The 126740-nt window shown below is 36.7% G+C and overlaps 3 protein-coding genes across 4 annotated transcripts; all 3 read left to right on the forward strand.

Moving 5' to 3' along the window:
- Nucleotides 1-54509: 54509 nt before the first annotated feature.
- On the forward strand, nucleotides 54510-120320 carry LOC149960354 (uncharacterized). Of its 2 annotated transcripts, XM_090166667.1 has the most exons (40): nucleotides 54638-54714; nucleotides 64540-64724; nucleotides 65516-65772; nucleotides 74601-74645; nucleotides 75185-75289; nucleotides 75629-75750; nucleotides 76026-76075; nucleotides 76164-76216; nucleotides 76287-76393; nucleotides 76992-77145; nucleotides 77982-78031; nucleotides 78137-78270; nucleotides 78414-78517; nucleotides 79843-79878; nucleotides 80209-80336; nucleotides 80506-80576; nucleotides 80743-80807; nucleotides 81468-81615; nucleotides 81798-81915; nucleotides 82637-82737; nucleotides 83111-83182; nucleotides 100870-100976; nucleotides 101978-102050; nucleotides 102196-102297; nucleotides 103816-103983; nucleotides 104415-104549; nucleotides 108704-108788; nucleotides 109047-109135; nucleotides 109207-109269; nucleotides 109834-109926; nucleotides 110085-110144; nucleotides 110305-110405; nucleotides 112453-112516; nucleotides 113021-113184; nucleotides 114933-115011; nucleotides 115747-115795; nucleotides 116661-116737; nucleotides 119431-119533; nucleotides 119799-119873; nucleotides 120227-120320. In XM_090166667.1, the coding sequence occupies exons 1-40, from the start codon at nucleotides 54642-54644 to the stop codon at nucleotides 120280-120282; spliced, it is 3921 nt and encodes a 1306-aa protein (XP_090022793.1). In that variant the 5' UTR covers nucleotides 54638-54641; the 3' UTR covers nucleotides 120283-120320. The 2 variants fall into 2 exon arrangements, with proteins under 2 accessions (XP_090022794.1, XP_090022793.1); XM_090166668.1 differs by lacking the exons at nucleotides 110305-110405; nucleotides 114933-115011; nucleotides 115747-115795; ... (2 more) ...; nucleotides 119799-119873; nucleotides 120227-120320 and having other exon boundaries at nucleotides 54510-54714; nucleotides 113021-113160.
- Nucleotides 89213-91698, forward strand: LOC149960355 (uncharacterized). Its single transcript, XM_090165240.1, has 4 exons — nucleotides 89213-89677; nucleotides 89739-90110; nucleotides 90177-90731; nucleotides 90820-91698. The coding sequence occupies exons 1-4, from the start codon at nucleotides 89373-89375 to the stop codon at nucleotides 91535-91537; spliced, it is 1950 nt and encodes a 649-aa protein (XP_090021366.1). The 5' UTR covers nucleotides 89213-89372; the 3' UTR covers nucleotides 91538-91698.
- On the forward strand, nucleotides 99343-99993 carry LOC149960356 (baculoviral IAP repeat-containing protein 3-like). The gene is made up of 2 exons (XM_090165274.1): nucleotides 99343-99764; nucleotides 99835-99993. The coding sequence occupies exons 1-2, from the start codon at nucleotides 99450-99452 to the stop codon at nucleotides 99991-99993; spliced, it is 474 nt and encodes a 157-aa protein (XP_090021400.1). The 5' UTR covers nucleotides 99343-99449.
- Nucleotides 120321-126740: the final 6420 nt, after the last annotated feature.

Genomic DNA, 126740 nt, shown 5'->3' on the forward strand with positions numbered 1-126740 from the left:
TTTTATTGTCTTAACATTAAATCTGGAACCCTCTTACGCATTGTAAACCGGCCAGCTGTTTAAAGGCATTATAAGTTGCTAGATGACTTGGGCCTAAGGTGGTGCCTTGGATATTAGCTTATTATTATTATAATTATGTATTTAAACGTCGGAAAAACTACTATGGTTCGATGACGTTTAGCGTATTTCCACATTAATAATAATAATAATAATAATAATAATAATAATCAGTTAGGCTAATATCCTTGCTTTCTGCTTATATATTCCTCCGCAGACAAATCTACGCGTTATCTCATTGCTTTCATAAAACTTAGACTAACAACGGATTGAAACACACGCGTCGCCTCAGTGATTATTTTTAAGTATATACTAATGCATTAATTCTTGGTAAAACCGAAGCTTAAATTGCGAGACTTATTTTTAAGTTTTTTACGCATTAACTTTGACAATTCATTGTCGACTCATTAATATAAGTTTTTCAATGATTTTAAATGAATTCACAGTGTACCTTTGTTTAACTCAGAATCAATTCTATGGTTGACCGTTGGGTTCAGATTGGGAACATGCTGGGAGTGGTTAATATTCCTGAGGATGAAATCGAAGATCGAGAAGTGTTCCTCTGGGGTGCAAGAAGGAGAAGCCAAGGTGTGTTGAACCCTTTTTCTTCGATTTGATTTCAACTACCTAATAATGCATCGATATCAAACTATTGTACAATTAAAAACAAATTATGTTTATAAATTATTATTATTATTATTATTAAAAGCTGCTACTTCATGGCTTTAAAAAACATTTATTGTAATCGTAGCTTATGGAAGTAGATAAATTTAAGTTCGAATAGTAAAAACGAACTTAGTAACGAGCAAAAATGGAGAAGAAGAGAGAAAATTAGGTGATAATGTAGTTTATATCTCGAGTTATGACTTAACAGTAGGGGAACTGGCACTTTTAAGTAAAGGTTAAAATTTTGGCAATACGTCCCAAAATCCAGATATTTTAGATATTTGCGCTTACTCGGAGTCTCAAATAAGAAGGTTGAATTGAGAAGATAAAAAAAAACCAGATATTCGGAATATTATAAAGAATAATTTTAAATTTTAAACCAAAGAAAGAAACTTAGCGACTTTAGAAAAACCCGCATTTAAAGCATTAACAAGGAATAAAAACAAAAATTGTCCAGGCAGATAAAGGGGGAAAAATAGTAGTAATGAATGTATTAGATTACGACTAGAAAAGGATGAAACTATTTCCATCACAAGGCTATAAAAAATTAAAAATTAACCTACCGATAAATTCGTTAAAGAGAATCGAGGACACTAAGAAAAAATATAATTTTTTCCCGCAAGTTTTGAAAGCACCTCGTATTTATGGATTAGTAAAAATAAAAAACCCGGCAATATAGTTGCGCAAAAGAACTAGTCAAAATAGTAGCTCCTTTAATTGGTAATAATGGCCATTCTTTGAAGAACTCTTTCCATTTTGAAGATTGTTTACGAGTTTCTTCTTTGAAAATGATGAAGAAATAGGTAGCTTAGATGAAGCTAATTTGTATTACAATGTTCCATTAGAATTGGCTCTTACTGTGTTCAGGAGTTACCATAAAAACGATAAAACATTAAAGACGCGCACAAGCCTAAGTATTAACACAATTAATTAGACGAAGTGAAATATGCTTGAATAACACTTATTTTACTTATAAAGGCAATTTTTATGTTCAGGATAATGGTTTAGCAATGGGTAATCCATTATCGGCCCCAATTGCCAACCAGGTCATGGAACATATACAACAATCCCTTTTTAGAAAGAAACAAATCAAACATTTTATAAATATGTGTTATCGTTTAATGGAGGATATATATTTTTTAATTAAGAATAAATCTTTTCCGACAGAGTCCCTATTAAAAATTGTCAATAGGATTCATAAGAACATTTCGTTTCTCGACGTATTGGTCAATCACCAAAATACGTTTGGAATGTTCCATGTACCAGAAACCCGCACATGCAAAATCGTTTTTAAAATTTAATTCTGGCCAATATATAAACATAAAAATTGGTTTAATGAAATCCGTAAAAATTAGAATACAATACATTTCGGATTGCCCTGTTCAATATAAAGAGATTTATTTTATTCAGTAGAATAGTATCACATCGTAGCTTTGGCCATGGCCGCCATTTTAGGCGCGTTTTTTCTCTATAGAAAAGCATGGGTGACGTTGCGTGATGAAACATTGATACTACTCTGTTGGTTAACAGTGGTTATCCATAACACTTAATAAGCTCCATATTCAATGACAGTAATTTGAAAATTAAAGTAAAACAATAAGCTCCAAATGTACTTAGTTTACCATGTATAAAAAATAGTGAAAAAACTAGACGTCAACTAAAGAAACACAATGTGACACTCGTCAATAGAACTGGTAACACGTTGAAATCAAATATTATCAAAAACAAACCACTAGTTGAGGACGATAAAAAAACAGGGGTTACTTACGCAATAGATTGTAATTCTAAGGAAACATATATAGGCCAAACAAAACGGAATATTCAAAAAAGACGGAACGAACAAAAGAATTGTGTTAAAAAGAAAGATCTAAATAATGGCTTGGTGCATCATATAGCTCAAAATAGTTCCCATAAAATTGACTGGGATTCGATGACAATGATATATAATCAAACAAATTGGCTTAAGAAAATTTAAAGAGTCAGTGTTCATTGAAAAAGGAGGGAATTTAAATTTAGAAGGTGGCTCAGTCGGGGTGAAAGGTTACGGTTTATTTAATCTTAAATAAATATAAAATTAAATTATAGAACAATTATGTGAAGATGATATACTAAAAATTTTTGATATTTAAAATTGTAAAACTTATCCATAATTTTTACAAATTTAATTTGGTTAAGTTTTGTTTGTTTTGTAAGTTAAGCATTATAAAGAAAAGTTGGAAGATTGATGTAAGGTTTTTTAAAAATGTATTTAACTATAAATTTTTTTCTGTAATTTAAACAATTTGACAAATTTAAGACAATTGTTGCAGCGTGGGGTAAGTAAGGGTCCCCTAATGTTTTGGGTTTTTCCTATTGTAGAAGAATGTGACGAAGCAAGGAAACGACCCCAGACTGTCGGGCTAAGTATCACAGCAGGAGGGAAAAAACGGGCAGATGCGTTGAAGGCTTACAATGGCCGAGTATAGAAATATTTTGGTTTATTATTCGGGTTAAAGGAAACATTTGTAATAGTCGTTCGCTGAAGAAGGACTGTAGCAGAGTTTTCTATGCGTTGAAATAATAGGAGGATAATTAATCTGAATTTGCACAGATCCCATTAACGATTTTTTTTTGTCTCGGACACTCGCATAACTGTCACTATTGGGGTAAGCGAGATATATACTGATAATTGGCTCATTAATGTTTAGGGATGTGTTTCGGCTTAAATTCTAAGCTAATGAACTATTTACTCATTGAGAAGTGCCACATGTGGATAAGTTTAATATTGATTTCAAGAATAAAACTGTAATTTTATACAACACAAGAAATGGCGCAAAGAACTTAATAAAATTATCAAACACTAAATTAAAAGTGAGACCGGAGGTCTTTTTCAAATATAAACCAGAGGTTTAATGCCAGAGGCTTATTGAAAAGGTAAGTAATCCTTTTCTTAGAAAGTTGACCAGAAGGGTCGATTACTTTATTTACATTAACAATGTTCTACGCCCGAAGGGCATTGAAAGCTTCTGGTACCTTAGTACCAGTTGAATAAAATTATTTACGCACTGTTCACCATATTTGTTAAGATATTAAAAAGATACTTCAGTGATTAAGCAAAGTCCAACGAAGTTGTCATCCTGGGATGATGTTCGTGGGATCACGTTATCGCGAACCGCACATACGGAGTATTGGTAAAGAGGAACCGTTAACGAAAGAACCGGATAATTCTTCTTTGCTTTGACCAGCCGAGCTGAAAGCTCAGTCTCACTGGGGATGAGACCCCTGAGAGAAGATGGCCCAAAAACCACCGTCTTCTGGTTTTAACCACAGGGGCACGTGACCTATTCCATCCGGGTCGGATAATAGCGTCACTTGGAACCCATAACCTATTGGCGTCCATATTTAAATCGCCCAATAGACCGAGGTGGGATCTACTAACTTGTAAGTTTAAATGACCAAGGGGGCACTGAGTGTTGATGACCCCCAGGGTCAGAGTTCAGGACACTTTCACTGGAAGCTGTTAACCCCCGCACCCCACACGCAAGATCCAAAGTCAGAGACCATAAATAACATCTTTAACTTTGACACATTCAATTTTTAAAAGCAATATAACGAAAATACTTTTTAACATGAAAGCATCGATTCCGATGCCATATTTTACACATTACAGGTTGTCGTCAAGTCCTGCACACTACGCGCAAGATCCAAGGTCAGAGACCATAAATTACATCTTTAACTTTGACACATTCGATATCTAAAAGCAATATAGCAAAAATACTTTCTTACATGAAAGCCTCGATACCGATGCTTTATTTTACACATTACAGGTTTTATGGCAATTCTCAATTCTTGGAATATGAGCTCAAAATTATTAAAAAATATAAGGAACTTAAGGGACAAACATTTGGAAACGGGCGGCTTAAAACAAAGCGCCAAAAGTAAAAGGGTGAGATAGAGGGTTGACCCTATCGGTCTAAGGACAAAGACGGGGTCGGGGAATAGAGACTATGCGCACTAGCCTTCTAAACCAATTTGGGGATGACTCTGCTACAATGCCTAGGGGCACCTTCGCGGAGGCTAATTGAGAATATAACAATCGTTAGAAACGGCCAGCATACTTAGAAAACTTAACGAAAGAGCAATATATTCCAAAATTAATATTTGGGCATTACAGGACTACGGTCCGAAAGCTCCGATTTAAATAAAGGGTTTGTTAAAGCCATGAAGTAGCAGCTATTTAATAAAAATAATAATAATTCATAATTAACCATGGCTCAAAGTTTTAAAATATTTTGTTTTCATAAATTGTTAAAAAGCGTATGCATCCTTTCCAAGTATGTCTTTTTTATTTTAAACCGATTATAATTATAGAGAAAGAATTCGATAAGAACCCGTTGAAGACGATGGAATCCATTTCCTATTTTAAGGTATGTAGAATCAGGATTGTCTCGTTGAACCAAAAATTATTATTTTTTATTAGTAACTGTAAGTCTGCTTTATTGCTTTTAAAACACCTATTTATCCAGATTCTTAAACTACAAAGCAATCAATTTTTAATTAGAGCTATTTTATGTGGGATTTTATCGCTTTTTTTCTAATTTACCATCGCAAGTGTCAAAACGGATCAAATTTAGTTAATCTCTGATGATTAATTATACGCTATTATATTATTACTTAATCGGGCTAAAGGCATGTGAGCCAAAGTAAAACCAGTTTCATTTTGTGTCCAATTATTAAAATGAGAAAATTTAAATAACAAAGCGCTATTATTTAATAATTAAATTTTATTAAATTACGATACATAAAAATATTGTTATTTGTAAATAATTTAATTTTTTACTTCCCAGAGTGGAGAATCGTTACATTGTGGCCAAATTCAGTTACCTACTGCCAAAAACAAGTACGTTTCTTTATTATTGCCAATAGAATAGAATATATGAAATGTATGAAACGAGTCTGACTAAATAATAATTGCTTCATATGCATGTTACCTTTTTTCGATGAGACACTTTTGCCCTTCAGGACCAAACTGGGCTTCTAAGGGCAAAGTGGGTTGGGGAGTTCAGATGCCAAATGGAACAGAATCAGGGTGCGGAACCGCTCTTAAGTGTAGTGCGCTTTGGGTCGATCACCTTTTCGAATATAACTAAAATAAATTTTTTCGAATCCAACCAGACCCAAAATAATAAAATTAATTTTTACCCGACTTGAAAAAACCGAAATAAATTTTACCAGGCCCGACCTGACCTACGGTCCAACCCGAAAAAAAAAACTTTACCTGGCCTGATCCGACCCGAATAAACCTGCCCCTACCCGACTGAAATATTAATGTTGTCAATGCCGATACCACCGCTAAATTTTACTGATATATCTATAAGATCAATTAACAGAACATAATATTCCCTCTGTAGCTCATTAAAAAATTAATTAGGATTTTAGTCAATAGTTATCTAACAATCGGCGTACTCATTGTTGAGAGGTTTGAATTAGTACCAATTCCATATTAATAATAAATTAATATTAATAATTAATAAATATTAATAAATCAACGTTTCGGGCCAGGCCGGGCCTAAAAAGCCCGACTAAATCGGGTACTCAACTTGGTTCTACCTTTCACCCTGTGAACCAGTCTGGCCCTGAACGCTCTTGTTCATTACTGTATTTTTTTGTTCGTAGACTTGAATACGCATTTGTAGTTTTCTCAAATTCTTTGGGTGGAGCTTGTCGCAGTGCCCAGATTTCAAGCGATAACAAAGGAAATAAAATCGTCACCTACACTAGAGGTACGAATACAATTGCGTTTTAACAAATAAACCGTATAATCCATAGCTGCCAAGAGAACTCATGACAAATTAAGCTTTGATTTAATGGATTTTACATTGAAGTTTAAAGTTGATGTAATGTACAAGAATTTTGGCTTTCAAACCACCTAATTTTCGCAGAGGCGTAGCGAGGGGGGGGGCAACGGCCCCGGGTGCCGATGGCTTGGGGGCACCCACAGTATTTCATGTAAAATAGATTTGTTGAATTATATACTCATTATTCTTGAAACTTAAAGAGTACACTTTTTTTAAATAAAACAACGGGGGGATCAGGGTGTTTAGCCCCGGGTGCCATATATCCTCGCTACGCCCAGGATTTTCAGTGTGCTGGAAGGTCTTCACCAAGATCCCTCCTTTCTTTTCAAATCCTGCTTGTGTGAGCAACAAACACAGCATCCCACACAAGTAAAACGCAACCCGTCAAAAGTCGTTAATTTCTTGTGTACAGTTTTCATTTAGAAGCTCAAAGGCCTAGGTTTTCTTCTGCCTGTTACCCTTAAATTTGCTTTCTTTTCAAACAAAAACCCTGGTGGTATGCCAACGTGTTCTGTTGTTGGCCTACCTAAGTACATGCTCCCGTCGGAAGGGGGAAATCCGGAAATTGTCTTGCCCCTTTCCGTAAAAAATTCAGCGTAAAGGCTCGTCCAATCAAAGTTTTACACAACACTACGTGTTTAAAGGCTAGCTGCGTTCTCCTTGCGTGGGGTGCTGTGTTTTTTGCTCCTAGGTGTTAGTTTTTTAAATTTTGAGGTATAAATAGTATCGGCCACAGCTTAATTTTATAAAATGCTGTTTTATCTCTCACAGACTCTCACTGTACCTCGTTTCTCGTATTCGCATTTTTAACTCAAACTCATCGGCGATCTCACATATCGTGAAGAAACTTTTTAATACATTTCTTCTCCACGGATTTCTCAACACCGAAATAAACATTTTCTCATTCTACTTCTTTTAGCAGACTATTAAAATATCTGATAACCCTTAGATTCATATGAGGTTAATTTTAACTCGTGCTCCTCTCTTTTATAAGTTTGGAGAATCTTAATTGCTGTGTTACAGGCACAGGAAAAAACGAAAATATTTTGGTCTATTTTAAGTTTATGATTGATTCTGAAAAATTAACAGGGAATAGTTTGAAAAGTGACAGTGCAAATGCTCAAAATGTTAGAAAACAGATGATGGTTTCACTCTTTCTCTGAGATGAGTAGTCTATTATCTGATTCACTCGTTACGACCTATTGTAAAATCTTATTTTATAATTACAAATCTAAAGAAACAAGGTGCTGACCTAATCTCAGTGATCTCGGTTTCCTAGTCCAAAAACTATGGGGTGAAAGCTATTTAATCCATCAGTTCAAGTTGATAATCTATAATGAATGCATAGATTCGCTTACGTTATACAGGGTGTTTCAATTTGCTCGATCAGGGCTTTTTTCTCAAAAAGTGTTTTTCCTAGTGTTATGAAATTTTCAGGTTATATTTGTTAGGTATGGAAGGCTTTAGTGCCTTAATTTCAGAAACATTGAACGATTTTTCGCAGTTTTGGATTTTTTATAAAACCGGTAGGTGTCACACAAAATGTTTCAATGAAAGAGTTGTAGAGCATAGTCGAAAATTTTAAAAGAAATCTGGTTCGGTCTAAAAAGACCTATTTCTCACTGAGTTTGAAGGTCGTGGGAAAAACAAGTTAAACTACTAGCTATTAGCCTTTAACGTAAACAATCTTAAATAATCACGACAATCATGTAAATGTATTGTAGGGAACTTATGCTTTCAGCTAGGTTTTGAATATTCAAATCTGCCAAATGTAATTTTAAAAGAAAATGAAACGTCCAGCACCTAATTAGACAAAGTAGACAAAGACCGCGTCTTTCATTTCGATGCTTCAAACGTTCAATTTTATTTAACAATGTTTTTGTTTTTCATTAACGTAAAATATCAATTTTCCGTTTAGTATTTAAAGCGTTAACATTTTAAAATTAAATTATTCTCTCAGCTTGGACGATTGTTGTCAAAGATGCCTCTTTACACTGGAGACCAGCGCGCTCATATGTTAGAGTTATTTTACAGAGAGTGTCGTCGTAACGCTACTTTAGTAAATAGGTTATTTAGACGACGATTTCCCAATTGCAGACCAAATCATACGACGGTTTTTAGAGTGGTCCGCGACTTCTACAACTGGAGTACTATGAATCCGAGGTTTCGTGGTCTTGGTCTTTAGGACATCGACACGGAAAATACTGTCCTGGCCTTCTTCATCGCTTATTTTCGAGCGAGCGTCAGACTGCCAGCTACGACTTTGAGGGATCGAAACATTATTTGGCGAACACTCAACAGACAACGTTTTCATCCTAACCGAGCTACACTCCACCAAGCACCACATGGCGGTGACAGACAGCGCTGACTCGACATCTGCAACTGGTTTTGCTTCATGGCTGACGAGCACCGGGATTTTCACGCTCAACTACTGATATCCGACGAGTGTTCGTTCGGAAGAGATGGGCCATTCAACCGTCAGAACAACCACATGTGGGACCATGAAAATACGCTCTGGAGATTCCCTCACCACCCACCAGTGCAGTTTCGCTTAAATGTGTGGGCTGGTCTGTTATATGACACACGTATTGAACCGGTCTTCATGCCAAATCGTTTGAACAAACAAAACGGTAGCGTCTTAGAGTATTTTTAGTATAAAATGATATTAACGCGGAGAACCCAGAAAGGCGACCGATAGTCTGGCACGGTTTTGCAACACGCGATGAAAGTCCGAGAGTAGGGTTAAAGCTCATTGCCCAATGGTAGAAATATTTTTGGTTTTGTATTCGTGTTAAGGAATCACTTGTAACAGTCACTCGCTGAAGAAGGACCACGGTCCGAAAGCTCCGAATAAAATTAAGTTTTTTTCTAAGTCATGAAGTAGCAGCTTTTTTAGACCATTGGTGGTTCTCGTGTTTTTAAAATTTAACAATTTAAAACTATTGGGAGTTCCTTCAAAACGAAATATCCAACGAGAAGAACGACATTCCTCTGACCGAGTACAGAAGTATCTGGTTCCAGCAAGATGGGGCGCCAGCTTACCAACATCGTGATGAGGTTGCATATCTGAACGACATGTTTGCTGGAAGCTGGAAGAAAAAATCTCTGATCGAGCAAATTGAAACACCCTTAATAACTGATTAAATTTGCACTAGAGGTAGGCATCACATGGCAATATTGCACCTGCCTAATGCCAAACTAAAATATACATTTTATTAATTATTACATTAAACTCTGTCTCATTATTATTATATTTATACGCAAATGAATTTTATATTGAACTGTTATGATGTTTTCAGGCCCTATTAGGAGACATTGTGTAATTAATAAGCCGTCAATAAAGCAAAGTTTACACAAAGGTGATTCGAAGTCGACGGTGATTGACGTATCATTTTATGATGCTGTGCTAGAGGGAGATGACAGCGGACATGGTATTATGCTTCTCGACGAAGGGTCAGTTCAACTTTACTTTTATTTTTCTATGGTTAATATCTTGAACAAAGTTTGAAAGAAATTACTGTGGAACAAAAAATAATGGTATACATATTACTTCATAATTTCGAAAGAAAATGTTTAATTTCATTTTCTAGCTTCTTAAAATATAATATCTATAGAAAAACTTATTTATTTTATTAATTGTACGGTAAATGTTCAAATATTAACAGAAAAATCTAAATATTAGTGTATCGTCGCCGTATATTAAAACGTCGCACAGAAACTCGCGATTTGAAATAAATATTATGGAAACGTCATCATACCAGCTTCTTAATATCACGTCACTCTAAATATATCTATTACTTAAAATGAATTCCACCTTAATTTGTTTTTTGTAGACGTATGTGAGAATAAAAATATTGTGATCTTTTTGTAAATATAATTTACCGGAGATCACGTTCATATTAATTACGATTCAATTTGTAATTATTAAAAGGGCTCCAAAGTTTGGTGGCAAAATGTGTGTAAAGTCAGTAAAGTGCGAAATTTATGGTTGACTCTGCCCGCCTCTGCCAAGGCCGAATGAGGGGTTTCTTTTTTTTGGCCACCGAACTTTGAAGCCCCTTTAACTAGATATACAATTGAACCATTTTCAATTTTTTTTCCTATTTTTGTTTCTTTTTAGGAAAATTGTTAATAACATGATCACACCAAAGATTAAACTACAGCCATTAGGTAAATTCTAAGTTAAATATTGTTTTTCTGAATAAAGAGGATCTTGAATATACTCCAAATACTCACATGCAATGTTTGAAAAAACCATTGTTCAAGATAAATTGTTTTCAAATAAAATCACAATTTTCTTTATTCACCCGAAATTAAATAATATGAAAAAATAAATAAATAAAAATATCAATAAATCAAATAAGTATTGATATATTTGTCAAAATTGTACAATGGATTTTCTATAGTATACTAAGGTTGCCACTGAACATAAATTTACAGAATTTATAGATGGTTTATGATTTTATTTTCGGCAAAATATAAATAATATGCCAATTTCTAGTTTTAAAGCAATACAAAGTTAAATGAAATATTTTACCATATATTACAAATGAAAATACCATACACATATTTAATGAAAACAGTTTGAACTAAAGATTTTTAATTTTTTTCAATTTAGAAGCACCGATTTGTAAGAAATTAGTGTTACCATTATCAGACAAAGAATGTCGTCTCAGCGAAATTTCTGGAGGTAAAGGTTCTTCGCTTGCCGAACTAACAATTCTATCACGAGAAGATCAAGTTCAGAATAAGGTACGTCATGTTGTCAGTTTATTATTTGTAAAGAACGCGTGGCTTTAACCCTTTATAACTAATTGTCAGAAGTCCCTAACCCATCCTCTGGTGAGACAAATCCTAGGTGTGTGAAGCTAATCTACGAGTTCGTTTCGCATGAAATCTAAATATTCTGATTTTGAGGGAAAAATACTGTATCAATTAGACGGTTTCTAATGAGACCAATCCAAACGTTTAAGCGCCCAAATTTAAATTTTGGACGTTGTTCAAAACCCCAGTGTGGGTTTTCATCTTTCCAAAAGGGATTGTATTGGTGATTGTAAGGCTCGTCTCTTGTAAAGGAAAATTCATCGGAGAATAGCACGTTGCGGATAAATTGAGGGTCTTCAGCCACGAAATTCAGCAGTCAGTTGCAAAAGTCCAACTGTCTTTTAGCGTCTCCATCTACTAAACTGTGTTACTGTTTTACTACAACCCAAATCCGTACTTGACGCGGCACAACTACTACGTGAGTACGAGGCGTAATACGCTAACACTGTGTTTTCAAAATCAAAATTACGCTGACCAAGTCCACGGAATCTAGGTTCTACATTACCATACAGCTGAAAGTAATCTATTGCACGCCATACCGCAAAAAATTCATACACTCACTCGCTATCAAATTTTTGGGGCCTATAAAATTTTTCACCCACTCGCTATCAAACTTTTATACCCTCTAGCTTTCAAATTTTTATACCCTGTCGCTATCCAATTTTTATACCCTCTCGCTATCAAACTTTTATACCCTCTCGCTATCAAAGTTTTATACCCTCTCGCTATCAAACTTTTATACCCTCTCGCTATCAAATTTTTATACCCTCTCGCTATCAAAGTTTTATACCTTCTCGCTATCAAATTTTTATACCCTCTCGCTATCATATTTTTATACCCTCTCGCTATCAAATTTTTATACCCTCTCGCTATCAAACTTTTATACCCTCTCGCTTTCAAACTTTTATACCCTCTCGCTATCAAATTTGTATGATCTCTCGCTATCAAACTTTTATACCCTCTCGCTATCAAACTTTGATACCCTCTCGCTATCAAATTTTTATACCCTCTCGCTATCAAATTTTTATACCCTCTCGCTATCAAATTTTTATACCCTCTCGCTATCAAATTTTTATACCCTTTCGCTATCCAATTTTTATACCCTTTCGCTATCCTATTTTTATACCCTCTCGCTATCAAATTTTTATGCCCTCTCGCTATCCAATTTTTATACCCTCTCGCTATCCAATTTTTAAACCCTCTCGCTAACAAATTTTTATACCCTCTCGCTATCAAATTTTTATACCCTCTCGCTATCAAATTTTTAGACCCTCTCGCTATCCAATTTTTATACCCTCTCGCTATCCAATTTTTGTACCCTCTCGCTATCCAATTTTTATACCCTCTCGCTATCCAATTTTTATACCCTCTCGCTATCCAATTTTTATACCCTCTCGCTATCCAATTTTTATACCCTCTCGCTTTCAAACTTTTATACCCTGTCGCTATCCAATTTTTATACCCTCTCGCTATCCAATTTTTATACCTTCTCGCTAACAAAATTTTATACCCTCTTGCTATCAAATTTTTATACCCTCTCGCTAACAAATTTTTATACCCTGTCCCTATCCAATTTTTATACCCTCTCGCTATCAAATTTTTATACCCTCTCGCTATCAAAGTTTTATACCTTCTCGCTATCAAAATTTTATACCCTCTCGCTATCAAATTTTTATACCCTCTCGCTATCAAATTTTTATACCCTCTCGCTATCAAACTTTTATACCCTCTCGCTTTCAAACTTTTATACCCTCTCGCTATCAAATTTTTATACCCTCTCGCTATCCAATTTTTATACCCTCTCGCTATCCAATTTTTATACCCTCTCGCTATCCAATTTTTATACGCTATCGCTATCAAATTTTTATACCCTGTCTCTATCCAATTTTTATACCCTCTCGCTATCCAAATTTTTATACCCTCTCGCTATCCAAATTTTATACGCTTTCGCTATCAAATTTTTATACCCTGTCGCTATCCAATTTTTATACACTCTCGCTATCAAATTCTTATACCCTGTCGCTATCCAATTTTTATACCCTCTCGCTATCAAATTTTTATACCCTTTTGCTAACAAATTTTTATACCCTGTCGCTATCAAATTTTTATACCCTCTCGCTATCAAACTTTTATACCCTCTCGCTTTCAAACTTTTATACCCTCTCGCTATCAAATTTTTATACCCTCTCGCTATCAAATTTGTATGATCTCTCGCTATCAAACTTTTATACCCTCTCGCTATCAAATTTTTATACCCTCTCGCTATCAAATTTTTATACCCTCTCGCTATCAAATTTTTATACCCTTTCGCTATCCAATTTTTATACCCTTTCGCTATCCTATTTTTATACCCTCTCGCTATCAAATTTTTATGCCCTCTCGCTATCCAATTTTTATACCCTCTCGCTATCCAATTTTTAAACCCTCTCGCTAACAAATTTTTATACCCTCTCGCTATCAAATTTTTATACCCTCTCGCTATCAAATTTTTAGACCCTCTCGCTATCCAATTTTTATACCCTCTCGCTATCCAATTTTTGTACCCTCTCGCTATCCAATTTTTATACCATCTCGCTATCCAATTTTTATACCCTCTCGCTATCCAATTTTTATACCCTCTCGCTATCCAATTTTTATACCCTCTCGCTATTAAATTTTTATACCCTCTCGCTATCAAACTTTTATACCCTCTCGCTTTCAAACTTTTATACCCTGTCGCTATCCAATTTTTATACCCTCTCGCTATCCAATTTTTATACCTTCTCGCTAACAAAATTTTATACCCTCTTGCTATCAAATTTTTATACCCTCTCGCTAACAAATTTTTATACCCTGTCCCTATCCAATTTTTATACCCTCTCGCTATCAAATTTTTATACCCTCTCGCTATCAAAGTTTTATACCTTCTCGCTATCAAATTTTTATACCCTCTCGCTATCAAATTTTTATACCCTCTCGCTATCAAACTTTTATACCCTCTCGCTTTCAAACTTTTATACCCTCTCGCTATCAAATTTTTATACCCTCTCGCTATCCAATTTTTATACCCTCTCGCTATCCAATTTTTATACGCTATCGCTATCAGATTTTTATACCCTGTCTCTATCCAATTTTTATACCCTCTCGCTATCCAAATTTTTATACCCTCTCGCTATCCAAATTTTATACGCTTTCGCTATCAAATTTTTATACCCTGTCGCTATCCAATTTTTATACACTCTCGCTATCAAATTCTTATACCCTGTCGCTATCCAATTTTTATACCCTCTCGCTATCAAATTTTTATACCCTCTCGCTAACAAATTTTTATACCCTGTCGCTATCAAATTTTTATACCCTCTCGCTAACAAATTTTTATACCCTGTCGCTATCCAATTTTTATACCCTCTCGCTATAAAATTTGTATACCCTTGCGCTGTCAAAGTTTTATACCTTCTCGCTATCAAAATTTTAAACCCTCTCGCTATCAAATTTTTATACCCTCTCGCTATCAAACTTTTATACCCTCTCGCTTTCAAACTTTTATAACCTCTCGCTATCAAATTTTTATACCCTCTCGCTATCAAATTTTTATACCCTCTCGCTATCCAATTTTTATACCCTCTCGCTATCCAATTTTTATACGCTTTCGCTATCAAATTTTTATACCCTGTCTCTATCCAATTTTTATACCCTCTCGCTATCCAAATTTTTATACCCTCTCACTATCCAAATTTTATACGCTTTCGCTATCAAATTCTTATACCCTGTCGCTATCCAAATTTTATACCCTCTCGCTATCCAATTTTTATACCCTCTCGCTATCAAATTTTTATACCCTCTCGCTAACAAATTTTTATACCCTCTCGCTATAAAATTTTTATACCCTCTCGCTATCCAATTTTTATACCCTCTCGCTATCAAATTTTTATAAACTCTCGCTATCAAATTTTTATACCATCTCGCTATCAAATTTTTATACCCTCTCGCTATCAAATTTTTATACCCTCTCGCTATCCAATTTTTATACCCTCTCGCTATCCAATTTTTATACCCTCTCGCTATCCAATTTTTATACCATCTCGCTATCCAATTTTTATACCCTCTCGCTATCCAATTTTTATACCCTCTCGCTATCCAATTTTTATACCCTCTCGCTATCCAATTTTTATACCCTCTCGCTATCCAATTTTTATACCCTCTCGCTATCAAATTTTTATACCCTCTCGCTATCCGATTTTTATACCCTCTCGCTATTAAATTTTTATACCCTCTCGCTATCCAATTTTTATACCCTCTCGCTATCCAATTTTTATACCCTCTCGCTATCCAATGTTATACGCTTTCGCTATCAAATTTTTATAACCTGTCTCTATCCAATTTTTATACCCTCTCGCTATCCAAATTTTTATACCCTCTCGCTATCCAAATTTTATACGCTTTCGCTATCAAATTCTTATACCCTGTCGCTATCCAATTTTTATACACTCTCGCTATCCAATTTTTATACCCTCTCGCTAACAAATTTTTATACCCTCTCGCTATCAAATTTGTATACCCTCTCGCTAACAAATTTTTATACCCTGTCGCTATCCAATTTTTATACCCTCTCGCTATCAAAGTTTTATACCTTCTCGCTATCAAAATTTTATACCCTCTCGCTATCAAACTTTTATACCCTCTCGCTTTCAAACTTTTATACCCTCTCGCTATCAAATTTTTATACCCTCTCGCTATCAAATTTTTATACCCTCTCGCTATCCAATTTTTATACCCTCTCGCTATCCAATTTTTCTACGCTTTCGCTATCAAATTTTTATACCCTGTCTCTATCCAATTTTTATACCCTCTCGCTATCCAAATTTTTATACCCTCTCGCTATCCAAATTTTATACGCTTTCGCTATCAAATTTTTATACCCTGTCGCTATCCAATTTTTATACCCTCTCGCTATCCAATTTTTATACCCTCTCGCTAACAAATTCTTATACCCTCTCGCTATCAAATTTTTATACCCTCTCGCTATCCAATTTTTATACCCTGTCGCCATCCAATTTTTATACCCTCTCGCTATCAAAATTTTATACCCTCTCGCTTTCAAACTTTTATACCCTCTCGCTATCAAATTTTTATACCCTCTCGCTATCAAATTTGTATAATCTCTCGCTATCAAAATTTTATACCCTCTCGCTATCAAACTTTGATACCCTCTCGCTATCAAATTTTTAAACCCTCTCGCAATCAAATTTTTATACCCTCTCGCTATCAAACTTTTATACCCTCTCGCTATAAATTTTTATACCCTTTCGCTATCCAATTTTTATACCCTCTAGCTATCCTATTTATATACCCTCTCGCTATCAAATTTTTATGCCCTCTCGCTATCCAATTTTTATACCCTCTCGCTATCAAATTTTTATACCCTCTCGCTATAAAATTTTTATACCCTCTCGCTATCCAATTTTTATACCCTCTCGCTATAAAATTTTTATACCCTCTCGCTATCCACTTCGGGATGGCTCCTTGTTAGTGGAGGCAATATGATAGCCACAGACGCCAAATATCACACCTCCTGTTCAGCTGCTTTGTACAAAAAAGACATTAAGAGATAAATCTAAAAATCAAAAAGGAGAATCTAACAAAGTTCATCAAACGGTATTTGCAGAGTTATTAGCATATGTGGAATACACTTTAGACGAAGAGATAACGCCAGTATTTAAATTACGCAATTTAAAGAAACTGTATTTTGATCCCCTTTCTCAACTAGCAGTTGTTGGAAAAGAAATTCACTCAACTCGTTTTAAAAATAAATTTTAAGTTAATTCCCTCAACCTGAAGTACACAAAGATGGAAGAGAAATTCTTCTATTGGGAAACCAGAATAAAGGAAAATCAATTAATTCCCTCAACCTGAAGTACACAAAGATGGAAGAGAAATTCTTCTAGTGGAAAACCAGAATATAGGAAAATCAATTAATTCCCTCAACCTGAAGTACACAAAGATGGAAGAGAAATTCTTCTAGTGGAAAACCAGAATATAGGAAAATCAATTAATTCCCTCAACCTGAAGTACACAAAGATGGAAGAGAAATTCTTCTAGTGGAAAACCAGAATAAAGGAAAATCAATTAAATCTTCCTGTTCGTTAAACGAAGAAGCCAACACTGTAGCTCTTTCAAGAATAGCAAAAATGTTGCGTAAAGATATTTTAATTTTTCATCGACCGGGTTTTTATTGCCGATTTACTGAAGATTGTCAGGAAAAATCAGTACCTCAATCTTTAATAACACTGTTTTCTATGATAATGTTCGGATCAATTATTACAAGTCAAGCGGACTATGAGTCCCAAGCATGCCTCAGTCTTTTTCAGTTGCTAGTATTCAATACGTAATCTCGACGTGATACTTCCAATTCGGCTGCTTACAAACATTTGGAATCGAATGAAACGCCTCTGCCGTTGTTCTTAGGAACTATGATCCACTCTAAAACCAGAAGAAAAGACAAAGTCGATACGATGTATAGACTAGGACTCTCAGTAACATATGATCGGGTCCTTGGATGCTCGGCTGATATGGGGAATTCAGCGATAAGACACTTTGAAGAGATAGGCGCAGTATGCCCACAAAACCTCAACATCGGTATTTTTACTAAATCCGCAGTGGACAACATTGACCATAACCCAACAGCGACTAGCGCGCAAACCTCTTTTCATGGAACAGAAATCTCTTTGTTTCAACATCCAGAAATAAATAATATGGGCTTGAAGCAAAATCGCGACGAATTTCAGAAGACCGGAAAAAAGATGTCTACCCTACCATCAAGCTATATAGACGTTCCACCGGTGGCTACTTCGAAGAAATCGATTGTTGTTCCAATAATCGAAGAACTAGATTCACTAAACTGTACTTAATTATTAATTCCGAGAAGAACTTAATTGGTGTGATCATGTTGGAAAAATAATTGACAAAGCTGAAACCAGCGACATTCATCTTGGGCAGCGTACCATAGTACAAATTATAAAATTGAATCTCGGATCACTAACTGACGGCCATTTTACCTTTGTTCCCGGATGACTCAAAGTCAGTTCCTATGATTCCGCATACTATGGATATAGTACGAAATGCCATCAACATTCTCAATCCTGGTCAAACACCAGTTTTAACATGTGATCTACCCCTGTTCAAAATCGCAAAAGAAATCCAATGGACATATTCCGATAAGTGTGGAGAAAATTCTATTGTAGTTATGTTAGGTGGAATACATATTAAAATTACATGATTGAAAACTCTTGGCGATCTTTTGGAAGAAAGCGGGTGGACATCTGCTCTCGAGCAAACGCGTGTAGCTTCATCTGACACGGCCAATTCTTTTCTAAACGCTTCTCACGTAAAAACAACAGCGCGAGCTCACCATCTGACTGCTTGCTCTTTGTACAAATTGCGACAAAAAGCCTACTTGGAATACCAGGAGTCAGAAACTATTACGCCAGTGAACACATTTGATTAATGGTGCCGAAAACGTGCAGAAAATAGTCCACAATTTCGAATTTGGGAATTAATTCTTCAAATAGAACTTGCAATTCTATTATGGGATAGAGCAATTCAAGTTTTACGTTGAATCCTTGAAAAATATACAGTGGCTATTCCATGCTCTCGATCAACAGAACTACGCTCGTGCAATTGCAATTCATTTACGCGATATGATATCACTTCCGGATAAACACCCGGGTGATTACAACGAATTCATAAAAGGAAAATTTACGGTAAATAAATCAGGGAGGCTGTTTTCTAGAATGCCCATCGACGAAGCTAATAAGCGAAACAACGCAATCATCAAGGAAGACGAAAGACAAAGATTTATTTGCTCTGTTATATATATCATGTCAAGTTCTTATTGGAGATCTCGAGGAATTTTTTAAACACTAAAATCAAATCTATCCTCCTTCATTATTGTCACGTGATACACTTTGTAGGACTGGCCACCAGGGGAGACCAGTGTGGGAAGAAAGTAAATAAAGTCGCTTCAAACTTAGCTCTTGTAATTAGTCACTCAATAACAGTTTAACTGACATAACATGGTGTCAGAAGTATTTTAATATATTACTAGAATCCTGGCGTTCAAATTTACGCATTTTATCTCCGCCTCAGTCTTTTGGTCTTTTGTAAAGTTCGTAACTCATAGGTCATAATTCCGTTCTCCTAACCCTTGGTTTTCCCGCCTAAACCAAAACTTTCATACTTTTTGGCGGCAAACCTCGCCCTTCTCTCTGCGTATGGCTACTACTACCACAACGTTTCCTCCACCGCCGGAATTACAATTGGGAAATGAACCGGCAGATTCTTGGGCAGATTGGCTGGAACAATTTCAAATATTCTCTGAGGCCACTGAGCTCACAGCCAAACCTGATGTCACTAAAATCAACACCCTCCTTTACAGTGTCGGTGATGAAGGTCGTAAAATTTATAAAATACTGGATCTACCTCCATTACCCCAAGGCCAACTACGCACTTTTCAAGCAGTGTGTGATGGATACACGTCCTATTTTGCTCCATACCGAAATATTGAAATGTCTCGTTATCGCTTTTTTACTACCAAACAAGCTCCTAGTCAATCATTTGACGCCTTTGTCACGGACCTGAAAACCAGAGCTGCTCACTGTGACTTTGGCAATCTTCGAGATTCGCTCACCTGCACAATGATAGTAGTGGGCATAAATAAAAAAGAACTCCGCAAAAAATTATTTGCTAAGTCAAATCTGACGCTAACACAAGCCATTCAAATTTGCAGGGCCGAAGAGACTTCCACATCACATACCTCAGCCACTGATGCACTAGCCTCCACAGCAGGCCTTTTCTCTCCTATTACGCCTCCGACCCCACAAGCTCTACCTCTAGATGCTATTCAGTCTCAAGCATTCTCTCCACGCAACTATGGCTGGCGACATCGCACCTCAATGCCTCAACCTCGTCAATCCAACCACAACTCACGATTTCAGAACCGTCCTACTTTCTACGCTCGGGGTAGACCCTATTCAGCCACTCAGTCGCTCTGCAACCGTTGTCTCGCTTCTCACCCATATCGCACATGTCCAGCTCACAACAAGATGTGTGACAAATGCGGTGGACTAAATCACTTTGCAGAAGCTTGTCGTTCGCTCAACCTTCATGAAGCTCACCTTGCCCCTGAACACTACTTACCCACTCCTCAGGCCAATGACTCAATATATCCTCACACGATTCATCATACTTCCCAGGCCCAATTTCCTCAATATGGCATTGATTCTCAACTGGACTATGACACCACATATCACTACGTAGAACAATTTCCACTTGAACTATCATCAACTGCAGAATCACCTCTCACCACTCAATCCTATCAGGACATGGATCCATTCCACATTGCGTTCCTCACAGTTGATTCTACATTCACCATGCAACCAAAAGACTGGATCACCCCTATCCACATACAAAATTTACACATACAATTCAAAATCGACACGGGTTCTCAAGTGAATGTACTACCGGCATCACTATATTATCAACTTCAGGCGCCTCCTCCAATCAGGCCTTCCGAGAACATAGTAATGGCATACAACCGACAACAAGTACCGATGGTAGGCATGGTTGATCTATAATGCACTGCTACCACAGCCTCACAGAAATGCTCTTAATACATAACCAGATTGAACACCATTCCGATAATTGGAGCTACTACTTCCACCTATCTCGGGTTGGTAAAACGCCTTGATATCCCACCAGACGAAAGTCCTTCCATCAAGGAACAGACTATTCCCGTTACTCATGATCCCAACCTCATTCACTCAATGGACCTGACTCCTTACACAAACCCGAATGACTCTCCTCAGGGACTGATAGAGGAATTTAACGATGTCTTTGGCCCTTTGGGATGCTTACCTGGTGTCCATCAAATCAAACTAAAGCCTCATGTACAACCAGTGACAGTTTCTCCACGTAGTGTTCCATATGCTTACCGCACACCACTCAAACAAGAATTGGAACGCATGATCAAGTTACACATCATTCGGCCAGTGACTGAACCCACTGAGTGGGTCCATGCATTGGTTATCGTTCCCAAACCAGATGGCACAATCCGGGTTTGCCTAGATCCGCGAAACCTTAATGAGGCTCTTCTCTTCGAACACTTCAAGCTCGCTACGTCTCAAGAAATTTATAGTGAATTACATGGAAGCACTCTTTTCACGGTATTGGATGTTTCTTCAGCCTTCTGGCAAATCCGTCTAACGGAAGAAAGCTCTTTATTGTGCACATTTGCCACAATTTATGGACGCTTTTGCTACCTTCGCCTCCCGTATGGCATTGCCAGTGCATCGGAGATTTTTCAACGACACATGATCACCATATTTCACGATCTCCCACGGGTATACATATCCATTGATGACTTGTTAATTGCTGTTTTGAACTTAAAACAACACAATGCTGTTCTCCGAGCTGTCCTCGTCAGAGCACGTCAGTCTGGTATCAAGTTTAGCATGAAAAAACTCCAATTGGCTCGCCCGGACGCTGTTTACCTAGGCCATATTATATCCACTACCGGAGTACGCATCCATCCCGACCGAATTAAAGCTATCCACGCCATTCCACCTCCGACTACAAAAAAAGAGCTCCAAAGTTTCCTTGGCATTATCAACTTTTTGAGCAAATTTATACAAAATCATTCCACTAAAACGGCACCTCTACGCAATCTCCTCAAAACGGATTCCACGTTCTTATGGGACGACAACTCTCAATTACATTTTCAGCGACTAAAGGATGCCATAACGCAAGCTCCGGTGTTATCCTTCTATGACCCGAACAAACCCTCCATCATCTCTGCGGACTCCAGCCAAACGGGCATGGGAGCTGTTCTATTGCAGCATGACCACCCCATTCACTACGTCTCCACTACCTTGACTCATACTCAACAGCGCTATGCGCAAATTGAAAAAGAGTTACTGGCGATCGTCTATGCCTTGGAACATTTTCACTTTTATGTGAGTGGCACACATCCCATAATTCAGACTGATCATAAGCCTCTACTGTCCATTGTCAAAAAACCGTTTCACACCCTTTCTCCACGCCTGCAACGCTTAGTGCTTCGTCTTATTCGCTATAACCCGCAACTCATCTATGTTCCTGGTACCAAAATGTACATATCTGATGCTCTTTCTCGCACCCCTTTACCAACCACCGACATGAACACAGACTATCTTGAAGGTCCTCAAACTGCATTGCATGCCCTAACCACACTCTCGTCAAACCGCGAACATGAAATCAAAACTCACATTCAACTTGACACTGATATGAGTCTATTAAAACGCTATGCTGAAAGTGGTTGGCCACGCTATTCCAATTCTCTCTCTTGGGAAATGAAACGGTACTGGCCCCATCAGACGGAAATACATTTGGACAATGGCTTACTATATAAAGGTGATCGACTTATTATACCCAAATCTCTACGCAGCATGATCTTAAATCAACTCCACGGTGCTCATCAAGGCATAAATTCCTGCCTCAGAAAGGCTCGTCTTCATGTATATTGGCCTGGCCTAACCTCTGAACTCACATCCCTCATTCAATGCTGCACCATATGCCGAACCAGAGACAGGGCTAAAACTCATATTGTCACATCTCCACACCCAGTTCCGCAACGGCCATGGGAGGTTGTTGGTATGGATCTGTTTCACCATGATCGGGTCAACATACTTTTATGTGTCGACTATTACTCTAAATACATGGAAATAGACGAATTGCGCACCACCACGGCCGACGCTGTGATCAAGGCCATAAAACCTCACTTTGCTCGCCATGGTTGCCCACAGCGAATTGTTACAGACAATGGCCCACCTTTCAATTCCAAAGCCTTTTCTGACTTCTTGACTCAGTGGGGTGTCAACCACACAACATCGAGCCCGCTCTTTCCTCAGTCCAACGGCATGGCTGAGCGGCATATCCAGACCATAAAAAATTTGCTGATAAAAGCTAAGGCTGCGGGTATAGATCCCCACTATGTGCTATTGGAATATCGCGCAACACCTCAACCTCACCTTCCATCTCCCTCTGAGATGCTGATGGGTCGCCTTCTTCGCACTCCAAACTCCACCAACAACAACACGCTGACTCCAAAATTTCCCACTATCACCACTCAAACCGCCCTTCACTCTCGTCGAGCCCAAATGCTGTAACCCTCTCCCGCACGAACTCCGCCTCCTCATCCCATCGGCACAAAAGTGCGATATCTTGCTTCTCACCGTAATTGGCTTCCAGCCACCATAATCGCTCATGCAGATTCCCCAGATTCCTACTTTATAGAAGCTGAGAATGGCGCTCGATATCGTCGCACGGGTTTACACATCCGGCCAGTACACTCATCCCCTCAAGTACCAATGTCTCCTTCGTCCACAACAGCATCCAACACTCAACCTTCCACAACGACTCCAACTTCATCCGCACCATCTTCGCACACTTCCCTGTTCAAACCATTCGTAACAGTCTCGTACGCAACACTACATCATGCTCCTCCTCTCACACCGCCTTCAGATGCATCAACCGTTGATGCTGCTAACTGGCCAGATGCTCAGGAAACTTTCACCAATGACGACGATCACATCTCACAGCCCTCTGACACGACAAAAGATGATATCTCGGAGCTCCTTCTGACAACATCATTGCAGGACGGTAACATGAACATGGACAAAACTAATAACCAGCACTCTACCAGATTTTATGATCGTCCTCAACCAGGTCCCAGCTCGGCTGTATCAGCCGCAGCCCTCACAGCTCAAGGCATTCCCATACAAATAACGAAATCTGGACGCATCTCCAAAATGCCACATCGTTATCTACAAGATCCTTAAAATATCTGTTCTTCGCAAAATATACACTAATCTCAATATGAAAATTTAATGTTCTCATTTACAAGTTAAACCAATCTGTTTAATGTTTCTCACTTCAAAAAAAATAAAATAAAACATGTCACGTGATACACTTTGTAGGACTGGCCACCAGGGGAGACCAGTGTGGGAAGAAAGTAAATAAAGTCGCTTCAAACTTAGCTCTTGTAATTAGTCACTCAATAACAGTTTAACTGACATAACAATTATCAGATAATGGAGTTATGCGCAGTGGAGTGAAGTTCGACCTTACAGTTTGCTTGGAAAGCTTGTTGGAAGACACTGACGAAATAACACAGAGTCCGGATGATTTTACTTGATGATGCTGTTAATATTATTAAAACAGGAAATTCAAAGACTTTCAAGGAATAAGCAGAAGTTTTCATTAAGTTTATTTCCCGCCATTTCACTAATTCCGTTTAACGCGTGGATTTGGTTTTCAACGTTTATTTAGAAAACAATTTAAAAGCCAAAACCAGGAAGAAGAGTGGACACGGAAAACAAATTAGAGTCGAAGGTTCAAAAGATGCGCCTTGAAACTGCAGTGATTTCTTAAGGTTGGACGATAATAAAAAATAATTGTTTGAATTTTTAAGTTTGAAAGTGGCCTCAGCAACCTACCCTGGAGTAGTCTTTAAAACAAATGCTGACATCGTTGTTAGTTCTAGAAGTGGAATTAACATCGAAGGTATATCTCCATCTTCCCACGAAGAAGCGGACACCAGACTTCTACTCCACGCTTATTAAGGCGCAAAACAAGGCTTTAAGATGAATTGTGTTAAGAACAATGGATACGGATGTTTTCATTCTCTGTGTAAGTTTTGCAACTGTTATAAACTGCGAGAGGCTTGTGGTAGCTTTTGGAACTGGAAGCTCATATCGATATTTGGACGCAACTCTCATAGCCGCAAAACTTGGTAAAGATAAATGCCCGGCCTTGCCATCGTTTCACGCACTAACAGGGTGTGATACGACTTCTAGTTTCGGCGGAAAAGGAAAAAAAAGACTGCTTTTTCGACCTGGAAAATGTACGACGGCGTAACACCAGCATTATTATCTTTATCAAAAGGCATTTCGAACGTGGACTCATTATTTCCGTTAATTGAGAGATTTATTATCCTTTTGTACGATAGATGCAGTTCTATTGAAAATATAAACATCGGGAGACAAACATTATTCACCCAAAAAAATAGAGATTTTGAAAACATTCCCTTAACAAGAAAAGCCCTAATTCAGTACGTTCTTAGAGTAGCCTACCAGGCCGGATGCGTTTGGGGTCAGTCACTCACAAATAGACTACCTTATGGTAGTACGAAAATTCCCAAAGGGAAAAGTTGCAATGGGCTTTAGTTTTCCTATGGCAATCAAAATGTGTTTGACGTCTCCATTTAAAAAAGCATGGATTTTTCTCGATTACCCAATTTTTCTTAATATTTAACCAAAATTGATCAATTTTACCCAAAATAGGTCAAATTCATCTTTTTGGTTAAGTTTTGAAAGTTTAAATTTTTAACATTTTTTAAATAAGTAAGTACCCTGTGGAACCGAGAAAATGCCATGCTATTTTAAATGGAGGTTTTGTTTTGAGATATCAAAAACATTTTCGTTTGCCATGGGAAAACTAAAGCCCATTACAGCTTTCCCCTTAAGCAATTTTCATACTATCATAAGGTTTCAACAAAATTGGTGATAACCACCTCGGGTAGTTTCCTTGTCAGTAAAAGAGCAGTATAACCCGATCCATCAAATTATGGATGGATTAAAAAAGATAAGTCAAAAGAATGGCAAGTAGTTTGGATGACTCAAGCCCCTGCACGTGAAGCATGTCGCGAAATCTTAAAATGTGGTTGCCAAAAAGGGTGCGAAAGTCAGTGCAGTTGCCAAAAATGCAAATTACCATGTACACTCTGTTAAATAAGTCACCGACCGTTGGGATTTTGGCACTTTTTTGCGATTATCTCTAAAACTATGAATGATAGCAAGATGAAACCAATTTTATTATTAATATTTCACTAATATCTGACATACCTATATCTTGATTCACGTGTAGCATTTCCATATCCGCCGGAAACGCGAAATACCGTTTTTGACAACTTTTTTAATGATGATGTTACGCCCCTGAAACCCGCATTTGTGGATTCAAAAGGGACGATTCATATTTAGAAAGGGCCATTGTTATCAGGCTACGTCGAACGGCTGCTAAGATATGGCCTATCGAACATTCGGGTCTCATTCGGAAAATTCTAAAATGCTCGAGGCGACCGAGAAATAACATCTTAACCTTGAGGACAAAAACAACTTTCGTCGTTTCATTGCGGGTAACACAATACGCATATACAGGGTGTTACGGATAAGAGTACCGAAACTTTTATAAGGTGTTAAATGGGTCAATACGAGTTGAAAATGTCTCATGAACCATGGTCCTAAAATGTACCGTTTAGGAGATACAAGCTTTCAAAATGTGAAATCCTTATTGTGCCTTGATCACAATTGTTGTCTTAAAATGATCGGTTGTTTTTTAGAGATAAAGTAATAAAAGGATCGCCGAATATCAAAAGATCATTACAATATCGTCCGGAAGTATGCACCTCCAGATTGCGAATTTACGAAGAAGCTTTAAAAACCAGACTTGTAATAATTGTCGACGTTTAACTGTAACCTAGTCATGTTTGATAGTACAAAAACCAGCAGCACATAATTAATGGTATGTTTTTATTTATCAAAACAGAACAATTATGGACATTGTTACACGCACCGTTCACATTATTTACAAGAGTGGTTCGAAATGCCCACCTTGAACTCTAATGCACAAACGACAACGTCGTACAAATGATTGACGAACGTTTTCCCAGATGTCTTGTGTGTTTCGAATTGTCTCACACGCATCGATAATACGCTGGCGCAAGTCGTCGACATCTCGGACCTCTGTTTTATAAACTACGTCTTTTAGATGTCCCCAATGATAGAAGTCACAAGCGTTCAAATCGTGAGATCGTGCTGGCCATGGAATAGTTCCTCCTCGTCCTATCCACCTTAAAGGAGATGTCGCATCGAGGTGGTCTCTCACGGCACGGCTGAAATGTGGTGGTGCCCCATCGTGCAAGAACAACATCCGCTGTTTAGTCCGGTGTCGAAGTAAGTACATTTCCAAATTAACACGTCGTTTTATACCGAAAATTGCAACATCACTAGAGCATCTATTTCGATTAAACGTGTCGATTAAAAATAATTTGTATATGTATTCACAAAACCCTCTTTCTTGGCGTAGCTTTGACTGTACGAATTTTCCACCCCCGCCCCTGGCTTCAGGTACTGCGAATTTTTTGCTCTTGCCATTTTCTGTATAAAACGACGTGTTAATTTGGAAATGTACTTACTTCGACACCGGACTTTCGATCATGATGGCGCATTTTACCAACGCGGAATACGCCGACATGCACTTGATGTGCGGACGAGCCGAAGGAAGAGGAGATGAAGCCAAGAAACTTTTCCTAACAGAAGACTACCGAATAGACGTACATTCGAAAGTGTGGAACGGCGTTTACGAGAAACTGGTCAACTTCAAACCTCTCGAGAAGGAGTGCGAGACGTTCCACTCGACGTAAAAGAACAGGTAATTATTTGAAATCTCTGTTTGCGCGATGTAGTTTATAACATCTGGAATGTTTCAGGTATTGACAATTTTCGATGATGACCCCAGCACAAGTACCCGTCAAGCTGGACGACAGCTGGGTGTAAATCACGTAATGGTCTGGAGAATTCTTCATGGTCATCGTTATCACCCTTACCACTTACAGAAAGTTCAAGCCTTAAGCGAAGCCGATTATCCACACCGCCGCAACTTCTGTCAGTGGATTGTGGACAGAGTGCAAGAAGACCCGCAGTTCCCAATTGTCATCTTAGCATGCGATGAGGCCAATTTCTCGCGAGATGGTATTCTCATCTTACACAATACCCATCAGTGGAGCCAAAACCACCCTCACGGAACTGTGGTCGCAGCTCACCAAGAAAGATTCAGCCTAAACGTCTGGTGAGGCATAGTTGGAGACAACTTAATGGGACCCTATTTCCTTCCGCCAAGATTGAATGGAGCGACTAGACAGCGGATGTGGTTCTTGCACGATGGGGGGCCACCACATTTCAGCCGTGCCGTGAGAGACCACCTCGATGCGACATTTCCTTTAAGGTGGATAGGACGAGGAGGAACTATTCCATGGCCAGCACGATCTCTCGATTTTAACGCTTGTGACTTCGATCTTTGGGGACATCTGAAAGACGTAGTTTATAAAACAGAGGTCCGAGATGTCGACGACTTGCGCCAGCGTATTATCGATGCGTGTGAGACAATTCGAAACACACAAGACATCTGGGAAAACGTTCGTCAATCATTTGTACAACGTTGTCGTTTGTGCATTAGAGTTCAAGGTGGGCATTTCGAACCACTCTTGTAAATAATGTGAACGGTGCGTGTAACAATGTCAATAATTTTTCTGTTTTGATAAATAAAAACATACCATTAATTATGTGTTGCTGGTTTTTGTACTATCAAGCACGACTAGGTTACAGTTAAACGTCGAAAATTACCACGTCTTGGTTTTTAAAGCTTCTTCGTAAATTCACATTCTGGAGGTGCATACTTCCGGACGAAATTGTAATGATCTTTTGATATTCGGCGATCCTTTTATTACTTTATCTCTAAAAAACAACCGATCATTTTAAGACAACAATTGTGATCAAGGCATAATAAGGATTTCACATTTGCGTGAATTTCGGTGTTTTTTGGGTCAAATTTTTAAAGCTTGTATCTTCTAAACGGTACATTTTAGGACCATGGTTCATTAGACATTTTCAACTCGTATTGACCCATAGAACACATTATAAAAGTTTCGGTACTCTTATCCGTATCGAGTTGTTGGAACTCTGTGGTTTTATGCCGGATTAATAATATTGATTAATTAGGCATTTTAGAATTTTCCGAATGAGAACCGAATTTTCGATAGGCCATATCTTAGCAGCCGTTCGACGTAGCCGGATAACAATGACACTTTTGAATCCAAAAATGCGGGTTTCAGGGGCGTAACATCATTATTAAAAAAGTTGTCAAAAAGATATTTGGCGTTTCCGGTCGATATGGAAATGCTACACGTGAGTCAAGACATAGGTATGAAAGATATTAGTAAATTATTAAAAATAAAATTGGTTTCAACTTGCTATCATTCATAGTTTTTGAGATAATCACAAATAAGTGCCAAAATCCCAAAGGCCGAAGACTTATTTAACAGAGTGTACAGCACTTTGCAAATGTGGCTTGTGTGATAGTGAAAAAAGGAATTAAAAATAATTAAGGGATTGTTTTTATAAAAATGTATTTATAAATTTGAAATTAACTAATAGAAATTAACAAAATGTTTTAAAATATTAATGTTATACCGTATCATTATTCAGAATATTTGATCTGAGTTTCATTACACTTATGGGTTTATCAAAGTATTTCACAATTTTTATTAAATTGTAAAATGGCAAAATCTGTTTTTCTTTTCAACTATTTTAGACTTTTATTTAAAACTTATAAAAGGCTAAATCGGTTTCTCTTGCTGGTACAAATTATGTTATTTTAAAGATCACGGTTTAAATTAAAGATTTTTAATAGAAATAATTTAAAGTATCCCCGTAGAAAGCCTATTTTTTCCCAAGAGTGCGGTCAAGATAGCGAGAATATACGACCCCCGAAACAACCGAGGCTTTTCTCCTCGGCGGGACGTATGCGCGCGCCGTCATTTCAACGGGGGACGTCCGTAAAAAAGACTTTTCACTTTTTTAGCTAATTAATCGTCTAATAACTTGCTATACATATCAGATATCGAATGCCTCCGTACCTATCTGTTTCTAATTACGTTAAACTACATCTCCAGAAATACAAACTTCTGCACGTGTCAAAGTTATTCTTTCATTTTGGCGTGTGCTAGTGAAAACCGATGACGCTTTAAGTTTGTATTGGACAATTGTCATGTAACTCCTAGCGGTGAAAAATTGAATTTAAAAGAAACGTGAACACATTTTACGATTTCGATGAAATTTCGCTACCGTGTGTCGCCCGGTATGGATAACGTACTCTTAAAATTTTGAACATTCTAGAGAACATAGTTTTTGAACCAATTCACTTTTCCAAGCAAAAAAAACCCCGTATAAAGTCAAGATAGAAAGCACTACCGTATAATACTCAAATCTGAGGGTATTACCTCATACGGTTACATGTGAACTGTCCCCTCTCCACAATTGCGATGCCACTGGTCTAATATGATTTTTTAGTATCACAAAAGAAACAAATTCATTTGAATTATCCCTTTACTTTTAAAAATGCTTTGGCCAGTCTTTAATTTCTATGAATGTTTTAACAGTTTCAAGTACCAAAAGGAGTAGTTGTTACGACAATTTCATACCATCAATACGTGACTGATAATGATCTTAAAGATGTTATTGGTTGTATAGAAAATACTTCAAGGTGAACAATTTTTAGATGTTTCTTGATATATTTTTTTTCTTATGGAAGAATTACGTTAATGGATGTTAAATCTTTATAGGGTAAATCCAGCTCTTTTGCAAGAACAGTGCAAATTGTAAGTTAACAATTTTCTTAATTTCTTTTTATAAGTTTAATTTTTTCAGTTCAAAAAATCCCACAAGCCACGATCACACGAGCGGCTAAAACATTGCATTATTTCTTTATTTTTCTAAATAAAATTGGTTTTAATGTTACTTAATTCCAAATTGGTTAACTCGGATTTTGGAAAGGAAAATAGTTCGTGGGCAGGTGGATTAAATCCCAAATTATGTTTTTGGGGGTGACGCTCAACTGCAGTAGAACGCAGGCTTGGAATTCTGGGTGAATCTATTGAGAGTAGAGGTGCGTTTTAAATTTAAGAACATATTTTAGAATTCGGTGGTGCTTCACAAGTACCCCTCTACCCTTTCCGTTTTAAACTTCCAACGATCTCCTTGGCTTAGAGCTAGCCAAAATTGGGGCTGCGAAGGTACTATACCGACCTGACTCAAACGTCGCCAGTCCGTTACTGAAAAGAGTGAGCATGAACTTGAATCCATAGGGCTGTTTGACATTCTTCTTGTATCCTGGTTTACAACAGAAGCTGTAGCGAGTGCTATGTCCTTCATCATGTACGAAACAGTTAGGGATTTGTATAACTTTAGCAGCTTGTTTCGATCCATCGATGAAAAAAAAAACGTTCAAAATTACTATTAGGCAAGAAGTGTGTCATATTTATAATTTATGTTTCATTAAATTGTTATTGATTATTGGGTTTTATCTGTGGAATATTTCAAAGCACGATCTTGAGGGTCGTGGTGAATTGATCAGCACTTTGATCTCGCAGCCAGAGTAGTGGCGTTCAAGCCTAGCTGGTGGCATTGGATGAAAACTCGGAAGAACTCCTTCTGCGTTGGGTATGCAAGTTGTGTCCCCACTTGTTAATGGAGTATTCCCCTTCCATAAAGACTGGTCGAAGTTAACGGTAATAGTTAGTCTGCGGAGGTGTTGATTCTCCTGCCATAAAAAGCTTTCCACCTCAACAATTAAGGTGATGCCTAGATGGTTTTTATTATTATTGATAACAATGAGCTTTAAAAGATGTTCGTCGAAGTTCCTTTATACCTTAGAATTTTTATTACTGTGGCAATAAAGAGAGCAAAGGACTTACCTCGATATAGTTAATTCGCCGAGCTGAGAAGCCAGTGCATACAAATAAACAAAATCCATTTTGGTTAAATATTTCTTCAACCCGTTTATTTTACGCGGCAATTCTAGTTCATAAAATTAATTGTTAATTATAAATGTTATGTATTTTGGGCTGTTTTTTAGATAATACCCAACTATATTTTGGAATATTTCAAATAATTCTACAGCCATGCTGCATTTACCATTTCTGTAGTAGACTCTAATTATAGCCAAATTAGCTAATACTCAAAGCACAGCCTTAGGTCCAAATCATAGCTGTAAAATAATATTTTAAAAACGCGAAATTTGTATGCATGACCTTCAAATTCAGTTTATCCAGTGAAAGGAAGGGTTGCGAAGATGGTGTCAATGATGTTTTTCGTTTCATTTTCCTATATATTTTATCATAGAACGGAAGCTGAAATTCAGAAACGACCGCTTCCTCAAAGACTAAAAGATGAAATTTACCAAACAATGAAGCAATGCTTTGGAGAAAACTTCCAAAACTTTAGATTTGCGGTTAGATCATCCGCATTAGGTAAAAAAATATATATTATAATTATTATTTGTTTTTTTATTTTATTTAGTAGTGCAAACCACGTCTGTATTTATTTTTTCATGCTCAAAGCGTAAATTTATTTATCTTTAAAAATAATTCAGGCCAGTGTTCCGAAGCGATACAATACACGATTGTGCATTTTGTCCTACCCCCCTTGTGCAGTTATTCGACCACGATAGTCATTCGTCTTAAATAAAGATAAAATTTGCATTATTGTTCGAACTAAGAGTTTATGATGATCAAAATTTATCCATGTTAAGTAATTTGGAGCTGGATCCAATTTTCAGCTCTTGGATTTCTTTGGTGCTTAATTGCGTGAATATTTCATAAACCGCGACCCAAATGTTGAGCTCTTGAATTAGCCATATTAAATTTTAATCGAAAATTTAGTCAAGGTAATATTAAAATTTCGTGGGAGTTTTACAGATTCAGGTTTGAGACACGTTTTCATTTTTGTTTGTAATGCACCATCTTGAATTTGAATACCGATTCATGTTTGTGGTTTGTATCCATTAAATAGTCGCTATGTAGTTGAGCAAACAGGAAAAAATTCAATATATTAGCCCCCTCCCAACTCATTAATGAAGATGATTTTATTCTTAGAAGCCTCTAGTTTGGTCCAAATCTTATATTGTTAGCGAATACAACGAAGCCTTTATTTATTGTAGTTTGGTGTATAATTGCTCCCTTAAACTAGTTTAAAACTAAAAATGATAAATTTGAGGATTTTGTTTTTTAAATTCGATTTGTGTTTTACGATATTTTCCAAAAGTACTAATATTTAATTTACAACGTATCTCAATATTTCCTTAATATTGTTAAAAAAGACGATTTAAATAAATCGTTCAATTTCAGGTGAAGACTCTGAAGAACTATCTGCAGCGGGCCAAATGACAAGCTACCTTGGTGTTCAAGGAATGGATAAGGTATGAAAATGGAAAGTGTAAAATAAGGGGTAGTTCTATCTTTTAATGGAAATAAACTCGGTTATTTCGGACACTTTAATGTTTTTATTTGAGGTTAACGGTAATAGTTAGTGTATTGAGCTGTTGGCTCGCGTGGCATGAGGGGCTTGCCACCACCCTCCTACGAATTGTAACCCAGCCACCTGAATTAATGGCTTTAAAAGTCGCTTGATGACTTAGGAGTAAGGTGGTGCCTTTGGTATTAGCCTAGCTGATTTATAATTATTATTATTGTTACTATTATTACTATTATTATTAATTTTTTTAATAGTATTTTTTTCTGAGGGGAATATCGCTTTCTTTGCCGAAATTTCTTTTATGACTGCTTCTTAAAAATCAAAGTTTGATTATTTCCTTTTTTCATTTTAGATCTATGAAGCAGTTGTGAAATGCTGGTCATCTCAGTTCTCTTTCATTGCTGTACAGTACAAGAGGTGATCAGATCATTTGAATTATATTATTTCCTTATAGTATAAAAATGTTTACAATCGGTAACCGGTTTATAGTGCTCGGCGTTCGGATGGGAAATTTTCCGTTCATTTCTTTTTTATCCATATCCGAAAATTATCCGAATAAAAACTTCTGTGTTGCATATTTAATCGTATAATAGTCGTTAATAACATCTATAAATAAACAGTTAATCGAATTTTTTACTATTAATTAAAATTTTGACGATTAATTTATCCGTTTCCCCGAGCTTTATCGGTTTATCTTTTGGTATTTTCCCTATAAATTTGATATTTCAACATTTTGAAAATGTACGAAATTAATTGACATCACTTAATAAAAAGGAGTCATTAAATTGAGCACTTAAACAGACCATACTTATATTATTTTCTAAATTTTAGTTATTAAATTATACTGCTTTTAAATATTAAATTTAATTTGTAATTCAGACAAAACGGCCAAATATTGAACTCTCCGATGGCAGTGGTGATTCAAGAGATGGTTCCAACTGACGTGGCCGGTGTCATGTTTACTTGTGATCCAGTAACTGGAAATCCCGCAAAAATTACAATTACAGCCAATTATGGCATTGGAGAAGTAATGGCCAATTAAACACTATAAAATCATAGTAGTTTTGTAAAACAATATAATCTTATGTTTTTACTTAATTTTATGCATATTTTGGGTTCATCTCTTTCTTGCTATTGCTAAGGCATCGCCAAATATTAATGAAAAATGGAACGCATATATATTGAAATCCGTTGACCCCATCACCGAAGATATTTTTATATCAATAAGCATCTTCTTGATAACTCTTTAGCTTCAAAATTAAAAGCCGTGAAAAGTAATTAATACTAAAAAATGAAGAGAGATTTAACTTTATTATTTAAAATGATGCCTAAGATTATAACATAATAAGCGTTTTTATATACTATCGTTATGAATTAATTTCTTTTAGTCAGTTGTCTCGGCATCTGCTGAACCGGATACAGTCATAGTTGGGCGAAATGAAAAGGGTCTTGATGGTTCATCCAAAATCGAAATTGGGAAGAAAAGTGTTCAACTTGTACTATCAGGTAGATTTTTTCCATTTCAGATAATAAATATTTGACTCCCTTCGGTTTTTGATGTCAGCTATTGAAGATAACTAATATTCTATAGAATCGTCCACCTTTTCCATAACCCTCTATTACTTACCACGAATACTCTTTTTACGGGTAATGGGCCTATACATGTCAAACAAACTCATTTACTAAAATAAAGAAGCCTTAAACTAACTCCAAGGGGCAGGATTATCACTGCAAAACTAAAGAAGTCACGCTACATATTAGTGCATTTTGGATTTCACACATAACTTTGTATAACTAAGGGCTACAATATATGTCTAGGGGTAAAACTTCGATTGAGAGAAGAAAACACATCGCATGATCTCAATGCACCTTGTTCGTAGAACCAATTAAATAAATAAGTCATAAGCAAGACTAATACCCAAGGCCACACCTTAGGCCCAGCTGGAGAGCTCCATAAATCCGGCATTAACCAAGCGGTAAAATCAGCTTGAAATGACGTTATCACGTTGTTATTTGGGTACTGCCGTTTTAGTGCCGTAGTTGGGTTGCTGCTAAATGTCGGCGAAGGGAGAAGGGCTGCCCAGTGAAACGGAGGGAATGAAAATCATGTTTAGGGATTTTTTATAATATTTCTTATCACGGGGCAATTTCTACAAGTGATAGTTAGCCCATAACTATGTGTCACTAGATTTAGGACACTTATGGAAACGACCATACAATTTAGATCCAACTAGAACTACGCCCTATCAAATATGTATCCAATTTTGGATCAAATATGTTTGATCGAATGGTAATCCAATTGAATTGAGAAAATAAATTAAATAGTCGTCAATTTCTGCGACGCCATAAAGCCAAAAGCTATCTAGTACCGAAATAAGTTTAAATTATCTTTTTCTCAGGACAAGGAGGTGTTACAGAGGAGTCATTACCAAGAAATCTAGCCAACAAATCTTGCTTATCGATAGAACATGCAAAATCTTTAGCAGTCGTCGGAATTTTGGTAAGATGTTTAAATATTTGATTTAAAAGAACAAACCACCAGATTTACGAAATATCGATAATAAGCCTTTGGAATATATTTAAGGTTGAGCAATCTTATGGTATACCAGTTGACGTTGAATGGGGATTCTTCCAAAACATGCTATATTTACTTCAGGTAAGATTATGTTTTACGATATTATTTTCATTAGTTAATTACCTTCCGTGTCCTTTGGTTCAATTGCTATTTTCGATTTTTACTGGCATACGTTATTTCCATGAGATAATTTTGAAAAAATTGACTTAAAAAAAATTGAAATATAGCCTCCTTTCTCTTCAATATTGTACAGTGGTTATTCAATAAATTAGAGCAAAATATTGGATAAAGTAGGACATCGGTTTTAAAGAGGGTTACTTTTGTTTTGTTGCACTACAGGCAAGACCCATAACGACTTTTGAAAAGGAATCGGATTTTGAAATATCGCATGAACTGGATACTCCTCTCCGATCAGAAGAAGAGTGCACTACAACGGCCAACGTTGGGTAAATAAAACATTAAACTCGTTTGTATCACATTATAAGGCATTTGATAACTCATTGCGTGATTAAACACCGTGTTATTTAGTACTAGTGATTCTTAAAGATTGAATTAAATTTATGAGAAAAATTTCGTAACTTTCTGGGCAATTTAAAAACAGATTTATTTTACTGAAAACTATATCATTGACTACGAGATTTTGCATTTTGTTCTATAAATAAAATGAAAGGACAGCATCCAAAACCCAAATTGCCTAACGAATAATATCACATATTTGCATGTATAGTTTTGTCATAAAATTCCAACCTACCAGGTTGGAAATACCGTTGGCCCTGTCCAGTAACCAAACCTTGCCCATTTTATTTATGTAACTAGAAAATTCGATGAAGATTTTGGACGTTAAATGACTAGTTTTCTTCAATTTCCAAAAGGTTTATGTTTCCAATTTTAAATTAACAGAGAAGTTATGCCTGGAGCGTTTTCTCATCTCGGTCTTTATTCTGTTAACATCATGTTTCAGACGATTTTTCAGGTAAATGTTTTCAAAAAATCTTTCATGGTGGCTATGAAATATAAATTGCGAACCTCAAAAATAATTAAAAAGGAGTACACATTTTATAATTACTTATGGTAAATAAATAAAAATAAATTTTTATAAAAATCCCGAGAGCCGGCATTTTGAAAGATTTTATTTTGAGGGAAATTAATCTATAAAAGGAGATTAAGTTGTTGGTTACTTCCAATTAAAGTGTGTATGCGAGAACCTGATTACGAAGAATGGTATCCCTGATTTGGTCCCTGACACACACACTCTCTCTCTCTCTCTCTCTCTCTCTCTCTCTCTCTCTCTCTCTCTCTCTCTCTCTCTCTCTCTCTCTCTCTCTCGGAGGGTAAGTAGACCTTCAGGTAACCTGACAACCCCTCACGAGAAAAGTTACATTTGGTCTTCGTTACGCCATGACAACCATAAACGTTTTAGAAAACTAGGAAATATATTTTTCCTTTTAAAAAAGCATGGGAATTTCACAGTATTTTATTAAAATTAATATTTGAACTTGATTACACCCAAATTATATTATTAAACCAAAGTTTCCCCAAATTGTATGTATGTTACGCAACTAACCTTAGTTTTACCAAAGCATTATTTGAATTTGTTTAATTTTCCGTGTAACTCCAATTTCAAAGGTATGCCCAATTTCATCCATTTTTATAATTGTATTTGATTTCACAGCAATGTTCCACATAAGTAAACCCAAAATTTCATCCACTTAGCCTGTTTGCCTATGTTTAACCTACCTTTATCATTATCCAAGAATCCCAAATAAATTAATATTGCTTATTTTTTTTTATAACATTTTTAATAATACTAATACTAATAATAATCAGCTAGGCCAATACCCAAAGCACAAACCTAGGCCCAAGTCACCGAGCGACTTATAATGCCTTAAACAAGTTACAATGCGTAGGAGAGTTATATTGCGCACATTTATCGAATAAAACTCATTTATGGAACCAATTTTTCTCACATGCATCCAATTTGAATTAAATTTAACCAAATTTACTCAAATATTTATAATTTTAGTATAATTTAATTAGCATTAAAATCTGTGAAATTTCGGTGAAAATTAATTTTTTTGTTGACAATAGCAAAACGAAAGCCCATTAAACTTTCTCTTTAGCGGGATTCTAGTTACATAAAGTTCTAATAGCCCCCGAGTTTGAACCAAATCCTAGATAAACACCTCGTGTTGTTTCGTTGTAAGTTAAACAAGATCTTGATATTATTTAGAGTAAAATCAGTAAATATTTGTTCTTCGAAAATATCCAATTTGGTTATGCTCATTAATGAAAACCTTATATTGTATAACATTTATAAGCTAAATATTAGCTAGTAGGCTAGGAAACCGGCCGGCGTGCGCGTTGCTCCCGCTTTTTCGGTAAATTTTCCAGTTATTTCCCCCTGTTCTTTTATTCTCCTGTCGTGAAATTTGTTGTATGATGCCTCTGGCTTTCTTTCGTCGTACGACTCGTCGTAATTGTTTCAGTATTTTTAAACTTGCACTTTATCATCAATCTCATGTCTCGTGTTTTTCCCGAGGGGCTAACCACTCCCCGTAATCGGTGTACATGCCTGTACCTTTGACTGCACTAAAATGATTACGTAAATGAGTATAGATTTAGCACTACCAAAGGCTGTACTCATTTGTAATCGGTGTACAGATTGTAAGAGAGTGGTTAGCCCCTCGGTTTTTCCTCGGGCGTTGGCTGCTTTTTTCTTCGGTATTTCAGAATTTTTCTCGCTTTCGGTGCATACGAACCCGCGTCGTTGCCACAAATGTTTTAGACCTAAGTCAACAGTCACGATTTCCTTTCTTTTTGGCATTAAAACGGTGCAGCCAGATCCGCGACGTTTTTAAACTTAACTAAACTTTTTTTTCGTGCGTGTCTACATTATGCCTTCGCTAAACGATAAAGTCCTTTGCCCCCAGTGTGGTCAGTCGTTTACTAGTCTAAACAGACATTTTGCTCATTCGCGAACCTGTGTCAAGCCCTCTCTCGGGAAAGAGGACGGTCCTTCTGACCCATCGTCACCGTCTAAAGGGTGTGATGATTTCATTGGTCTGCTTTCAAATCTCAAATCGACCCGGTGCATTATACGTCGAATCCCGAAGACGGCCAGGTCAACGGCGGCCTGGGCCCTTTCCAATGCCCTGGGGAGGGTAGTTCGTGATAATTCGGCGAAAGCCTGGAAGGGTCTTTTTTGTTTCTCTGCCATGTGTCTTCAGGTCTCAGGCAGGTGTGAGGGAACACCAGTCTCTCTTGCCACTGCCGTTAAAGCTAACGTCAAATCATTCGAAGAAGGTTCGGTCTTTCCCGCTATCTCACGACGGGCCACAAAATCCAAGAAGAAACCTTCAAAGCCGAATGAAATCGGCAAGATTGTCGAATCTAAACTCGCCGACGGGGATGTTACAGGGGCGGTGCGTTACCAACGCGTTTGGGAGGCTCCGATCATCGACAAGTCCGCGCAGCATTTGTCGGATTGTGCTGTTAGCGACCGCGACAAGGCTCGCTTACTGTCAGTGAGCTCCAAAGAATCGGGTGCTTGGCTCAACGCCCTTCCGTCGCCATCCTTGGGCACTCTTTTAGGATAGCTGTAGGTCTACGTTTGGGAGCCCAAATTTGCGTCCCTCATACGTGTGTTTGCGGTGGCCAGGTGGACTCTTTGGGCACCCACGGCTTGAGTTGTAAGCGAAGTTCGGGTCGCTTGTCGTGCCACGGTGCCGTAAATGACCTTCTAAAACGTGCCCTGGTTTCTGCTGGCGTTCCTTCCCTTCTGGAGCCACCCGGGCTTTCTCGCCCTGACGGTAAACGCCCCGATGGCATGTCAATGGTCCCATGGTCGGGTGGTAAAGCCATCGTTTGGGATTTTACCTGCACGGACCCCCTTGCACCTTCCTATTTGGTCTCTTCATCTTCAGCCCCTCTCTGGGCCGCTACACAGGCTGAAACAAAGAAGAGATCCAAGTATTCGGATCTCGACAGCAAATTCATCTTCCATCCAGTGGCCATTGAAACCCTTGGCGCTTTCGGTCGCGATGCTTTGTCGTTAATTCACGCCATAGGCCGTAGGATTCGAGATATCTCTTCCGAGAAGCGCTCCGTAGAGTATCTGGTGCAACGCATCGCGATTGCGGTTCAAAGAGGAAACGCCGCCTCTGTTTTGAACAACTTTCGGCCGGGTGCTTCTTTGACTGATATTAAAACCAGTTACATTTCAATCTAAAGTTTATTGGAAACAAAATGACTATTGATGTTGTTCATAAGGATGATTATTTTCTGATTTTCCGTCTTTGTGTTTAAAAATAATGACTTTGTTTCTCTACAGTGGCACATAACTCCTCGTGGAAAATATAACTATCCCTCCAGTCCTTACTATTTTAAAACGATTATGATCATTCAAAATCATGCTTGTTTCAACGTAATTGACGTAAGTAATTTATTATTTTATCTCTGGTGTACCGTTCGGGAGATTATGTGTGGAGGTATTTCAATCGATATTCCTTGTCGTAGTCGTAAATTTTGAAAAAAAAAATGTTCCCTTTCATTACGATCGTGAAAGCGTTTCTAAGTAAATAAAAGTTTCCATTACTTAAACTCTTGTACTATTTTTATGTGGTAAGCCAAACCATTAAGCGTATATTTTGATAAAATTTAAAAAAATATTATTATCAATAATTTTACTATTGTCAAGATTTAATAAGCAAAATTTAGAAATAACTTTTACGAAATGATTCTGATTTATCAAAAAAAAATGGTTAAACCAAATGAATCCTCACTCTTATGCATCAGGGCTTTTCTTAATCACTTTTCATATAGCCTTATACGGCTTATTGGACATCATGAAGGTTTTGTTAATTTATGTATTTTAGGGTTTATTAAGATTTTACCATGGCGAAGATAATTTGGTGACGGATACTCAAATGATATCCTTGCTTGGGAGACTGTTTGACGACGAAGATATTAAAAAACAAGCAGCTAAAAGAAATGTGTTCTACCCACCAAATTCAGTGCTCGTCCAGACCTTCTACATTTTGGGAGTAATAATGGTTTTTTATACAAAAATTCATGTCAACAAATTAAAACTAATAAACAATAAAATAAAATAAGTTCGAAAAAATATTCCCAATGTTATAATTTAAGAATTATAATACTTTTTGGAAAGAAAATTTTCTACGCATGGAAGTTTTGGTTTAGTTCAAATCTTTTATTGGTTATGGCGCACTGACGTCTTGTTCGGCTCTTAAGCGAAGTGTATTGTTGTCTCTATTTAGCTTCTCTTTTTATTGTAAGCTTAAAGTTTTTGCGCTTCAGATTCGGCGAAGACTTTATATTTATTTGCAACGCATTTCTATAAACTAATTTATACCATAACCATTAATTTACCATTAGGAAAATTCTCAGAAGAAAGCTCATTTTAATGTTTTGTAGGATTTGCTTTTTGCAAATAGAAGACGAAAGAAAGTGAAAAAAACGTATTGGAACGTTGAATTTGAAACCGAAGGAGACCTTAAATCAGAGGATTTCTATGACGAAATATGGAAACAATTTCTGGACGCTTCTACAGTAAATACACGTTTAAGTCATAAAGTACCTTAAATTCGCATATATTATTTACCAAGGAAAAGGTTTAACTGAAAAGTTAGTTTGGCTTCTCAGCTGACATCACCTAAGTGGTTTTCTATGAAAAATCAAGCATAGTTTCCAACCTACCATAGATCTTTGATTTTGTTCATAATTGCTGTAAGGGATTTTCCGATTTCGGTATCATTGGATTATATTCCAGGACATGTCATCATTGTAACAAATGGAGAATACAATACAAAATAAGTCTGGGGTGGAAGCATTGGTTGCTCCTAGAAATGACACTACACCCCTGCATATTGTAGTTTGTTTTATTATATTTTAGAAAACAAAAACATAATGTAAAATTTTTGCATTTAAATCGTGTAATCTGGAAACATTAATTGTTTTTAACGTTTATTTAGCATTTCCACATTAATATTGTTTTATATACATATTTATTTTTAAAATTTTCATAAAAATAATTTTTAGGCAATTATGGTTCATTTGGACTGCACAATGGCTTCGTCTTTTTACAACATGTTTCTTTTGTCCATTTTGCGCAGTACTAATAAAGGTAAATAAATAACTGCAGTACAGATTCATAACCCAAAATAAGCCTCCAAGAAGGCTTAGACTAAATATTTATACTGGAGATATACCTCTGAAATTTGTTTTAAAATTCTGATTAAATAATTAAACCGTGGGTGAAATTGTTATTTCAATCTTTGTTGCAGGTTGGGGTCCAGGTGTTTTCCAAGATTTTGGATATGTTTTGTCTTCTTGCTACGAGGTTGAAAGCGCCGATGTACCAAAAGCTTTAGATGTATGTTAACTAAAACTAGTTTCTAAATGTTTCTAAGTAAAATGCCTAATTTCGACAATCATTTTTAGAAACTCTCGAATACAATATCTAGGTGTACCAATGTGTCTTCGTTCAAACAAATGAAAACTGAAGTAGGTTAAAGTTTACTAGATTGTTTCGTTCTTTTAACTTACTGAGTAACAACGGATATACAGGGTGCATTTTTCTCTAAAACCTTCTAGAAATATGAAATTTTCAGTATGTTAATTTTTCTCAGACAATCATTATACTATCTTTTCCCCCATTTCCACATCTGCTGCGCGAAAATTGGTAATTTACCGGTTTGGTCGTGGAAGACGTCAACTCAGCTTGAGAGACTTTTAGGCCTTTTTTTGGGTCCTGCTCTAACCTCAACCACTGGTCGTATATTACTTCTGTAAACGGATTTAAAATCAGCGTGTTTCACTTCATAGGCCCGTCGTTTCACGATTTTGATTTAATCAATAACTCCGAGAAAATCTAAGTTTTTGAAGCCAGGAAATTACGGTTTCGAGGCATCCATTTTTCCTCTTAAGTTTCAGATTGGCGCGAATGCGCAACGGGAACGGGTGGAAGTCGGAAAGAAGTTGCCAACTTGCCGACACGGCTTCGTTTTAATCGCGGTTTTAATGCCGCGTGCCCGCGTGAAATGTTAATTCTCATATTCTAACATGTTTAAACATAATGATTTAAAACGAACAAATCTTCGATGATAAAAGTTATATAATATAGTTGGCTTTCAATGCAACCTCAGTTTTGTCACTTTACGGTATTTGGTAATTCTAAATCGATTTAAATAAAAGTTAGGTTAAAATTTTAGGCCTTGGGTATTATCACTGCCATAATTTAAGAGCCCGACTTTTCGGAATTTCGCCTGGAATTCGGTAACAGCTTCATGGCGTATTGTCAATGTAATTATTATTTTATTTTTTGTTGCAGATTATTGCAATAAATAAATAATACATAATAATAAATATAAATTTTAAAATTTTGATGTTAAATGTGTAGGGAAGAAAAGAAATATAAATATGGATACCTTTGTGGGCAAAATTGGATCAAAGATTTTGTGTTATAAATTGGAGGAGCAGTGGACTGTGATTTGAAAGGTGGAATGACGTCATTCTGTTGTTCACAGGAATATTTTTTAATACTTTAAATGAATTTGACATATTAATCAACAATAAAAATAATATATGTCCCTTTAAGGCTGCACATTTAACGAGCTCTAAACTGTTCTTTCAGTTCGAAGAACTGTTTTTGTTATAATTACAATAACATGAGGCGTAAAAACATTTGAGTAGTACCAACTTGTCATTTTTCATGACCTATTATTTCAGTGACAAAATGTACGATTTTGACCATACCAACTCCATTAAAGGTTTTCGAGTATGCTCTACAACTTACTAATTGAAACTTTTCGTCTACCACCTAGCGTTAAAAAACCACAAATTCTAAAACCGTGAAACATTTCACAATTTTTCTGAACTTAACAAATAACAACGATCTCTACCGAGAGATAACATACCGAAAATTTTATATTTCTAGAAGGTATAGGGTGTGAGAAAAATGAAGACACCCTGTATAATCGCCAATCTTTCATTTAATGGTGGTGTCACGCCAGTTGGTCAAAAAGGGATAAGTATGTTCTCAACAAGATGCACGTACCTATTTATCTGCTAAATTTTAATTTTAAGTACCAATTTTTCCAATTGGTATGCACATAATTTAAAAGTACATTTGAATTTATCATTTTGTCTGTTCGCTTTTAGTATGACCCTATTGCTAATTACTCTTATAAGCTATCTTGTTAGTTAAAACAATCGTTTTGTTTTGTTTTAGGATGCCTACAACTGGTTAAATTCGACTGGATCTGAAGCCGGTGCAGCTTTTAGAAATTTCCTTGAATCACATGGTCACAGATGTTTCAAAGAGGTAAACTGTTAAGAATTATTCTTTAATGTTTTCCAATACATCACATCCATAATTCATACAAACGTCAGAATTAGACTGTATTTAACTTAATAATAATTGTTTTGCTTTAATTTCTAGTTGGATGTTTATAGTACAACTTGGGGCTACGACCCGTTACCAATGGTTAAAATACTTCAGGTAAGAAATGGTTTACTTTTCTCAATTGCGATTTCAAGTATTTCCTATTACCATTTTTTTAATATGAAAAACTTAAAATATTAACAAATATTTCGTAATTAAAAGTTTTTTATGCATAAGAAATTCTTTAAAATATCAATTTTACAGGAGAAAAATAATATTTCAATCCTTAACATAGCTTTCTAGGAAACACCTATGTTATGAGAGCTCCTTTCTGAATTGATACAATCCACTGCTCCATTTACCCTAACAATTCGCCTCATTTTGTATCAAATGAGGGTTATTGTGAAGGTTATAACGACGACACTTTTATAGAATATGGTCCAAATGGAAGAGAAGTCCGAGAGTAAAAAAACCACAGTTGGCCTGAGAGAAACCATAAGAAACCTAACAGTGCCATTGACGGACTGGAAAACCAAGTAAGCAATTCGAAATTGTTTCATTTCTATATAAACGATAGAGTATTTTGTGAAATTAGGACTTCAAAAACTGGATACATAATTTTCCTGCCCAAAATTGGAAAACTTGTCGACTCGAAACCGGGAGACGTCATTTCAGGAATTTTCACGAGGGGGCAGAACTTGAACTCAGGAAAACAGTTTTTTCAAAGAGTTATATAATCTGAATAGTTATTGCATAATTGCTAGTGATTTTCAGGATAATAGACAGAACAAAACATTTCCCGAGATATTCCTTGTCCTTCATCCGATTCGGAGTTTATAATAGAAAGAAGAGTTTAACATAGAGAAACCTATCACCATAAGCCTATCAACCCTATGTTTGAAACGAAAGGCAGTGTTGGTTCAACAATCGACTGGCGAAAGTACAGCGCTAAATCCACCCGGTGGCGGAAAAGAGAAACGTAACGCGTCCAGCAATGCATGATGCCAGCTGGTTTGGTAAGAGAGAGGTGCGTAGAGAGAGAAAGGGGGAAGGAAGAAGCTTCAATTTATCTCTGGCAGGTGCCGATACTATCGCCTGATTTCTTCTTTTTCGCCCGTCCAGTGGTGGTACAAAGGGCGCTATGCGCGTTTCAAACTTAGATGCGATAGGCTTATACTTTGAGTGTGGTTTCAACAACAGCAGCCCAAAAAGGGTAATATAGGCGGTGAAATGTTAATCGACACCCCCGCCCCATTTAGGTTAATATGTAAGTTAATGTTTAATTTATACTTACTATCACACTTTAATTGAGCTTACGCGAAAAAAAAAGGTTTTCGGTCAAAAATAATAAATTCGCAGAACGTTTTGAAATAAAATTAATATAAAATATAAAAATTAAGTGTTAAAAAGATTAATGATTTATGTACACAATTAATATATCCCCAAGGTAGTCGAAACGATTTATTTTCAAATAATCATCAATTAATGTGTCAATGTTTAAAAAATGCGTCTTCTTGGAGGCATGCAATGACCGGCCGTTCACTGAGACGATGATCTCCATATCTGTTTCGGAGGAAAATTGGTTTTTGTTCCATACAGCTGAAAAATCGCTCATTTTCAACTTACGTAACCGGCAATATCAACAAAAAGTCAATTGCTTTTAAGAGCTCCCTGAATCCTAGCGGATTATGACTCAAGCTTGTTCGACCTTCGTGAATTGTCTTTATCTTTTTTAAATGATTGAATAAAGATTTTGCGGAATTCAGTTGTGTGTGAAGGGCTATCGTATCGATACCGCCAGTGGGATTTAGTTTCACACGTTCGTTAACTGTACTATATGGACGCCGACACACGCTTAAGAAAACTACAATTAACCGTGAATCATACCTCGATTTCCGAAAGAAACCTGTCTACACACTCAAATAGGTATCCCGCACACATTGAATATGAATCATCAGTATTTTGGGTCTTCTCTGCCATTTTTAAGCTCTAACGAAGTACTGACATCACATAATAATCAGATAATTTTTTCGTCAGCATTTAAGCTCGCTGTGGCCTACGGTAATTGGAGTCGTTCAGTGGAATTCCAGTTTGAACTCCAATTTCAACAGCTTCTTTTACAATTGAATTTCAAATGTAATTGTTTCGAAACGCCATCAGATCGGTTTTGGTTGATTCTAGGAGCTGAATGGCATATAAGTAATCGAAGTGAAGAGAAGCACATTGTAAAACTCCCTGAAGAAGGAGGAACAGTTCCTCCGAAACGTTGGATTTTTTAAATAAATAAATTGTGACTTTTAAAAACGTTTTAAGTCTCTCTTCATATAAGTAATCGACTGATGAATTTTGTAATTCTTGCGAAAATGAAAAGACTGCACCCAGTAAATTTTCCGTGACAAATAAACGACTAAGGAATGAGATTGAATGCATTCAATTTCGTAAACCTTGAGCTTCTTCAGCTGCTGACTTGTCAGCATTCTGCTAAGCAATGGCTTCCAACACATTAACAATGGTTTCAATTCAAAGATTTATTTTGCGAATGGACCGATACCAATAAGAACATCGAGTTTCAACTAATCGTTCGAGTTCCGAAACTTATTGATCATCCTCAATTTGTGCTTTTACAAATAATTCATATCGAGGGCCACTAACTGACTAAAACACAAACTAATGATAGAAAACATGCCAACAATCTTAGGAATATTTTTAATTTTTTTGACTAAAACTAGGTTCAGACGATGGGCGTGACAGTGTATGTATTTGGAATGTGGAGCCATTTGTTTAATCCGTGTCTGAGCACCTTCAAGGCTGCCCCTCATGACATAAGCATCATCGTAGCATTGTTAATACTTCATTGTTAATAGCAGTTGTCAATGACTTGGATCATCTTTTTCCATTTGAACAGAGCCTAGAGGCTTTTTCCAAACTGAACCATTTGGTGAAGTGGATCTAATGACGAAGCTCAGTTCTTCTTGGCGTTATATTTATTTTATTTCATCAACCATCAATGCCGAGAAGTACGCAAGTTAATCCATTATGTTATTTCTAAGAATGTTTGCTTACTAGTATAAAATATAATTGTGTTACTCCGCTAATGCTGAGGTGAAAACTCGTTCATCATTTCGAGCAATTTAAATAAAAGTCCCTCTGTTTGATGATTCTTTCGACTCATCATCACCACCGAAAGCTAAATCTTTCTGAGCATTATATGAAATCGCTTAAATTAGATACTTCAGATGGTTCCTGTTTTCCAGAAAATTCGACGTTTTCGGAACACTTATGATACGTTCTTTTCATTCGTCCACAGAACTGTGCTATTTTTGTGCTTGATACTGGATTCATGCTATCCCAATAATGCTTTCATATCTTGCCATTTTTTAAATCACGGGTTGACAATCGTTACATTCCCAGAAGTTACACCAGGACGGAGAATATTGGAACTAAAATGTCGTCAAATGAAATAAAATACAAAATCCTCATTAATGAAGTATTCTATCCATGGAAATTGTTAGAAATATCCAGAGTTGAAACTACGCTTAGACGTTTGAGGATATTCTTGCAGGATTGGTTGAACTGGACATCGTGATGAAAACGTGATTAATTGAAAATAGAAACTTGGTTTGCCAAAGCTCCAGATAAAACTTTAATCTTATCATAATTTTATCATACGAGGGTGTCCTTTTAATCATTGGAGTTAGCTGCCCCTCGTAAATTACATAAGTCAATGAAAACGAATTATTTCGCTGAAAGATAGTTAATTGTTTTTCACCCGGATCTTCGGTTTTCCCTTTAAACCGAATATATCAGAGGTTAAATGTTATAGAAAGTATAGAAAGCTCTTGGCTCGTGTGACACGAAGAGCTTGCCATAATGACATTACATGATTTTCAAAACTTAGACCTATGGTTTTGCTTTGGATATTAACTCTGCTGATTGTTTAATAGGTTACTGGCGGCCATTGCAATACACCTTTGTCGAAAAGCTGTTGGATGGAGAGAACGCTCAAAGGTAAATGGTTTAACATTATCATTCAATAAAGTCCTCATTATTTATTTACGTAACCAGGTATATTAAAACTTGTTTGATTTATGCGATTGTGCATCAACAGACTATATTATTATATCATTGAATTTGATATGAGTTTTTTTAAGTTATATATACCGTTTTATATTTATATGTATATTAGAAGTCGGCGTTTATTGAAGATTGAATGTTACGAATAAAGATTAAACTGCATTTCGTTCATTCACAATCGTACCTATCTTTGGGAAAAGTTAAACTAAATATACTTTATCCATGGTCTTTTCACGGTGCAATTATAGCAGATATTTTTCAAATTTTAATTGCTTATTCCTAAAATAGTTTCGTAGTGGATTTATTCATCAAATGCATGCATTGTATTAATTTTTTTCAGTCTCTTACGATTAAAGTCATGGACAAAATGAGAAAAGGTTACCGTAAAATGGGAGATTTGATGGTTAAAGAAGGAAGACTGCCGGACAGAGAACTCATTTATTTCCTATCTGGTCCGGAATTGAACCAATTAATCAAAACCAGATCGCCATCGTTAATTCAAAAGTGATCAATTTAACATTATCCACATTTAAATCCATATCATACTATATCTTGATTAGAATTTAACTGCCATATTATATATCTTCTTGTCTAATAGAGCTATTCGAAGAAAGGCGTTACATCCGTTGTTGGACAAAATGAAATTTCCAGAAATAAGCTGCGGATATCCAGTTCCAGTAAGACGGTGTCAGCTTTATATATGTTGTAAATATTAAGTGTTATGTTAAGACTCTTACTGTACTATAAATTATTTATAGTACATAATACTTTTTCATGCTAACAGTTAGTGTCACTACCATACGCATTTAAATTCATTCGGGAAATTGGCCGGTTAATTTTAATCTCTAACCTTCCGCAAATATTAAAAAACATGTAGTGTTTTGATATCTTGACCTTAGGTCACAAGATGCACCTTTATTTACATATAGTCTCGTGATTCCCGCAAATGTTATAAAATTCAAAATTTATCGTGATTCGTAGACTTGCAAAAGTAAAGGGCAATTTCGTAAGAGCTACATTAGAACCAAAAGACCACTTTACATCTTAGCAAGGCCTTGGAATTTTTTTCTGAATTTAAAATAATAATTTTATTTTTGTCAATCTCAACTATCGTAAAATAATTTTGTTTATTGTTATTTTAGTAATTTTCCAAATCAAGTCAGATATTATCATTGTCTAATGCTATTTCAATTTTAGATAAACTATAGCAAACCTGTCACATACGAAGGATCCTTAGTTATAAAAGGTGAAAAATTAAATTCAGTTCTTAGATAAGAAGATGAAACGGAATGAACATTTTAAACCGTTTTCTTCGGAAATTAAAGTCATTTAACTGCAACTTTTCAATGTAGCCCTTAACGTCCCCACAGGTACTCCTGTGAGCATAGGCGTTGTGGAAGGAATAGCAAGAGTGGCTACATGTCTCGAAGAAGCTTCTCATTTAGAGGTATACAGATTTCAAATAACTAAAATACATAATTGAACATTTATTTTGTGGATGTTGACATAAGCATCAATCACCAATATATAGTAATATTTTCAATGAAACAATTTTTCAAATATGTCATTTCGAATTTTTTCATTCGAAATTTCAATTTTGAAATGCATTTATCTTTCAGAGTGGTGAGATTCTGATTGCTTTCAGTACAGACATCGGTTGGAGTCCCTTCTTCCCCATTTTGGCTGGTGTCGCCACGGAATTGGGAGGACTAGTTTCGCACGGTAGGCGTTTCAACCTTTTTATAATTGTAAACCAATTGAGCAATTCCCTGGTAAATGTAAATACACAGAGCATGGACGAACATCCTTATCATTACATGGCTCTGTTCACCTATGATTAATGCGGTAAGGAAATAAGGCCTGGTTTTGAAAAGAAGTGGAAAGCAAAATTAATGTAAGATCGAATAGAGATTTTTGGACTGACGTTCGTTGCCTTCGTTAATTTTTTTAAATATAAAACCAGGCTTTAACCAAAACCTTGATGATTTGATATGACTTCAGCATGGATTGAAGTTGACTAGCTGGGTTAAGCGGATTACCAGCAAATCATAAATATTGGTCGTGTAGTCGGGCCTAATGAAAAGATTCAGTGGTGTACTAACAGTCTTTGGTCTTTCAAGTAAACATATAATCTAAAGTATGAGTATCCAACGCCTCGAAGCTAATTAGTTTGGTTATCAGATTTGTTCAATGAATTGGGAATGAAATAATCCGTGTACACTTTTAGGGAGACCGAAAAACAACCTTATTTGGGTTCGTTGCCGATTTTTGGGTAAACATTTATTTTAAATATGCAACGAAGTTTAAATTTGACGAGCCGCTATATTTGTTTTTATATTGCTATTACTCAAATAACAACTAGCGATTTTTTGTTTAAAATACAAAACTAGTTTGATAGACTTAAAAATATTTAAAAATTTCGTATAGATAAATAGCTAAGTATATTAAAATATAAATAATGCCTTTGGAAATCCAAATAATTCTATCTTCGTGTAAACTGTAGTCGTACTGTTGCAAATCATCAAATTTCGAATGCAAATACTTTGTAGATGAAAGATGGCAACAGCATAATCTGAACAATTATTTAGTACTACTGTTCGTACGGGGATAAAATCAAGTCGGGGACTCTAAAGTAACAATAAATGCCTAAGTTATCGATATTGTGACCCTTTAAGGCTTTATTTAACTTAATTTAATAAAATTTAAATAAACTTGGAAAAACACGTCACTCAAAACTAAAATAGGTACCTACTCTTAAACAGATACTCAGATAGGAGAAAATGACGAGTAACTCACTTTTACAAACTATGTTTGGTCGTTATTCGGTCGGAACAAAGAAAATAATCCCCTCCAAACTCCATAAATGTATCCCCGAACAGTCACCGTCCCCGACTTGATTTTTGATCGTCGGGGATTTTCGGGGAATGTTTTGGGGACGGGGTCCGCGCATGAACACTATTTAGTGCATCGTACAAAAACAAGTAATTGGAACCAATAAAATCGCATATTCCTTAAGTTACTTTAGCGTTAGTTGTGTTTAGCTGGAAAATTTAATTGTACTACTCAGAAAAAGTTAGTTCTTTCAAGTGGGGTAAGGCTCCTCTTCTATTGTTAAGAAAAAAACGGATTAAAATGTTATTTGAATCATCTGATTAATAAATCTCATTAAATAAAGGCGCTGTGGTTGCGAGAGAATATGGTCTTCCTTGTGTAGTAGGAGTTAAAGGAGCTACACTTTTCTTTAAAACCGGTAAATCTTTTTTTTGTACTAGAGCCGAGGGGCTAATCACTCCGCGTAATCGGTGAAAAGAGCCGTACTTTTGACTGTACTAATGGGATAACGCGTAATCTTTGAAGTCCCTGCCTTTGGCAGTGGTAATCTAAGCGTAATCCGGTGTACAGATTTTCTAAGAGTGGTTTGCCCCTCGACTAGAGCTTTCACGATATTGACGAAAGCGTTTGTAAAAAAAATATACAAAACATTATTTTCATTATACACTGCTTTTTAATCAAACTACTTCTATTTTTGTAAAAATATAATTGAAAGTTGAAAACTATTTCATAAATATAGCTGAAAATTATCTAGAAAAAAATACTAGGATTAACACGGTTTAAAAATTTTATCAATTTTCTTTTTAAAAATTGTAATATTTTATTGTAGTTATAAAATTTTAATTCCAGTAGAAATTTAAAATTTTCACTTTCAATTCACAAGGTAGAACAGATTTCAGAATATTAAATGTTTATTTATTTACAGGTGATCGGGTCCTTTTGAATGGCAACAAAGGAACTTTACAACGAATCGACTAGTCACAACCTAAATTGAAACAATTATATAATTAAAAATAAAGTATATATATTATTTCAGAATGAAAATTAACGTTTTTAAAAAATTAACTGTGACACATTTTGAACCACGTGTGTCAAAAAAATCCTTCTTAAATTGAATCTATGTTATTGAGATGATTTAAGCATTTCTGTCTATCCCCTTTAATAAATAAATCAGTCAATTGGTTCCCTTAAAGGGAATATAGCCTCAGGTATTTGGTGTGGAACACCAACGTTTGCAGCTCTGGCCGCTCTTATTTTAATTTTTAGAAATGTGTGTCGCCACTGTGCAGGTATATTTAAATTTTCCAAGGGGCCTTTTATAAAGATTGCTTTGCAGGTTATATTCCCCTTAAACTGACGTTTTCTGCCGTGATTGTAGCTTGCGCCGTTGACTCATGCCCGGAGGTGGGGTGAATTCCAAGAATATGACCGCACATCGTCTGAACATAGTCAGTATGTGTAATTATAAATACAGTACAAATAAAAGAATAGTATTATAATAAAGTCTAAGAAACTACAAAAATATATCACTTAAAACGATTTATTTTCTGTTGGTCAGTTTTATAAAACAATGAAAGGGCCCAACGATTCATGAATCTGCCGGGTTGAAGCCACTAGCGCGTTGCAGATCATATTTTTCAACTTTCTGCATCGTTATTTGCAACTACCCCTCTAGTGCCTTCCATATCTTGTGGTCTCCTTGAAACGTTCTTCCCTAATTAGCTTTTTACACGCAAAAACCGATCACCTGGAATGTAGCCGGCGTTTCAGTAAAATGATACATCAATTGACCGAAAATATCAAACCTTCGCTGTCGTTTTTACTTAGTTTAAAATTGGAGCCCAAGATTTGGTTATTTGACCATTTTAGTGTTTTTGGCTATTTTCGACTTTAAATCTACAAACTTATTTTACATTAGCTTTTTCGCCTCGCAGCAAGAGGAGCCGGGTTTCCAGCTGGTACCACTGGGTGAAAACTTGGAACTCCTTCTGCGTTGAGTTTGCAAATTATCTCTCCACTTGTTAAAGGAGTATCCCCCCCGAGCTATTTGGTTTCCCCTTCCAACTCGTAGAGCTTAACGGTGGTAGTTAGTGTAGAGAGCTGTTGGCCTGCGTGGCATGAAGGGCTGCCACCAAACTCCTACGCATTGTTACCAGGTCACTTGATGACTTAGGCCTAAGGTGGCGCCTTGGTTATTAGCCTTACCGATTATTATTATTATTATAAGTAGATATACCAAGGATAGTTATAGATACTACTTATATAACGTCAAATGAAAGAATTAACGCGGTTATTGATGTGTTATAAACATCCTAAAACTACCAATTTGGACGCTTTAAACCACAACAAAATTTAAAACGATTGAGAAAAACTTGTCAAGACTTTTGTGAACTTCCACGAACCACATCAACCCTAAAAGAGCTACTTAGGTTAAAAATTATGTCCATACATTTAACTTGGATTCTTTCAAATCGTTGAAAAATTATTTAATCCTTTAAATTAAGATTTTGGGCTGATTCCCTACAATTTCTTTCTAGTAAACTTATTCCTGTTTTTGACACTTATTTAAACACTTCCGGAGCTTGAAGTTCAAAAAACACCACCAAAAGTTCTACAAAGCCCGATGCGAACTAAAGTAACTCGTCCTTACAAGCCTCAACTCTCTAGGCGGATATCATGTATTATCCATACTGATTTCGACCATTCTAATGAACTTTTGGTGAAATGTATGAATTGCATATAATAGAGATTTCTTAACACGTTTGTAATTAAAATTAGCAATTAAAGCGAGTAGTGTAAACGACTAACTTTATGGACGGGCACGTTTAATAAGATCAATCAAAGTCCAAGCGATTCATTTATCTCCAGTGCTACAATAATCGGCGTTCCAGATGAAATTCTGTAAACATACTTTCTGTATCGTTATTTCCAAGTATACCTCTACCTTTTGGCCTATCTGTAGTAAATAAAAGGTAATATTGTCTTATCCTTGATATTCATTTTTGATTGTTTAATCAGCTTCTTTATGAGGTTATCAAGTAAAACAAGAAACCAATTCTTCAAAATGCGCGCGTACTTCAGTTAGATAACACGGGTCATAAATAAAAAAACGGAAAAGTGCATTCTTCTGGGCTAGAGGAATTTACTCTTTAGTGAGATTTAACCTTTCGCTAGGTTTGCTTGTTACATATTCAATTTAAAAAAATAAATACGGTGCGATGTTGAAGCTGGGAATAATCTTTCGGATACCACTATCCTACATCTTTACGACTATATTTTATAACGAAAAAGGTAACTTAAATATTTTCTATTATGATTTTCAGTTAAAACATTATGAAAAATACAAAATACCTAAACAAATTAAACAGATGTTCCCTAAAATACTAAGATATGTTATAATTTAATCGGGGAATCTATAAAAGCAGCAATTAAAGGCATTGGAAGACCGTTTCTCCGGTTTTTTTTAAATCCTAGGAGAGAGAATTTAAAATAAAACGTTAAACAATTTATACGGAATGTAAATTTGGCAGTCGTGCATTTTTCTTGATGTGGTTAAAAATTTCAAGACCTTATTTGTGGTTCATAACTCACGATAAAAGGATATTTAGATATATTTAGATTTATCCAAACATTTCGTGGTTAAACTTTCGTTTTAAAAGTCGCACTAAAAACCAAAATGCACACATTAGGTGTTTTTTTCGCCTGTTCTGGGTTTTTTGAGCAGGTTAAAAAGTGTAGCCATATGACGTCATTTTACTACAATTCTGTCTTGACGAAAAAAACGAGTTGGAGAAGAAAGGGAGTATTTAAAGGTTAAAGGTTATTTATAAAAAGTTCCCCCATCATATTTTCGTGAAACGAAATTTAAGCAGACGACAAAACTAGATTACTCCCTCTACACCTCCTTTCGAGGAGGAGTAAAAAGTATAACCCTAATACTCCGGAACAAGCGAACAAAATTCGGGACAGGGTATATCTTACCCCGAGACAGGCGAATAAAACGTTTTAGGGTAAAACGTTTACACTTTTTGTCCCCGGACAAGCGAAAAAAAACCACCTATTGTTTCTCATGCGGCTTCTGAAACCAAAATGTGGTGAGCGGTGCATATTTCTATCAAAGCGTATCCACGTGTTTCATCAGCTGATCAACGAGTTCCAAAATATATAATCATTCAAAATATATTACGTTCGTTTATAGTTAGACGACAGCACGTACAGGGGGATATTTCCTAAACGGCCCTTAGGTAGTTCTTCATCATTTGGTTTTTTAATTTGTGGAAATTGTCGAAAATATCTGAACTATAGTGACTGAGATTTGTTTGATTGGATCTTTCGAAAAGGAACCAAGATGTCGCAAAGGACATCTAATCAAAGGAAAATGGTGCTATGGTCTATAGATACCCATTTGTTGCTTTATTTTTAATTTAAGTTGAGCGTGGTAATTAGCAAATATTCTGTAACATGCCGAGATTCTACAAAATTGCTGCCTCAATAGGGTTAAATGATTCAGACATTTCATTTTAACATCTAGATGACTGCGTTTAAAATAATAAAATTTGCGAAATACATTCTAAATGAAAAATACCTCACCGTATTCTTTTTTTTTAATTCCTACAATTTGCCTTGAATTTTTAAATTTACACCAATTCTCATCCGTGACCTTTACCAAGTGCGTACATTTCAGTAGACTCTCCCGGTTGTTATCCAAGAGCTCATCGTCATCAGAAATGACCGGCCAAAGATAATACTTGACCAAATTGAATTTAAACGTATTTTTGACTTTTTTGAAGTTTTAATTTTTTTTCATTTTTTAAAAGGTTTAACAGGGGGGGGGGGGGCCCTTAAAATCCTTCAGATTCCCATGTTATTTTCAAAAAACATGGCAAAAAGAAAGCCCGTCGCAACTTTTCCCTTGCACTTTTTTTAAGGTACATGTAGGTGTAAACTATACCCGAGTTTGAACAAAATCGGTGATTTTCACATCGGGTCGTCTCTTTTTAAGTGTTTTAAGAGAAATTTCTGAATTATTTAACTGGTCAACTTTGTGGAAACTCAAGAAGTTCAAAATTAATTACCACGTTCAAGCTTTTTAATATAAACCAACAAAGAAGTATCTAAAAACAGTAGCGCAATTTCCCTTTGTGAAATCATTGTGAATTGAAGGAGATTTGAATTTAAGTTCAGTGTATAATTTTTGATATTTCATTTATTAGTGTAATTTTTGTACTTCTTTTCTTTATAATTGTGTAATTTGTAACTTTATAAGGAATGTGTTTGACCCCTTTTTCTTCAAAAATAGCCTAAAATCCAAGAGAGAAACCGTTCTTGGGCCGAATTCTGAAGCCCATTTCTTAATCCCCTCTTAACAGGTACTTCCCCCTAGCTCCCCACTATATACCAGCTCCAGCACGACCTAGTCCCTCTGACCTTCAACTAGCGTAAAATAAAACCCATTTTTATTCTGTTTCTACTGTGTATTGTGTTTGCGAAGTTTTCCACGTTTTTTGTTTGCCTCCTTTCGGGCAGAATTCTCCAGTGGCCCAACGAGAAGGGTCACTATTTTCAACCCGCAATAAATCAATTTTTATTATAACATCGTATCGTTATTTCAAATTTCAATTAGGAGTTATCTACAATCTAGAAAACCTAGGAACTAAACCCAACAAATTTTTCAGTCGGTTTGGGGGGTTTAATTATGCATAGCTCTCCCTACAAGTTAAATTAATATTTAGGGCGCGGAAATAAAGAAAAGTCCCTAAGTATTCTTCATGGTGTCGGAAACCCGGGACAAACGGACGCATACGGAACTTTAGATTTCAATTTAATTGTGAACAATTACGGACTCATCAAGTGAAAGTGAATCAATATCGAGACGGTCATAAGCGAAAATGGCCAACGAACAAATCATGCAAAACTCCAGCGGCGCGGACGGAAAAGGAGACTCGAGAGGAAATAAGGACAAAACAACAGAGACTGCGGAAGTAGCAAAGTACAAGTCATTAAGAACTCCGGCGCGCACAGCGGTAACCAAAGCAACCAATGGAATGGCCACATTATTCAGTAATCCAAATACACCGGTGGAAGACATCGAAGACCAACTGACGCTGCTATTATCAAAAGAGACGATCCTGGTCAATCTGGATAAAGCGGTACTAGCTACAATTACAGACGCGACGACCCTGGAGAAAGAAGCCGTCGAAATTGAAGGCTACTACGACAAGATCAACTTCGAGCTGTTGAAAATAAAGGCGCAAAGGATGGTGAAGAAAGCTAACGGAGCCCAGGCATCGGCAAATCCATCAAACAACGGGGCGAGCGGAGTCAGCAACGTTACGGTCATCCGCGAAGAAGCATCGAGACTACCGACGCTAAATCTACCGAAGTTTTCCGGAGACATCACGGAATGGGCTGGGTTTTGGAGCGCATTTCAAACTACATTTCAAGACAAACCGAAAACCACTAAGGTAGAAATGTTCAATTATTTATATTCATTTTTAGAAGGTGATGCAAAAAAGGCGTTAATAGGAATGAAAGCTAGCGAGGAGAATTATGACGAGGCGGTTAAAATTCTAAAAGAGAGATTTGATAGAAAGGATTTAGTAATTCATACTCATGGAAAGCGGTTAATGAATTTAGAGCAAGTGTCGGATTCGAGCGATATTTCAGGCCTACGAAACTTATATGATAAGATCCAATTAAATGTAAGATGCTTAAAGGGTTTAGGTGTAGATGCCACCTTAAGTGGTACCTTTATTTGCCCTCGATTGATTGAATGCTTGCCAAAAGACGTAAGATTAGACTATAGTCGAAAACACTCTAAAGATGGTGACTGGAATTTAAAGGCGTTCACCGACTTTTTGCAAAGTGAAGTGGAAGGCCGCGAAACTTGCGCGCTTTTGGGGGAATCTCGTTTCAAAGAAAAATCGCAATCACGCGCGCCGGAGAGAAAATCAAATGCTTACCCCAATCACCGATCGGATCACGCGCGTAATTCCACGCCCATGGCAAACTCGTTGCTAACCAACGTTAATCAGCGAAGTTTATTCTGCATTTTCTGCAAAAGCTCCGACCACGCGACGTTCAATTGCGCTAATTACACCCTCGAAGAGAAGAAGATAATTCTGCGAGATCAGAGAAGATGTTACGTCTGCTTAAAACCCCACCACGAGGCGCGGAACTGCGACTCGCAACATCAAAACTGCGCGATCTGCCGAAGAAAACATAACAAAGCGGTTTGCGAGCAAAATCGATCCCACAAACTGAGAGCCGAGGAACCGAAAGGCATCAGTACAAACACCATTTTTGACTTCGAACGAAGAAACGTCTTACTACAGACCGCTCAAGTCATCGTAAAAAACCCGGATTACCCAAGGAACTGCGGATCCGGTACTCTCAAACTCGTCCTAGATAATGGAAGTCAAGGGACTTTCATCCTGAGTGAGGTAGCCGAAAACCTACAACTTCCGGTCATCGGAGAAACTAACATCCTCATCTCAGAATTCGGAAATGAAATCGCGGAGGAGAAAAAGATGAAAATCGTACGATTAACGGTTCAAAACGTCTCAGACTGCGGAAAACAAATTCAAGTAGAGGCCGTTGCGGTACCTTTCATTTGCAGGGCGAAAACTGAGGATTGTCAAGAAATCAGGAATTTCGTGAAGAAAACGAGCATCACCCTAGCAGACGACCCAAGTAAAGAAAGCATCAGCAGTTCAAAAATCAGCCTATTGATAGGAGGTGATTATTATTGGGAAGTGGTCAGCGGAAAGGTGGAGAGGCTACAAAACAAATTAGTGGCCTTGGAAACCATTTTTGGATGGACAGTCGAAGGTCCTATGAGCTCCCCGAAGACAAACGTGAAGAAGTTAGAAATCAAAAACAATTTAATCTCAGTAATGACAAACAAATGTCAAGACTCCCAATTAACGAAAATCGTCCAAAATTTCTGGGATTTGGAAGCCATCGGAATCAAAACAGAACCCGAAAAACCATCGGAAGGCAACGAGGTTTTAGACAGATTCGAACAAGACATCAGATTCGATCCCGAAGAAGGGAGGTACCAAGTCAAGTTTCCATGGAATACCGAGAAGGACATCCTACCTGACAATTTACCGATGGCCACGAAACGAATCGCAAGTTTAGCCAAAAGATTCAATAAAAACCCAGAGTACTACCAAGCGTACAAGGACATCATAGACGAGCAACTCAAACTTGGCATCGTGGAAGTCGTCCCTGAAGACGAAAAGGCAAGCAAACCAGGAACGTATTACATGCCACATCAAGGCGTCAGTCGAGCCGAAAGTCAAACAACGAAGTTGCGCGCAGTTCTGGACGGCTCCGCTCACGAAAATGGAGTGCCATCGCTAAACAATTGTCTGTCCAGTGGACCAAGTCTCAACCCGGACCTACTCCTGTTACTATTGAGCTTCAGAAACTACCCCATTGCTATTGTCGCCGACATTGAGAAGGCGTTCCTTCAAGTATCATTGGCTAGGGAAGAACGCGACACCTGCAGATTCTTATGGGTTCAAGAAGAGGCAAGCGGCAAAGTGAAAGAGAACGAATTCACGCCGTTACGAATGACCAGGGTACCCTTCGGGGTGACCTCAAGCCCATATCTACTAGCAGCCACAATCAAACATCACCTCAGAAAATACAACGACACTTACGATGAAAAGGCCGTGAAACTTCTCAACGAGAGCCTATACGTCGACGACCTAGTAGCTGGAGACCAAAACGTCGCGAGCGCTTTCCAGCTGTCAAGGCGGATGTCAGAAATTTTAAGTGAAGCGAAGATGCACCTTAGGAAATGGCAGACCAACTCGCCAGAATTACGTCAGATGTGGGGAAACGAAGCCGGCAATCCCCAAGCACTCACCAAAATTGAAGTTCAGCCACCTAACGGTCAAAAAATCTTGGGATTGCAATGGGACCCTACCACGGACACATTCAATTTCGATCTGACAAATTTAATCGAAATAATCAAGGACATCAAGCTCACCAAACGTTATGCACTCAGCGCGGTCTCGTAGATCTTTGACCCTATCGGTATATTGGGCCCATATACCATCCGGGCAAAATTTATTCTTCAATCGTTATGGGAGAAGAAAACAAAATGGGATGAAAGATTGAGTGGCGAAATTGCGGCCGAATTCGAACAATGGTGCAATGAGCTACCAGAGATAAGGAAAATCAAGATACCCCGCTACTATCTCAACGAAGTTGAAGCTGATCAAATTAAAGGGAAAGAAATCCATTGTTTTTGCGACGCCAGCAAAAGAGCGTACGCGGCGGTCGCGTACGTGAGATACGTAACGGTAAACGGCCAAATAGGAGTCTCCCTGGTGACGTCGAAGGCCAGGGTAGCGCCACTCAAAATGATCGACCCTTCGGAAGATGACTTAACATTACCACGCCTGGAACTTATGGGGTGCGTTCTGGGAGCTCGTTTGGTAAACAACATAAAAAGCGTATTCGAACCGGAAAAGCGGGACATTTTCATGTGGTCAGATTCGACCATCGCATTAAACTGGGTCAAGGGATCGACAAAGGTTTGGAGACCGTTCGTTCAAAATAGGGCGGTCGAAATTCAAAAATTGACAGACCCCGCAACATGGAAGCATTGCCCAGGGAACAATAATCCAGCGGACATTCCAACAAGAGGGGCTAAGGCCGAAGAATTGGCCAAAAGCAAATTATGGTGGGAGGGCCCCACCTGGCTCAAGATGGATAAATCTGAATGGCCAGAAGACATATTACCGGAAACAAATCTGGTTTTGGTGGAGAAGGAGAAAAGAAAAACGATTTTAGCAGTCGCAACGACCGAAAAACGCGGTATCAATCAAATCATGAACCTCAATAGATGGAACGACCTGGACAAAGCTCTTCGAATCACGGCATACGTCTTCCGATTCATCGACTACTACGTCGAGAAAAACAAAGCGTACGAGGGAGTAATTAAAACAGAAGAATTACACTGCGCGGAAAATACCTGGATAAGGTGCGTTCAAATGGAAGATTTTGGAAAAGAAATCTTGGCGCTGAAAAATAACAAGAAAATACAGAAGGATTCCAAAATTGCCGAATTTAGACCACTATTAAACGGAAATCAAATCTTACTCTTGGGAGGTCGATTAACGGAAGCTAACATGGCCTACGAAACAAAACATCCAATCATCCTTCGAAAGGAACAAAGATTATCGAGACTAATTATGGATCGTTGCCACACGCAAATGATGCACGGAGGCATACAAAGCACGTTAACCCAATCTCGGGAAAACTATTGGATAATCGCTGGAAGACAGCTCGCAAGAAAATCAGTCAAAGGTTGCTTTCAATGTCGAAAAGAATCGGCAAAACCAGGAGACGCCCCCACGGCCCCCCTCCCACAAGATCGTATTGAGCAAGCGTTAAGCTTCGAAGTGGTCGGAGTAGACTTCGCCGGTCCCTTCCACCTCAAGTCGGCGAGAGGCGAAAAAGAAAAGCAAAAGTCGTACATCTGTCTCTTTACACGCGCCGTCACTAGGGCGATTCATTTAGAGCTCGTGACGTCAATGAGCGCGCGCGATTTTTTAATGGCATTGACGTGAATGATTTCGAGAAGAGGAATACCGCGCAAAATATACAGTGACAACGCGAAAACTTTCGATCGGGCAAATAGAGACTTAGCTAAAATTTGGTCTAATCTGAAGAGTGAAGAAGTTCTAAACTTCTATGGCAAAAAAGGCATTAGCTGGCATTTTATAGTCGAGAGGGCCGCCTGGTATGGAGGATGGTGGGAGATATTAGTAAAGAGTACGAAATCAATTCTAAAGAAGAATTTGAGCCAAGCAGCTTTAACCTTTGTAGAAATGGAGACATTGTTAACTCAAGCGGAAGCCGCTATAAATTCCAGGCCAATCACTTATGTAAATAACGAATCAAATGATCCCCAACCCTTAACCCCTTCCCATTTTCTAATTGGAAAACGTGTTACGAGTATGCCACCTCAAATTGTTAGAAATGAAAAAGCACCCAGAACACAACTTGAATTTAACAATCGACAAAAATATCGCTCCGCTCTAATGACTAGGTTATGGAACAGGTGGAAAAAATAATATTTGCTAGAATTAAGATCTGCGCATAAAATCAAATTGGCAAACAAGGAATGTAAAATTAAAGTTGGAGATGTAATGATGATTTTTGATAAAAGTGTAGAAAAATTCTTATGGAAATTAGGAGTAGTGACAGAAACACTGGTTGGCCGAGACGGCCAAATGAGGTCTTGCATTTTGAGAACCTCCAATGGCAATTTAATTAGAAGACCTATTCAACTCCTGTATCCCTTAGAGATAGACGCGATATCAGTTCGTGAAAATTCAGATCACTGAATCGTAAAAATAAAATAAAAAATTAAAATGTGAAATTTACCATTTTTGTTTGTTTTATCTGTGCATAAATTAAGTGTTTTAAATTTAAAATTGAACATCTACCCAACGGACAATTAAATCGAAAACTCAAGTGAAACAATCGGGACAATATTTGTGTTGTAAATACTAACGTATTTCGCGGCGGAGTGTGAAATCATTGTGAATTGAAGGAGATTTGAATTTAAGTTCAGTGTATAATTTTTGATATTTCATTTATTAGTGTAATTTTAGTACTTCTTTTCTTTATAATTGTGTAATTTGTAACTTTATAAGGAATGTGTTTGACCCCTTTTTCTTCAAAAATAGCCTTAAATCCAAGAGAGAAACCGTTCTTGGGCCGAATTCTGAAGCCCCTTTCTTAATCCCCTCTTAACAGGTACTTCCCCCTAGCTCCCCACTATATACCAGCTCCAGCACGACCTAGTCCCTCTGACCTTCAACTAGCGTAAAATAAAACCCATTTTTATTCTGTTTCTACTGTGTATTGTGTTTGCGAAGTTTTCCACGTTTTTTGTTTGCCTCCTTTCGGGCAGAATTCTCCAGTGGCCCAACGAGAAGGGTCACTATTTTCAACCCGCAATAAATCAATTTTTATTATAACATCGTATCGTTATTTCAAATTTCAATTAGGAGTTATCTACAATCTAGAAAACCTAGGAACTAAACCCAACAAATTTGTCAGTCGGTTTGGGGGGTTTAATTATGCATAGCTCTCCCTACAAGTTAAATTAATATTTAGGGCGCGGAAATAAAGAAAAGTCCCTAAGTATTCTTCACCCTTTGAATAAATGTCCATTGACGCGCTTACCCAAAATTCGCCTGCTATTACATTCCAGTCATCAGTGTTCAACAAAATAAAAACATCTGGAATACTTTTCGAAAGATTCAATCAATTAAATAACAGTTAATATTTTTAATAAAATACACATTTTCTGAAACGAAATGACGACGAATTACCAACGCGCACAGTTAATCAAATCTGGAATTTTTTGCAACTAATTTTACTAACGAGATAAAAGGTAAAGATCTTTAGGAATGACAAATATATAGCATTAAATAGTTATTTTCGTTTTTCTCTTCTTTATAACGAGCAGTAAGAAAAGTTACTTAAAATAAAATAGTCTTAAGCAAAGTGCGAATGTTAAAAAGCCAATTGGAATTTGAAGATAGTTTTAATAATATCTATTTTTCCGTAATTTTAATCATTGTGTTACAAATTACTAGCAATTAATATTATAACATTTAACTACGGAAATATGTAGAAAACGATCAACCACTTTTGAGGACGAAAACTAAACTGCGTAAGATTTAACGCGGTCCTTTTTCGATAGGCTTTCTGAGAGAAAACATTACTAAAGACTAACGACCAGTTAAAAATATTATAGAAGCGCGCGACGTTTTAAATTGCAATTAAAAATTGTTTGTAAGTCTAAATTTAACATTTGGCCTTTTGCAGGCCGAAGTTTAGTTTTCATTTCCAAAGATGTTGGTATTTTTTCACTCTTTCGTATGTTAATGATCTAATTCTTAAGTCCAATCAGCTGCTTTCATCTGCCTTGCATTTATATTTTTAAGGAAACTTCAATTGAATTAAAACCCTTTGTTTATGTACTGTGTACATATAAAAAATATGACTGTGTTGCTTTAGCCAATTACTCAATTTGTCTTTCAATTAATAACACATAATTAAGATTTAGTTGTTTCACAGGTGTTTTGAATGGTATTCGAGAAGTGTTGGCTTTTGCGTTGGTGTCATTTCTTAGGCTTAGGAAGAAAGCGAGGCTAGATTTGTACGACCTTTCGCAGACACCAACGAAAGATCTCGAAAAGTTGGCGATCCAAATACCTCGTAAGGAATATGATCTGGAATATCGACGTCCCATTTCCAAAAAGGTGAGCTTAAAATAGAGATTCGCAGATATTAGGGTTTTATTTAATAGTTTTATAAAATTTGCATATTTTTCATCTTTCAATTATTGCTATTGGTTTTTATTGCCATTATCGAGTTCTTAAAAAATGTTTTGAAATTCGAGGGAAACATGAATATCTACACTTTCAATTAAAAAGTTGCCCGTTAATAAACGATGTATCAAATATTAAACGAAAATGCTTTTATCACCGTTAAAAATAATTTCATTTAAAAACCTTAATTCATGGACCAATTAATTTTCAATTATAATTGAAATACCAAAAATAATTTTGCCCTGCATAATATTGGAACACCTTACGAAAATAAACATTATACGGTTTTTATTTACAGAAGCGCGGTATTCAGGTTAGTTTAGGGAAGATTGTTTTCACGATCCCTAACCGGTTTTGTATACTCATGTTGCTCCTTATAAAATCTAATTTATGTAACTGTTTATAAAATCTAATTTATATAGCTGTTAGTAAAATCTAATTCATGTTGTACTTAACTGAGAAAATATATTCTAACAGCCTGAAACCCCGATTGGATATTAACTTCGTGATAGTTAAGAATTTGTAAATAAGTCTTATAATTCAAACAAATTATTTATTAAAAACCATTTTTCCTCGCTAGAAAATATGAATTCCTACCAAAAATCTAAAAGCCGACGTGACCAGGATCAACACGCTTTCACACTTTGAATTTTTTTCCGTTTCTACTCATAATTCACATGTCATATAAAATTTACCCATAAATTACTTCATGGTTTTTGCAGGAAACGGAGAGCGTGTTAATTTACGGGGGCAATACCACCGGGGCCAGGTTGTTGCTTCGAACCAGCAGAAACGCGGAAGGACTGAGCTCAATCTGGATATCACTAAAGCTAGATTCAGGAGAAGAATACTACCTTCCGACGGAACAGTTCCACGTCGAACCCAAAACTGGCAAAGAGAGCTTCGTCGGTGGAGGGTTGCGCATGAAATGTTTAGTTCCCATGAGAAGATGGAGAATTACATACAACGGATTTTTGAGGTATGTTGACCTAGGTCCAATACAATGTTTTATCTAGGACATAACTGTCTTATTTTGAAATCATTGCCAATCGCTGGTTTGGTGACCGCTTTGTTTATTTACTTATTAGTTTTGTGCTTTCTGCTGATTGGCCGAATAGTAAATAATTCATCAGCACCTTTTACTTTTTTAAATATTTTAACGCGCTAATGATCAAGATATATTATATTGTTGTTAAATTACCCGAAAAGGTAGAAAGGTTCATAAAAAGGAGGCAAAATAGCTCGATATTCTGGCTATTTTAATTTGTTTTTGACTTGAAGAATAATTTGGTGAGAGTGCTGCGTTTTAATTATACCCTCGAGACCAATTGGTCCGAGTATTTCTTCAGTTTTGTCATTACTTGGACCTTTTTGGCGCCCTCTTTAATGGGGTAATAAGTGCAACCGCGCGGCCAAAGCTATTTCCCACCGACACGAACCGAGCCCCGACTTTCGGTGGCAAATAGTCTCACCAATGATGGAGGCTATTTTCCACCCTAAATCTGAAGTTTTTTCGTTTCGGCGGTAAAAAGTCTACGCCGCGCGTAACGTGCTATTTGCCACAGAAAGTCGGGCTTACATTTTAATGCTAAATACAGAAATCCGCTTTCATAATACGATTATTATTAATTTCAGAATATTATATATTTATGTTTTTTTTTATTTTTGGCTACTAGTAGCATCGGTTATATGGAAATTAAAGTAGGGGTCGTGTCTAAAGAAAAACAAGCTTCATGTTATTTTTAAATATAAACAAACAGGGACATCAATTCTATAATACGCGAGATTTTTTAGGGTTTATCATTAGAAAGGGTCCGTTTTTCAGGGGCTGTTAATATAGAACAAAGGGTTACAATAAATTTTTGATAAAATGATCTATATCAGCTTGTATCATTTTAAAATAAGTGTTTTGAAGGTGGAAATTCTCCATTTTCTTATGTAGTCAAGTTGGGGTAATCTTCAAAGATTTAGTTCTCGCTGTTGGTAGTATATGTTATCGATAAGAAAGGGTTTGATCGAAATCTGAAAATTGATTATCAAAATTTTAACCGATCAAATCTTCATAAAAATTCGATGAACATTGGTTAATATTATAAACTTTTCAGCACGGTTTGGTTCGTCGATTTAAAAAAAAAACATATTTTCATACTTTGTACTTGAATACGAAATATTATATTTCCGAGCTTACGTAAGCGTTTATTTTGCTTTGTTCGGATTGCGGTCTTTTTTCACGATACACAGGAGTTATCTATACAAACCTAATAGGTAAAATTTACCTATTTAAACATTATATTCTTAAAATACATTAAACAAGTAAAAAACCACTACTGTACAATAAAAGTTTATTTAAAAACTGCTACGGTCGTTTCGACGCCAAAACTAGCGTCGTCGTCAGGCAAATTTAATTGTACATTAAAACACGCCAAAACGGGTTAAGGGGGCCGCTATGCCAATGAGCTTTACCAGCACCTATATCCTATACCTTAAGCTACAAGGGCCCAAACCCGAGGGGGTAGTTACTCGAGTAATCAGGTGTACACATTTACTGAAATCGATTAACTTATTCCGAAATCATGGGTAATCACGCGAAATTTAAAAATATTTTGAGAAAAATTCAGAATACAACGGTAATCACAAGAATTCTTTGGTAATAAAAAATAATTTACCAACAATTACAGGAAAACAATAGTACTCCAGAATAATTCAGAAAAAATAAAATTTTTAGGTCTCATTTGTAACCACACACTTTCCAAAATAAACACCGATAATGATTTCCGAAATCAGATATTTATAAAAAAGTAGTATTTAGTAATAGTCATCAAAATGATCACGGTATTTCTGGATTAAATAGAAACTGCCAGAAGCTTTCCTAATTGCCGCTGGAAGTGCCGTCTGCGTAAAATATTTACAATTACCTAATATTTAGGTCATTCCGAGTCATTCAGACTGAACGACGGGCCGCGGCTCGAAACGTCTCGACATTTTTTTTAATAAAAATATTAAATTACTTTTATCCAAGTTTGTTCACGGGTTATTTCTTTGTAAACCTATTTATTTTATTCCACTTACAATTTTACTTTTAGAAAAAGGTTATTTGTTTAACAGTGAAATTAAAGAACTTTTATTGGTGCTATCGCAGTGAAGGTTTAATAGAGCATATGATCAACGTTGGAATCTTTTAGTGGGATCCAAAATATAGATTACCGCGGGTTCAGTCTTTGACAACACATGGCACCAAACTATAGACCACGACTGTAATGAAATAACATAGCTTGACCTGTTGCAAAACTAGGTATTTTTCTGGGCCCGTTATGCAACTTGATAATTTCCAGGGCCCGTTACCCAACTAGATAATTTCAAGGGCGTTACCCCAAATAATTTTAAGGGAACGTTACGCAACTAGATGAGGTTTAGGGGCCGTCCAAGAATAAATTGTTTGTTGGCCTCAACGATTCTCGATTACCTCCAGGCACTGTAACGAGAGCTGATGGTATCTAGGGCCAGAGACCAGGTTTGATTATTTCTGATGTTTAGGGCTGATAAATTGACCCAATGAAATTTGGGCCCGAATCGATGCCCAATAATGCCTTGGGCCTGAAACGTCGCTGGATGATGTCTGTGGCCTGATACGAGGCCCGATAATATCTAGGGCCAGAAACGAGACTCGAAATGTCTAGGACATGAAACGAGACCTTTTGATGTCAATGACCCGTAACAAGGCCCGAAAGTAGGCCAGATAACATCTAGGGCCCGTAACGAGGCCAGATGATGATGTCCTTACTACCTTATAAACATTTAATTAAAAAAAAACTAATAAAAAAAATTGAATTGATTGATTGATTGTATTGCCCGAAAACGAGGCCCGACAATGGCAAGGTCCGGTAACGAGGCCAGATTTTGTCTAGGGCACGAGACGAAACCGAATTATGGCTAGGGCACGAAACGAGGCCCGAATACGTGTAGAACGTGAAAGTAGGTCCGATAATGTTTCGAACCCGCAATGAGGACTGATGATATAAAGGGCTCGTAATGAAGTCCTTAGACGTCTCAAAAAGTACCATTGATTTCTAGCCTTGATTATTTCTAGGGCGTGCAACGTTGCCCGATGATTTCTACTCAAAAGTAATCGGTACAAATATTTCAGAAATAAAAATATCTCGAAATCCAAGAATTCAAAGAATTAAAGGGAATATAACCTTTTAATTTGTCGATTTCAATATAACCTAAAGTCGTTTTTAAATCTAACAATTTCAGCAAGATTTGACCCACTAGCGCGAAATATATCTAAAGCCCTAGAAGGTAGCGTGCAATGTTCGAAGTGTTGGTATGCCACACCAAATACCTGGGTTCTGTTCCCTTTAACAAAAATCAGTAATCACAAGAAATAACAAATATTTAGTAGAGTTCACTAGTCGTAAAGTTTAAATAGAAATCGTTACGAGTATACATTTGCTGATATAACGTATACGCGAAACAACGAAAACCAATATTTTGTATTAAGACAATACTCAAATACTGTAAAGCACATTTTAGTTCAAAGGCGTATGCCCGGGTAATGCCGGGTGGGCCGGGGCCCGTCATGAACAATATTTAAGGGGCGCAAAGTTAAAGTAAACTAGGACCCCAAAAATGGGGAAAAGGTTGAAAAAACGTGTAATTTAAATTAAAATAATGCATGGAATTTTTCGTTGGCTACTCGGGCCACATTTACTCTGATCACTTCGCGCCTCTATTTTAGTCCTGTACAAACACCTTCCTGTTTTCGTCATGCTTAAATGTGTTAAAATTGTAACGGACATGTGTTCTTTTTCGTTATCCCTCGAAATGAAGGCGCGTTTAACGGATTTTGTAGAATCTTTCTTCGTGAACGTCTAGGTAGCTCCGACGTTGTCGTTGGAACTTCCTGAGAGCTCTGCTTAACCTCTCTAATATTCTGCTTTAAATTTCTTAGCGAGTTTTTAAGCTTGATTAATATATACTAATTCGTGTGTTGATTATTACCTTAGTCAATCGATAGCTTATTTTAACGATTTGTATTGAAAGTTTTGAATTATTTGCAATCCAATTTGTAGTATAAAAACAAGAGAAGGAAGCGAAGTACGATTTGGCCTACTTTTGCAAACACGCAAACTGTAAAAGAAAATAATATTAAAATAAGTACATTATCCTTTTCTGTCTGTATGAATGAACAGACTATGTATCGTTAAATAAAACCACAATGCAAACAAAACCAAATAAATGCTTACGTAAGCTCAGAAATATAACATTTGAAAGGTGATACAAATACAAATAAGAACTCTTTATAGACGACCCCTAATTGATAATTTAATTAACAAAAACTTGAGTAAGCTAAAATGAATAACGTTTATTAATTGGAAATTATTTGAAATATATAATTATATAGTAACATTTCGTTATATATGAACAGCCCCTACATATCTAGATAAATACCCGTACGCAATTTTTTTTTAAATCGACTGACGAAGCCATGATGAAATGCGACGGTCTTACTTTCGAATGCGACAGCCGTGTTAACGAGATAATCGATCGAACCAGATCGAGAACCATCTAAGGCGGGCTACGTCAAACATAGCCCCCCCCCCCCCCACTTTCAAATATAAATACGGAAACACTCCCAATCGAATGCGAAGCAATGCGACAGCTTCGTTCACGAGATAATTGAACTTGAAATCAATTATTAATTTACTCCGCCAAAAAACTATACAATGAATTTTATGTTTTTAGTTTTAGTATATAGATACAGGGTGGCTTAGGTATTTGTGGCCAATACGTTCTATGGGAAAGTATTATTCCACTGAAAATAGGTTTTCCCTACTATCTGATTAAGCTATTAAAATGAAATGTGAAATTAAGGGGGCGTCCATACATCAATTGTTTTGTAACTTTGAGTAGAAGAATTTTGTATCTTTGAAACCACGTAATAGGTACGTTTATTTGTAAATTAAAATAGCTTGTTAGGTCTACAAAATTCCGCGTTGTTTATTACCATAGGTCCATATTTTTTTGACGGAACTCTGACGGCACCCATTAACCTCAATTTTCTTCAAACTGACCTCGAAGAAGCTTTGGACGAACTGCCACTGGCAACAATCCGGAATATGGTCTTTCAGCAAGACGGCGCTCCACCCAACTTCGGTTTCCTTGTCCGTCATTGGCTAGATCGTCGCTTTCCAAACCGCTGGATGGGAAGAGGGGTTCCAATACCTTGGCCTCCGAGATCACCAGATTTGACGCCAATGGACTTCTTCTTATGGGGATACGTGAAAGCCATAGTCTACGAGACCGAGCCTCCTTCCTTAGAAGAATTAAAACGTAGGATACGACGCGCATTTGCTGAAATCACAGCTGACACTTTGGCCAATGTTCGCGAGAACCTCCGGTACCGACTAGAAATGTGTGTGCACATGGACGGGTTCCATTTTGAACAATTACTGTAAGCGCATCACACAGAAAAAATAAAGTATTCATTTTTCAATGAGCATGCAATTCTTCCTGTAAGTTAGTCAATACAACAGCAATTATCTCTATTACAGCAATCTATTGCATTGCATACCTACATGGTGTTCCCAAAATGGTGGTAGGAGCGAGCTTCCACGGGATCTACGGATTAATTTTCGACGAAAAAGTTCTATCGAATTTTGTCAACAGTTTCAAAGTTACAAAACAATAGATGTATGGACGCCCCCTTAACTTCACATTTTAATTTAATAGCTTAATCAGATAGTAGGGAAAAACCTATTTTCAGTGGAATAATACTCTCCCATAGAACGTATTGGCCACAAATACCTAAGCCACCCTGTATATAGTTGTTTAAAACTAAAAACATTAAATTCATTGTATAGTTTTCTGGCGGAGTGCTACGATGGCTTCTTAAGACCTATTCTTATTAAACGATTTTGTAAATTAATAATTGATTTCAAGTTCAATTATCTCGTGAACGAAACTGTCGCATTGCTTTGCATTTGATTGGGAGTGTTTCCGTATTTATATTTGAAAGTGGGGGGAGGCTATGTTTGACGTAGCCCGCCTTAGATTGTTATCGATCTGGTTCGATCGATTATCTCGTTAACACGGCTGTCGCATTCGAAAGTAAGACCGTCGCATTGCTTCGCATTGACGTCGCATTCTAATAGCGGCGATTATTTGTCTCAATTCCAACATGGGGGGCTAGCATTAACCTAGCCCCCACATTTGTTTATTTAATTATTTCGTGAACCGAGCTATCGCATTCGATAATTATGGTGTCGCATTCATTTGCCTTCATTTAAAATGAGGTCGCATTCATTTGCAATCATTTAACATGGCGGCCCATTCATTTGCGTTAAGTTAGCCCCCCACTTACGATAGCGATTATCTCGTTAACTAAGATGTCGCATTAGAAAGTAAGGGTGTCGCATAACGTCGCATTGAGGTCGCAATCGAATAAAGGTGTTTGGAGGCCTCAACTGCTAAAGGGGAGGCTCGCGTTAAGTTAGCCCCCCCACTTACGATAGCGATTATCTCATTAACTAAGATGTCGCATTCAAAAGTAAGGGTGTCGCATAACGTCGCATTGTGGTCGCAATCGAATAAAGGTGTTTGGAGACCTCAACTGTTATAGGGGGGCTCGCGTAAAGTTAGCCCCCCCACTTACGATAGCGATTATCTCGTTAACTAAGATGTCGCATTCGAAAGTAAGGGTGTCGCATTGAGGTCGCAATCGAATAAAGGTGTTTGGAGACCTCAACTGTTATAGGGGGGCTCGCGTAAAGTTAGCCCCCCCACTTACGATAGCGATTATCTCATTAACTAAGATGTCGCATTCAAAAGTAAGGGTGTCGCATAACGTCGCATTGTGGTCGCAATCGAATAAAGGTGTTTGGAGACCTCAACTGTTATAGGGGGGCTCGCGTAAAGTTAGCCCCCCCACTTACGATAGCGATTATCTCGTTAACTAAGATGTCGCATTAGAAAGTAAGGGTGTCGCATAACGTCGCATTGAGGTCGCAATCGAATAAAAGTGTTTGGAGGCCTCCACTGTTATAGGGGGGCTCGCGTTAAGATAGCCCCCCCCACTTACGATAGCGATTATCTCGTTAACTAAGATGTCGCATTCGAAAGTAAGGGTGTCGCATTGAGGTCGCAATCGAATAAAGGTATTTTTAGGCCTCAACTGTTATAGGGGGGGGGCTCGCGTTAAGTTAGCCCCCCCACTTACGATAGCGATTATCTCGTTAACTAAGATGTCGCATTTGAAAGTAAGGGTGTCGCATAACGTCGCATTGAGATCGCATTCTATTGGTTGTGTTTACGGGTTGATAGCTGAAAGTGGGGGGCTGTCATTAAGTTAGCCCCCACTTTTTTTTAATTATTCCAACTTAAGAATTATGTCGCATCTTTTTTTTTTAGTTTCGCATATGGTCGCATCGAGGTCGCATTCGATCGCAAATGAAAGTTTTTTAAATTGTAGAGAGGGGTGGCCAACTTAAGGGAGCCGGCCAATAGCACGGTACGTGCGGCGAAGACTTTTTACCACCGAAACGAAAAAACTTCAGATTTAGGGTGGAAAATAGCCTCCATCATTGGTGAGACTATTTGCCACCGAAAGTCGGCGCTCGGTTCGCGTCGGTGGGAAATAGCTTTGGCCGTGTGGCTACGCTCTTTGCCACCGAAAATCAAACACCCCGTTGATCGGTGGCAAATAGACTCGATCGCGCGGCAGTTGCTATATACCACCGAAATTCCCGGCCCCGACTTTCGGTGGCAAATAGTCGTGGCAGCGCGATCGAGACTATTTACCCCGACTTTCGGTGGCAAATAGCAATGGCCGCGCGGTTGCGCTATTTACCCCCGATTTTCTGTGGTAAATAGATACCGGCTATTTAACACCGAAAATCGGGGGTTAATAGACAGGGCGTATTTAATGTGGAACTTTCAACCTTTACGCGTAATTTTACTGAATTTTAGTTCTATGGTGGTGTATATTAACTTTTTATTATACAGGGTGTCCGAAATTGATCTAGCTTGGCGTTTTTCTCAAAATAATACCAGATGTAGTGTTGCAAATGTTGTAATGTTTAATGTAATTGTCGGAATTCTCAGAAAACATTTTTCGAAAATTTAGTTTTTTTGGTGGTAAAATGCTAGAAGAAAACTTTAAACGATAAAGTGGTATATAATTATTGAAAATGAATAATAAAGGTAGTTTTATGGGAAAAGACCACTTTTTCACGGAAATACGAGGTGATGGGAAAAACAAGCTCGTTTAAGGTGGCCATAGTTTTTAGAGTTTTGTACGTAAATGTAAGTAATGGCTTAAATTGTTATTTTTTTTAAACATTTCACATAATTATTTACAACATTCTAATTGAAGGTTTTTTCTATCACTTTCCCGAAAAAAATGCATTTTTGGAAAACTTGAAAGTAGTCAAATTTTAATGTTAAGCGTTTTCATGTAAAAAAATAATACCCTTTAAATTTCAGAACTTTCGCAGTATTTTAGATCAATGCCAAATCAGAGCAAATCCGGACACCCTGTACTGTTGCTAGACATTTCTCAGATTTAGCTGTTTCTTAAAAAAATAATTAACTGTTACTATGTCTTCTCTATAGTTTTTGACGATAGTCTTTAATATAATATAACATACTTAATGCAAATACATGTAATCTAAATGATATTGAATGAGTAACAATTTTTACACATAAAACAAAGTTATCAAACAAACTTTCTGCAATGAACTATAAGTAATGAAACAGTCGATTACATGAATATCGGCGAAAGTTAAACTGTTTTTTTTTATTTGATAGGAGGAAAGGAAACGAAAAGGCCGTGCACGTACGATTTGGATTCTTGTAAGTATTTAAGTTAAAAATGGAAAAAAATACCATATTATGATTCAAAGTGGGCAAAATTAAACTTAAAATGCTAGCCATTGTTAACCAAAAGACGTTGGTGAATTCTACGGTTTTATCCGATAAATTAAGTTCATTGGCCCTATTTTCTTTCATTTAATACAAAAGCGAGACTTTTTGTTCTAAAATTTAAGTGACCAAACCTTCCGTAATTTTTATACTTTTTAGAAAAATGTTAAGTGATTTTATCTTGCACATGAAGCTTAAAAACTTTGAAGGGTTAAGACTCACCAAGAGACAAACTTCCTGCTGACGTCCTCTACAAAATTACACTAACAAAAATAAGAGGTTTTACCCAAAGTTAATAGTTTGGTTTTTTCCTATTTTTAAAACTTAGTCAGTATGGTGTCCACATGCAACTGATCTCCAACTCCTAAAGTTAATTTAGACTATGGAGAAAAAGGTTACCTTATCTTAAAATCAGGATCTCCTGGGAAACAGAAATTTTCTGCCTATAAAATATTACTTTTATCCCGCAGATGGATTGTGTCTTCTCCTCCTCAAGATCTCAGTGACGCGATACACGTTAAAACTTGGGCAGATTTTCTCTCGGGGGAAGACGATTGGATGGATAAGCTAGAAGAGTAACTATTTCCTTAATTTTTCAATGGTTTTTTACTAATATATTATTATATTATTTTAATTAAACCCGATTTCATTGTATTTTTGGAGGCCTTCGTGATTAGAACATTCGTTTGAGATTAAACTAAATAATATAAAATTGTTTATAAAATATTTCGCGTTAACTAATTAACTGAAATAAGCCAAAGATTATGTATTTTTCGGGCATGCAAATGGAAAGTATGTTATGGACGAGATAAAATGAACAATCAATACCATTAAAATCTTAGATATAGATGACAAGAAATACACCTCAATCTTAAATTATAAGAACAGAACATTTCTTGTCTTTTACATTTCAGAGTGAAATCTTTGCAGGACCGATGGATCCAATCTGGAAATATACTGGGCGTAGTGCAAATTCCAGATGATGGCATAGATGATAGAGAACTATTTCTTTGGGGTGCTAGAAGAAGAAGCCAAGGTCAAACACGCTTTTTTAAATTTAATAGTAGTATTTTAGTTTTTTAGGACTATATAACACGTATTGGAATGAAATCAACAAAAACCCTAAACGCAGCGGTTTAATATTGCTTTTACAAGCGTCGTAAGAACAACTTGTAGGCATTCTACACGTTAACTTTGTGTAATGATATAATTATAGTAACAATTCTGGAATGGTTATATTCTCAATATGTTAAAACCTTATAATATTTTGTGTGTTCCATATTTAAAATAGTTTTTAATTGTCACGAACAGAAAAAGAAAACGATGTTGTTAAATCAAAGGAGTTCATTTGTTATTTTGAGGTAAAATCGTTTATATTAGATTAACATTTCTAAAATTAAGTTCGGTATTCTAATTTATGAAATAATCGAATTTCTGTGATAATTTCAGACTGGGGAATTTCTACATGCAGGCCAAATAAAATTAGCCTCTGCTGAGAAACCGTATGTATCTCTTGTAAATTATTAATTTGTCTATAAATTCAATTCATATTAATATTGCTATTTTGTCAAGGTTTGATTACGCTTTTGTGGTTTTCTCAAATTCTATTGATGGACCGTGTAAACGTGCTAATATCAAGGATGATGGCAAAGGGAATAAAATCATAACATATTCTAGAGGTACTTTAATTCAAATTACAAAATAGGCACATTTTAACAGTAGAAAATGTTTGTACATTGGCTTTTAACTATATTAACTCACTTGCCGATGTAGAAGTTTCTCATAAACGACGAGTAAAATATTCGGGAATTTGATCGGCTCATCGAATTCAAAATTGCAAGCTGTTTGAATTCTGTTCGACTACTGTTCCGAAACAGCTTGCGTGTCAGGCTAAAAATCTAGAAGTTAAACGTGCAAATGTTTTGGGGTCTATATACAAAGATATATTTATATAACTCAAATTTTCCTTTGCAGAATTTTCCACAGACCTTTAGGTGTAGAACAGCTTATAGTGTTTACAGGTTTTCTATTATAACAAGCCTGATTTAGCTGCACCAATCACCCATGGAACATTTCTGTTAAAATTAGTAATTTGATGCCTGAAGCACGTGCTTATTTTGTAAATGTTTTATGTAGCCCCGCATTCTTAAATTAATATCTTTCAAAACGAACTACGGTAAAAATATAAAATGATAATGGTTCGCCATTTATAAGATAAAATATAGCTACTACGAACTTACCTGACAATTATTAGGATAATCTCTCTTACAATTTAAGGACCATTTGAGCGACACTGCATTGTCAAGAAGGCTGTTGAATCGCTGTCTTTCCCCAACGGAGATGCTCGTTCGACGGTAGCTCAAGTGTCTTTCGTTGATGCTATTTTGGAAGGTGAAGATCGGGGCCATGGCGTCATCATTGAAAATCTAGGGTAATTTTTTTTAATTATGTTTAAAATAAATTTATCTGTATTTGAATCATTGGAGGAAAAGTCTATGGAGCAGTTGCGTTCGTTGTTGTAGATGACTATTTAAGCTGTTATCTTATCCTTCAAAAGTGCGTAGACAGTCGTTTCAAGCAGAAACATTGTAGACGGGTTTGGTTTTATACATGTATAATTAGCGTGAATTAAGGTGTATCAGATTAGTTAAGTAAAAATGATAATCGGATTATTTTGTATCGAATGTATAACCACTGTTAATTTGATATTATCTTAGTTTCTGGTTATAGCTACTGCTATTTTTAAATTATCTTAGTTTCTAATTATAGCTATATAGTCGGGTGGCGGTGTGGTTAGAAATTTCACCTCGCAGCTTGTGGCCCAGGGTGAAAACCCGGAACTGCGATGAGTTTGCAAGTTCTCTCCCCACTGGTTAAAGGGTTTTTCCCCGAGTTCTTCGGTTTTCCCTTCTATAAAAACTTTTTGAGCTTATCGGTAATAGTAAGTGTATGGAGCTCTTGGCTCGCGTGGCATGCAGGGCTGGCCACCACCCTCATATACGCATTGTAACCCAGCCACCTGAATTAATGGCTATATAAGTAGCTTGATGACTTAGGCCTAAGGTGGTGCCTTGGGTATTAGCGTAGCTGATTATTATTTGGATAATATCTTAGTTTCTGGTTATAGCTACTGTTATTTTATTATTATCTTAGTTTCTGGTAATAGCTTCAGCAGTGTTATAGTCAACCGTTCGCTATTCGCTGATTTTATAAAAATCGATGACGTTTTAAACAAATGTTTCGATATATTGATTATTTCATTTTCAGAAAAACTGGACAATTACTATTGGAGCCGAAGATAAACTTACCTCCTTTAGGTAAATACTGTTGACATATTATCTTGCACCTGATACTCGATCTGATAGCAATGACGAGTTAACTTGTTGGTTTTAAATTGCACAAATGTAATTAATGTTTTTAAGGGAGCTCACGGGGGCAGAAGTTAGTGCTGCGGTTAACAGATGAAGAGTGTCGATTGAGTGAAATTTCTGGAGGAAAAGGGTCTTCTTTGGCTCAACTAACCACTCTGGCGAAGGAGGAAGGAATTCAGCAAAAGGTTTGACACTTACATGAAATATATGTTGTTTAAAATCTATTAAGACTATAGGTATCAAATAATATTTTGAGCATGCATATTAGTGATGTAAGTCAAAATTTTATAATTTGATGAAATGTCCAAAAATGCTTTATTTTGGACAGTTTGAAGTTCCGAGGGGAATTGTTGTTACAACTACGGCCTACGATCAGCATCTTGAGGAGTCTCTTATGCGGGATATCATTGAGCCTTTGGATAATATTGCTAGGTAGAAATCAAATGATAACCAACTACTATACATAAATTTATATTTTTATAAACTTTTCGGCTGAAATATCTTAATCCGCACACTTTGAGAAACATAAAAGACTTGCGTGTCCAAATGAGCCAAAAAGGTTATAGCGTTTATTTCGAGAGTTAAAAAAGATGTGTGTAATGCTTTCATAAAGTTACCATCTGGCCAGGGTGGGTTAATGAGTGCAGCAACAAAGGGGTACATAGGAGTCATACATAGGAGTCACTGATCCCTAGTGGCCCATCAAATGGCTCGCCAAATAATTCAAAATACTTATAAATAATGGTGTAAGGGGTGCCTATTAAGATTCTGCCGTCGGGAGAGAAACTTTCTACATCTGTATTTTATATTTAAAAAAATAAATAAATTTTAACACTTGAGTAAGCCTGATTCAGGAAATTACACATATATAAGCTTTTTTTTCAAAAATACTGAAGCATAATATATAAAAAAAATAATTTGTAGGGACTACAGCGCTTTCCTAAACAGCATTTGTCTATTCAGCATTTTCCAAAACAGCGTTTTTCAAATCAGCGTTTTGTCATAACAGCGCTTTGTCATAAAAGCGTTTTCGAAAACAGCGTTTGTCAAAACAGCGCTTTGTCATAACAGCGTTTCTTTACATAGCATTTCCCAAAATAACAAATTGTTCAAACGGCGCTTTGTCATAACGGCGGTTCTCTAAATCGCATTTTGTCGAAAGAGCGTTTCCCAAAACCGCGCTGCTTTCTATAGCAAAACGGTGCCTTAGCGCCTACGGCGTGCCCGGCTAACTTAACCGTTGCGCGCTCCGCGCGCTAGCCTGGAGATAACTCCCTCTATATATCGAAAATTCCCCGTAGCCGAAATAACCCCGTTAAAAAATCCTGAACCGCTGGTCGCTGGAAGTCGAGGCTTGACCAAAACCGCTGTTTTAAAAAACCGCTGTTTCAAAATCGCTAATTTGAGAAACGCTATATTCAGAAACGCTGTTTATGAAAAAAGCTGTTTTGACAAACCGCTCTACTGAAAAACGCTTAACCAAAAAACGCTGACTAAACAAAAGGCTCTTTCGAGAAACCGCGGTATTGAGAAACGCTATTTCAACAACCGCTGTTTTAACAAAGCGCCGTTGCAACAAAATGCTGTTTTGAAAAACGCGCTTTTGAAAACGCTATTTTAACAAATGCTATTTTAGTCAAGCGCTCTATTCCCTACATACCGAAAAGAATACTGAAAAAAATGCTAATTTATTTATTTTAAAACACCTTATATTATGGAAAATCATGTATCGTAAATAGTTTTACTTTAATTTACAGAACTAAGCCAGAGCTACTACAGGAATCGTGTAAGCTGTAAGTAAAATAGTCATTTCATAATAAATGTATTCCACTTTTATCATCCTTTAAAATGCAGTCCATAGGTGGTTTTTTTTAACTCCATTTTTTTCGTGAAATTAGAAATTCCAGTTTCCAGTTACTTCTATATTTTAAGATTTGTATACAACGTTCACGATTTATTTGATTAGAAACCATGAACTATTCTATGAATTGTTCTTATTTAATTACACTAGTTAAAAAGTTACTATTAATTGTATTTGAAGAATGATAACGTTATCCTCTTTGCCAATGCTTCAGATAATAACGAAGTGCCTACAAATTCCATATACATTTCTTTAATTTCAGGGCAGTATCAGGTTTTCAAAATCGCCCTCTTTCTCAGAAAATTAAAGATATTATCAAGGAAAATCTAAATGCTTCTTTTGGAAAAGATATTGAAGCTCTACAATTTGCTGTTAGGTCCTCTGCATCAGGTACTTTTTTTTATTATTTGTATAAAAAAATGTATTTAATTAGTCTACCTGTTTGAAATCTGTGTACCTCAACGTTTTCTGAAATATTCTATTTTAATTTGAGAAATAATATAATATTCTATGAATATGTTGGTTCAAAACTAAATTGAAACAATGATATATAAACTAGGTGAAGACTCGGAAGAATTATCAGCTGCTGGTCAAATGACCACATATCTTGGTGTTCAAGGAGTCGACAATGTAAGCGGTGTTTTCTTTTAAACGTTCCAATTTTCTTTATACCAAGTAAGTTAATGCTATCAATAGCCCTCTTTTACGAAGCACTCTTTAGCAATAAATATAATATTTTGGTTTTTAAAAATAGCTGATACTTTTGGTTTTCATTAATTTTTCCTTTCTCATTTAGATTAACGATGCAGTTGTGAAATGCTGGGCTTCACAATTTTCTTTTATCGCCATACAGTACAAAAGGTTAAGTTTCATTTCGATGTTGGCCTTATGAATAATTAGATTAGTAAATTAAGTCGTCACCATTGCAATTTGCGTTGGTCCTCAAAAAATTGCAAAACGATATGCACATAATTTTTTTAAGATTTCAATGGTGGCGACCGCTTTTTGTACTATTGCCAATAATTCGTTTTAAGTTGAGGTTTTAAACAGCCGTATTAATTTTCTTTATTACCAAGAAAACAATTAGGTTACTGAAAATGTAAATATACAACCGTTTACAATAGTACTAAATATTTCTGTACCTGACTAAAAATAGCAATTTTATTTAAAACGGTAACGCCATTTACTGGGAATATGTCCTAAATTATTTTCTTTTGTTGATGAATTTAAAAATAAAACGTTCAATTCCGCTAAAATACAAGTTCGAAGAGCTTAGTGGTTGATAAAGCCAGTGTGCCTAGAATGTATACTTGTACGGTATTAGTGACATAAATAAATTCGTTATTTAGTGCCTTATAGTGTGGTATCACTCGTGGTAATTTTTTAAAAGGAATACAATTAATATCCAAATATCATTTAAAAAACTTGATAGACGAGTTTTTAAAATAATTGCTTACCTCTCGTAAAATTGTAATTAATCATTTGTGTGGTTCGGTATTAAAAAATGAATAAACATTTCAGGCAAAACGGGCAAATATTGAACTCCCCGATGGCGGTAGTGATTCAGGAGATGGTTCCAGCTGACGTGGCCGGTGTCATGTTTACTTGTGATCCAGTGACTGGCAATCCGGCGAAAATTACAATTACAGCGAATTATGGCATTGGTGAGGTAGGTGCGAGCTATGAGATTGAAAAGAACATGACGGATATTTTAGCAAAGGGATAACAAAACAATCACATTTTTAATACTTCTCTTCCTTTGAAAAGTCTATAAATGCATGACATTTATAAAAGTTTTCTAAGAACAAACGATATTTAAATTGACTAAGAGTGTGTGTGTGTTCTTTACAGTCCGTTGTGTCAGCGGCGGCTGAACCTGATACGATCATTATCGGTCGGAATGAAAAGGGTCTCGATGGTTCGTCAAAGACCGACATTGGGAAGAAAAGCATACAGATTGTACTTTCAGGTAAAATACATCACCTGTTCTGAAGAAAAAAAATTATATACTCACGCTTCATTTAAATTTTTACCAAAATAAGAATAGTGAAGAGGGAGTTGGTTTTGAATATTTAGTGCCTATAAAAAGAAAAGACGAGAAATTCAATAATGCCCCTATAAATAATTTGTCGAGTAAAGTTCTTACGTTCAGACGTGTTGACACTTTAAAAGAGGAACTCGTCGCTCGAAATTGTGCGTTTGGACGTTCTTTATAACTTTAAAGCAATTAGCGTTAGTTTATCTTTGACCAAATATTTTAACCATGTGTTCATTCATCACAAATCTAATTACAGCGTTATTCACAATTCTAAAGTTAGAAAGTCTGTAAAATTGATTATACCTTCTAGAGATGCTTTCGAAATATTTTTTTATCTTAGGCAACAATATATGTAGATCAGCTAGTTAAAATTGGATGAAGTTGAGTTCACCCTGGAACTTTAAGGCAGAGTGAGTTCAATGAGATCAATAACCTCAAAATTAAGTTGTTATTTAAAAAATAATCATTGATTACCGCTAAGACCAAACCCTTACTGGAAACGCACCCATTGATAACAAATTTCAAAACTTAGGTCTTACTTGAAATTGTCTAACCTGACATTATATTTTAAAATTAGTAGTTTCGTAAACGATTCCACAGCAAATATTTCGTTCTCTGTTTAATTAAATTTGTATCTTGCTTGAAATTACAGCAGATGGAGGAGTGAAAGAAGAATCATTGTCAGCAGATCTGTCCCAAAAATCTAGCCTCTCGCTGGGAGATGGAACTCGTTTAGCTGATGTTGGAATATTGGTTCGTGTTTTTTAATCACATTTGGTCGTTCACAACTGTAAGGTCTTTAACACAGGTATAAATTCACTATGTTTGTAAAGTCCCGCATTGTTTCTTTTTACGGAAATAGTTGGACACTTTGTTCGAGATAACTTTTACCTAATATAGCCAAATCCACAATATGTATTAAGCTTTTTTTTAAAGTAGACAAGACTAAATCTTATGAAAAAACGTTAAATAAGATTCAATTTATATATATGCATATCAAATTTTTATGAATTCCATTCTTCAAGCTTCTTTTTAAATGATCTTTAATTGTTTATATATTTCCTGAACTTGAGCTATTTTTTAACAAATTAATGAATATTGCACTAATGATGTCAATTCTTCATAGGTTGAGCAGTCATATGGTATCCCAGTCGACATTGAGTGGGGATTTCATCAAAATAAGCTGTTTTTACTTCAGGTACAGTAAGATTTACGTTATCTACTTAAATAGAACCATTTACAAAAGTCGTGAGTTTTTCATCAATACACAAAGGATTGTTAAAAAATGGTTAAATGTGTCGTCTAACAATAATATGGAGTTAGACTTTAATGGAGCTGAAATTAATTGGATTCTTTAGATTCAAAATTTAAATGAATTATAATTTCAAAATTTAAGAAGTACCTACATGTATGTAAAATGATGTAATTCATAATTAAACTAACTTCTACAACAACAAAAAGATTTCTACGTAAATAAACACTTCAAATTTAGATTTAAAATTAAGGACAAATTACGTCATTATTTATTTTTGATAAGATCCGCTAAAACATCGGAAAACTTCTAATGCTCTATACTAACGCATGCAGGGCTTGCCACAACCCTCCTTCGCATTGTAAACCGGCCACCTGCTTAAAGGCATTAAAAGTCGCTAGATAACTTGGGCCAAAGTTGGTGCCTTATTATTATTATATTTATTTACTACTAGGATTTTATAAGGATAAATAACATTTCAGATAAAGAAATGACTTAGTACCTGTCATAGTACGACGTAGCACAATGTTCAGGGCTTTGTGTCTTGAAAGAAAATGTGTTTTTCATCTTCTAGATTAATCTAGACAGTTTAATGCGAAATATTTCCGAATCCAATATCCCCTGAATCATTGATAGTAGGTCGTCCACTTTCCATTATTCTCTTAAGGTTTTATTTAAAATTGCTTTTGTTATTCCAAGAATGTAGTTAGCTAACTTCCTCGTGGTCCGCCAGTTTTCTGCTGCCCTTACAGTTCTTTGTATTCACGATTAAAAACTTTTTAATTTTCTACTAACTTTAAAATATAATAATGGAACTAAGAGATAAGGGAGTGCGTATGCCGATAAGGGGCACCTGCGGGCGGGGGAAACGGGCCCCTATAGGGGCCCCCTTTTGCGGCAATATTCGGCGGGGTCAAAAGGTTAGCTGATTTACGAGGTCAATAGGTTATCTGCCCCTATGGACACGATGCAAACAGCCGTTAAATAGGTGTGAAACGGACCCCCTATAGGGGCCCCATTTTGCGTACATTTTCGGCGGGGTCAAAAGGTTAGGTCAATAGGTTAGATGATTTACGATAGGTTATCTGCCCCTATTCCGCAGGTGGTGTGGACTGACACGATGTTATGCAAACAGCCGGCCAGTCATAGTTAATAGCTGGAGGCACCCCATTTTAGGTCAAAAGGTTAGATGATTTACGATGTTATAACCCATAAAACCCAGGTGCTAACCCATTATAGGTCAATAGGTTATCTATGGCGGTGACACGATGTTATGCAAACAGCCTACCCGTCATAGTGAATGTCGAGTTGGTTGGTTTTCGCCGACAAACACTTTCGGGCCCCCTAAGGGTAGCGTAAAATAGCGGGCGGTCATCGGTAAAAGTGTTTTGGAAAAAATGAGCAGAGTGTATACAAATTATAAGGTTTTATTTATACATTCAAAGTTACAGTACATTAAGCGGATGAAAACGTTTAAAGATAAAACAATTTATTTTTAATATATTTATGGTTGGTAGATACCATATTAAACAAATTGTAAAAGTTAAATACACAAAACATATTTTGGTTGGCCACTGTTTCTTTAAAATCGTCAATAATTTTAAATGCTGTTACGTAATTGGACGCGTAGCGGACAACGGTATCATACCTTTCATGTTCATCCGATAGAAATAAATTGTTGGGTGCACATGGTTCTTTATACAATATTTCGTAAATTTTACGATAATTATCGGTTATAACGTAACCCATTAATTCAAAGAGTTTTTGGTTCACTTTAAGGAGTTGAATGTGCGAATTAATGAAATATTTGAGTCGGTCCAATTCTCGAGTTTCCGGCGCTTTGATTACGACCGACGCTTCGGATATCGTACTTTGCAAGGTTAATTCTTTTTGGTCAGACATGGCGGCGGTCACTAGCGCATCAGATAGCGGGAACGGTGATCGAAAGGGCAGCCTTTGTGGATCATTTATTTGTTCCCAGTGGCCGTATAAATCATCCCAGGCGCGCGAAGACATTTCAAAGACCTGGTGTGTGATTTTATTGCATAGAGCTACAGATATATCGAGCTCAGACGTAAAACCCGTAGTAACGAAAAGCTCGGATGAAAGTGAATACCGAGGGTTAACTTTCCGCTGAGTCGGATCAAATTTAGACATTTTAGTGGGCCCAGGAACGTTATCTACACAGCTTCGTTTAGACATGATGCTCGAGAAACGGTTTGTAGTGTACTGCCGATGGATGACGGGGATGAATCCCTTATATAGCGATAATAATTTGATGACGTAATCAGGATGATGTAATGGGTTGACTCAATGACTCACGCGATTAGTCAAATTTTGCGGTGTTATGTGTATAGCGACGCCCATATTGGTAAACCAAAGAGATAGAAATTCCACAAGTCCCATTAAAAGTAAAATCAACGCGATTAGTAATGCGTTTTTAGGATTGTTCGCGATAAGCCGACTAACGGGAGAGGCGGGGATAGAACCTTCCATACCGGAAGTTATCGTTAAACTAAATTTATCAATAAACCAAAAACGGGATTTAAACGTTATATATTTTATAAAAACGCAAATGACATACAAAGTATTAAAATAAACAAAAAACTAAAATAAACAAATGACTAAAATATACAAAAATAAATATTGACAAATAACTAATATATAGAAAGGAATTATTTACAAATGAAAAATACAAACGAGAAATGAAAAAAATATATACAATAATTAAGAGGATCTATTCCACATAGTTTATGGGGCTACATAAAATTCTACGCGCAACAACATTCATTTATAACCATTTTTCAACAAAACGTTTGTCCCCAAAAAATATCTAACAGTTTGAAACGTCTTTTTTTTAAAAGTTTTTGAGCATATAACTCTTTTACCATGACCATCCTTCTACGCTTAAAAACAGCTGTGAAAACAATCGCTTTTTATAAACATTTCGGTGCACACTATTTTAACAATACCCGATTTGACGCGTCATGTTAAATTCAGGAGTCGCGCGTGGGTCTTAATTTGCATCGTAAAAAAGGTTAGGGTTGACACAAAAAAAGAGCCCCTAAACAATTTTCCCTTCAAAGAAAAAGACCGTAGGGGCCCACATTGTTCTATTAAGACTCGAGCGGCGTGGCCCCCAAAGGATTCCACCCTAAGGGTTTGGTGTCTAATAAAACAGCGGCTCGTAAAAAAAATTGGGCCCGCTCGGAGAACAAGAAGGGCACCGTCAAAAAGTTTTTTTTCGTATATTCATCCAGCTTTGTCAAAATAGTCAAAAGAGTTTTCTGCGGCTCTTTTGAAAAACAACATGTGTCAGCGATAAAAGGATGAACCGCCACCAAATTTATGGGGCTATCATTAAAGTAGCCATTGATCCATCCTTAAATTTAATAGGCTTAAAAAACATTGGGGCTCATCTTTTAGAAAACAATCGAGTTTTATATAATAGAGTTTCGACTTAACGACGTGATATTATTTTTATACAGCCTCAAAAGATACGTATAAATAGAGCCCTATCGGTCAAAGAAACTTCACTAATCAGCGGAATTCTCAAGTTGGAAGTCGTTTTCTTAGCACCTAGAAAAAATGGATAGCGAAAGCTTATGTTGGTTTCTAGACGATTTGGAGGTAAATAGACCCTGGTCCGTACCGCAACTACTGCAATTTTATTACGGAATATGTTTATTTTTAAATTTAGACCCGGGGTTTGCACCAAATAAGTTACCCGCACTCTTTAGCCGTCTGAGTTTTAAATTAATTTTGACGGTTATTGAAATTTTTGAAACTGTTCAAGCTATCCCCCACGTTCCAGAAGCGTGCCAAACGGTAGCCGAACTCCGATTATTTAATCAAGCATTACCGCCTCGGTTAGGCGAAATTATTGAAGCGAGATATAATAAGCGGGAAAAAGAATTACTCGAACTCGAGTGGGATGCCATGTTGGGTGCCGAATATGACGAACCTGTGTTGGACTACCTGAAGAGTAAGTTTTTTTCTCTCGTACCGAAAAATATCTAAGAAATTAAAAAATATATATTTATTTTTTATAGACGCCCCTGAAATTGTCCCGGTGGATGATGCTGAACCCCGTGAATCCGTCGAAATGGTGGACGAATATTTCAACGACCTACTTAACCAAAGCGGTTACGGGGAGGCGGAGGGAGATTTCCCAATTGTGGGGTATATTGAATTTGAGGACCCTAATTGCGTAATTTTGGGTCAGAATGAAAAACAGTTCCCGAACTTCAATATGACGGGAATTGAATTGGAAGCTGAAATATCTAATAATATAGCGGAAGGGCTTGCCAGGGTCACTGAAAGGGTATTACGCGACGTAAGTCCCGCTGACATGGTACAACTAGTAATCCGTAGTTCGGCGCTGGGTGCGGCGCATCCCGATATAACCATTTCATTTAGGAGACGTGACCAAATTGATATCGAGGCCCTTCTCGACGAGGTATCCGAATCTATATATTCAGATGAGGAAGAAGCGTTTTTCCTGGCGCCCGTTAATTTAATATTTTCCATTGTCCGTCTCCCCCAAGGCGGTGGCCGTACAAAACGGAAACGACTAGAGACCTTTGCCCTGTTTTCTAGAAATAGACGATCAATTGTCCGTATTGCGAACAGCGACTCAATCTGTCTCGCTAGAGCTCTTTGCGTCGGTGTGGCACTGTGTAAATATCAGAACGAGCCCGAAAACAAAAGACTAAAAACGGTCTATGAAACTTTGTCGCATTCCAAAGAAAACAATGTGGCTCAGCGAGCCGAGGCGCTCCTCCTATGCTCCAAATCGGGTGTCCGACCTAATAAAGAATGCGCGTCGCCCGAATCGATTAGAAAATTTAGAACGTATCTCAAAGAATACGATATTTTAATCTATCAAATTAAAAACAGCTGGCCGACCTTGGTGTACGATTCTAGAGTAAGGGGAGGTATGGACAAAAAACGTATTGTACTTTTAAACGAGGGGGCGCATTTCAATCTAGTTAAAAATCTGGCACCCTTATTCGGGAAAGAAAAGTTTTGTTCAAAGTGTCTAGAGGGCTACAGACGAGATAGCACCCACGCGTGTTCAGACTATTGTTTCGCGTGTTGCAGGGCCCTAAAATGTACCGGAGATATAATAAAATGTCCCGACTGTTTACGTAAGTTTACGGGTGTCGATTGCTACGCTCATCATAAAATAAAATTAACCGGCGATAAATTATCATTATGCCAAAATTTATTTCATTGCACGGAATGTTCGATTCTAATCGATTTGACTAAACGCGACGGCCAGCTGCATTCGTGTACCGAACAGTATTGTACCGTTTGTCGTAAGTTTTCCCCCTCGGGACATCAATGTTACATCCAAGTAATAAAAGACCCGCGACGCCCGTTACCCCGTTTCGATTCCAACGGTCAGCCCACGCAAATGTGGATATTTTACGATTTTGAAACTATCCAAACCAAACGGCACCCTGATAACAAAAACTGTTATATTCATCAACCCATTTTATGCGTGTCGGAAACTTATTGTGTCGCGTGTGTTGATACCCCCGACGTAGCATGCAGATTTTGCGGCGTTCGCCAAAGACAATTTCTGGGTTCTGATTCCGCGCGAAACTTTTTCGAATATTTAAGAACACTAGCTCGGATAAGAAGAGTGACCGCGCTGGGACATAATGCCAGTAATTATGATACGCAACTCCTATTACAAGTTATAATGGAGAGTGCCGACTCGTTTGAGCCCGATCCGATAATAAATGGAACTCGCATCTTGCAACTGAAACTACACAATTTAACTCTATCGGATTCGTATAATTATATACCTATTCCTCTGTCGAAATTCGCGGATACGTTCGAGCTGGGTCGCGAATATACGAAAGATTTTTTCCCCCATTTTCTATTCAACGTAGTTGATAATAATTTTGACATTTACAAACCCCAAGAAACAAACTACGTCTCGGAGAACTCGCTGCCCCCCTTGGAAGCTTACGGTGCCCAATATTTCACGGCGAAAGACCGCGAAAGTTTTAACAAATGGTACGCTCTCGAATCCGAAAAGAGTTCGGGATTTAATTACCTCGAAACGTTAAAACTCTATTGTTCTAGAGATACCCACATATTAGCTAAGGGTTGTTTAAAGTTTATGAAACTATTTCAAGACTTGTGCGAAGTTAATCCGTTTAGCGTGGGCGTGACTATCGCGTCAGTGTGTAGTTACGTGCTAAGGAAAAAATTTTTGGAGCCAGAAACGATTGGCATAATACCGGCTAATTTGTATCGGTTATCCGAGCCTCAATCCACCGAGGCTTTAGAATGGCTGGCTTGGGAAGCGCATGTCCGGAATGTTACCATCGTGTCAACGCTGAATGGTCGAGAACCGCGTGCTGGAAAAATTAAAATTGATGGTCTAATCGGTGAGAAAAACGCTCTACAATATCAGGGCTGTTGGTAAGTATTATTTTAAAAAGTTCGAAGAGACAAAATATAAACAGGTTTTTTTTCATTAAAGGTATCACGGCTGTAGGACTTGCTTCGGGGACTCTGTAAATAGGAACCAGCCATTATACGCTAACGCGAGCGATACCCTTAATACACGATCTTCCAACACGATGCGGACAACCAATAAACTTAAAGAAATGGGTTATACCGTCATTCAACAATGGGGGTGCGATTGGATTTTGGAAAAACAACAAAATCCAGCCATAAATGAATTTTTAAAAAATTCTAATTTTTCGGAAACTTTAACTGAACGTTTAGACCCGCGAGCCGCTTTTTTCGGGGGCAGAGTATCAGCCTTACGAACGTACTGTAACGTTGAAGGGACCGACGATAAAATATTCTACGTGGACATTTGCAGCCTGTACCCTTTTATAAACAAACGGTATTATATCGAAAAATATATATATATAACGAAAACAAATATTTAAGTGTGTTTTCCTTTTTATAGTGGCAAAGTCCCCGTTGGTCATCCGACAATTCTGCTCGGTAGCGATATTCCAGCCATTGACGATTTTGAGGGATTATTGTTATGTAACGTGCTCCCGCCAACCAATTTATTCCATCCTATTCTTCCGTATCGGACCGTTAACAAAAAGTTAACGTTTACCCTATGCCGGACGTGTGCCGATTTACGGTATCAGGGTGACTGCGAGCATTCTGACGACGAAAGAATGCTTAAAGGCGTTTGGGTAATCGACGAATTAAGATGGGCGGTAAATCGCGGATACAAAATTACAAAAAAAATTGAGGCCTGGTCATACACGGTGACGCAATACGATCCTGCAACGGACAGTGGAGGGATTTTTCGAGATTACGTTGACTGTTTCCTAAAAACCAAGGTGGAGGCGAGCGGATGGCCGTCAGATTGTCAGACCCCCGAAGCCCAGGCTGAATACATTGCGGCTTTCGAACGTCATGAAGGGGTCAAATTGGACCCAACCAAAGTCTCCAAAAACGAAGGTCTTCGAGCCATCTCGAAATTAATGCTGAATTCCATGTGGGGGTCTGTATGGCTTTTATTACCCCCCCCCCCCATTGGGGTTATAAATCATATTGGGTAGCGTGATAGATATTAAAACTTTTTTTTCCAGAAAACTCGGTCAGCGATCCATTGTGACCAAAACTGAAATCGTTCGCGAACCCAAAGTGTTCTTTGAACTGCTATCAAATCCGGAAATCAACGTAAAATCGGTTTTGACAGTCAACGATACGACTCTTCTAGTGAAATCAGCCCCCATCAAGGAAGCGGAAATCCCTCTAAAACATACAAATTGCGTGATTGCCGCTTATACAACCTGTCAAGCGAGATTAGTTTTATTAAAATATCTTGAAATAGTCGGAGAGAACGCGTTATATTTGGACACTGACGCCCTCCAGTACGTCTCGAAACAACCCCTTATAACTACGGGCCATTATTTGGGCGATATGGTCAGCGAGTTATCCGGTTATGGAAAAAATTCGTTTATTTACGAAGCCGCGTATGGCGGGCCAAAAAATTACTCGTTTTGGGTGAAAAATCCGGATACGGGCGAAAAATTTAACGTTACGAAAGTTAAAGGATTTCGAATTAATGTCGGTAATCAGCATATCATTAACGGCGAAAATTTAAAAACTATGCTAGGAGTGACTGACGAAGAAACTGAAATACCGGCGGCTTTTGCCGTGCCTCTGCCCAAACAAATACGTCGACTTCCGGATCATACGCTCGTTAGCGTCGACTTGGAAAAAGCGTATCGGCCCGTAATGGATAAAGTTCGGGTTTTATCGAATTACCGAACAGTTCCATTCGGATATAAAATACGCGCTTAAAAAAAAAACCTTCGCTCTTATGCGGGCGAGCCGCGGGTCGAGAGGCGCCGGTCTCCGCGAGTCGCCGTCTCGGCGTTCGAGAGAGAGAGAGAGAGAGGCGCGCGCGTTCTCTCTCTCGATCCGCTATCCGCGCGCGTCGGGGGTCACGAGGGGGGTGTGTCTCTAGCGCGCCGGCTGCTTTCCACGTGGCAAGGGGGTGTGTCACGGGAAAACGTGTTTTGTTATTGTCAAAAATAAAAATATTATATATAAAAACAAAATGTCCATTTTATTTCATTCTGGTTTCAGCTACGCGGTGATAATGTACCCTTTTTATCACAGTTGTAACATCATACTTTGCGGGCCTAGCCAAAGTGGTAAGACATATTTCGTAGAAAAACTGATTAAACATTTAAAACAAATGTTTGAACCTCAAATTGAAGAAATCCACTGGTTTTACGGCGAGGATCAGCCAGGATACGATAAACTTAAAAAATATAACGTTATATTTCATAAGGGTTTACCCGATCCTGACTTATTTGACGGCTCGAAACGGATACTGGCGGTTTTAGACGATTTAATGGGGGCGGGCCAAAAGGGAGAAGTTGCCCAATTGTTCACCAAAGTCTCGCATCATCGTAATGTTAGCTTTATCTACATAAGTCAAAATTTATTTCATCAGGGTCGCGGGTGTCGCGAAATTTCCCTCAATGCGCACTACATACTTTTAACGAAAAATGTACGGGACAAAACACAGATTAATTGCTTGGCGCGCCAAATGGCCCCTGATAATTCCAACTTTGTTATCGAAGCGATTTCTGACGCGACTAAGGAACCAAACTCTTACGTATTGATCGACCTTCAGAAAGATTGCCCCGATTCACATCGGATCAGAACTAATATTTTCCCCGGCGAGCAAGTCTCGGTATACATTCCGAAATAATACTTTTCCGAGGGGTGGTTAGTTACCACACACCCCCCCAGCGAGTCGAATTCATTCGATGTACAATGTCTCGACGAGTCAGGTCGCAAAAACATCTGCTCGAATCGATCGGCAAATTAAAGGGCGTTAAGAGACGTAATATTTTAATTAACGCCAATAAAGAGTTGATCGAAGCAATATCTGATTGCGTGTATAATACTCTTATCGGGAATATACGTCTAACCACGCGGCAAAAACTACGATTAAAAATACACCGTAAAACGTTACGCAAAATTGCGCAGAAAAAATTGGGCTGGCAAACTAAAAAACGAATATTATTAAATCAAAAAGGTGCCGGATTTTTCTCGTTTCTTCTGCCTATTGTGTCGTCGCTCGTGGGAGCCCTAACAGGTTGAACATAAAAAATGTTAAGGTACTCGAAAAAAATGACTTTAGCGCCGATTACGCCACCCCATCAACAACTCAAACCGGATATTGACACGGAAATGGCGGATATTTTAAAAAGCGAAGCGCTCGATGACAGGACCAAGTGGAAGATATACGAAGAGATGCTACTAAAAAAGCACGCTCGAAATAAACCGATTGAAAATAACGATACGCCCAGTTACGAAACATTAGTCAATCTGTTCCCGCTAGGATACAGAGCGAGCGCCCGAGCTATATTTAATCATTTGATTTCGGACAGCGGTCGACTGCGGTGGGACAGCCAGGGGCAGATTTTATTAGACGGTGAAATACAAACGGATTCTGATATTGTTGATTTAGTATATTATCTAATAAGTCCCCACGCGCCGAGACCCCAGAGTTGGTCAAAATTTAATAACCTGGTGGGTAAACTACGGAAAATCACCCCTCAAGCCTTCCCCACCACCACCCCATTACCGTCTACTTCGTTCCTAACAGCTTCCGCCCCCCCGGGCCCCCATCTTTCGCTCGCCTCCTCCAAACGAAAGAAAACTTTGCCGTCAGCGGTCGGGCCTAATTCTTTCGCGACACCTCGACAGTCACCGAAACTTTGGTCGCCTACTATTAAGAACCGTTTACGTAAAAAAAAAACGCCGAGTGCCAAAATTTTGAAATGGGAGAGTTACCGATAAACGTAACGACTAGACTTGAAAAAATATATTTCGATTCTCGTAATCCAGCTAGCTACGGGGGTGTTGAAAAATTATACGATTCTGTCAAAGAGCTCGGAATATCTCGGGAGAATGTTGAAACGTTTTTGCAAACTCACGACGCCTATACGTTACATAGACCAGTTATTCGAAAATTCCAAAGACGAAAGATTCGTGTAGGAAACAGACTAGACCTCTATCAGACTGATTTGGCAGATATGCGGTCTTTAGCGAGCGACAATTCCGGATACACATTTATTCTTACTTGTATAGATTGCTTTTCGAGAGTGGCATTTGCCGTCCCCCTAAAACGTAAGACCGGCGCTGAGGTTGCCCGCGCCCTGAAAATAATTTTTAAAGAGCGGGGCAAGCCCCGCGCTATACAGTTCGACCGTGGGTTGGAGTACGTTAATTCGACTGTTTTAAAACTCCTAAAAGAGGAGGGCATTAGACATTACCATTCCGAAAATAGCGACGTTAAAGCCGCGATGGTAGAGCGTTTTAATAGGACCCTGAAACAGCGCATGTATCGTTTTTTTACTCATAAAAACACGCGACGCTATCTCGACGAGCTGCCCAATTTAATTCATTCGTATAACGCCAGTTATCATACTGCAATTAAAATGGCTCCCTTCGATGTAAACGACAAAAATATTCTTCAAGTTTATAGAAATATTTACAAACCAGGGCAGTCCCAGCCAGCCGCCCTCAAGCCCCGAAAATGCCGTATCAAAGTCGGCGATTACGTAAGGATTACCCGAACTGCCAGACCGTTTTTAAAAGGATACAGCGATCAAAATTGGAGCGCCGAAATATTTAAAGTTATTTTCAAGAATACTAAAAGACCTCTTCAATTTAAGCTCGTTGATTTGGCTGACGAACCCATCACGGGATATTTTTATTTCAAAGAAATTCAACGAGTTATAAAACCGGAAGAATATACAATTGACAAAGTATTAAAGAAGCGACGCTCAAAGGGTAAAGTCGAATATTTCGTTTCTTGGTTAGGGTATCCGGCTACATTCAATTCTTGGGTTTCTGCTAAAGATGTCCGAAGCCTTTTACCTAACGATACCCAGTAATTCAAATCTCGAGATATTTCCGAATAATACGGTAGCCTGTTTCACGATAAAATTACCCGAACCTATCGAATTAAAGGGGGGGTGGGAAGTTGCGTTGGTGGAAATATTGTATCCCTTTTCGTTTTACAACGTGTTGCCCTATGACAATTACGTCTATTTCCGCGTTAATCCCGCCCAACATGGGGGACAGTCTGACCCTAAAATGGTCGGGACGATGCGAGAAATCCCTCCGGGGCATTACTTGAGTATAGACCATTTACTTAAAGTAGTAAACGACACCGCGCTATGCACCGCCGCTAATGTGTGTCTTACCCACGATCCGCTGAACGGACACGTGGCGCTGGTTGGAAAAAATATTACCCCCTATGGCGTATTTATGAGTGACGGACTGAGCAACACGCTAGGATTTGAAAGAACTAAAACTATCGCGGTCAGAAGCGAGAACCCGGCTCGCTTAAATTTCCACATTCCGCCCCAAATCTTCGTTTATTCCGATATCGTCGCTGATCAAGTGGTGGGCTCGTCGCTCGTCAAATTGTTAAGAATAATAGCGGTTGACGAATCAGCCCGATTTGGTACTCATATCGAGAAAACATACATTTCGCCGCATTACGTGCCCATTGAGAAGAAATACTTTGATACTATTCAAATAGATCTACGCGATGTTTATGGGAAACCAGCTCCTTTTGAGTTTGGCAATCTAACAGTAAAACTTCATTTGCGTCCAAGATGCCCTTAAGACACGTTCTTGAAAAAAGACGCTGCGTAGCGTGCCCGTACGCTCAATATTATGCCACTCAGGCGGGTGGCGCTATTCCCGACGTATACGTGGGATCGCCGTATCAGCGGGGGCACGGGCAATTCGGAAGCGGGTTTGGGAGTTTCTTCTCCGGCTTGTACAAGCTAGCGAAACCGTTTCTTTTACGGGGGGCGAAATTTTTGGGGGGCCAAGCCCTCTCCACGGGAAAACAAGTTTTGGCTGATGTCTCGACGGGGTCATCCATACGTGAAGCTACCAAACGGCGCCTCACAGAAAAGTACGATGATCTCAAACAACAATACGGGACTGGGAAACGTAAACGCAAAACTAAAACAATTAAGAAAAGACCAAAACGCGGTGGAAAAAAATCATTAGTAGGCAGGAAACGAGCTAGAAAGGTCGTTGATATTTTCTCCTAAAATTATGGGTCATTGCGAAGCGTTAAAAAGTGAACTTGATATTTTTCAATCCGCGCCTATCCAAACGTCAATTGAGGGAGGAAAATGGACCACCTTCAAACCCATCTCGTCGCTGCGAGGCGATACCGTCGAGTTTAATATTCCTGGAAGCGGGCACGAGTATATTGATTTACCGCTTACGTACCTACTTGTTAAAGCTAAAATCGTCGCCGATGACGCGGGCAAAAGTTTATTACCGTCGGATGTTGTAGGGGGGTGTAACAATTTTTTGCACACGCTATTTAATCACGCGGAAGTTTACCTTAACGGAACCTTACTGTCTCCGTCAGCTTGTTCGTACGCTTATCGGGCGTACATTGAAACTTTGTTAAATTTTGACAAGGGTGCCAAAGCGTCCCATTTAACAGGCGCGCTGTGGTACAAGGATACCCCCGGCGAAATGAATTCGGTCACTGCCAACGAGGGTTTTAAACAGCGGAAAGGATTCACGGATCAGTCGAAAGAAATAGATTTAATTGGTCCGCTGTTTCTTGACGCGCTCAATGTCGAAAAATATTTAATTAATGGCGTAGATTTACGTATTAAACTATCGCGAAGTAAAGCGAGTTTTGCGTTAATGGGTACGCCGAAGCCCGGGGTTGACTATAAAATTATCATTACGGACGCGAGCTTGTTGGTACGTCGAATACAAATTGCGCCCAAAATACTTATCGCTCACGAAAACGCCTTGTCACGAGCAGCAGCAAAGTACGCTTTTACACGCACCGAAACAAAAATATTCACCATCAACTCGAATATCCGAAACACAGTTATTCCCAACGTATATTTGGGTACCCTCCCGGTTCGCTTGATTGTCGCGCTGGTGGATCACGAAGCCTACAATGGAACCCTGGCAAAAAACCCGTACGCTTTCGAACATCAAGATTTATCGAGTTTAGCTCTTTACGTGGATTCTGACGGTGTGGATTCGAAACCTATTACGCCAAACTACGACGCGGGACAATATATTCAAGCCTATCATACTTTATTCACGGGTAGCGGAATTCATTATAGAAACACCGGGATCGATATTTCCCGGGGAGATTATGCCGGGGGCTACGCTTTTTACGTCTTCGACATTTCAAACGACCATAGCGCGGGTGAGAGTCATTATTGGAACCCCTCCAGACAGGGACAGATGCGTTTGGAGCTTTCGTTCGCTAAACCAGTCCCGCAAACGTTAAGCTGCGTAGTTTTCGCCGAATTTCAAGCCAGCTTTAGCGTAGACAAAGATCGTAACGTTTCTATTGAAAACGTGTAATTATGCGCGGATCCGAGATTTTAAACATTTTGAGACGTACGCGCAATTTTATGGGCGTATTCGCTTCGGATTGTCTACCCGATAAGATTAATAGTTTTCCAGCGTCACTGGTTGTAAATCTGGACCCCCACGATGAACCCGGCAGCCATTGGGTCGCGATTTACCTTGATAAATTAAAACGGGCTTGGTATTTTGACTCTTTGGCGCTACGGCCCATTTTGCCAGCCATTAAACTTTTTTTAAAACAAAATTCGAGAAAAATCACGCCCACCAAGCGGCGACTTCAATCGACAACGAGCGTCATTTGCGGACATTATTGCGTGATTTATATACGTCACCGATCAAAACGTAGAAGTCACCAAAGCTTCTTTAAGGGTTTTTCACGAAGAGACGTCAACAATGATATAATGGCCACTAGAAAATTTAACAACCTGTTACGTCATCATAAACGGAGTATAAATTCCCGTCGCGCGACTATACCCCGTTTTTATTCCTAACTAAACCCTCAGTATCGTGTCGGTGGCATGGCGAGAATGGCCGTTGTCGAATTTGACTTTCTACTAGGAAAATCCGCCTCGCGCTCCGGCGGAGAGCCCCCCGACATTGTCGTGAAGGAACTAGCTATATCAACAGTATCGACCCCCCCCTCCCGCCGTTCAAGCTTGGACTTTCGAACAACCCTATCCAGTACAACAACTTCCGAACGCCATTAAAAGACAAAACGGCTGGGTGTCTAGGAACCTTCACGGTATTTGCTGGACCGCGGGGTATCTCCCCTATTATAAACTACCCGCCTGCCTTATATCAGCGGTATCGAGTGCGGATATGATTTTTACAAAAGGAGACGTAAAGTGTAAATTTTTAGCCGATTATACTGAGACCGCCATATACGATTTGGAAACTTTTGACTGTCCCCGAGCTGCGACTTTTGATACGCCCCCGCCAGTAAAATGTCTATTCCGACATCAAACTCTAAACACCCGACAACCGTGTTCTTTGGAACGAAGTCTACTTTTCGCCGAATGGATTACCCAGAACCGCGCTGAAATAGACAGTCAATTACGATGTCCATTTTAATTTTTTTTTGTATCACACTATAATATTTTTTTGACTCGTAAAAGAAAAATAATTTTTGTAATATATCATCTTATAAAATAAATATTTTTTATTATCTTATAAATCAGACTCGTTATTTCTCATTGCTCGCGTCATTTTTTTTAGATTACGTAATTAATAGTTCATTGTGTCCATTCATTCGCCCACGGTAGAAAAATATTAAGTGTCAATTTATCAATGTAAAAATTATTTTATACGGTCACCTTTAAAAATAACAATGTATTCAATATAAAAACGTTTATTCACATTTTCTTTACAGCGGTTTTAATATTATGAATTTGATTAGTTTTACAATATTCTTGAAAATAAATCAGAGCAGCCATTTCCTTTTCAGTCGGCATTTTTAATTCGGCTGGCAGGTTAGATGTAGTTGGTTCGGTTGATTCCATTGGGGCACCGCGCTTTTTACATGTCCCAATAAGTTCGTTAAGATAATCGATAATTTTATCATCTGACATTTCCTCGGCCTCCGTGTAATGGAGCGATTCACTCTCATCACAATCACACGCCATATCCGAATCTTCTTTCATTGTATTACACGATAAATGTGTCATTAAATGTTGTTTGAAACCTCTCACGGACCGGTATATTTCCGAGCATATCCCGTGGGGTGGCGGAGTGGTTAGCACTTTCGCCTCGCAGCAAGAGGAGCCGGGTTCGATCCCAGCTTGTGGCACTGGGTGAAAACTCGGAACAACTCCTTCTGCGTTGAGTTTGCAAGTTCTCTCCCCACTGGTTTAAGGGGTTTTCCCCCGAGTTCTTCGGTTTCCCCTTCCATAAAAACTTGTTGAGGTTAACGGTAATAGTTAGTGTAGGGAGCTGTTGGCTCGATCGCGTGGCATGCAGGGCTTGCCACCACCCTCCTACGCATTGTAACCCGGCCACCTGAATTAAAGGCTTCAAAAGTCGCTTGATGACTTAGGCCTAAGGTGGTGCCTTGGGTATTAGCCTAGCTGATTATTATTATTATTATTATTATTATTATTATTTCTTTGGTAGCCTAAGCGGAGACATCTTCCTCTTTCCCATAGCGGCTGGCTTATGAAAACCACAACGCATCTACGTAATCTTTACGTTTCATGGTGTAGATTACGTCATCTTTAGTGAGTCATTTTTATAGATTACGTCATTTTTATAGATTACGTCATTTTGGGGTTTAGACCCAGAAATATTATTCCGTAGCTCAAAGAGAATCGGGATGGCTAGTCACGAGGATCTCACCACCGTAACCGGTCGGCTAGAAACGTTCAAGCAATGGGACAACGTACACGTGAACAAGGAAGACTTGGCCCACGCCGGACTTTTCGCCGTAGACTCGGACGGCATAGTCGAATGCTACCTCTGCCACGGACAGTTAGGCAGTTGGGAAACCGGCGACGTACCCCAAACGGAACACGACAAATTTTATCCCAACTGTCCGTCACCCGCCGCTTTGGAGGGCCAAGATATCCCGCCATCCGAAAAATACATCTCCGGCGGACCTACAACCACCCCCGAGGGACCCGGCGACAACGTAACTCTTACCATCAAACGCCTCGAGGTAGAACATTTAATGAAAATGCTCGTAAAAACGCTAATTTCAGATGGTTCGTTTCAACCCTTTGAGTGAACTTTGGTATATACCCTACGAAGATCGACGTAATTACCATGATATAAATAAAATACATTTCCAAAGACGTATTTTCAATGTAAATCGTATTATACAGCCTGTACTCGAAAAATATCTTAATAAAACCCTATAATTTGTATACACTCTTCTCTTTTTTTCCAAAACACTTTTACCGATGACCGCCCGCTATTTTACGCTACCCTTAGGGGGCCGAAAGTGTTTGTCGGCGAAAACCAACCAACTCGACATTCACTATGACGGGTAGGCTGTTTGCATAACATCGTTTCACCGCCATAGATAACCTATTGACCTAAAATGGGTTAGCACCTGGGTTTTATGGGCTATAACATCGTAAATCAGCTAACCTTTTGACCTAAAATGGGGTGCCTCCAGCTATTAACTATGACTGGCCGGCTGTTTGCATAACATCGTGTCAGTCCACACCACCTGCGGAATAGGGGCAGATAACCTATCGTAAATCATCTAACCTATTGACCTAACCTTTTGACCCCGCCGAAAATGTACGCAAAATGAGGCCCCTATAGGGGGTCCGTTTCACACCTATTTAACGGCTGTTTGCATCGTGTCCATAGGGGCAGATAACCTATTGACCTCGTAAATCAGCTAACCTTTTGACCCCGCCGAATATTGCCGCAAAAGGGGGCCCCTATAGGGGCCCGTTTCCCCCGCCCGCAGGTGCCCCTTATCGGCATACGCACTCCCTTATCTCTGAACTATTAATTTTTCAGTAAATATGTGAGATAATTTGATTTAACTAGTTAAGCGAAAAAAATAAACCACGAATTTTTCTAGTGCACAAGTTTTATAATATTATTAACACGGCCCGACTAGTTTCCGTAGAACATCAAACCATCATCAGGGGTCTGATGAAGTTGCTAAATCGTAATTTTAATAATTTATTTAATTCAAATAAAAATTTGAAGTTACGAAAAGATAAATTCGCGTGAGAAAAGCCACTGAATTTTTATATTTTTAATGAAATTTCCAGGCGCGACCGATAACTACATTCGAGAAGGAATCCGATTTCGAAATATCTCATGAAATTGACACTCCACTTCAATCGGAAGGAGAGTACACCACTAGTGCTAATGTTGGGTAAGATAAGATTTTTATTACTCTTTTATACATACATGTTGGTTTTAGTAGTAAAATGTTACTTATTAGTATTAGAATGCTACTAATAAAGTAGAAGAAGGTTACTTATTATAAATTAGAATATAACCAAATAAGTAGTATAATGCTACAAATTATATATTAGAATGTTACTAAATAATAAGTATAATGATACTTAATTATTATTAGAATGCTGCCAAGTAAGTAGTATAATGCTATTAAACTCTTACTAGCATGCTAATAAATAACAAGTATAATGCTACTTAATTAATATTAGAATGCTGCTACATAAGTAGTATAATGCTATTAAATGAATATTAGAATGCTACTAAATAAATAATATAATGCTACGAAATAAATATTAGAATGCTACGAAATAAATATTAGAATGCTACTAAATAAATATTAGAATGCTACTAAATAAATATTAGAATACCACTTAATAAATATTAGAATGCTACTAAATTAATATTATAATACTACTAAATTAATATTAGAATGCTACTAAATTAATCTTAGAATGCTACTAAATTAATCTTAGAATGCTACTAAATTAATCTTAGAATGCTACTAAATTAATCTTAGAATGCTACTAAATTAATCTTAGAATGCTACTAAATTAATCTTAAAATGATATTTAAATTAATATTAGAATGCTACTTAAATTAATAATATAATGATACTAACTTAATATTAGAATGCTACTAACTTAATATTAATGATAGAATATGCTACTAAATTATTATTAGAATGCTACTAAATTAATCTTAGAATGCTACTTAATTTTATTAGAATGGTACTAAATTTATACTAAAATGCTTCTAATTAAGTAGTAGAATGTTACTTATTAAGTAATGATGAAGGATAATGGTTTCGATCACTTAAGCATATTTCTTTTTGGAAATTTTCATTTAGAAAATGCAATTTGTGTTGCATTGTATTTTGTAAAATATTCATTCAACTGAAAATTCATGGTTTTATAGGGAAGTCATGCCGGATGCCATTTCACACTTGGGAGCGATAACTGTCAATACTCTTTTTCAAATTTTTTTTACGGTAATAAACTTGACCCACCATACTAGAGAAAATCATGATTAATACTGATAAAAAATTAAAGTTATCTCTTGTTCACTTTATATGTCATAAAGATTTTTTAAATATTTTTTGCATGTTTTAAATCATTGACTTCTATATTTTGCAGTGGCGATTGAGTCCAAGGGGTAAATACAACTTTCCAATAAATCCATACTTTCTGAGAAGTATGACAATAATTCAAAATCACACTTTAATGACAATTTTAAACGTAAGTACGAGCAAATTCATTGATGATTTTCGTAGGGAAATTATGCTACGTGTGAATCCAGAACTTTTAGTTTCATTTAAGCCGAAACTCGCGGGTGTGGCCATGGTAACTAGTTAAGGTTGGTGTAGATGTTTTTGCCCAGCTGAATCGGGCTGAGGGGATGGTTCTAAGCATTCTATATCAAACATCCAAATGAAGGATTTTAAGACATTGTAGGTTTCCAATTTATACACAAGCAATAAATGCGTGTACAAATGTTTTCAACCCACATATATTATATTTATGGTTTATTCAGAACTTTAATATAAATACCTTAAATATTTAAATTAAATTTAAGTTCATAAAAATTATAAAACTCTAGAACTTAACGCAATGAGTTAAACTTATAAATTGGAATTGTGAACCAATATATAATTTAAATATTTCATCTTTTCCGTCAAAATAAAACTTGTTGTAAGCGTAAATTACTTATCAAGAAACTATATCACATAACAACAGGTCTCTTTGATATTCTACATTGGAATTATAATTGTAGATATCGTGCATAATAGAAGTTGACACTACACCACGGTGTACACACAGAACGGGAGAAAAACTATATGAAATTAGTATAAAGTTGATCTTATTGCGGTAGAACTTGAAAGCCTAAGTTGGTATTAAGTAGTAGTTGGAATAGAGAGATCTAAAGTTGGAGAACATCAATTTCGAGTTTGAATAGTGATCTAAATGTGGCAACAAAGGAATAAATAATGATTAATAAGCGAACCTAAGGAAAAGAAGACGTGTCGTTTCCACACCTCACTGTGAAAATCTACTTCATTATTGTATTGCATATTATTACTTTAGCTATGGATTTTTGAAATTTGTGTCTCATCCACCAACGTAGAAATAGTATTAAACTTTAACACTGGAAAGACGTGAAACGTTTCAGAATAAAATAAAATAAAAGTTGTTAGTTATCGAGCTCGGAATTAAAACTAAGGGGAAAAAATCCTTGTACGTATAAAAAGGTCCAAATACTCGTTAATGTTTATCAAAATCATTGATACTCTTCTTCACTTTTATATCCCGTACACTTTACAGTAATTTTTTTTCAGCTTTCTTGAAACAGGGGCGCGTCCCTCCGTAACCCCGGATCAAAAACTTTCATTGAACACTGCCTAAAATGAACTTTCAATATGATAAAATGTATTTCTAAAATCTCGCAACCAAGAAAAGAAAGGAAGTAACTTTGAGATTTAAATTCCTGTAAAGTGTCCATCTCCTCGCTTTTTACAGCTTGGTAAATTCATTTATGTTTACTTTTAAATATATTACTGAAAATAAATTGTATGAAGAGACATTGCCAGGGAAAAAATTTTATTGTGAACCCGACAACCCACATTAGAGCACTGAAAATGTTAAAGATATGCACTGCTTAAATTTTAGAATATTTTGGTGAAGCCAATTGCTTTACAAATTATGAATACATTTGAAGACATGCACCAGAAACGTATTAAGAACTATTTAATTGTACAGGGACCGCTGAGATTTTATCACGGAGAATCAAACTTATTAACAGATAGTCAGATGATTTCCTTGTTTGGAAGGCTGCTAGATGACGAAGACATGTTGAAGAAGGCAACTAAAAGGAATGTCTTCTACCCACCAAACTCTGTGCTCCGTCACAGCTATTTCATTTTGTCAGTAAGTAATTACCAATTGCAGGGTTCTAAAGGATATATGTAATCCTGGCAGGTAAGAAGTCAGTGAACCGAAGGTTATGAAAAGCATCAGCTTTAACGCTAGCTGCAATATTTATTCAAAATTTAAGCTTGAAATATCATAAAAATAACTGCTTGGCAAAACAATTTAAGTTGCTAGCTTACGAAAAAAGAATATTTTGCCCTTGGAAATATTTAAAGAGAAAAAAAGATGAGTAGTTTGCAATGTACTCACCGTTTCAAAACAATTCAAACCTATTCGTCAACTTTGGTTAATTGATTTATGTTTGTGTTTTTATATTTTATGATATTTCTTACCTTTTTGGAACTTTTCTTCACTTCTTGGAAAGTAATTTTAAAATTTAGACGTCCACTTTTCAAAGATTAGTTCTAAGCATTCCATTTCTCTTGAAGGATATGATCTTTGCGAACCGCAGGCTACAGAATGCGAGAAAGGAATATTGGGATTTTGAATGGAACCTGGATTCATGCCGTTGCTCATCTGAAATGCTGAGGGAAATTTGGCAACAAATTCTTGAAATATCTCCGGTTTGTTTCATGGTTTTTAATTATAGTTGCTGTTGCACTTACAAGGAGACATCCCGAGTTGTTTATCCCCGATTTTTTACAAACTTGGGGGCTTAGTGGACCTTCATGTACACTCTGTTTAAAAAGTCTTCGACAGGTGAAATTTTTGCCTTCTTTTTAATTCTGCTAGAAAACTATAAGAGATAGATTGATTAAACCAAAGGCAACTATTATTTATTTTCCAATATCTTTCGTTATTTGCCAAAAATTAATAGTTTAGGCGGGTACCGTCAAAACTCATTTTTGACAACTTTTTAAATATTGGTTCTACGGCACTGACTCGCGCGTTTTTTAATTAACAATGGTTGATTCATATATAGAAAGTAGAAAAATTATCCCTCTACAACCAACGGTTGAGAAGTTATCGCGTTTACAAACTTTCGTCGAAACTAGGAAACACCTAAAATGCATCAAGCGATTATTAATAACGCAACTTCGACAGCGATCCAACAACATATATTTAAATAAAGGCTAGTTTAAAATTGTGTTAACAATTATTATAAACAATTTATAACGCATATAGCTTTTTAAAAGCTTTATCGTATAAAAAAGGATATTCTTAAAACCACTAGCCAAGTTGTCCTAGAAATTTCGATTTTTTAAACCGGCCTTTAAATAATTATATTTCAATGTTGTTGAATCGCTGTCGAAGCTGCGTTATTAATAATCGCTGGATGCATTTTAGGTGTTTCCTAGTTTCGACGAAAGTTTATAAACGCGATAAATTCTCAACCGTTGGTTGTAGAGGGATAATTATTCCACTTTCTAAATATGAATCAACCATTGTGAATTCAACAACGCGCGAGTCAGTGCCGTAGAACCAATATTTATAAAGTTGACAAAAATGAGTTTTGACGGTAGCCACCTAAACTATTAATTTTTGGCAGACGTAACCGATAAATAACGAAAGATATTGGAAAATAAATAATAGTTGCAGTTGGTTACATCGATCTATCTCTTATAGTTTTCTAGCAGAATTAAAAAAAGGCAAAAATTTCACCTGTCGAAGACTTTTTAAACAGAGTGTACAGTGAAGGCTCCTAAAGGGAAAATATTCAATGGCCATTCGTTTTGCCATGGCATTGATGGCAACCAAAAATGTTTTTCATAACTCGAATTTCAACTAAAATTGCATAAAATAATCACGGTTTTTAAGGGTGTCCCCTTTTTGAAATTTTCAAAATATTAAAAAATTAAAATTTTGGCAAAACAATTGGGTAAAATTGATAAAATTGGGTAAAATCGAAAAAAATGAGTAAAATGAATAAATTTCGGTCAAATCGTAAAGGATTACAAACCGTGATTTTCGCATGATATTTAACGTAGAGAAAGTTTAAATTTGAGTTGTGAAAAACATTTTTAGTTGCCATGGCTAAACGAATGGCCATTGAAACTTTTTCCTTGAGGAGCTTTCAATGTACATGAAGGTCTACTTACCCCTTAGTTTGAAAAAAGGGGAGAAACTTCTCGGGATGTCTCCTTGTTAGTGTTATAATATGGAACGAATCTATTGTAAAAATAAATATTTACATTCTTATTATTTATATCAAAGGAATATACCAGGTTTATATAATTTACCACTCAGAATGTTTTTAATTTTACTTAGGGAGAATGACAAAGTTAGTGATATATCCCAATCATGCTTGAATAGTAAGCTCCTTCCTCCAAAAGCATCAAATCCGCCCGACGCCTCGTTTGTTACGTACGTCTTCCAACTCGAATGAAGCGCACTCCGGTTACGGTTTATTTCGTTAACTCTATCATTTAGTTTAAGATCATTTCGGAATGGTTTTTACGTTGAAATTCGCGACGTTTTATAAAATTATGGTTTTAGTCTTTGTGGTATGATCTATTTGGAATGTTGGTATAAAAACAATTATAATTTGAATTATTATTTCTAAACATATCCAAAAATTATAAGAAAATTAAATTTTTGATGAAACGAAATTTTTTCTGAAATATTTAGTATACCTTCACTCACAATTTTCAGAAAACGTAAATTTTTTCTAAATTTTGAAAGTTAATTTAGCAGCATGACGATTTCGCGCTATAGCAATTTATTGTTAAGCTTACATTTTGTAAATTGTATACAGGGTCTTTTTTTTTGCTCGGAAAAGTGTTTTTTTTTTCAAAAACTATTTATAGTACCGATTTCAAATTTGGAAGGTCAATTATCTATACCGGGGGACATCAGTTTGAGAAATTTGAGCGTTTTCGGTAATGTTTTTCACCAATTTTGAAAAATTATTTTTCGACCACTAGGTGCGAGATAAAAAATTTCTATTATAAAGTTGTAGGCCGTCATCGAAAACCCTTAAAAATTGTTCACTCGACGAAAAACAATTTATTTATCGGTGAAAATTCGAGCTTGAAAAATTTACAAGTTGGTGAAGCCAAATTACGATTGTTTGAAACGATAATTGAAACCGAATTACCTAATCCAGTTGAAACTTTGGTTAAAAAACGACCGGATTTAAAAAACACGAGGCTATAGGTCAATCCTAAACATGCATTGGGTATTTAAAGGAAAACTTTGGGAGATTATTATCAGTGTTTGATAATATTTCGAACAATGCCTCGTTGTTCAGTAGCTGAGCGTACCGAGATAGTTGCCATTTACTATGGAGAAGCAGCGCAAAACCTTAGAAGAGTGACTGAAATCTTCGCAGAAAGACATCCAAATGGAGCACCATCTGTAAATACAGTAAGACGAGCAATTCACGATTTCAATCAATTTGGTAACTTGCAACCTAGGTTTCGCGGATTGGGTCAACCGGATTTAGACTTCGAGAACAATGTACTCGCGTACTTTGTGGCATATCCTCGTCACAGTTGCGCTAACGCCGCTGCTGATTTGGGTTGTTCTGCAAATCGTGTGTGGAAAATTCTTCGTAAGAATCGCTATCACCCATACAGAGCTACGCTCCACCAAGGACTAATTGACGGAGACCATCAAAGACGTTATGAATTTAGCAACTGGTTACTAAATGCTGTCCAAGAAGATAGACAATTTTTGCGCCATGTTTTGTTCTCCGACGAAGCGTCATTTTCTAGAGATGGGCCCTTTAATCATCAAAACAGCCATCTTTGGTCTGACATCAACCCACATTGGGGTTTTGAATATCATCACCAGGTTCAATTTGAACGGGTCAATGTTTGGGTTGGACTTGTTGGAAACCGTTTGATTGGTCCCTTTTTCCTGCCGACGAACCTCAACGGCCAAAGGTATTTACATTTTCTACAGAACGAACTGAGTGACGCAATCGACGACCTTCCATTGGCTGAAAGACGTCAGTTGTGGTTTCAGCAAGATGGCGCCCCTCCGCATTTTTCCCGGCAAGTAACTGAGCACCTCAACAACGAGTTTCCTGAAAGGTGGATAGGGAGAAATGGTCCAGTGCATTGGCCAGCAAGGTCACCTGACCTAACACCGCTGGATTATTTTCTCTGGGGATTCGTTAAAGCAAAGGTATACGCCACGCCTATTGAAACTAGGGAGGAACTCATTAGACGAATAATCAGTGCTTGCCGAGACGTCACACCAGAAATGGTAGAGAAAGCGTTTGAGAACTTAATTGTCCGCGCACAAACCTGTGTTGCAGCCAATGGTGATATTATTGAAAATGTTTTGTAAAAATTTATGTGAATAAAATATCTGCATTTAAAAACCAAACGTGTACATTTTTTCAAGTGTGAAAACTCTACTACGTTTGTATTAGACTTGTTCCCTTTTCAATTATCGTTTCAAACAATCGTAATTTGGCTTCACCAACTTGTAAATTTTTCAAGCTCGAATTTTCACTGATAAATAAGTTGTTTTTCGTCGAGTGAACAATTTTTAAGGGTTTTCGATGACGGCCTACAACTTTATAATAGAAATTTTTTTATCTCGCACCTAGTGGTCGAAAAATAATTTTTCAAAATTGGTGAAAAACATTACCGAAAACGCTCAAATTTCACAAACTGATGTCCCCCGGTATAGAGAATTGACCTTCCAAATTTGAAATCGGTACTATAAATAGTTTTTGAAAAAAAACACTTTTCCGAGCAAAAAAAAAGACCCTGTATACGCTTATAACCTTTTTAAAAAATTATTTGATAAATTGTTTAAACAGGCTGTGGACGTTCATTTGGACTGTTCCATGTCATCATCTTTCTATAATACATTTCTTTTGTCAATTCTTCAGAAAGCAAACGAAGGTTGTTAATTTATTTTACTTCACACAAATTTCATTTTAAACTATAGTAGCGAAAAATAAAAAATTTGCAGCATCAATTAGTAATTAAGTGAAACATTTACTAAAACTAACGAAATATGTAAATCAGGACCTAATGCTATCTAATTGCATATGTTTAATTCTTAATAAACGAAACGGTTTTACGATAATTACTAAAATATCAGCAAACTTTACTTGTTAATTAAGCGAGCCAAATAACAGTTATTTTTAATTATATTAGGTTGGGGACCAAAGGTTTTCCAGGATTTCGCTTATGTACTCTCTTCCTGTTACGAAGTCGAAAGTGTTGATGTGCCTAACGCTTTGGAAGTCAGTAGATATCGTATATTGTAATTTGAAAATGAATGCTTTAGTATAAATTATATTTCCCATATTTATAGACATTATCTACAACAATATCAAAATGCACCAATGCGTCGTCATTCAAAGATTTGAAGACGGAGGTATGTCTTTCAATTGTAAATATTTTTAGGCGAACTAAAGCCATAAAAACATGTGGAACGAGCTAATGCAAACAGCCTTCCGTGGCTGTCAATAATGTTTCAATTTATACTGAGGCAGAATTAATATATTGAGATGATGTTCGAAGAGGAAGCCCCTTTTAAATAAAATATAAAATAAGTCAGGTATTTCACTGGTTTCCAAAAACTGAGTCTGGTGGGGCATATAATATAACGCACACGCCACTGAGGTATTGCCTTTGTTCTCGTGCCAGATAAAAGAAATACTATGTTGCTCGGTGATCGTCTCAATTTACAAAGTTATTAAGTATAAATAAAAATACACTTGATAATATCTACTCTGTTATTTTAAAATATGCGACTTTAAAACTTATCACTACGAACGTTTTCAAGACCACATCTTGATCGTCATCAGAAGGATTCTTATGACTTTGTTTAGGTAGTGGAACCGAACGTAGTGATATTAAAATTTCTAATATTTTACAATTGATAATGTTTTATACTTTAATTATAATTGATTAACTTCGATATACATTTCTTTCAAAGGACGCTTACAAGTGGTTAAACACCACTGGTTCTAAAGCTGGTGTTGCTTTTAAAGACTTCATAAAATTACACGGTCATAGATGCTACAAAGAGGTAAATCACGAGTTGCAATGTAGATAACAATTCGGACAATAGCTGACGAGTTGTAAATATTTTATTTCTAAAGTAATAAACGCTACAGCAATACCTTACCTACAAACCAATTCAATTGCCAATTATTGAATATTAACAACTAATTATGTTTTGAATAGTTTGATGTATATAGTAAAACATGGGGTGACGATCCTTTGCCTTTGGTTAAAACAATTCAGGTATGGTAAAATATTTTATAAATTGGTCAATAAGCGTCTATTTTTCAAACGTTTTTCCTAAAGTATTATTTTTCCTTCCAATAACTTAATTTATTTCGACTTTATATAATGAACAATAATGATTAAAAATATTTCTAATTATAATTAACTTATTATTCAGAACATGGTGAACACATTATCAAAATCATCTGTTAAAAAGGGTCCCATTTCTATAAAAGAAACAATTAATAATTTATCTGTTTCATTAGACTGGAAGAAAAAGTAAGAATCACAACAATCCACTTATGAGAGTGTCGTTTAAACTATTAAACCTTGTTTTAAATACTAGCTGTAACGTCTAATTGTCCGTATTTGTTTAATTGGTAAAGTGGTATTGCTTTTTTTCAATTAAGTGATACATACAATAATTTAGAGTATCAAGATATTATTAGCAGTTTTCGATTTCTCGGATTGTGTTGTACAGACAAAACATTTGCTATTTCACGTCTGATATAAGGGGATATAAGGTGATATTAGTTGTGATCTATTAAAGCACAAACATTTACCAAATTTAACTCGTAAATAATTGTAAAATTTTACTATATTTTAGCAAATAGTTTAGAACATCTATAAAAAATATTTTTTTCCTTTACAAATGGATATATATATTTAACAGTAAAGGAAATATTTTATAAAGCTATTCTTAAATTTAAGCTTTATAACCGGAGCAGTAAACTACATCGCCAATTTCAAACTATTTATAAACTTAAAACATGAAAAATATTATGATTATTCGAAGAAATTTATTCCTAATTAGCATAGAAGTGAAGAGAAGCACATTGTGAAAAACAAAATGAAAAGAGACTTAAAACGGTTTTAAAATTCACAATATATTTATTTAAAATATCAGTAGTTATTTAAATCAGTAGGTCTCGATCCTATTTATCTCCCACCACCCAAATTGTCAGCTTTATTACGTAATAACAAAGAACCAACTGCCCTCCTCGACAAGGCCATCATTTATAAAATCTCCTGTGAATGTGGTGATTATTACATTGGGCAATGTAGTCGCCCATTTCATCAAAGGCTTAAAGAGCACAAAAATATAAACAACCCGTACAATAATTCTCCCCTTAGCGAACACCTTAGTGTTTTTGGCCATAATGCTAGGTGGGACTCAATAGACATACTAGCTCAACCAAAATTACATAAAACTCATTTTAATGTACGCGAATCCATCGAAATTTAAAAAAATAAGTCTGTGCAATGTTTAAACCGTGACGATGGTCCCTTTAACTTATCCACGTTTTCTCCACTTTTTAAATGTGTTTATGGTCCTCACCCTCTCCAACACAACCAACCAATTCCTCCTCTCGCAGAATCCCCCATTCCGACAATAGTAGCCTCGCACGCGAACGAAGATATCGAGCCCGTTGCTCATATAACCCATCGACGGTCGACTCGCCTTCGAGAAAAAACGCTCGCGGCTAAAGAACAGTAGCCACTTTATATATAAAGCGCATAAATATTTTTTCGTCCCAAAGTTTTACCATTATACTGTCAGACTTGTAAAAATCCCTGAAGAAGGAGGAACAGTTCCTCCGAAACGTTGGATTTTTAAATAAATATATTGTGAATTTTAAAATCGTTTTAAGTCTCTTTTCACCTAATTAGCATTACCTAAAATTTGTACGGCAAAAAATTATGAATTTTTCGGAATTATAAATGTGTGCACCAGTTTACGATGATTTAACACAACTTGGTTGGCTGCCAACTACCTTGTCCGTCACATTTTAAGAACGGAAGCAGAGGCTTATTACAAATAAATCAATTAATATAATATTTGTCTTTCGTTTTAAAAGGTTAATTTTGCATTAAAAATTTATTTAAATCAAAGGACTTTATAGAAGAAGTTTAATTTCCAAATATAAGTCAATACCGTACATTTCTATAATTTTGAGCTTCGTAACTCAGGTCCCTAACGACAATTATAACATTTAAGTCTAAAAAATTACCACTATGCTACTCGCCATTCTGAGCTTGATAATATACTAATTCCAGTAACCATCGTTATAATATGCAATGACGGTTTAAAAAGCGTCAGGCTTTGACCAGAAGTACAAAGCAGAGTGTAATTTATCTGCTGTAAAGAACGTTGTTGCAGTATTTTTTTAGTATGGTGTGACCATTATTATTGATAACTTGAACAATGTGACTATATTCAAATAAGAAGTGAAAACTAAAGCTGACTACTTAATTTCTTTCGGCCTCTTAAAAATTATCGATTTTGTTTTCAAAGCAGTACTTGTTTTCTTTCTGTACCCCACAGGTTATTAGCGTGTATTGCTATTCCATTATGTCGTAAAGCTGTTGGAATGAGAGAACGCTCAAAGGTATGTTTTTGATTTTAAGTGTCCCAAAGCGGTATTTGACTATACTAACTAACTAACTTTTAAGTTAGGTAGTAGAAATTATCGATAAGGTATTAAATTTCAAAAGTGGTAAATATAAACATATAAATAACAAATAACGAACAAGGTTAAGGTAAATTCGTAAAGCTCAATCTATGATAGGTAAAGTAATAAAAATAAATTACCAACTATTATTTACAAAAATTAAATTGAAAACGACATTAATAAGTGAAACATTTATAAATTTGGAAAATTTTACTAATTATTTCCGTTTTCTACCGTCAGTTACTAATAAACGGTTTAATACAAATAAAGTTATTTACAGTATTAAAAATTTGTATTTTTGAATTGATACCTACATTTAATCCCGTAAAATTTAGTAACTAAAAAATATAATTTTATTTTTAATTTGATAAAAGAAAAGCTTTATCATAACTGTTTTGTACACAATATTATTATATGAATGCATAATTAACTTTCTTTTAGTCACTTTTGATAAAAACTATGGATAAAATGCGAAAGGCGTTGAACAAACTAGGAGGAATGATGGTTAAAGAAGGAAGGCTTCCAGAGTGTGAATTGGTCTTCTTTCTGACAGTTACGGAACTGGACGAGCTCATACTAACCAGATCTCCTTTATTGGTCCAAAAGTAAAAGTGCCTTATTTTTTTAGAAATAGAACTGCGAATTTATTCTTTCTTCATTGTTATACCCGGCAATTATATTTAAATTTGTTTGGATTGTCTCGATTAAATTGATAAGGTGGTTGGATTGGTTTATGATCCTAATATTGTTGATTTCTAAAAAATAATATACAGGGTGTCTTTTTTGCTCTAACTGGTAATTTGTATCATAAAACTAAAAAGGTTAGAGTTACGAAATTTTTAGGGAAAAATGTCTACTATGGAAACGCTTACAATCCAAATTTTTATTTTTGAAAAATTATTTTTTACGCGGGAAAGTGCTAGACAAAAAATCCAAATGAGAGAGTTGTAGAGCACTGTCGAAAATGTACAAAGAAAAAACACAAATTGTCCGTCCATATGGGGCAATAGCTAGTTTTGTGCGCCAATATAAAAAATATTCGTACAATATTATCAGATCATTAACATATATAAGGATCAATGATTTCTCCGTTGGTCACGATGCATGTTTCGGCAAAGATTGAGTATCTCTCGAACGGAGCCGCAGATCATATTAGGAGTGAGAAGTGCGAAGACTGCAATAATTCGTTGTCCTATGCTCGCAACGGGCGTTTCCTGAACTCTTTCTTTGATGAACCCCGATAAGTGAAAGTCGATCGGCGTTAGGTCTGGAGACCACGGAGGTCCTTGAACGGGACAGTTTTGACCAATCCAACGCTGTGGGAACTCGTTGTTAATATGCTCCAAAACACTTCGATGTTGATGGGGTGGTATACCGTCATGTTGGTATCATATTTATCTGTAAGTTTCCAGCGGAAAGTCGTGTAACGCGTCTGCAAGAGTGCCAAGTAATTTGGTCCATTAAGACCATTGTTAAGGCAAAATGGACTGATATATCTATCTCCAACCAAGCCCGCCCAAACATTCAGTCAAAATTGTTGCTAATAGTGGTATTTGAAACCCCAGTGAGGATTGTCTTCACTTCACATGTCTGTTGAAAGATCCATCTCTCGCCAAGGAACACTCCTCGACCACCAGAAGTTGATTGAGGAAATTTTGGCTCTCATCAGCCATGCTCTTTAGCCAATTACAGAAATCATATCGACGTTCCGTATCTCTTTCGTGCAGAGCTTGGTGGAGGGTAGCGAGAACGGTGTTCTGGTCTGGTCTTCTGTCAGGATAGCTAATAATTAACCATTGACTTACTCTTTGGGTGTTACGATTGGCATTTCCGTAAAATAAATCAAGCATAAAGTAACATAGTTATTGATTAGGCTAAAAAAATGTGAGGAACAATATAAGATATTTTGTTGTTAGGCCTTAAATTTTTACTTTTGGATAAATCACATTCAAAAATCTATTTTAAGAATTTTTTAAATTTGCCCACAAATCTGTCTATTGCCCCATATCGACAACTTGTTTTTTTCATCACCTCTTATCTTCGTGAAAAATTCGCCTTTTTCAATTTAATTTTTTTCTTTGCACATTATCGACAGTGATCTACAATTTTCTCATTGAAATTTTTGTCTAGCACCTTTCTGACAAAATGTATTTAAAACACGGTAAAAGATTCCAATGTTTCTGAAAATGTGGATTTTAAACGTTCCCATACTAGACATAAAATTTTGTAACTCTAACACTTGTAGTTTTTGCGAAAAATAAAAAGCTAGAGCAAAACAAGACACCCTGTATAACTATATAACATTAAATTTATAATAATTTCCTTCGAAACTCAATTTTACACGTAATTACAGAGCTATAAGAAGACGGGCTTTATTTCCAGTCATGGACAAAATGAAATTTCCTGAAATAAACCGAGGATATCCAGTTCCGGTGAGAAACCTTGAATTAAAATTTCGGTTTGTTGTTTAGTGCATTAAACTAAGATTTACCCGAAGCTCATGTTATTATTTTTAAGGATGTCATAACAAACATGAGTAAATGATTAAAAAGTAAAGCTTACACCTTATTATACTTTTCACAAGTAGCAAGTGTTGACGAAAAAAATATTTTTATTATTTTCGATCATTTGCAGTTTGGGAAATTTGATCAATAGTTTTATCTATTTTTGAAATTGTATTTTAATTTATGATCGGAAAGCAATTCCGATGTCCAAAATTTAAATTTTACAAAAAAAACATACTAAATAATATATTGTAAAAATGAGCGATCTCTACCAACCACCATCAACCGACATTTTATCGCCTCAACCGGCCAAACATTTTTGGTATATCTTAAACTATTTTTTATCAAAGCTTTTGGATAAAAACTTAATGCCATTGGAACGTTAAAGCTGGAAATGTCAGAAATCCAATGACCCTTAGTTATTATTATTATTATTAGAAATATCCAAGGAGGTGTAAATTCCCCAAAATATCTATGAATAAATTAGGGATATATATTAATTGGGCGTTTTTAGGGAGTTGCGGCTGGGAGAGTCAGATAAGAATAACTGAAAATGGTGAAAAATTATAGAAAATGAATAACAGCCTCTTACATGTTTTTTCACAGTACAGTGGTTTTTGTGTTCTTAAAATATAAATAACATTCGCACATTTCTGGATTTAGATTAACTATGGCCAAAGAAAAACCCAAGAAGGATCACTGATAATGAAAGGTTTGTTATAACCAATATTTAACTCAATTTAAATACGTCATTTCTATAAGGTTTTTTGTTATTGAAATATCTGGTACTATTGCTAATTTTAGCAAATGTAGCGCGTTATCTATTAAATGTGGGGTGAAAAAAGGTTAGCACATCTCGCGTCGCAGCAAGAAGAGTCTTGTGGCACTTGGTGGAAATTCCGTATCTTCCCTGCGCTGATATTGTAAGATATATCTCTGCTAGTTAAAGAAAGTTAGTGTATGGAGCTGTTCGCTCACGTATCAGGAACGACTTGCTACCACTTCCTCTTTCGCATTGTAACCTGGCCACCAGTAATTGTCTTAACTTGTCACTATTTGACGTAGAGATTTGGGGTTCCTTGGGTATTAACTACGTGGATTATATATTTAATATCAAAAATTTAAAAAAAATTAAAAAGTGAACATATAGTTTAAATTCGATTTTAAAACGATATCGCCATGTAGTGTTTATATAAATTTATATCAATTCTAGTAAGTTTCCATAATTATAAGTTAGAGATCGGCGGAGCAGATAAATTAACTGGTAAAATTTCAATTAATAAAAAAAATTGCGGTTAACCGTTTATCCATGGATATTATCCATGGACAAAAACGATTTAATATGGGAAAAAGCCAAAAATAACTGATTATTTTTTGGATAATTTTTGTTTATGGATATTATCCAAACAAACGGTTAATTGTTATCCAAACGCCGACCTCTAACATAAGTACATTCATCACATGATTTCCTGATATTGTTAAGTGTAATTTTCACAGATAGTTTTTTTTAATTTATCAAAGTGAAAATTAATGCACGGTGGTGTTCATGAATTACCATTCTATATTCCATATTTCAGGAACACCAGTGAGCACTGGAGTGGTTGAAGGGTTTGCAAGAGTTGCCACGACTGTTGAAGAAGCGTCTTCGATTCAGGTTGGTGTTTTCTTGGAAATATAAACAGAAAACAATTAACAAATTTTATGTAAACTTATCAACTTAAGTTAGAAGAAGGAGAAAACAATCTGAATTACTTTTAGCCTGCTTTTTGATTAGTTAATAAAAAGATGGTTTGGGTCCAACTGCGCAGTTTCCATTTGCACAGTTTTCGTTTACGCACTTTTCCATTTGCGCAGATCCCATTTGCGCAGATCCCATTTGCGCAGATCCCATTTGCGCAGTTTGTCAATTGCGGCGTTTTCCGTTTGCGCAGATTTCCCATTTGCGAGGATTTTCATTACTTAAATATTCATTATTATTATTTTTTCCTTGAAAAAGGGGTTATTTCTGGCAGATAATTTTTATCAATACCTGCACTGCTGGTCTATGTTCCATGTCCGGTCGCGCTGTGAATACCAAAAATTTTCATATTTTGCTTAGTTGAAATATCTAACCCAAACCTCGTATTCTTGTGGTACGAATAATCAAATATTCGTTCAAAAAGTATCAAAAATATCTCGCAGTAGTTTTAAAATAGCATGTACTTTTCTAATTTATAGGGTACTAATTGTTCCGTTTTTTTTTAAATTCGTCCCCTTTCTCATTGTTTTGACCGTTTGGTCTCAACGCGGGACCAATTGGTGGATCTGGTAACTCTAGGCCATTTCGTCTCTTTATATGTTGGCGATAGGTCACTTGTTGGACGATTGACCTTTTTGGTCATGGGTCGTAATTTTTGCCATATTGCCGCTATGCTGACTTTCGCGCAATGTGACACTCTGTCAACGCTCGCCCATTTGGTAGGTCACTATAAGCTCGCCCATTATGTCGCTCATTCGAATCTCGCCCATTTGGTCACTCATTCGAAGCTCTCTCATTTGGTCGCTCTTCAGACGCTTACCCTTTTGGTCGCTCATTCGAAGCTCTCTTATTTGGTCGCTCTTACGACGCTCACCCTTTTGGTCGCTCATTCGAAGCTCTCTCATTTGGTCGCTCTTACGACGCTCACCCATTTGGTCGCTTATTCGAAGCTCTCTCATTTGGTCGCTCTTACGACGCTCACCCATTTGGTCGCTCATTCGAAGCTCTCTCATTTCGTCGCTCTTACGACGCTCACCCTTTTGGTCGCTCATTCGAAGCTCTCTCATTTGGTCGCTCTTACGACGCTCACCCATTTGGTCGCTCATTCGAAGCTCTCTCATTTGGTCGCTCTTACGACGCTCACCCTTTTGGTCGCTCATTCGAAGCTCTCTCATTTGGTCGCTCTTACGACACTCACCCTTTTGGTCGCTCATTCGAAGCTCTCTCATTTGGTCGCTATTACGACGCTCACCCATTTGGTCGCTCATTCGAAGCTCTCTCATTTGGTCGCTATTACGACGCTCACCCTTTTGGTCGCTCATTCGAAGCTCTCTCATTTGGTCGCTCTTACGACGCTCACCCATTTGGTCGCTCATTCGAAGCTCTCTCATTTGGTCGCTATTACGACGCTCACCCTTTTGGTCGCTCATTCGAAGCTCTCTTATTTGGTCGCTCTTACGACGCTCACCCATTTGGTCGCTTATTCGAAGCTCTCTCATTTGGTCGCTCTTACGACGCTCACCCATTTGGTCGCTCATTCGAAGCTCTCTCATTTGGTCGCTCTTACGACGCTCACCCATTTGGTCGCTCATTCGAAGCTCTCTCATTTGGTCGCTCTTACGACGCTCACCCTTTTGGTCGCTCATTCGAAGCTCTCTCATTTGGTCGCTCTTACGACGCTCACCCTTTTGGTCGCTCATTCGAAGCTCTCTCATTTGGTCGCTCTTACGACGCTCACCCTTTTGGTCGCTCATTCGAAGCTCTCTCATTTGGTCGCTCTTACGACGCTCACCCTTTTGGTCGCTCATTCGAAGCTCTCTCATTTGGTCGCTCTTACGACGCTCACCCTTTTGGTCGCTCATTCGAAGCTCTCTTATTTGGTCGCTCTTACGACGCTTACCCATTTGGTCGCTTATTCGAAGCTCTCTCATTTGGTCGCTCTTACGACGCTCACCCATTTGGTCGCTCATTCGAAGCTCTCTCATTTGGTCGCTCTTACGACACTCACCCTTTTGGTCGCTCATTCGAAGCTCTCTCATTTGGTCGCTCTTACGACGCTCACCCTTTTGGTCACTCATTCGAAGCTCTCTCATTTGGTCGCTCTTACGACGCTCACCCATTTGGTCGCTCTTACGACGCTCACCCATTTGGTCGCTCATTCGAAGCTCTCTCATTTGGTCGCTCTTACGACGCTCACCCATTTGGTCGCTCATTCGAAGCTCTCTCATTTGGTTGCTCTTACGACGTTCACCCATTTTAGTTGCATGCCGTATTTCATAATATGTATTGTGAAGCCCTGAATTGTTGGCTTATACTTAACCCATGTATGAAAGACCAATATAAAATATAAATCTGTTTATTGATAATAAGATATATAATTACTAGTTAGGCATAGTTGGAAAGAGAAAAAATGATAAAAGGAATAAACTAAAACCCCTTTAAGAGAGGAGACAAAGGATAGATATATATATATATATATATATATATATATATATATATATATATATATATATATATATATATATATATATATATATTATACTGTAAACTTCTTTATAAGATTTATTAAATACTTCATCTTTTAACTTTCATTTGTCAATAACTTTCAGAAAGGTGAGATTCTGATCGCTTACAGTACTGACATCGGCTGGAGTCCTTTCTTCCCAATGCTTGGAGGTGTTGCCACGGAGTTGGGTGGTTTAGTCTCACACGGTAAGCCTTTTATGATAGTGATACATTTTTCAATATTTTATAAATTGTATTTTTAATGAGCTGGAATAGTTTAACAGAAACTATTGCGCAAAAATTAATCCAAGCAACGTTAATGTCCCGAATACGTTTTTCATACTGTTGCGAAAAAAATATTTTACTTTATGATTTGTTTATTTTTAATAATCAAATGATAATTGATGCTTTAGAGAACCATAGAACTTTTGCCTTCTTTATTTAAAAATTGTAAAATATCTTTTTTAATTAGGAGCTGTAGTTGCTAGAGAATACGGCCTCCCATGCGTTGTAGGTGTCCATGGAGCTACAATTCAGTTCAAAACCGGTAAGAATAATCTGAAATAATCTTTAAGTTATGATAAATGAGAACATTTTAAAATATGTTTATTAACATCAATTAATTTAAATACAATTTCTGATGTAAATGACCAAATAATGTTAAGCATGATTACTTTGAACGCCAATTTAAAATACATTTTTTATTTAGCTTAATTCGGTGTGTAAAAAAAATTAATTTTCTCTTCTATTTTTATAAAAATAAATATTAGGATTAAACATGATTTAATTACGAATTTAAATTATAATTATTTACGAAGCATCCCTAAAAATGTATTGGTAAGATAAAAAATCATTGTTGTCTTAGAAAAATAATAATATAATTTATTTTGTGATTTCTAGGAGATAGAGTTCTTCTTAACGGCAACAAAGGGACATTAGAAAGAATAGATAACTGAATTTAAGAAATAAATAAAAGACACTTGTAAGAAATAAATATTTGTGTCCATTTGATTTATTTATGAGTTAATATGAAAATAAATTTACAGCGAGTATTTCGACGTTAGGCAAAACGTAAGGGCAAAGAGATTTTACCTCGCCTAGTTTTGTAACTGTATTGAGCTTATAGCAAACACACTAAATTAAACTTTGAAATCTATATTAATTACGTCTTATCTGATTAGCTAACTCCCGTTGTCTTCCAATTTTGGTAAATTGAAAAAAGACAAATACTTCAAATAAAGGGCGCAAAAATTACGTTTGGTACTGGTCTTCCAGCTAACAAACTATGTTAAATATATTTTAGAATTTTTTTTTAAACTATGCCGTATCTATTCTAGCAATAAGTAAAAATCATAAAAAATATTAATTTGCAAATTGAGCCTTCACATTAAATTGATAAATAAAAAAGTACTAAAAGTTTATTGCTCGAAATATTACTTTCTTATTTAAACTCAAAACTGGGAAAAATTACTCTATTCGAGTTCCATCCTTTTCAAGATCATTTTATCAGATTTGTGTATGAACTAACGTTGATTTGGTTTCACGCACGACTGACGTAAGCTCAATATATAAGTTATACCGTAAGAAAAGCCCATATATCAAATTTTAGACGAATAAGGTTATACAAAAATAAGGGGCTAGAAACGCCGCAGATGAATCTGTTAGTATGAGCCCTTATCAAATAGATTCAATTTAATATTAAATTAAAAAAAAATGCTATTAGTATAAGAACGGACGCCCAACAATTTTTTTGCATTGTCATATCAACTCCAAGAGCCTATACAAATTGTTTTTGAAATTAGTTTTTTATTTCAATCATTGAAAACTTTCATGGACAAAATGAAGAAAACAGGAGTGTTTGAAGGAAGAAATTAAAGTAAAACATTTTGAATCCTTTATTACTTTAAAGCCCAAAATACTGGTTTACATGTTTCGGATTTTGAAAAAAAGAATTTATAAAAGGCCTTTGGAAACCTATCAAAAAAGAATAAACAGGAACATTAAAAATACCTCTGAAAATATTTAAAAACACCGAAACAAATCGTTTTGGTGAAAGTGGGATTGGTGGAGTGGTTAGCGCTTTCGCAAGAGGAGCCGGGTTCAATCCCAGCTTGTGGCAATTGGTGAAAACTCGGAACAACTCCTTCTGTGTTACGTTTGCAAGTTCTCTCTCCACTGGTTAAAGGCGTTTCCCGTTTCTATAAACACTTGTAGAGGTAAATGGTAATAGTTAGTGACATGAAGGGCCTGCCACCACATTAAAGTATCAGGGAAGATACGATTAGTTGCTTGAAACCATTGGTACTTTGTAATAAAATTGTCAAGGAATATAAATCTAAAGAAAATTATTAGCTCAAATTCAAACAAAAGGGGTCCATGATGACTCTTACAAACAAGAAGAAGTACCAATCAAGACGCTTCAGCCACGACAAAGTTAAAAAGGAAGACTTTTGCGAAGCGTGCTCTCACGGGCCACCTGAACCGAGTAATGGATATCTCTCTTCAACAAAAAGAGCTATATATTAAGATATCTTTGGAAAATATAGATTTCCACAACGGATCTTTGCTTAAAATTAGTACTTGAAAAAGATTTATTTGTTTTACTTTAGATAATAGTTTTAAATAAAAAAGAACTAATTGTACATCTAAAAACCCCAATTCAACACTTATTTTTTCCTTGTATTGATCTTGTAGGTGGCTTTGCTTATGGGGCTTGTGCCCGTGATTCCAATCTTAAGAGCCAATAAGACATTGCAAAGCACGACTGGAATAGTCTTTATTTTGGAAGGACATATATCATTGGATCGAGTATTTTTAAAGATGCCTCTTTGCAATTAAGAGCTGGAAATAAATTGTTTTTGTTAATTGTATTTTTAAAGAAACTTCTCTGAAATTATTAATTCTAAAGAAATATCTGGGTACTACTACCTTTCATAGCGCTTAGATGTATTTGTGATTGTGATGGTTTGTAGTTATTTAGTGAAAACTTCATTCCTTTTTTGAGCGATGTTTATGATGTTCATAGACTTTGGAATAAATAATATTCAGTAATTATTACCAGACGCGATACTGGCTTGATGTTTACTTGCTAAGCAACTGAAAATCCACTAGCTCGCATTGAACTTACAAAACCGAAAAAATATAATTTTCGCGTATGTTCTCGATAGATAAAATTTACTTTTTAGGATACTTTCGTTGTAACAAAGTTCAAAGAAAAATAAGCTCAAGTTCGGTTTTAATGGATCTCTTGTTTCTTAGTGCCACTTGCGATAAAAGTTGTTCATTTTCAAAAGCGGGAAGTTGAATTTGGTTTTGGCTTCTCGGAATTTCGCTAAGTGGAAAAATCGTTAGAATTTCAAGCTTCGGAAATCATTTTGAACTTTTTTCACCAACCAATATGTTGACTTGTTCCATATACATATATATTTAGTATACGGATCGAAACGTTTTAATGACGTTAAAAGACCAGACACCTTTTAACTGTTTTATTTATTTTTGAAATGTTTAATACTATGTGTTAAATCATGGATAGTAGATTTTAGAGGATCGGTAAATAGCCTGGTATTTAGCCCCCGTAAACCAATCACACTAAGGGAGTCGGCCAAGGTTATTTAAAAAGAAGTATCGCTAAAAGTGGACGCTACTCTTCGAAAACAGAAAAAAAGATAAACACTAAGTACATTTTCACGCCAAAAGGTATTTTTTCACGTTTTTATAGATTAAATATGATATACGAAATATCAGTTGATAGTTTTTATTGAATTAAAAAACCTAAATTAAAAATTACTAAAATATAAAGCGCAAAAAATTACGTAACAATATCAACCGCATTAGATTGCCATTTTGCAATTTTAAGATCAAGTGCTAGAAACGACCTTGCAATACTCCCTCAGTCTCTCGAGCTGATTGACACGCGGGGAGAATTAAAATGCATTGTGGAAGGAAATCGAAAACCTCTCCTCTTAATTTACTGTCCACGGTTAAATTTCACCAAAATAGGAATATTTTGGTGAAAGTTTCATTTGTGGGAAACCAGCTGCTTCGTAGTGATCGGATGTTGGTTCGTAACAGCATATGTGACGTTTCATTCGGCTTTTCTTTTTCTTTGGGATAACTTTTACGTTCGACAGAAATATCGTTTACATTTTTGTTCAACCTTTTATCACAACTATATGTTTTAACGACTCTATCTCTAACAGCGAAATAAATGAAATAATTTTCGGTTTAAAACTTAGTATTCACTCTAAATTAAACCATGTATTCTTATTTTTCTGGAGTCAACTACGACGTTCAAAGATTTACTTAATTCTGTTTTTCAAACTAAAAAGCGAAATCGTCCCGAACATTTCGGATGGAGGGGCTTCAATATATTTATATATTAGGTGCGGGCCGGGCCCTTGGTACTTCGAATTTTTTAATGGTAAAGATTTAATTGTAATGACGTAAGAAAATTATAACTGACGTTATATCATTGATTGTGCAAAATATTGGAATATTCTCGGGGTATTTTTCCTTTAAATTCACTAGTTTCAGAAGTAGCTCATATCATATTGATTGCTAATATCCCGTTTTCTACGCCTCTGACCTAGGTGCCATTTTGGAGATATCAAGAACGGCTGCCTGGGGGCGTCCAATGAAGTTAGTCGTGTACGTAGAACGTCGGCACAGCTGTGGTTTAATTACTCAACTAAACTACTCATCTTATTTTATAAACAAATTATAAGAATTGCTTAAATACCGAGGTGTTCAACAAAATCTAGATAAAAACTGTTTTATAAATGATTAAATAAACTACGCTAAAATTATTTCATAAATACCAAAATCAAGACTAAAATCATACGCTTAAATTTTGAAACAAGTTTCCATTTTCTGAAATCACCTTGAGATTGAAAGTTCAATACACAATATTTGAAAATGTTGCCCCCATCGTTTAAAACACGTTTGTTGGTTTTTAGTCTTACACGAGCTTAGTAAAGACAAGAGTAAGTTCCGCCGCCACCGTTGACTTGTAACGGCCTAGAGAGAGATATATATAAAGAGACAGGGGGGATTGGGTAGTACATTGCGAGAATAGGAGAGGACGGGTGCGGGAGGAGCTGCCAGGTGGACGGTTTCCCACCCATACTTTGCTACTTTGGGAACGCTGTTGCGGGGAAGCCGCTCAAACTGGGCTACTTTGGGAACGCTGTTGCGGAGAAAAAATAACATTGGGTGGACGGCAGTTTTTCGCGCTGATTAGAACAACACATTTCGGAGTTTTTTAGCTCCACATATATACGGTATTTTTTTTGCTCGAAAAAGTGATTTTTTCAAAAACTATGTTTTCTAGAAAGTTGAAATTGTTACTGTACAGTATACGTGCAGGGGGACACTTTCTACCAAAATTGCATCTAAATCGAAAAATATTTTAACGTTTTTTGAAAATTTAAATTTTAACCGCCAGGTGCTATAAGAAAATTGTAGGGCGTCCCCGAAAACGTACAAATAGCGTTGGTGCGAAAAAAATAGACGTCTTTTTCACTGAAAAAATACGACTTGAAAAAGTGACAAGTTGGGCAAGTTAAAATTACTTTTTTTTTGAATTCCATTGGGAGAGTAGTGTAACTTTATGAAAGTCAGAAATTTGTTAATCTGGTGTTAAATGCAATAAACACCGCTGAAAAATCGAGGAGACAATGGCGAATAAGGTATTACACGATTTAATTTCGAAGGTTGAAAAATGCGAATTTTATGAAAAAACAAAGACATTTTATTAAGCTACTTACAAACAATATTTATAAGTACGTTTCGAAAATACCACCTTCGGCTGCGATGCAGGCTTGGGCGCAAACAATCATATTGACGAAGGCGGCTTGAATCATTTCCGGGGTTACTTCCCGGCAAGCGCTTACAATTCGTTGACGCAGCTCTTCAATGGTCTGAACTGGAGTGGCGTACACCTTGTCCTTGACGAAGCCCCAAAGAAAGAAATTCAACGGAGTATGATCGGGTGACCTTGCTGGCCAGTGTACGGGCCCGTTTCTCCCTATCCATCGTTGTGGAAATTCGTTGTTTAGGTAATCTCTCACGGCTCTGTGGTAATGAGTCGGGGCACCGTCTTGCTGAAACCGCAGTCTTGCTCGTTGCGCCCTAAGTTCGTCAAGTTGTTTTTCTAGCTCATTTTTCAAGAAATCTATATATTTCTGGCTGTCTAGATTTTGCGGTAAGAATACTGGACCAATTAACCGGTTTCCAACAAGACCAATTCAAACATTCAAGCGCCCAAATTGAAATTGGTGGCGGTGTTCATATCCCCAGTGTGGACTTGTGTCTTCCCAAACATGATTATTTTGGTGATTGTAAGGGCCGTCTTTTGCAAACGAGGATCCATCCGAGAAAAGCATGTTGCGGAGGAATTGTGGGTCGTCGTGCACGGAATTTAGCAGCCAGTTGCAAAAATCCAGCCGTTGTTGAGCGTCTCCATCTCGTAAACCGTGGTGAAGCGTTGCTCTGTAACGATGGTACTTATGCCTATGTAAAATTTTCCAAATGCGAGTTTTACTGCAAGCCAAATCCTTACACGCCGTTTCACAACTACTACGGGGGTATGCGGCAAAGTAGGCTTAAACGGTGTTTTCAAAGTCCAAATCCCGCTGACCAGGTCTACGAAATCGAGGTTGTACGTTACCATTCCCGGTGAAATTCATTTACAGATCACCTTACAGTAGTTATGGATGGTCTTCTATCTGGATGTCGCCCATTCGTCGTAGATTTCTTCCACCTTCCGCGTAGTAAATGGCCACTAGTTTCGTACTATCAGCTCTGGAATATTGAGGCATGATTGTTAAGATTGATTTCGACAAAAATGTTACACAGTATGTATTACAGTTATTTAAATACTAAATAAATTTAAGCTTTTTACTGACCTTTAAACCGGTGGTCTATATATCTTCTCACCTATCAGGGTTAAAATAGGTTGCGAATACGACTAGATGCAAACACTGGCCTATTAGATTAAAAAACTAATAGGAAAAGTCAATAGCTAAATGAGCCAGATTGTGGTTTCAAAAAGAGTGCCACGCCTCATGACACCCGAAATGTGAAATACTGTATTTCAAAACGATGAAAGGGGTGAAACGGTTCGCCACATGGGCCAGCAAGGTCGCCAGATCTTACGTTCATTAAATCGCCATTAATAATTTAATTAATTAATATAATGTCTTCGCCATTATCTCCTCGATTTTTCAGCGGTGTTTATTGCATTAAACACCAGATCAACAAATAAAGTTACACTACTCTCCCAATGGAATTTAAAAAAAAAAGTTTTTTTAGCTTGCCCATCTTGTCACTTTTTCAAGTCGTATTTTGTCAGTGAAAAATACGTCTTTTTTTCGCGCCAACGCTATTTGTACGTTTTCGGTGACGCTCTAAAATT

This window comes from Leiobunum rupestre, chromosome 2 (genome assembly GCF_980474605.1).
Source record: "Leiobunum rupestre chromosome 2, qqLeiRupe1.1.hap1, whole genome shotgun sequence".
NCBI classification, from domain to species: Eukaryota; Metazoa; Arthropoda; class Arachnida; order Opiliones; family Sclerosomatidae; genus Leiobunum; species Leiobunum rupestre.

Coding starts and splice junctions, on each gene's coding strand:
- LOC149960354 (XM_090166667.1), top strand. CDS start 54,642: ATGTTGAAGCTGGGAATAATCTTTCGGATACCACTATCCTACATCTTT. Junction 81,616..81,797: donor CGAATTATGGCATTGGTGAG/GTAGGTGCGAGC, acceptor TGTTCTTTACAG/TCCGTTGTGTCAGCGGCGGC. Junction 115,796..116,660: donor AGGATCACTGATAATGAAAG/GTTTGTTATAAC, acceptor TCCATATTTCAG/GAACACCAGTGAGCACTGGA.
- LOC149960355 (XM_090165240.1), top strand. CDS start 89,373: ATGAAACTATTTCAAGACTTGTGCGAAGTTAATCCGTTTAGCGTGGGC. Junction 89,678..89,738: donor CTACAATATCAGGGCTGTTG/GTAAGTATTATT, acceptor TTTTCATTAAAG/GTATCACGGCTGTAGGACTT. Junction 90,111..90,176: donor TACCCTTTTATAAACAAACG/GTATTATATCGA, acceptor TCCTTTTTATAG/TGGCAAAGTCCCCGTTGGTC.
- LOC149960356 (XM_090165274.1), top strand. CDS start 99,450: ATGGCTAGTCACGAGGATCTCACCACCGTAACCGGTCGGCTAGAAACG. Junction 99,765..99,834: donor CCGAGGGACCCGGCGACAAC/GTAACTCTTACC, acceptor CGCTAATTTCAG/ATGGTTCGTTTCAACCCTTT.